General features: G+C 46.7%; 1 protein-coding gene and 3 long non-coding RNA genes across 6 annotated transcripts; 1 reads left to right on the plus strand and 3 right to left on the minus strand.

The window, feature by feature from the left end:
* Nucleotides 1-2,990: 2,990 nt before the first annotated feature.
* Nucleotides 2,991-14,955, minus strand: LOC310894038. Of its 2 annotated transcripts, none has more exons than XR_014579515.1 (3): nucleotides 14,831-14,955; nucleotides 11,751-11,986; nucleotides 2,991-3,297 (listed from the first exon to the last, which is right to left on the minus strand). It is a non-coding gene; the product is annotated as an uncharacterized lncRNA (long non-coding RNA). The 2 variants fall into 2 exon arrangements; XR_014579516.1 differs by lacking the exon at nucleotides 2,991-3,297 and adding an exon at nucleotides 8,020-9,202.
* A 161-nt stretch (nucleotides 14,956-15,116) lies between these two features.
* Nucleotides 15,117-107,730, plus strand: ACVR2B (activin A receptor type 2B). 2 transcript variants are annotated; one of them, XM_083823716.1, is made up of 11 exons: nucleotides 15,117-15,601; nucleotides 87,214-87,421; nucleotides 91,147-91,256; nucleotides 92,607-92,758; nucleotides 94,070-94,231; nucleotides 95,312-95,455; nucleotides 96,297-96,445; nucleotides 100,743-100,857; nucleotides 102,563-102,701; nucleotides 104,619-104,749; nucleotides 105,921-107,730. In XM_083823716.1, exons 1-11 carry the CDS (start codon nucleotides 15,550-15,552, stop codon nucleotides 106,113-106,115), a joined length of 1,557 nt encoding a protein of 518 aa, XP_083679842.1. In that variant the 5' UTR covers nucleotides 15,117-15,549; the 3' UTR covers nucleotides 106,116-107,730. The 2 variants fall into 2 exon arrangements, with proteins under 2 accessions (XP_083679842.1, XP_083679843.1); XM_083823717.1 differs by having other exon boundaries at nucleotides 94,088-94,231.
* On the minus strand, nucleotides 18,718-49,109 carry LOC310894036. Its single transcript, XR_014579513.1, has 2 exons — nucleotides 24,966-49,109; nucleotides 18,718-19,732 (listed from the first exon to the last, which is right to left on the minus strand). It is a non-coding gene; the product is annotated as an uncharacterized lncRNA (long non-coding RNA).
* On the minus strand, nucleotides 84,401-100,736 carry LOC310894037. The gene is made up of 2 exons (XR_014579514.1): nucleotides 99,356-100,736; nucleotides 84,401-89,449 (listed from the first exon to the last, which is right to left on the minus strand). It is a non-coding gene; the product is annotated as an uncharacterized lncRNA (long non-coding RNA).
* Nucleotides 107,731-114,619: the final 6,889 nt, after the last annotated feature.

A 114,619-nucleotide genomic window follows, 5' to 3' on the forward strand; every position in this document is an offset into this window, starting at 1 on the left:
AGAAAATAGTGAGTTCATACGCTGGCAGTTGTTGTTATTTTCTGAAAATGAGTGCAGATGTTTTAGTATGCTGAAATCACTCAAGACTTTTATGGCAGAAAGAGGCCATGGAGTAAATAAACTGGTGACAGGTATAATGAAAGGCATTCAGTTTATTTTCTTGTTCAGAGAGATTTTATTCAAGGAAGCTCTGTTTTGCCTACCACAGGCAAACCCTCGAGACCACCTTGAAGATGTATTTCTCTGGAAAAAAAAAAAAAAAAAAGAATCGTGCAAGATCATGGAGCTTCTGGATGACAATCAAGTGGGTTACTTAATTCTTTGTATGCAATTCCTAGAAAGCATCAGTTCCCAGAAAAGCCAGATATGAAGGCTCCACTCTTCATTTGCTGGGGCGGAAACACAAGGGCCATATCTCCAGAAGCGAGGGGAATGCCATTTGAATTGTTCATGGTTTCCTTAGGGACACATCTCTTGAGGGTCAGCACATCCTCCAGAAGTACCAGTGACGTGGCAGCGAGGAGCACTTGGGTCTAACAGAGACCTACAAGGTCAGTGCTCACCTTGTCAGCCCCCACCTGGCAAACCAGGTGAGACAATCTCAGCCTTGCTTGGACCTGCTGGCACACACGGAAGATGGATGAGGTCCTCAGGGCTTATTTCTGTCAGTTCATATGTATTAATACTTTGGCTGCTTTGCCTTCGCTGGGATTTCACCTCCGGCTAATGACTCTGTATTTGCTAATGCCATGTAGAAACATGCATTTTTTTTCCCTGTGGTGAAGACAAGCTAGTTCCAGAGAAGCGCTCACCTTCAGTGCAGCTCTCAGCACATTGTCTGCTTCATCTTTCAAAAATATGGTGGGTACAAATGTCAGCATCGTTCCTGTGATTCTGCTCCAGGAGCTGTCCCACCAGGCACCAAGGTGTGCTGCTGGAAAAAGGGCATTGCTTGTGCTGTACCTGTCCCTGACTTCTACACTGCATCAGGTTTTCAAGTCTTCCACCCTTCACAAACACTAAATTCCCTGAAAAAAAATTTTAGAGGAGAGAGCTCCCCAAAGGGAGGTGTGTGATAACTTCAGCTTTTGTTCCTGTGACCTGCCCTTGCCAGACTGAAAAGAGCTTTGAGCACACACCCAGGAGAGCAGGAAATCTCTCCTATGGATCACTTGTAAAATGGCCCAGTTTGAAAAACATGCTGCAGAAAGAATGAAGCCTGACTGCAAAGGAGAGTGTTTTTTTTTTCTCCCGTGAATAGGATTTCAAACTAGCAGCCAAAGTGAATCATTATACATCCTTGCCATATGCCACTTTCAATCAATAAGGCCTTATGCTCTGCTAACAATCATCCTAAACTATACCTATTAACAAGAATGCACATTTTCATAGTAATATTCCATGCATGTCCCTGCACACAGACTGCAAACAGTCAAGAGTGATCACAGCCAAAGGGAGACGGAGTTTCTGAAACAACGGGCTAAGTGTGTGGACGTACACCACGCTGTAGAGGCTGCCGCTCTTACACGTGTAGGCTGCTTTTTGCTTTTAATGGCATACGCGTCTACAGACAGAATTTTTTTTCTCTCTTGCAAGCTTTTGTTTTCTTGTTGATCCAGCCGGTGTCTCTTCTGATGATCCAAGATGATCTCAGGAGTGGCTGATGTGCTGAGGATACGGTGCAGCAGTAGCCACAGGGGTACCAGAGAGGGCTTCAACAGGACCCCTTCAGTTGGAGGGATGACAACAAAATTTAGCAAATACCTGAACCTGAAGACTTGGAAAACTGCTATAAAAGAGACGCAGAGTTTCAGGGGTGCAGGAGCAGGAGGAGTAGGTTGTATTTCCTGCTGTCCACCCTTGCTCTGATTCCCAACCGCTATTTCTTTTACCTACTTTTATTGCAAACTCCTCTTGATGGGTGTCACTCCTCCAGAAATACTGTGCTTGCTGCGGAAATTATTGACTGAAATGCCACAGCCCGAACTGCTCAGAGCAGCCGACTCTTATACCACGGGCATGAAGCATTAGGTAGATTCACCCGACTAAAGCAGAAATCTGTATCTGAGCTGGTCACCCGTGGCTTCCTTGCTAGTCAATGGAGAGCCAGTCAATATAGTCAATGGAGTCTACAGTGATTCATCTCATCCTAAAGTAGATGGTTAAAACAGAGCAGATGAATTGCATAATAAAAACACTTATTTCTTCTTGCTGCCTGGAAAGCCCAGTGACTGTCTGCATGTAGACATCTACTCTGTAGAGACCTGAAGTGAAGTGAGGTGAGTCTAATCCCACCTGGCCCTGCCCTGATGCTCTGTGCACATCTTGGGCTTTTGCCAGTGCAACTCTCTCTGAATCGTGGGATGCACACAGAGAGCTACGATTGGCCTAAGAGATGCCAGAGCAGAGGACAGGTGGCAGTCCCACACTCAAAAACATACCACCCCGGTCAACAGCCCACAGCACCAGGTCTTCCAGTGTGTTCCCAGACCCACCCAGACCTACTCACGTGTCAAGGACACAGGACTCAAAATGGCTTTTGCATTGGGATCACATCAGTCCTGGGTGTCTGGTCATGCTCAGGCCAGACCATGCAATGTTCTGATGTCTACAGGTCCTGGAAAGGTAGAGTGTGGTCCCATTGCTGAAGAGACTGAAGCCTGTGGACACTACTAGATAAAAACCAAACCAACCAACCAACCAAAAAACAACCCACAACCCAACTGAACCAACCAAAAAAACACCCAACTTTTCTCTTTCCCTCAGATGTGAATTGAGTCTTTGCTTATTTTCTTGTTTCATAACTAAGGGCTGTTTCTGCAATCCTTGTGTAGATATCTACATATGGTCTACGTGATACCCTTCATGAGTAATCCTTGTGTGTTTTGCAAGGTTTGACATAATTTTATTTATTTTTTTGCTAATCAAAAGCCATCACTGCTCAAATGTTTCTGTGCTGTGAAATGACCCCCAGTCAACCAAAACCCCCTGCAAAAAAATCCCTGCCTACACTTACTGCTGCATGACCTTGTTTCCTGTGGGTGAGGGTGGGAAAGGGGAACGTGCTTACCTTTGAGCAAAGAGCTGTGCAACTGTGGGTGTCAGGAATATCACCAGAATATAGCTGAGGTGGTGCAGTGCCCTTCTACTGGCTTTCCATGCAAGCACGTATCCATAATAGCATCATTGTGAAGATTTCACTTGGTTTCTTCCTCTCTGTCATGGTACGTGCTCATTGAATCTTTAAGTCCTTATTCCTCAGACAAGTCCTCTTGCCTTGGATGAAGATTTGTAATCCTGGAAGGGTTGTTCAAAATTTATACCAGTAATTTTTCATATTTGAAGGTATTAATGATGTACAAGCTACCAGATTCGGTACAAGATAACTGGCTGAGCTGCTGTAGCCTATTTTATCTGTGAAGTAAATATAAGTGATCAAAGGAGAACTTCTGGCTTGAGAATGCATTAATGCTACCGATATCAGCTGAAGTAATGACAATGCAAGTATTTGTTTAAACACTTAGTGTAGCTGTTGACCCTACGGCATCCTTCTTTTTAACATCCACAGATATTTCAAAATACATGGGATCTTTGGCAATGAGGGCAGTTAAAGCTGGACAGGAAACAGTTTGCCCATCATGAGAATGCTCAAGGTCATGAAATAAATCCACCCTTATTCCACGTGAGGATGAAAGCTCAGAATCACAGCCCCAGCACCCAGTCAGACAAAATGACAAAACCACATGCCCACCTAAATTCATATATGGAAAAACGGGTCAAACACTTCCTAACATTTTGGGCTGATGTTTGTGGAAGCTACACGATGTGCCTGCCTCTATAAAAAACCTAAGTCCCAGGGCATCCCCTGCAGGTACACACCGGGAACCCAACCAACCTTAGCCGGGCCTGAGCAAAGGAGGTGGTGGGTACTTCACGCAGAGAGGCTGCATTTACATCACTTTAAAGATCCATGGCTAATTGAAAGGGAGATTTGCATTTGCCAATGGAGTTTCAACCTTACTGTGTCCCCAGGCATGGCTTATTGCATGGTTTGGGACACAGGACTGATTTCTTAAACGTATCCTCTGTGACTCTTTGGAAGGATGGCAACTATTGAGGTTACTATTTTGTTAGCTGTACTGTATCTAGCAATGCAGGGCAATCTCCTGCTCTTGGCTTGGTGTTTCAGAAACAGCCAGTGGGGCTGGCTCTGCATGGACACATTGAGCAAACGCAAATCCCTACCCTGTAAGTGATTAGAGGGTGCCTCCAGTGGGTGAGGTACCGGAGAAATGCTTTAGCCATGGCACACCACGGTCTCTCGCCAGATTCAAATCCACACCCCCAGCAACACCAGAACTGTGTTTCCTACCCCACGCAGACCACATCTATTAGTATTTGTCTTTGGTTTTTTTCATCCTTCATTTCCCTTTACATAGTTTTATTTTTCCCAGTCAATAAGAATGATTTCATTCTTCTTAATTAGATTTTTTTTAGGTTTCCCATAGTAATTAATGCACTTTTCTTCAGCACTATAACCTATTACAGTAGTTAAAATATTAAATCATGACAGCTGCCAGATCTAAGGGACCAAGAAACATAGGTTTTTCAGTAGCCACTTTGTCTTCATCTTTTAAATTAGTTTGCAGTCTGCTTTACATTTTTGGGTAAGTAATAAGATTTGTTGATTGGAATGAAGAACGATATAAAAACAAATTGCATTGTACTTTTAATTACATAGTCTTAATTTTTGTGGTGACACTCCAGGCTCTCATATAATGTTGTTTAATGTTTGTATCTCTTTATTGATTTGATAATTTAAATACAAAAATGTTGTTTAATTTGCAAATTTCTACTTTCAGCATTGGGGTGTTGTGCTCATTAAGGAATCAGGGGAATTCTCTCTTTTCCCCCACCTCTTTCATGCACACCCAGGCATGTATGTTCCATATTTGTTTTTTTCAGGCCCCAAATTCCAGCTACAGAGATGTTTTTCTCCACCACTCTGAGCCTGAAATCCTCCCTGTACTTGACAGTTCAAGGAGCTTGGTGTGAAATGAGCTGCTGCTCTGGGGTGGGGCTGGTTTGGGGAATCCTTGGAGGTAGTTGAAGGTAGAGGTGGGTAGGACAAGAGCGGCCGTTGGACACAGTGACTTTGGCGGACTCTTTCTTCACCTGGGAAGTCAAACACCCTCACGGAACCAAGCGTGGTTGGAGTCCACCCATCCTCTGTAGGGGACAAGGTGGAAAAATCTCACAAAAGTCCACAAAAACTGTAGGAAGAGCCCCTTTTGGTGGGCTCCTTCAGTTTAGATTTTCTAGGGGCCATCTTATAAGAACACAACCAGCCCGTGTTGTTGTTCAAACCTTCCTTTCTCCATCAAAAACGACACCTCCAACATAACTCTTCCATCCACCTCAGCTCTCTTGGAGAGGAGCCACAGGCATTGCTCCATCCTAACCCAGGCAGATACTATGCCAAATCCCATCTTTATGGACTGTTTTTGAGATGTTTGTCTTTTGGTTTTGGAGCTGAAGGCATATTGCAGAGTTTCTAGAAGTTCAGCAAAATTCAACTTTTCTTGCAAAAATCCATCACCATAAAACTGTTTTCCACTCCCTCTTCATTAATGATTTACTTTCTGTGGAATAAATGCACCAACTGAGGACAGAATCATTATTAAAATCTCAGTTAACAACACAATATCACTTTGGTCCTTTCATTTCCTCCACTATTATAAAATTCAAGATTCATTTCATCTATTAATATTAGCAATCTATTTTTTTTTAATTTTGACCAGACACAAATTAAAGGCAGAATGATATTATGGAAGCAACATCAGAACTTATTCCTTTTTCTGTAAAATCTATTTTTTCCCCTTCCATCAGTTCTCTCCTTGCATCTAACGTTGGCTTCTTTTGCACTGATATTCCCAGTGACTTCATTTGGTACCTGGCATTACTCCCATGGAAGTCAACTGGAAGACACCAACAGCCTTCCCTGGAAGGCGATTAAAATCCAGGGTCAGTGGAAAGCTGAAGGCTGGCAGATGGGTTTGGGAACAAGAGAGCTGGGTTCTGGTCCTAGCTCTGCCACAAAATTGCTCTGTGACCCTGAACAAGTCATTTTATTTCTCTGTGCTGCAGTTACCATGTGTTTAAAATAGGAACAAGAGTGTTTGCTGTTTATCGTTCAAGTCTCCTAGCAAATAAAATGTGATGTATAAGAGCTAACTAAGCAAGAAGGCACAGATCCTGCTCGCTGGAAATCTGTCCTAAAGTAGCAGCAGACTGTGAGAACAGGGCAGAACAGAGATGTACTTTATTTTTCATAGAGCTCACAAATTGCTTCTGTTCCTTTTATAACAGATCATTGTCAGTGGGTTCTAATGAGATTTTCTTTGTGCCTCTGTTACACTAAACATAACTGATATTTCTTTGCAGCATTTTACACGGAAATGCTCTGCTCATCTGCAGTGTTTGCTTGTCAAAGAGAGGCTGGATTTTTAATAATCCCAAATAACTAACTTCTGTGGCTATGGCACATATATCTGTTAACTTGTGCCTGTACCCCACAGCCCTGGGAGCTGCACAGCAGCTGAACATGCACAGGGTGATCTCCTCGGTTGCAAATAGAGGTTACTGCTGTTGCAGGTCCTCCCAAGCACTGCAGTGCTGAATTCCAATGATTTCGGTACCACCAGGACCATCCCTGCATGGTCTTTGTCTAAAACCTGCAGTGACAACAGGAGTACATCCCCATGCTGTACTATTCCTAGCACTGGCGTTTTTCCTGGTGTTTTATCTGCACCTTACCCATTGAGGCTTAAGCCCATCACTCACCCTACTAGCAGAAGATACGAGGACACGTTGTGCCTTGCATGTATTTGGCAACATGCTTTGTTTCATCCCGGTCCCCCCGTCAGACCACACGCTTCTCTCTCCCTCAGCCTTTCCTCAAAGCTAGGTTTTCTACACCTCCAGTTGTTCCTTTTGCACCTCTCTGGGCTTTTCCCAGCTGAGCTGTATCTTTCCCGAGGTGTGGAAATTGTTGCTGAGCCAAGCCCCTGCCTCTGCCAGGCTGAATGGAGAGACTGTCCCGTGCCTCTTGTGGGGTGCCCCTCCGAACAGGATCCCAGCACCGCTGCAGGATTTTAGCAGTGCTGGATTCCTGCAGAGCTCGTAAGCATCACAGCCCTGGATCCTTTCCGCACGACAGCAGTCCAGCCAATTGCTCCTCGTCTTGTATTTGAGAAATTGATTTTAACTCTCCTGACAGGGAGTGCAACATTTTAATTACTTCTGTGGATAAAGCCCGTTGTTCCCATTCTGATCAGGACTTAAGAGATAAGTAAAGCAAAGCTTATCAGAGATCCTGCAGAACCTCGAGCTGGAACCCAGGCCACCAGAACATCCCCAGTTCTTTTGCCATACATCCTTCAACCTTCTCATCCTTGTCCCATGCCATCCCTGGCATAGGGTTTGAATCTTTCTCCTCCCTTCATTGTTATTGAAATCTTTTCAGATCTGATGTTCGTAGCTGCAATCATTTAAATTATGGTAGGGGAGATAATTAAGTGTCTGTGCACTATCCCTCAGCATGGCTAGGCTACAACAACGGGAAAACATTGGTCACTCGATGGATTATTGATGACATCCCTGCTTCCAGCTCTTGCTTCTCAACACAAGTGAGTGGCACTTGGTGACAAAAACAAAGAATGAGATCAGTGGCCTTTGGGAGCAAGAGCGGCCGAGTGGATATGGGGCCAGAAAAGTCAAGGTGTGAAGTGCAGTGTTCTTTCCAAAGGACCTGATCCCAGTTTAGGGGACACCAAGAGACCTAAAAATAGACTAAACCTTGAGGTTCTTGCTAAACACATGGAGAGGCACTGCCCGTGCCAGGAACCTACGATCCCCTGGCATCGCAGCCAGCAGGGCTGGCTGCTCTCACTCGTGAATGCATTTCTCACCGATAACAGGCCAAAATGTACAAGAGATGAACTCTGTGGAGGGCTGGGAAGGAGACCAGGTTCTTCTCACAAGCAGCAGTGCTTTACCTACACCCGTATTGGCAATGTGTCACTCTTGCCTGGAAAACAGACAGACCAGTGATGGGAAACTTAACAGAATAGTTTTTACACTTGGTACTTTTATGACATGTGGTATGAAGCTAGGCAAATAGAGATTTGCTGAGACAATGCATTTGAGCATCTGGGCAAGAAGCAGTTGATAGGACGGCGAAGACGTAAGGCCCTTGTGGAAGTCTGTGAAACCTGGGAATTGCTGGGATGAGCCCAGCAGGGAGCCCTTTCCATTGAAAGAGAAAGATCTCTTTCAGTGCTTGCTCCCCACGTGTACATCACCAGCTGCCAATACATGGAGATGAGCCTCCTCCAGGCGGTTTACAGCAGCATTCCCCCATGAGGATAAGCAGAGACAGCCGCTTTATGCTGTAAAAGAAACCCCTGGACCCAAGGAAAACCACCACGCTAGAGATGCCCAATTTATTACTCAATACCATGTAACACAGTAATGTTGCACTTTAAAGCTCCGTGCATCTGCCTTGCTCTATTTATACTGTGGTCTTGAGTGTTTATCACCTCCTGCTAATGGCAGCAGAGTATTTGCCACAAAAACTTAATTATTTGCCTTCTCCAAGAGGGTATTTTTCCTGAGTCAAGCCTTCATGAGAGCAATGCAGGAAGCACTTGGCCCCACCGGGCATTCTTATACCCTAACCGCTGAAATCTGGGACAAAGGCCAATAATCCGGGACAAACTCTAAAAATACACCAAACACTCCGGGACATATTTTATTGGTCCTTCCATGCATGCCTCGAGCGTGTCGGGAGGCACAAGGCCACAGGTAAAGGGTGCTGAAAGCCAAACCCCCAGCGCAGTCCAGCTGGCTGCGGGCGTTTTGGCCGGGCGGCAGGAGGGATGGGGATGCTTCTCGTTGAAATGTTGCTGCTAGCATTTTGCAGGCAGAGCGATTTCAGAGGCATGGCGCCTCTGTACGAACCTTCCCATTGTTAGAGCTTAATTGCAAGTGGTTTAAAAATGCCAAGTCCGGGCTTTTAAATAAAAATTGGAATTTGAAAGATGTTCTTCTGCCAGCTGAACACCTGGGGAGGGAGGAGCGCGAGGGAGCTGGAGAGATGACAGGTCTTGGCTCTGTAGCTCCCGAATGCACTTTAAAACACCTGCATTTTCAGGTAAAATATCAACAGATAAAGACAATGTGAGTAAATACCTACTGTCCTCTTTTATAGAGGGTGGTAACCCAAGTGGAGTTTCGGGGACCAGCCTATGGGCAGCAATCAAACACGTTCTTCTCACAGCTGAAGGGCTGTTGCATTCCCAGGCTCATTTTTAGGTGTTGCTAAACCCTGCAGGATCTGCTGGCAGGCACCCAAATGAGCGTGGCACTTAATGCTGCCCTGACCTGCTCCTAACACACTCCAAGCCCAGAGGATGCTTCACACTCACCCTCTGCCCGCTGCCCCAGCCAGTATCAGCACCAGCAGCTGCTGCATAAGGCAGAGCTGAATGACCAGAGGGACCTGGGGGGTCCTCACCCCAGCCCCAGGCTCCCAGCATTGCATCCTGGCGTTATGCTGACAATGGGAAGATTTTTTTTCTGTCCTTGCTGCTTGCCCAACTCATGCAGAGGCTTCATAGACAATCTCTATGGGAGCAAAAAGTTCTGATGGTGGGACCTCTATTTATCTTCAGCCTTTCGTGAAAGGAGTGTGGTGTGCTTTATGGGCACAGAGAAAGACATTAATAGATTCCCATTTCTAGAGGCTGTCACACTCACTATGGTTATCCCAAAGACTTGGTTTTGGTGTTGCAACCACCTGTTCAGAACATGCAGGCAGTCTTAAGCATTTTGAGTGGAAGGGGTTTTACTGCCACAGCACTTGGTAATCTGTTTGAATTGTTAAGATGCTAGAAATATCTTCCTTCCACTGAGTTTAAGAAGCATTGACTTCAACTCTGCAATGCCCACTCTGGAAAGTTAGATAGGTTTAGTTTTCAGGAGGTAAACATCAACAATAGTGAAACCATCGTATTTGTATTTTACAGGGAAACTGAGGCAGAGGGCTTGAAACCAAGATGTTAATGGGAATGTCTGAAGTGAGGTACAGGAATCCACTTCCAGAACCACTCAGCTTTTTCTGAGCCCTGGCCAGCTGCTGCAAAAAGAGCTTTAGTCCATGCAGTGCAGGGACGTTCCCCCATGGTGAGAGCAGCACAGCCCGGTGTTTTGGGGTCATTTGAATGCTGTCATCTCATCACTAAAAAGCCTGACAGACAAAAGCCTAATAAGATAAAACCAGCAACCACATAACCTTAAGTACAGTGAATCTCAATGAAGAAAACACCTGAAAGGAACCTCAAGTATTAGGCAGACTTTGATGCTATGTCCTAGGTTAAAAAAAGATAGAAAATGCAGCCCTTTACCGATTAAGCATATACCGTCACTGCAGAATTAGTCATATGATGTCCATAATCCTTGTCTGAGTGCAGAAGTCTCCAACTTGAGCATGGGTATGGTTGGTTCCCAGCTAGCTGGCAGGGCTCGAGGTAAGGATTAAAGCTGGGACTCTGCTTTTTTGGGGAGGTAACATGGTAACAGTGCTGCCAGCACTGGGTGCTGGCAGCCCTCTGGAGCCTCCTCGCAATTAACTTCCCCACCCACAGTCCGGGCAAGTGTCCCTGGATTTAAAGGGAAATAATTACACGGCGATGCTGCTGCTTACAGCAGTAAAAATAACGAGCTATGCCCCAGAAGCCCTAGCAAAATTCGTGGATGAGTAAAGCGGCGCTAAGGATCCAACGGGAACAAAGCTTCATCGTGTGCCAGAAGACACGTGCCGGCTGCTGGAATTTACACCTCAATATAATAAAAACAACAGGGAAGAGCTCAAATTCTGGTGACCTGCAAAACTACTGGGTTTTGGGTATCTTGGGAGCAGATCCCTTTTCTTGGTATGTCTCCCCCCGGTCTGTCAACATCTGATGCCTTGCTCTTTAGTCTGGAGCTAAGAAAAGCTATTGAAAATAGCGCCGTATTGCTTAGGGCCCGCTCTGTCTGCCCTACCACTCACTATTTTTACCGGCCTCACTGAAGCCAGACCGCAAAGGGCAAATTTGGCAACGTGGGTGGGCTTTTTTAGTGCAAAAATCAAGGGCTCGTTCAGACAGCAGCAGAGACCATATGCAGGAACGTCTGGAGGTCCAGGCTCTAATTTAAAGCTGCTTCAAATATAGAAATTCCAGCAAAGTCAATTGTAGCCGTGTTACGGAGAGGTGACACCAGCAGCTCCTTCGAAAGCCGAGGAAGGTTAAAATCTGCCTTTTAAAGTTATGCAAAGCCACCGGGAGCAGAGTCAGGCCGATAGCAGGTATGCATCCTCCTGGGAAATCCTGCAGGTGAGGCACCGACTGCGCAACTCCTGCATTGCCACACAGCACAGATAAAGACCTGGAGCAAAACCACCTTTCCTCCGTGTGCTGATAAGCATGCGACACCGCCCTGCCATATTAATTGGCCTGTGCTTTTAAAACCTTCCTAATTACAACTGACAACTTCGAGTACTGTTATATTGAGAAACCGCTCCGTAGTGTGGGTTGGGTATTACTGCAATGAGCTGTATTACAATACAACGTGTAAAGTGACAATTTATTTACTCGAAGTTATTAATATATAATATATATATATATATTTTTTTTTTTTTCTCTTACCCATGCATTTTGAAATGGGAAGGTACAGGCTGAGAGGTGCTGGTAGCTTCTTTAGGCTGGATGTTTTCCTACGAACAGTGTCTGCTTTAGGAACCAGCATGGGAAGCCAGGTTGCTGTCTTGGGGCCCCAGGATGTGGTTCTCACCTGCTGCAAGGAGCACAGGTTTGGCTTCACAGGCCTGCAGAGGGGTCACTGCTACTGCGTTAGGGCTCCGCACCCTGCAATGAACCATGAGCTGCAAAATAAATCCATGCCAGTGAATACAGGAAGGGATAAGGGAAACATTGGGTCCCCTTACCCCAGTATTTTCCACGCTTTATAACACCTCTGTCAGTATAAATTTCCATTTGCTGAAGAAATTACATTTCACAAGAGCTACAATAGGATTTTAAGATAAATGACATGTGAGCACTGCAGTTTCATACAGGCTTAAGTGATCCAAGTATCTTTATCACGTGCGGGGTATCAAAATACATGAATTTGACTTGTTCTGACAGTCACGCGAGAAAGATTGAGTGTCATATGATGCTGTGAAGCATAAAACCATCAGCTAAAATTTATTTTAGCGCAGGAGAGTTTTTTAACTGCTAAGTGTAATTATTTAAAAACGGTCTGAGCTGCACAGCTCTAATGATAACTGGAAACAGGAAAAAGCACTTGAAAACACCGCTTGTAAGGGCACTGCTCTTACAGCTTGCTACCTTTCTTCACCGCCATTTCCGAAATTCTTGGAGGCTGGCGAAGTTTTCAAGTGTCATCTGGCTGAGGCTGTAACACTATCCCCAGCGCATTGCTCAGTCCTGGGTGTTCAAGTTGCAAGAGGAGAAAACATTTTAGCTTTTCAGGCCAGCAAACGGCTCCCTGTGAAACAATGTAAGCAAGGCAGCCAGCCGCCGGACTGCTCGGGGGACTAAGGAAAATTCGGGGTGCCATTCACACCGAGGAGAAAATCACCCTGGGGCCTGGCTCTCAGCCTCTGCTCCTTGTGGTGCCCATGGCAGGGTGCCTAGGCACAAATGGCCACGTGCGTGGAGGCCTCAGGACAATGGCCAAAGAATACCAGGCCTGTTTCCTCAAAAACGATGATATCCGTCTATGGAGCTCTTTGCCTGTAGAGCACAAATTTGGGTGCCGGGAAAGGAGCTTTTTTATAGGGTGTAGAAATAGGAGTGGCGTTGGCCGGGGAGCATTTCAGCGGGTGCTGCCTCAGCCAGGCCGGGCCGCCCGTCCGCCGAACATCTCCTTGTGGCTATCCATGTGGATGCCAGCACCGAGGAATGGGTCACGTTTTCCTGTCCCACACATCTCCCCATACTTCAGCTGTTTCATTTAAGAATGCACCCCTCGAATGAAACAAGCAGCCTTATAGGAAACGTCGGCCTGTTCCCTGTCTCTCCCCTCGAGGCCCTGCCCTGGCCAGGCCACCCACCTCTTCCTGCACCGCTGTCCCTGTCACACCCTGCAGGGCCCTCTCAGCACGTTGTCCCCCAAGGGTTCAGTGACAAAATGAGCCCTGGGTGCCCCCAGATTAAGAAAAAATAACCAACCCAAACGTGTGAGAGCTGTTTCTGTACGGCCAGGGATGGATCCCTGACCGCCCTGTCACAGACACAACCCCATCTTGCTTTCCCTGCACTCTGAGCAGCGAGGTGACACGACCTGGCTCCCTCCTCACCTGCCCATCACGACTCTTCATGGGCTTGCCTTTGCTGCTTCTTACCCCACAACACCTAAATTAGTTTCGTGACCCTTTTTTGTAGCTTTACAGGTTGCCCTGCCACGTGTGTGCTACCTCTACCTTTTCCCTGAGAGTCTGGTGTTGAAGTCACAATTGCTGCATTCCTGCAGAGGTACTCCGCTGTACGTACAGCGAACATACTGTGAACGATACTATTAATCAGTTTATTGCAACTCCACCTAAGAATCCCATTCACAGCTAAGAGCCTGTTACACAGGTGTTATACAGACAGAAAAACAAACCTCCAGCTTCAAAGAGGTTACAAGCTCTCACAAAAACCTCCCGCACTTTCCTGCGAGCTTCTCATCGTAAATAAATAAATATTGAAGTATTTCTTCTTGGACCAAAACGCTTCTCAAACTTTCGAAGGAGTGATTCATATTTACTCTTATCTCCCTCCAGAGGGAAAAACAAATGGTTTTATGAATATTTTCAGCCTCGCTCCCCATCAGACAGTCATCAGGCTGATCTGCCTTGTCCTGTGATGGGGTCTCTGCACCCCAAAGTCTTGGGCATGGCTGAACTTTGGCATCTTCCCTTCCTCTTCCTTCCCCCTAAGATTCCTTCAGGCTCCCTAACGCCGCGTTATTTAGTTATAATTAAAATATATTGCAGGCAGAGTTCAATTCCTGTAGCCCTGGCAATAGAGAAAACCCCATTAACCCTGAAAGGGCCTGAAAAATGGGGCTGCCGAGGTGCTTCTCCAGCGCTGCCATCCCCAGCTGCCGTCCCCATCCCTCCTGCAGCCTCCTTGGGGACATTTCTGGGCACGGGGGTGCTGCGGGGCAGGCTGACCAGCAGCAGGACCCCCACGCCTGGAAGACGAGGCTTTATTCCAAGCAGGACACAGCTTATTCCCACCACCTCCCCCCATTCCCCAGCTTCACCCCTCGGCCCCCAGAGCCCCCTTTTCCCCCCTACACCCCCGTGCGGGGCGCGGCCGTGACGGGCAGCCCCGCTCCCCACTCAGCGGCCGCGGAGCCCCCGCGCCGCTCCGCCTCCCTCCAGCCTCTTTGTATCAAACATCCGGGTTTCCCCCGCTGGCTCCGCTTCGCCTTCTCCTTTTTTTTTTTTTTTTTTTTAGAAGCCATTTTGGACTCGGTTCAGGATTTTTTTTTTTTTTAAACCTCCCCCCGACACCCGCTTTATTTTTTTTCTGCTTTTTTAATCTTTATTTTTTTTAACCTTTATTTTTTATTATTTTCTAATTTTTATTCTTTCATTTTATTTTTTATTATTTTATTATTTTTTATTTTATTTTATCTTATTTTTGCCCCCCACCCCCCACCGTGTACATGGCAACTCCCGCGCCCGCTGCGCGCCCCTTCCGCGGGCTCTTGCCTTGCAGCTCGGCACCCCCCCGGGCTTCCAGGGGCCGTAACCTCGCAAAGTTTCGCCGCCGCTTCCCCTGTTTCTCTTGCCTGCGCTGGGAACGAGCGTGCCTTGCAGGAAAAAAAAAAAAAAAACAAAGGTGGTGGTGGTGGGAAAAATCCCAAAAAATCGAGGGGGGGGGGTTCTGAGCGCCTGGCGCACGGCTGCGCGCACATTGCGCGGAGCGCAGCGGGGTGCGCGCAGGCGGGCGGGGGAGCTCGGGCTGCTGGGGGAGCCGGAGGGGCTGGGTTGGGAGGAGGAGGAGGAGGAGGAGGAGAAGAAGGAGGAGGAGGAGGAGGAGGAGGAGGAGGGGGAGTCGGTGTGTGGTGCACGCCGCGCTTCCAGCACAAAAGCCCAGGGAAAGAAACTCTTGGAAAGCTCGGAGCAAACGCCGGGGCCGGGCAGGAGCAGGTCGAGGCGGCCGGGCGCTGCGAGGGGGGCTGCTCCTCTCCACTGGATACATTTTGCAGCTGCGAAGGAATTAAATCCGATTTTTCGGGATTTTTTTTTTCTCTTCTTTTTTCTTTCTTTTTTTTTTTTTTTTTTAAGAGGGCAGAGCCTCGCTTCCCTCCTCCTTTCGCTCTCTCTCTCTCTCTTTTTTTTTTTTTATTATTATTATTTTATTTTTTTTCCCCTTGGGGATAGAGGGGCGCACGAGGAAAAAAAAAATAAATAAAGGAAAAGGAATTATGATCGCTTCGTGGCTGACTTTCGCCTTGCTTTGTGGAACTTTCTGTGCAGGTAAGAGCATTTCGGCGTGTTTACCTCCCGCTCGGGCTTGCGGTCGCCTCTCCAAATGCAGAATTGAATGGGCCGTTCAATTCTTTGCAGCCACCCTCCGGGCCGGCCGACTGGGGGAAGACCCCAACCCATTGGGGAACAGCCCCCCCCCCCCCCCCCGCCGCGATTTTCATTTTCTTTCCTTTTTTTTCCCTTTATTATTTTTTTTTCTCGCCCCTCTCCTCCTGGCTGCCCCCCGCTCGCAGGACGAGCCTTCCCGTGCTGCTTTTTGTTCCCTTTCAGGCAGGCTGTGGGAATTAATGGCAATGTAAACACGGCGAGATATCGAGGAAACTTTACAAAAAAAAAAAGAAAGAAAAGGGTATGTGGTCCTGGGGCGGGGGAGGTGGGAAGGTGCCGGGGGGGTCCGGGGGGGGTAACAAGTTGGGAGCAACCGGGAGGAGACCTTTGGGGTGCCCCGGAGCTGCTCAGGTAGTGCCGTGTGTGCGCCCCGCTCCTGTAGGGCTGCGGTTGTGTAAGCCTTGGGGGGGCAAAGAAGAGCCCCCCCAGCACCCATGGGACCCCCCCCGGGTCCCCCTTAGGGCCGCCGGCTGTTTGCAGGGAGCGAGCATTTACTGGGGCCGCTCCGCGCTGCGGGGAGCTGGGAGAAAGTTGGGAAAAAGGGGTGTGAGTGTGTGGGGGGGGGGTTAGGGGGGAGCACGCCCCCCCCGGGGGACGAGGCTTTTGTTGCACGGGGGTGGTCAGCTTTGGGATTGCTTTCGGTCCTTCCGCTTCTGTGGGACCGGCGTGAACCCCAAAGTTCAGCTGCAGCCGGGGGGGGAGTTACCGAAAGGGCCGGGGCACCGCGGAGAGCATCCCTGGGGAAGGGGGGGGACCCCTCTTGTGTCCCCCCCCCCCCCACTTGAAGTCCCTTTACCCCCCGCTTTCTTTCCCTCCTCTATTATTACTATTATTATTATTATTACCTCACTCTTTATTATGGCTGTGTACGGACACCAGCTCTTTTGCCCCCCCCCCCCCCCCCCCTTGGTGACCCCCCCCCAAATAACCCCCTGCCCCGAGACAGCGCTGGGCAGTAACTTGTTACTCTCCACCCCCCCCCGGAGAGGGGTGGGGAGGACACCCATACACAGAAAGGTGGGGGGCACATCAAGGTGGGGGACACATTGGGGGGGGGGCACCCACCCGAGGAGGGGGGGCACCTTTCCACTTGGGGGCTCCCAGGGGCAGGGGGTGGGATGCTGCAGCCGGGGGGGGATCCCCTCGGCGCCAACACCTCGCTCTCATTGCATTGCGAAAAGGTGTTTTGGGGGGCTGGGGGGGGGGTCCCTCATCCTTTACCCCCCCCCCCTTACCCCCTTCCCACCCCCCACCCCCCCAGCGGGGCCGGCCCCGGGGCTCTCCTGCAGCCGGGCTTCCTTTGTTCCGAGTGCCCATTAAATATGCGCTGCCACCGCCTGCCTCTGGCATGACAAACGGTGCCATCGCTTAATTATTGCCAGTTTTTTGGTAAACTCACCCCAAAACCGGAGGAGGGGTGGGAGGGGAAAAGCGAAAGGAAAGGTGTGTGTGGGGGGGGGGGAGGCAAAAAAAAAAAATGAATGGATTTGATGATGGGCAAAGCCAGCGTGTTTTTTTATTTATTGTTGTTGTTATTTATTTATTTTTTTTTAATATCTGGTGGCTGGGACACTTGCGCGCAGCTTTGTTTCCGTGTGTTGGGAAGGGGGGGGGGCGAGGGGCTGGGATTTCCATCGCGGGGCTGGGAGGGCAGGTATTTGGGAGCCAGCGGGCGGTGCGGTGCCATCAGCAGTCGCGGGGCTCGGCGTTGCTATCAGCACAACAGCTCTCTTGGCTGGAAAATTCTATTATGTGCATAAAGGAGATTTATGGTCAATGTATTTTCTTTCCATATATCTTGGAATCCTTTTATCTCGTGTGATTCAATAAAAGAGATGGCTTCCGGGTCGTTTCCCTTTTTTTTTTTTTTCTTTCTGTTATTGTTATTGTTTTTGTTTGGGGTGGGTTTGTTTGTTTGTTTTGGTGGGTTTTTGGTTTTGATTTTTTTGTTTTGGTTTGGTTTTAACCTGTTCCTGTAGCTGTCTGTACAGTGGCAGAAACCTAACTTGGAGGGAAAAAAAAACAAACCCACAGTTGCTTTAAAAAAAAAAATTAACCCTGAAAGCTTCTTAAATGTATCATGTTATAAAAAGGATAATCTGATCGGGCATACCTACGCTGATCCCCCCCCGAAAATATGATAAAGAAACCCCAGAAAATGAATATTACTCTGTTTGTTTGGAGGGGTCCCCTTGGATCATTCAATCAGTGCATTAGCAATTCCGTAAATCCCTCCCTCTCTTTTAAAGCCTTTTCTGCATTTCTTGTGATATTTATGAGCATTTATCAACGTGATCTGTATTGTCCAGTTTTTCCTTAAGCTGCACAGTCAAAAAAAAAAAAAAAAGGAGCGAAACCAAACCTGAATACCCAAAGTTGCAGCGTGTTGCTGGGGTTTCAGAGCGCTGGGCTTTGCTTGAAGTATGTCTTTTGTGTGTGTACATGTCAGGACTGGGCGAAAGTGGTGGGCTTTTCGAAAATCGCTTGACCTCCATTGTTGATGCTTCTCATCGCTACCTTGGCTGGCTGTAACAAAGCAAGCACGGGCTGCTATTCTTTAAAAAAAATCAAAAAAAAAATCTGTTATGCTTAATTTTTGGAATACTGAGGATTCATTGAGGAAAACATTATGTTCATTTTTAGCCCTTTGTTTGCAAATTTTCTGCAGCCCAAATGTTCAGAAATCATGTTTTAATCTAGGAGCTATAGAAAATACAGAAGGTGTAAAAGGATTTGTCTTGCAGAATGCATTGCTAGCATGCTTTTCCGAGCCATTACATTACTTTTATTTTGGTGCAAGTTTAAGTAATGCCATGCAGCAATGAACTGTGCTGCAAATGGATCTGGTCTGCTCTTTCACTGTCTTGTGTTTATCCTCTTGTGCTTGAGAAAGGGAATAAAACTGGCTTCATTAGCTTGCTAATTAAACACAATGAAGTGTATGGCCCAAGGTTAATGGCAATGGCCTTTAAAAACACAAAACTCTTGAACAGGTGTTTGAGATATATATTTTTTTAATCTGTCATCAAATCCAGATAATTATACCACAGAGATAACCATTGTCACAGTTCCGTGGAGAAGAAAATGCCGTGGTAAAGGCGCGAGTGGTGCGGTGCATTATTTTTAGTGGCATTATTTATAAACTGGGTCCTGCGCAGCCTGGGTTTAGTCCCCCTCCCTCTCCCCCCTCCCCATTTCAGAGCATCTCCTGCACTGTTCCTTCAGCACATGCTTCTGCTGCTCGGGCAGGGTCACGAATTCGGAATCCCTGGACCAGGGCGAGAGCCTGATGTGAGCCCGGCCGGTCAGCCCAAGTATCCACACACCGAAATTTCTGCCATTTCTCGTGTCTCCGAGCAGCCCGTCGGGGCTGTGACACCCCTGCTCGCTTGATGAGACAGCGAGAGGCAGCCAATTAAAGCGGTGGGCTCTTGCTCTCCGCGTTAGGGCTGTCACCAACCTCCTGTCCAGTCTGGTCTCCATCAGCTAAAACACGCTTGTCAGGTTTTTTTGTGCTTGGCGTGACGCAACAGTTGTAGACCTCCCCTGCTGCCACTGAATAGATGGTAGAGAAGAAAGAAGCCGGCCAGCCTCACTTCTTTTTTTTTTTTTGATTTTTTTTCTTTTTATTTATTTACTTTTGTTCTCTTCCCTCCCTCCCACCGTCATCCTTCCTTGGCACTCACACGGTGCTTTGCAGATCAACCCCGAGGGGTATCCTGGCCTCGCCAGCCCTTGGGAAGATGCAGTGCTGTGGGTGGATGGAGGAGCAGCAGTAGCTTTTGGAGCCCCACTGCTGCTGGACCAGCCCAGGGACCGAGCCGCTGCGCTTTTGTGGGGTCGGTTCCCTTGCAGGAGTGCTGTAGGTGTAAAAGGAACCAGTGGCCGTCTGTCGTAGTTCATCGAGAGCAAAGGAGGTGGAAGGAAGAGGTGGTTTGAGACTGGGTATCCAGCGAAGGCGTCCTTACATGCTCTGTGCTCATGGTGTTTGTTCCTCAAAAGGCAGGGCATCTGGAAAATAATTAAATAAAATAAAGGGAAGAAGTCAAAGTTATTGGACTTTTGGGTGTTGTAGTGACAAGGGTTTTGGCTGTCGTGTTTCAGGGCCTGGTTCTAGGATTTCTAAAATTTTCTATTGTTGATAACTGTTGACCACCTGGAGCCACACTGGGACAGAGCGAGGGCTGTATGGGGTTCTGGTAGCACCGCACCTTTCGGGCCTGTTAAAATCCAGCACCACCTGCCCACCGCACCCAGGCCCGTTAATTCCAGCTTAACATCACAGCCCTGCTCTGAAAGTTGCAGAAGCGCCCGATAACCTCCGCTGCTGCTTGCACAGGGCCAACTTGAGGCAGTTTGCTGGAAATCCCATCCCCAGGGAGAAACAGAGCAGCTTCCCCTTGGGGCCGGACACCCGCAGCCAGCGCTGGAGGAGCGTGCTGCGATTTGGGAAGGCTGGAGGCAGGGAGCTGATGACCTGTTGAGTGCAGCCCTGATCAGGACCCGAGTGAAAGCCCTGATGGGTTTTCCCTGGGCAGCTTCCTTCGCTGAAGGGCGATTTGTTCCTTGCAAAGGGTCGGTATCTGCTTCGGGGTGGGCTTCCCCTCGCTTTGGGGCTGGTGGAGGGGGGTGGGAAGGGAGGAAACACTTCCCAAAGACAGCTGCAGGAAGCGGTGCGGCAGCACGGGGCCACGCTCAGCGTCCCCGCAGCACCCAGGTGCTCCAGAACGGGGTGGGAAGTTGGGAAGTGGGAACCGCGGGGTGAAATCTCTGCTTTAAAGAGGTGTTGTCTTTCCCTTTTATCCCTTCTTGGCCTTTGATTTTAAAACTAGCAGGGGGGTGTGATTTTCTTGCCTGGCCAATAGCGCTGCCTGGACCTGAATTATTCAGTGTAGCACTTGGCATTCTGCGCCCTGTTCCCACTTAAGCTCTTTTTCGCCTGTTCCTTCATGTGGAGATTTTCACATCAGTGAAATTGGATGTGTTTAAGAGAGGTGTTTGTGGCCGCAGCCTGCACCAGTATAAGTTCTTCCTTCCCCTGCCTTTCCCCTCCATTAACCATTGAGGATCAACTGATGTCTAATATCCTTTCTTCATTAGTCCTTCGCTCTGAAATAATTCTGAGTCTCATTAGTCGTTTGTTCCTTTCAGGTGTTTTAAAGAAAAACACATCGCTATTTTTTTCCTGCTTTCCTAAACCTTCCTCGTAAGTTTTCTTGGAGCCGTTGAAGTCAAGGGAGCAGAGAAGTAAATTAAAGATGAAACACTCTGCCTGCGTTCTGCAGACCCAGCACATTTTATGCTTAGATTTGAATATAACTGTTGGTCTTTTCCACCAATTTCATGTTCTTTTCTCTCTGTCATCTTCCTTCTTTAGTACAGTATGGTTTCAATTCAAACTAAAAGTTAAGAGCAGCAATTGTCAGTGTACACTGTAAAATAATAATATACTTCCCTCCAGCACACAAGTGCCTCTTATTTTGCCAGTATTCGAGTTTTGTCGCTCTGATTATGTTATTGCATGTGGCATCAGTCCATCATGGTACTTAAGAAAAAGAAAAAAGTGTTACTGATGTCTAGGTGCTTTGGCAAAAAACGGCTCCTCTTTTACAAGGCGATGCTTGTGTGGAGAGGGGGTCCCTGCCCCAAAGACACAGAGCCCTGGGGGACAAGCATGGGAAGAAATCACTGCAAAAGGGAAGGGCTCACCCAAGGTCACGCCAAAAATTTGCTCTTGGAGAAAATCCGCTCCTTTTGGGTTGGGCTGGCAGTGAGCAGGGTCGGGTTTGCGCGCAGAGGTTTGGGAGTTTGAACAGAAAAGCAGCAAGGTGGAAAGGCTGAGCCTGTTTGTGAAGGCACCAGTTACCCGCTGTCATGAATAATTCCGCCGTGGCCAGCCTGTTGTGGTGTGCTGTTTCAGGGCAGGTTGGGTTTCTGGGCCGGGGGAGGCTCTGGGGGGAGGCTCGGGGAGGAGGCCGCAGGGCTCGGCCTGCGGTAGTGGGCCTCAGAGGTGGAGGAGCTGAGGGGAGCACAGGAGTCAGACCCCTCTCTGCGTATGTTTGTGTCCTATTCCTACAGCATGCAATTTATGGGACACAACAAACGTTTACCAACCTGTATTTGTTGTTTTAACACCCAACGAGGCAGAGACCTACCACGGTTTTGCACTGGGGGACCTGCCCTTTTCCATGACTGTCCTGAGGTGCTGGGAGTTGGATGCTGGCGAGCGTGTTGCTCGTGGGCCCATGGCCCAAGCTCTGACCACTATATAAGCCTTTTTCATCCACCTGGAATTAAATTTGCTGGAAAAAAGACAGAGTGCTACGTTAACATATGATACCAGATGTATCAATGTGTTGTTTCTTGTCACCGTCTCATACTGCCATGTCCATACATGCGCTCCTGCTCTTTATTTAAAGAAGAATAAAGTGTGTTCGTGAAAAGATGCGGTGCTTTGCAGTCTGAGCTGTATTAATTTTCCATCCAAGTGGATGCTTGTGCGAATACAGCCTTGTGTTTTGAACTCTGCTCTTCACATCTGATTTCCACCCTCATTTGATAACGGTAGAAGAAGAGGCTCGCAGCAGCAGAGGCAGTGCATGAATCCAGTAAAGCTGGAAGAGTCGACTTCTCTACAAGAGCACAGAAAGGAACCAGCACTGGGAGGGAAGAGCATGTCCCTGGCACTTGTCAGGGCAATCCGACATCCTAGGCCTGTGCCGAATTGTCCCCAGCACAGCAGCAAAGGCTCTCATTTTAACAAGTACACAGTAGCTGCCACTGCACAGTAGTATCCTAGGTGTTGTGACTGTCTTTCCTTTTTTTTTCTCTCTCTTTTTTACTACTACTATTATTATTATTATTTAAAGCTTTTCCCATTATATAACCGGCTTTCTAACTGGTGGCAAAAGTTGAACTTTTATGTGCGGTGACTGTAGTGTTAATGCAATGCTTATTCCTAATGTATGGCTCCAAGGTGTGAGATTATAAGCCTCTTGAGTGGATGAGAGGGATAAAGTTAGCTCCATTTGTGCCTGATTTATCGAATGGTCAATCTGGGCAGCTAACTCTTCTTTCCTCTAATGTTGTCTGCTTAAAATGCATCACATAACGTGTGAAACTTTTTTTTTTTTTGATTTGGCTTTTAGGAATAGTTTACATGTACCTAATTTACCTCTGCAGACAGGTTTGAGTTCGTGGGGAGGAAGGAATTGGAACGTGGGTCGGACGGGAAGAGGTGTTCGATCAAGCTCTGTCTCCTTTTTGCGACTTCTTAAAAGTGTTTCATAAAACGAGGGCATTTCAGGCTTTTTAAGCCCTTTTAGTGCTCTGCTCGTGTTTTGCAGTCTCCGGCTCGCTCCTGCGGACTGGTGCTGTTTGCAGTTCAGCTGAGCCCTGCAAACTCCGCCGCTCTCCTGGGGCTCTATTTGCTATCGATACTCTTTTTTTTTTTTGAAACGAGTGCGTTCAAGCTTCGCAGAGTTGATGTCGAGGCAGCAGAAAGCTGAGCACTCCTTTAGTGTAGCCGTTAAGGGGACCGGTACTGGTGTCAGGAGAGCTGTGAGCTGCCCTCACCTGTGCTTGAGCGCTGGGCATTTGCTGCTTGTTTGAGACCGGGATGCTACCACGTGTGCTCGCAGAAGGCTCAGCAGCCAGCAGGGTGACGCTGTGGCTGCTCAGTGAGGTAGCCTTGTGGGGAACTTTGTCCTGGCCGGCTCACTTGGGACTACCCAGCTGGCAGCACAACCCGGGCGCACGCGGCTCGTGGGTGTCTTGGTTCTTTCCCCAATGTGACAACCGAAACACAGCCGGCTTTTGTATTCCTGCTTTAGTTCCTGAGAGTAACTAATCGCTTCAGAATGCTAATTCTCCTATAGATGTGCAGGCTGAGAAGTTCAGCTCTCCTTGGGTTTTCGTGGTGGGAGTATCCAGTTACAGCCCAGCAGCTATTGGGCAGCGCTCTGGTGCACTCCAGTTTGAACTCGACATCGCTTTCACATGCGCTCACAACTCACCAGGCAGTTTATTTTGGTAGGAAAACCTCTGCTAAGGCCCAGCCTTGTGCCTGGGACAACACATTTTCCAAAATACTTATTGTGGTAGCGCTGCCAGCGCTCGCCCGCTTGGCAGTGAGATGCTACAGAGCGAGCTTGAGGTGGTGCCAGCAGGCACCGGTGCTGAGACAGAGACCTTAAGGAATGCCCTGCCGTGAGATTCCTGTTCGTGTCAAGCTTAGCACAGCCAGGAGGAGAAGGGCAGATGCTGTGTCTGATACTTGGTGCTGCCTTGTTGGGGTCTGGCTGTGGGTAGGTTTGGTGGGATACTACAGGACCAGAGCATCTCCGGCCAAACCGCTGTGCACATGCATGGGTGCCCTCGGGTGGGGATGTTGTCACTCTGTGCACCCTGCCATGCAGCCTCCTCCTCTGTGCTTCCTTCTACGTAGTCCAAAGACAATTTTTTTTTTCTTTAGCAAAACATAAACTCACGGAGGTGACCATTTTCATCTGCTCACTGTTGTTTTATTGCCTTGCGATAAACTGTAGTCTCTTTCTTGAGCTCCTGGTGCATCTTTTTAAAGTGCAAGCATGAAGCAGGGGGCAGGCTTGGCACGCTTCGCCATAACATTAAATTCCCCTATAGATTTAATCACCTTTTAGTGTCTTAGGTTGTGCTCTCGATTGCCAGGCTTCTTCACACGGGCACCTGACAGAGCATTTCTGATGGGCACGCTTGCTGTTGCTGGGCAGCTCGGTTCCCCTCGTGGCCAAAACTGGGTGGCACAAAGCTCCTCCTTCCTCTGTGTGGAAGGTGGTAGGTGCAAAAAAACCCGCAATAAAAATAAACACTTCCCTCCAACCATAGCGTCATCCACCTGGCCCCGTGCCCGCTGGCATCAGCAGGGAGTTTGTCCCCGTGCACCCCTTCCTGGGGGGGCATTTTAACATTTATGTTGTACCTGAGATAATCGGGGAAGTCTTTTATAGATAATTTTTATGGCTATAGATAATTTTCCATAGATAGCTTCTGCTGTCGTCTAATGGGACGGAGTTAGTGCTGCTAAAAGCAAACACGGGAAACCTCTTTCGATTGATGATAGAGTTTCCTTTCCCACGCAATCCTGTACGGATTGACTATTTATTCTGTAAATAACAGCTACAAGAAGCCCTTCAAAGGTAATGGGAAGCCCCAGAGGTAAATGAGATCGCTCCTACCCTGCTAGAAAAGTCAGATGCGAGCGTACCTCGCCGTGTGCCTCCGTCTGCAGGCTCCTTCCCGGTGAGTGGCTGATGAAAGAAGAAACCCGACCGAGGGACGCGCCGTTCCTGCGGGAGAACCGGGGCCGGTTATTGCCCGACTGACGCTTTTTGCGCATGGAAATGATTTCGAAAGAGCCAACGTGCAAAACTTTGAAGCGCAGTGCGACGAGATAAAGTCGGCTAAAAATAGGCCTGGATATGAAAGGCGGTTGAAAACTCGGAGGGAGGCGAGAGTCGTTTTACAGGCATTGTTGGTCGAGTTTCAGGGTCCCGGGAAGGGAAGATGAATGTCTTTCTGTTATAGTAACAGCTGCTCTCTGTCCATCGGGATCCAGTGTTTGCCCATCCAGCTCATAATAATTAAACAAAAGAGTTATTTCATAGCAGCCGTGGCAGAGGATTACGCTGGAATTTTATCTTTCTCCATTTAGACTTATCTTCGTCTACTAAAGAAAAATACAGAGTTAACCTCTCACCTGGGCTGGCTCTGGCTAATTACTACTGGGAGGAAGCCAGCACTTAACTGAGCAGCCAGAGTTATCTTTAATAAATAAATAAATAAATAAATTAAAAGATCCAAGTGTCACTAATGCACTTGTCCTTAAAGAACACTTCAGCTTTTTTGTGTCCTGAGCTCTTGTGCCGTTGGGTAACCCTGCAGGGTCATTCGCGGCATCCTACTCTGGCTGCTTAGTGTCACGTGCAGATTTTTTCTTCCCCCTCCACTTTTTAGGGATTTTTTCTTCTCCCACATTGCTACCCGCTCTGAGGGCTAACAGATAGTGTGGGTGAGCCCGTGGCCCTAAAGGATTTGTGGATGTGAAGTCTCGATGGGGTGCATCGCTCTGTGCATTGAGCCCTGCTCACCACTTCGGTGCCACTTACCCCGCCCTGAAGGAGAAGAGGCCCGGCTGGGTTGTGGGGTTAGCAGCTGAGCGGCGCTATGTTTTTATTAATAATTTCCACTGGTGAAATATGGATCTGAGGTTTTCCTCATTCATTTAACCCTCGTAGTTAATAGGCAATAGTGGAAATGTACCATGTACGTGATTATTGCGCTGACCTGATTTCACATGTATTTCTGATCTGACTTCTGTTTAAAAACGAAAAGAATTATATATAAAATTGATTTTGGGAGCCCTGGGAAGGAGAAGGAAACCATTTATTTCAACCCCCAAATTCCTTTGAGCTGTAGAAACATTGTCAAAGTAATTGTAGCCTTTTCAATTTTTCTGTGTAGATTTCTTTCTGTGTAGTCTAAGAAAAACTGTGCTCTGTTGATGGATGTCACTGTTTTTTAACTTGTGACAAATATCTCCCAAGGTATTGATTGAGTGATGTAAAATTGGTTCATGTGTAAAATTCTAGCTTTTCATGAATGCTTTATCATGGATATGTGCATGCCAGCTTCTTCTGGATTAAGGTGTTATACCTTTAGTGGTTTGCTGTGGGATATCATCTTAATCATTTTTGCTGTAATTTAATCATCTTAATTAAAATTGCATTGAATTGTGGAAAGTAATTTGGGTCTGGAGAGCAGTGGGTTTTGTATTTGTAGTTTTTTTTTTTCTTGTTAGGAGATGGTAATGGTCTTGGCAAGATTCTGCTAAAAATTAGCACGGTGTACAAAAACTCATGTTGCCAAGTTAGTACAGTATTTCTCCAGCTAATTGTGGCCTTGAAGGGTATAATATAAAAGGTCATCTTTGTTAGTGAACTGCAGGCTTCTCCTGCGAGACAGAAATCCATGTCCTTATCAAGGATGAAATCTTGGCTCCTTGGTTACACAATTGAGCTTTGCTATAATTTGGACATCATTAGGCTCTTTATTAAAGCAGCGGAACACTCTAATCAATCTTTGTGCTTTGCTTTCTTAAATGCATTTCTCTATGCGAATTTGTGTTATGACTTTCCTTTCTTCTTCTCCGAGAATCCTGCAAAGGGGAAGGCTCTGAAGATGGGGTTGGTAGCTTTTTTTTTTTTCTTTTTTTTTTTTTTCCCCCTTTTGGGATGTTCTTTATGGGGATGGTTCCCATCTGTGGCCATGGTTTTGAGAGCCAAGGTGTTTGGCCTCCTCTTCTCTTCCTCTTGTATTGAGAAGATCTAGGGGGTGGCCCTTCTGGAAGGAACAGCTGTTCCTTTTGGTGTGTGCTGTTTGAAAAAACAAATACACAAAACTTTATGAAACCAAACTTAATTGTAAAAGTGGTTACTTTTGTCCTTCCTTAAGCCCAAGCCAAAGGGTTTAATTTTTTTGGGGAAAAAGAAAGAACAAAACCAAACCCAAACAAAACTCTGTTTCAGTGGCATGTGGTCACAGGGCAGAACTGTGGGGGAAAGGAGGTTGTGTGCTTTTGCCCCTTTTTTGTTGCCCCCTTTTTGTATTCTGGGTCTTGTTTTCATTCGTGCTACATGTTGGCACTCCCAGGGACATAGTTTTGAGGCTCTGACTTCTGCATTGTGAAACATAGCCAGAGCTTAAAATCTCTTTGTTTGGCTGCTGTTTCTTTAACCAGCAGATATTTTTCTAGTTGGATAGATAAATGGATCTTTCTCACTTACTGGACAGTTTGATCTGATTTTGCACAGCTATAAAAGTTAAACTCATGCTTTGGCAGAGCTTCATTCGCAGGGTTTTGGAGACTAAATCTTGGTGCCTCTCTCCCCCCTGTATTTGGGTTTGTGATGCTCTGGAAGTGCCTGTGTCCTTGAGACATTCACTGGTGTCAGAAACACTTGCAGAAGCAGCAACAGCACAATCGGATCGTCTCTGTAAAGGGCTGTCTTCTGCGATGCAAGTGCCAGCTTAGCTTTCAGACATCCTGAAGATAATGTTCTGGGTGTACCACACCAGTGGGGTGTGAACACTCTGCTATCACCCGCACAGATGGGACCAAAGCAGGGACGTGCTCTGTGGGAGCAATGCCTGCACCCTTGGTGGTGGTTGGGTGAGTTGAAGTCTGTGGTCTGACCCCCAAAGGCAGGGCTTTGAACCTCTAGATCATCTCAATGTTCCCATCATATGTTAGGCCAGGGAAAATGCTGGGAGGTAAATACGAAAGGTTGTTATCATTGTAATAATTTACCACGTAGGTAGCTTCACCTCGAGCTCAGGTTCTGTGTCAAGCTCCTGGTTTTGCAGTTGGTCGGTGGGTGTGCCATGGCTTTGTTCAGAGTTTCATAGAACTGCAGAACGGTTTGGGTTAGAAGGCACCTTAAATATTATCCAGTTCATGCCCCAGTGTTACATATTTTACCTTTAAAAAATAATTAAACCCACCAAAATCTGGAGAAGCGACTGTGATGTGCTTACGGATGAAGAAAGCTCTGTCTAGGGACTTGTGGCATCCAGCAACTCCTCTTCAGGAATCCTGATTTTTCCTGAATTGGCTTTCCGAGGGCTCCCGACTTCATGCTGGTACCACTGTCAGTGGCTCCTTGCTGTGTGGATGCGCGCCAGAGATTTGGTGGCGTCTGAAATATTTTGCACCCCACCTCATTTGCAACCCTTCCAGCTGGTGCTTCCCCAGTTTCTGTCAAACAGATCCATGTGCTCTTCAGGAGCTCTCTCCAGGTTTCGCGGGTTTGTGCAAAAATTTGCTCTTTGAGCAATTACGGGAAGCGAACATTTCGGCTCAGAACAGGAGAGCTTTCTTGGGCTGCAAGTTTTTAATGAAAGCTTTAGGTTATGAATGTGTCATCATCTCATTACTGTTCTTTACCACTTGGCGTCCTGTTGGTGTAGGCTAGTTTAACTGTCTCCAGCCTAAATGGAGTGCTGCTTTCAGTATTTATAAACTCTACAACTGTTAAAACAAACTGAACCTCCAATTGCAGCAATGGTAGTGAGGTTGAAGACAAGGAGTTGTCTCCGAGGAATAGAGTCTATTATATGTTGGGTATAAATCAACCTCTGACTTGTGGGTGTTGGGAGGAAAATTTCCTTGGGGACTTGTAATCCAGAAGCAGCCTCCTATAAATCTGCTTGGGTCTTCTCCTGAAGCGTGTGGTGGTGCTGGAAAGCTGATTATGGATGTAGACTGTGGGTCTGGGAGCGTGAAATACTACTGCTCCTTCCCATCCCGCTGCCGCGCCGGACGAACAGGTCTGAGCAGCAGATTATTGTCAGTGTTAAAAATGATGAGTTTGTTGTCCTGTTCTCTCCCTCCCTCTCAGTAAAACCTGCAGACTTGGCTTTAGATATTGGGAATTGAAAGCAAACAACCACCAATATAACTGGCTTGTTTTTATTTGCTATCTGGGGCTTCAGGTGTGAGAATGCGCGCTGGTGGCGTTCTTGTGCTTTTCATATTTCTTTTCCTGTTGCTTGAGGGCTGGAAGGTATTTTTCTTTAAATGGAAGGTAACATTTTACATCTCCTCTAAATGTCTCCGAGAGATGGGTTTGCAGCAGACAAAAATCCAGCTCTTCACAGGGTAGTGAGAAACCCTGCAAAGGAGGAAAAGGGCAGGAGCTGATGCTGCCACATCTGCAGAGACAGGTTGGCTGCTGTCAGCTGGGCATGGCAGTGTGTGAAGTTTGTCCTTGCATGCTTTCTTCAAACAAAGAGGTTCTTGTCTTTTTTGGGGTGCAACCCAGCTGCTAGCAGCTCTTTCAGTGTTGCAGGTTGAGGTACCACTTGAAGGGTGGGTTCATGTGAGCAGCTCTGGTCCTTTTGGGACTTTCCATGAAGGGCATGGTCTCCATGAAGGAATATGGATGATGTCCCTGAGCTCTTCCTAGCCAGTGAAATTTTCCCCAGGTGTCATCCCTGTGTTCTGCTGAAAAATAGCCTCAGTTAGGGGAGTTTTACTCTGTTCAGTTGCCGGGTGGGATTCTTAGGTCTTTAGATCCTGGAGGCTGTAGGATCAGGCACCTGTTATAGGACACGGGGCTTGTTTATACCTCATGTTGGTCACCTCCTCCTCGTCCCTGCGTCCATCCAGGTTTGTGTGCTGCTGCTGGGGCATTTACAGGAGGTTTCTCCTAATGGGACATGTGACCAGTAGCAAGTAATACAGGGGCTTGGGCTGTGTTTTTCACTTTTACTAACCTTTTTCTTTTAACATTTCTCATGCAACTTGTCGGCTTTTCTTGCTTCTTTTTGGGTGCGCTCTCTTCACCTTTCTCTCTCTTCAGAAGAAATTGTCTGCTCCGACTTCAGTAAACGTTTTCTCACTTGTCAGAACAAAAGCAGGTGAGCCTGGTAGTTTTTTTATTTGTGTGTGTGCAGGGAATGTGTCAGGGTGTTTTTATGGGCAGCGCTGCCGAGCTTGTCAGCGGCGGCTGGGCCGGGAAAGCCAGGCTCCTTTACAGATTACATATCTCCACAGATGTTTATCTCCTGTTTGCAGGGAAGGGTAGCCTGAAGTCAGTTCTGGTAGTTCAGTGGAGGTGACAGCTGTAAACACCGCTCCTCCAGGACCTTTGGCAGCAGACACGTCCTCCTGCCTGATAGAGGAGGCGATGGGCGCTGTGGATGGGGCCTTCTCACAGCTTCTCCCTCGCAAGAGTGAAGTCGTCCTGCAGCGATGGTCGTGTCAGGCTCTCTGCTTTTGCAATGAACTCTGCTCCCTTGCCATCACACACGTTTGTTGCTCCTCACGGCTGGAGGATCCCTAGTGGAAACGGAGGAAGCCCTCCCTGTCCTGTCCCTGTGGAGGGGAAGGCCCTGTCCAAGCCCGCTCTTTGGAGCCTGAGTGACAAACGGCCGGCTATTAGTCAGGAGTCCTTAAGCCCCATGCCTGATAAAGGCTTTTTATTTATCTTTCTCCCAAGTGGCTGTTTGGGGTGGATGCTTGCGATTCTTTATGCATATTTCTGCTGCTGCTCCTCCTGTTCAAAGGGCCCTGGAGAGGGGTCCAACCAAACCTGCGGGGATGGAGCATCTGCAGCCCGGGGTAGCTCCCCCAGCCACCTTGACATGCAAATTACAAAAATCTGATACAAAATACAGATTTTGCAAAATCTGGGCATTGCCTGCTTTGATCCAATGCATTTCATCTGCAATTTAAAGACGTTGTAGGGCATACTCACGTATATGGACATTCACATTTGTTGCTCCCCCTTTTTCCCCAATGGCATCTGGGATGTGATGCTCTGCAGCGGTTTGGGGTTTTGTGGAGGATGAGCTGTCAGGAGTTAAATCACAAGCAGGCAGCAGGTAACTGCGCTGAATTCAGCTGGCAATGCCCCACCAAGCCCGCTCTCCTTACTGTCACATCTTTGGAAATGCCTTTTATCTGGACTGTAAATTAAATTACTGTTGCTGATGTCGCTTCAAAGAAGCTGCAAGAATGAGTTAATGGGAGCTCCTGAGAGAGGTCTCCCAACGAAGTCGCCTCTTAATAAAATGTTAAGGCATCTCTTTTTGTCTCTTCTGCTCTAACTTTGGAGAGTTAGGGAAATAATCATTCTGTCTTTTCCGCTTCAACTTTCGTGGTATGTTTACAAAGACGGGAAAAAAAGCCCTATAAATGTCTCAAGTATTATCTTTTCTTGCCAGTTTCATCATAAAAATATTTATTGAGGCCTCAAGGGCTCAAAGTGTTGTGGTCAGTTTCGTGAAAGTAATGTGTTTGTTTTTATTTTTAGTGGTACTTCAAAAAAAAAAAAAAGCCTGGAAGTACTTTTTTCCCTGGCTTTTTGGTATTTCTCTAGCAGATATGAAACTGAGAGGGGGAAGGATCAATTCCTTTCTGTTGCCAAAGCTGGCCAAGTGGCAGAAAGTGTATGTTTACAATAATGCTCGAGTTTAATAGCATGCAAAGCTTGTTGTTTTGTTTTGTTTAATTATCCTGTTTTTGGAGCTGTGGAGGGCCTGGTTCCCAGGGGAGGAGAGGAAGGGGACCTTTAGGAATGCCAAACATTAGTAGATTCGGAGAGGAAAGAGTGGGGTAGTCGGAAGATTTGCAGGAAGAGAGACAAGGAGGCTCGCTGATGTTTCCTTTCAGCACTTCCCTTGCTTTTTTGTTTCTGCACCTCTTCTGTCTCCGGATCGTGGTATCATGCAACTTAAAGCTTTTGATAGCTGCATTTCTGGTGTGTTTGTGTGTCCCTCTGTTAAAATTCCTGTTAAAAACACGTCGCGTTTGGGTTGGAAGGCTGGTGGCATGTATGGCCCTTTGCTGAGCACCTGGGGACCCATTTACACAGAAGTCCTGGCAGATTTTAGCGTACAAGCTCTGCGAAGGATGGATTCAGTGCAGCGAGGCCAAAGCTGGAAAGAATTCAGATGCGATTGTAGTGTAATGGAGAAATGCTCCTGAGCTTTCTCAACACTGATGCCCCCTTTGAATTTTTCATGAAGAAATTCCTATTTATGGTCAGACGTGCAGTTGAAAACCTGCACTGACTGTGGGGCACTGACAGCCTGGTGGGTCCCTGAGCACCACTTGGGAATCCCTGGGTCAGAAAAACACAGGGAAAAAATAGCTTGGAAGGTGTTTAAAAGTCTCAGGCTGGTACCTTTGTATGAAACGTAGCTACCTAAGTTGTTCTTAATATTTCCACCTGCAGCCGTAAAGACATGGGGCCCACTCCTGTCATGAGCTGTGGTGGCATCCAGCCAGGCCTGTAAGCAGGGCTGACGCTGACCCTAACTGAGACCAGGTTTTAGGGCAAGAGAGAGACTTACTGAACGTAACTGATGACCTAATTCCCCTCATTTGTCATTGGAAGTGCAAACTTTGGAAGTCCTGCCCTCAAGTCAGCCAGGAAAAGACATAAACCAGGTGGGGAAGGCCTCTGTGATGGGATGTCGCTCCAAAACCCAGCAGCAGCTTCTTGCCTGCCTGAGCACTCTGCAAGCTCCTCTCCCTGAGATGGTGCCTGACACAAGACCGATTTTCCAAGCAAAAAATCATCTTTTCCACAAAACACAAAGGTCAGGGTGTGTGTGTGCAAGCCTGCCGCCTCTGAAGGCAACCAAGCAACCTTTGTCCTGTCAGGCCTCACCTCAGTTGCTCTGTATCCCGTGCCCTTCAAGGTAAGCCGGGTAAGTGGCTAGCAGTCAAAGCAGGGAAAGAGAAATCCCATTTGAGGCTGACCTGATGCTACCTGACATTTTGCTTATTTGAGAAGAGGTGGTTCCGCATGGAAATGGCTAGTTCTGAGTTGCTACAGACCCTCGTGACATATTAATCTTGAGGGTGAATGACAGCTTTATAAGGCAAGGGTATTTTTATTCTACGGTAAAGACTTCTCTTCCTTGTCCACCTACGTCTGCTTCTGTTGACCCTGCGCCAGGAAGAGGTTTCTCCAGCCTGACATGCAGATTTCCATGACTGTAGGGTTTTGGGCATGCTGTCAACACAGGACAAACCCGAGCTTCGGCATGGGAGCTGCTGCGTGCCCTGCCCTTGTTGCATCTCCTGGGACTTGGACTGGCAGGACAGGTGCAGAGGTTGCAGAGACATTGGTTAAGGCGATTCAAAGCCTGTTGTTGGGACTAAGAGTTGCTGGAAGGTTGAATTTTTGTCACTTCTCATGTCTCCAGGAGGAAAAGCAGCATCTTGTTCCACTTATCCCCTCCCTCCAGCCTCCAGAAGCTGGATGGCGAGGCGGCTGCTCCCCTTGCCCTTCCATGTCCTGCTTGGGGAAACAGCACATTTCTTACCGTGCTCTCTTCTGGAAGTGACCAAAGTATGGGGAAAGCCAGAAGAAATGGCCCTGTCCCACCAGGACATAAGGAGGAGGACGCTGCCAGGACAGCCAGCGAGCCAGGCACTTGGCCATGCGGCTCCGTGCCCACATGCACTCCTGCAGTTGCATCTCATCCAACATTCCTGATTCTCCTTGGCCCAATGCTCCTTTCCAAAAGAACCCGCTGGGTGCTTTTTAAAACCTACTGTAATCCCAACAGTGGCTCCGCCTGGTCTGCGGGCCACCGGCCAGGCTGTGGGACAGGTGATGCTGTCCAAAGCAAGGTCCAGCCTGGCCACCACGGGAGCAGACGCCAGGATGGGCCAGGAGGAGATGCGTTGGTGGGACATGGTTGTGGCAGTGGGAAGGCAAAGGACATCTGGGGATCTTTGATGGGTGGCTCCCCAGGTCCGTCATTTCCTGCAGTGCTGTTGGTGTGGCTTTCAGTGCTCTTCAGGATTTTCCTTCCTAGAAGTTGGGTTAAAATCCCCGTGTGGAAAAGCTGCTGTTATCCTCACAGGAGCCAAGTTTTAGAGTGCCCTCTAATTTGAAATCACAGCTGAACCAAACTTGCTTCTATTTTTTTTTTCTTGTGTGTGTGTTTGCATTCCTAAAAGTCATCCAGACTTTTCCTCTTCTTAAAAGCAGCAGTGCTGCAAACCTCTCCAGCTGCTGTTACAAAACGAGTGAGCTGCTCTAGCTCCGTTGAGTAGATTGTCCTTGAAGCACTTCTGGAAATACCATGCAGATTGTGGTCCAGCTGCTGGCAAAACTAGCCAGGGTTTCATACATAATAGACCCCAAAAAAGAAATGGCGTTTTTGCTGTAGTGAGCTTTTTTTCCTTCCCTTATTCCACAACAGCACGTGAGGGGTCAGAAAGTGGAGTGAGCATCTCTTGTGATTTTGGACTTTTCCTTGTTGTCCTCACCTCTTTGTGAGCTGACTCTACTGTGCTCAACAGTTGTCCCAGCAGGAGAAGGGAGTAAGGGACAAATTTTCAATGAATGAGATAAATCAGAAGAGGATGGAATGGGGAGCAGGAGAGCTCCATCGGGGACAGGTACACTTGCACTGATCTTAATCTAGGCTGGCACTTGCAAATGTCTCTGCTTCCTCTAGAGATTTCTCCAGGTCTGTCTCAGTCTAATACTCTTGGGCCCTATCCAGCTTCTGCATTCATAAGAGCATACCCTAGGCACTCTTAGATTTAAGCCTATGGTTTATGCACAGGTAATGATGAACTGTTTGGAGCCTTCCCTGCCTAACCAACAGCATGGGTCAGGACCAAGTGCAGAGCAGCCCCAGTGGCTTCTGACTTGTTTTTCTTTTGGATGTGTAGTCAAAAACTCTGCTAGCAGCATCTCACCTCTTTTTGGAGAGGAATATTGTCACAAAACAAAACACGAAGAGCCAACTTCTTCAGCCTGCACTACTCTGATTTATAAAGCATGTGTCCTTTGTGACCCCCTTCTTAAACGGCCTGCTTTCCTGTTTGAGTCACCTCTTAATCCATAAACTTTTTAATAAGGTGAAATTTTGTTTTTGTTTTCTTGCTGCACTGGCTTTTTGTCTGCAGTCATGTATCCTGCCTGAGATGTATTCAGCTGTCTGCAACTTTCTGCAACCAAGGGACCGAGATGTTGGCAGAGCTGATGAGATGTTGATGGTTGTGTCCCACTCACTGCTAATATGCCCAAGAAGTTTTGACTCTCTTGGGACAACTTGAGTTAGTTAGTCTTTGCGGAGTGAGATATTCCTGTTCTGCACTGAACGCAGCATTTAAAACAAAAACAAAAAGTAGAGAGAAATCAAGGTCGAGTGAAGTATTATGAGGATCCCCCTCTTCCAAAGTGAGCAGTTCTTCAGAGCCAGAGGCAGTCTTACACTTGTACTTATTACAAGTAGGGTTTAAGCTTTATCATGAGGCTGATTTGTCATTCCTAGAGTTCAAGCCACTACATCCTTCTGCCTGAGTGGAGGCACGTCTCCTCTGCAAAGACCTCCCCATGTGCAGGCAGCAGAGCAGGTGGGTGCCAGCCCCTGGGTCTCTCTTCCCATGGGGGGGATCCTTCAGCGCGCTGGCCATTCATTTCTCCTTGCAGAGTTGCCGTTGTGCAGTGCAAGCTCCTACAGCTAACTTTGCAGGACCAAAAGGAATTTTTGAAATGTTGCTTCTGGTCCCGCAACGTGCGGCTTTAGACGACAGCTTTAAACTAGGCCACGCTCTGATTTTGGGGGAAGACAAGGCAAGTGGGAGCTGCGGCTCTGCGGCTGAGTAGGCGTGTTGTTGCAGTGAAATGAGCTACCACGTCCTCCCCTTCTGCTAGGAATTTTACTGGAGATGAGATGTAAAAGTTGTTCACGGGAACACGGTTAGGTGACCTCCCAGGACCTCACTTAACTGTGGATGAGAGCTTCCCTGCTACAATTTTAGAGCGGCATAACTATCATGCAGTTGATACCTTATTGGAAAAAAGTAGAATTTTCGGGGAGATTTTACTTGTTAGCTGCTTTAACTTAACTCCGGTCGTAGCTTGAGGGAAAACACCCATTTCTTCCTGCTGCGCACGAGGTCAGAGACCCTGCATACCTCGCCTGAAACCTAAAAGCACTCGGGGAGCTACGTGGCTAGTTTTACTAGGTGCACTCCAGATTGTGCTATGCTGATACAGTGCCTGAAAATGCTGTGCGTGCTGTTTGGCCGTGGCTGTGTACTCTGCATACTCCGAAAAGCGCTGCTCTTCTCCAGGCAGGCAGGCTTGGAAAAGGAGGCTCTGGGGGGGCTCAAGTGGCTGTGGACAGCCTCACAAATCCTCCCCCCGACCGCATTGAGCCTGGATCCGGTGGGGAGGGCCACTGCCCTTTGGAAGCGATTCACGAGCGTGAAATGCCGTCCAGCAGCATGAATTTTCCCCCTGCCCCCCCTTTGGACAGTGAAATTTTTGTTTGTGCAAAAATCACGCAAAAAGGTTGCCTTGAATTTTTAAAGCGTGCCTCTCAAGCATGAACCGCGCTCTCTTCCCTTAGCTGTAAAACATTTTGAATGGGCAGCCTGCTTTGAGAGGAGTTATTTAAGCGCGGAGAGCTCGGTGCAGTAGGTCATCAATGTATTGCACATATTACGGCCATGCCTTGGCATTTGTTTTTCGTTTGTAATCCAACACCCAGCTGCTTCGGCCTCCAACTACAAGCAGCTATTTAGCGGGTTCAGCTAGTGTTGAGGAATGCATTGTGGTGCTGTTTACTTCATTACGTGGAAGGCTTGCATGTAGTACAGGGAGGATCAATTTAAAAAAAAACACAAAAGCTGAAAACCCAGGCCAGGAACCGAAAGCTTAATATAGACATTAGCCGAAGACGGGAGAGAGGGATCCAATGGAGAAAATCGTGTTTCTGTTCTGCAGTCATTGCAAACATTCTTGGTGATGAGAGCAGAGATTACTTACACTGTGATAGGGAACTGGACCAAAAAAAAAAAAAAAAAAGAGTATCCATCTCCTCGTCTCCTGCAGCTGTTCTGTTGCTTCTCCATCGCTGGCTGGGCAAAAATCTTGGAAAAACCCCACCCTGCGCAGTAAATGGGGGTTTCCTCTGTTGTCCTACACAAAGTAACCTCCGGGTAGCCTGGCATGTTGCTGGTCCCGATCCAGGTTAAGGCTTCCCTTGTGGATGTGGCAGTGCAGATGCTTTCACCGAGCCTTTCCACTCCCCGTGCCCTAAAGGTTCCTGCAGTGGTGTGGGGCCAGCTGCCCCGTGCCCTTGTTTATGCCCAGTGCCATGGAAAATAGCTTTTCACAGAATCGCAGCCCGGTGAGGCTGGCAGCACCTCAGGGTCCCTCGGGCCCAGCCCCTGCCCCAGCAGGGCCACCCCGAGCAGGGTGCCCAGGCCCATGGCCAGGCGGCTTTTGGAGCTCTCCAAGGAGGAGACCCCACAGCCTCTGGGCAGCCTGGGGGTCAGGGGAACCTCCTGGGCTCCAGTTTTCCCAGCTAATACATTGCCTCCAAAATAAGGAGTGATTAATGGAGGCTTTTCCCGTCTCTGTGCTGCAAGTGGCAGAGGAGGGATTTGAGGACAGAGATGAATTCAGGGAGCCCAGCCCATGTCCCTGTCCAGTGAGTTTTGGCCACGGATGAATTTGGTGGGATTCGGGTAAGGGTGCTTAGCTGGACTCCAGCTTGAGCTGGCCATGCTGTGTACACCGCAGCAGGGTGCAAGTACTGGGTGTTGCTAAAAAAAAAAAAAAAAAGAGAGAGAGAGAAGGGAAAAATGGGTTTTCTTTTTTTATCTGGAAGCGCAGCATATGGTTGTAGCCTCTTGGAAGAGGCACTGCAGTGCAGTAGTACCTGCAAATCCTCCAGCAAACAGGGCGTGATGCTTGGCAATAGGGCTCTGAGGGTCTGAAGTGCTACCACCTGCCTGGGTCACTCTGTGGTTTGGCTGAGATAAAACAAGAGTGATATAAAGCATGGTGCTGTTGAACTCTGCTTTCTTAAAAATAAATAAATAAATTGTACAGTCTGAAAGGAATGAAGGTGGGATTAGGATATAAATCTGAAGGCAGCTTGCCTGTGTGACCTGGGCATGCTTCACAGCTGGGCTTTTTTAAATATTAGGCTAGAGATCATTCATTCCAGTTTTAAACTTTTTTTTTCTTTTTTCCCTATTTTCTCCATTTGTCATTGGGCTTTCTAAAGATGATATTGTCCTTGTTAGCTGCTCACTGCTACACACTGCATGTGTAGACAGTAAATGTCTCCAGATAGGTGCTGAGGAGTTCGGAAGTGTAGATGGGCACAGCTACTCAATGGGGAGGTTTTAAAATGTGTTTGGTTTTATTTGAGCAAAATGTCCCTTGGCATACGCTGCTGCTTCTGACTTGGCATTTATTTTTTTGGTTCAATGATCCGCTTTAAAGCCCGTGTATCACTGACGTGTTTTGGGGGGATGCCATTATGTCCAGCAAACAAACTCTGCTGGGCTCTAGGAAGGGCTTAATGAGTAAAGGTTGGAGCCGTGACCTTTTCCACGTCTGTTGTTCCTGATGTGATCCTGCCACACAGCCTGGTGTCTGACTGTCCCGCGTTTGCGGCAGGAGTCAGGGTTTTATCAGACCAACTCAGCATTGCTTATCAAATCCCTGGGCAGGAGTTCAGTTTCAGTGCCAGAAGGAGAAACTCCTTTTTGCAGAGGAATGAATTTGAGAGAAATTAGAGAGACCGTAAGTCTGTTCCAGCTCCTATTCCCAGGGCATTGAGCTGACGGAGGCTGGGCAGAGACTGTGCTACCTCTCCCTGGGCAGCGAAACACGCAGGGCTCCCAAAATGAGCACGCAGGCAGCATCCTTTAGGAACGTACCATGCTTCTGTGTTGAAAAGAAAAAAAAAAAACTAAGCCTATTTGTAGCAAAGCAAATAGGAAGAGGGAGTATTTTATTGAGAAGGGACTGAGACATCCCTTAATTCCAGTAAGCTCTTTGTCCTTTACAGCGGCAGTGGAGAAGGGTCTTCCTGCCTCAAAGCTGATGCTTCCAGAAGGGCTTCTCCCCGTTCTGCAGCAGTCTTTACGTTCAGAGAGGTGTCGGATCCTTCAAACGTATTCAGCTGCGAAATGGTTATTATCCAGCTATTTTTATAGCGGAGGGCATGTAAAAGTGGCTGTGTGGATTTCATTTCGCTGCTTCCCCTGTCAGCGCAGGTTAGGTATCTTGTCATATTCTGCGGCGGCTTTCATTAAAGTGGTTTCCAAGCAATAGCACTTCAGTGTTTTTGTTTTGTTTCTTCCTCTCTCCCCACTTTTCTGGCAGCACGTTTCAGGCAGTCGAAGAAAGCCGGGCACGTTTTTGGCGCTTTCTCATCTAGTGTGCACATCCTTCCCTGCAAACTGGGACCAGCTCCTATTTGTGCCCGGTTTTTACAGACTCCCCAACCTTCCTGGTACCAGAAGTAAAAGCTGGTGGATGCCTTCTTATATCTTATAGGATAGTCTAAAATTAGAACGCTGCCCTTTTTAACAGAAGCATGCATTATTAAAAGAAGAATGAATAGGTGACAGAAATGGAATGAACTACCCCATCTTCTTGCTTGAAGATGAGCTTTAAAATCCTAAAGCCAAAACAGTGAATGTTTTTAAAAATGGGTGCTCCTCTTCTGGAACTGCAGTGTAAAAACTTGGAATTTCTCAGCTGGTGACAAGGCTGTTGTTTGCCTTCGCAAATCTAGTTCCCAGGTGATGGGTGTTTTTCCTCCAAGAGGAGCAGCAGCAAGGATAGAGCTGGAGCCAGCATTTTCCTAACCACTACGTGCCCTTGCATTTCTGCCAGGGACTCGTGGGTGGTTTATATATAGTGATAACGGGGCCGATTGCGTTTGTCTTGCCTGGGATGTAGCAGTATAAAATGCTCCTAAATTGGGCTGGTAGCATCTGACACTGCACAGTCATTCACACGGTGCTGCGCTGTGTAAAATGATCCCGAGCTGCTGCGGTAGCATCTTATATCCTCTGCTGGTGGAAATGGAGCGAACGAGATGCTCTGTGCCTTTTCTTGTCTGAATGACCGGCTGGGACAAATTATTGAAGGGTGTTTGTAAGCAGTGGACCCTTCTCTTTGGCTCGGTTTTCTGCAGGTTGCTGGTTGAATAACAGTGTGTATAATAAGCAATTAATGCCTATACATTTAATTTTAAAGGACACTGTAAATAACAGGTTTTACTTCCCTTCCTCCCCCAACTGTTGCATTGAATTTCCTTCCCTTTAATTATACTAACAAATGTGGAAAAATTTATAAATATTTATAGTGGACTTAGTGGCTTTATTCCACGAGCGAGTGAACATCCCAAGGTTGATTATAATCTTCCATTCAATTACAAATCAAAAGTATCTATTATACAACTTCAAGAATGAAACTCCAAACTTCTGCCAGAGGCAGAATGAAACATAATCGGACGTCAGGAATGCTGCTAGCGCGAACCGTGGTGTGGCTGACAAATGCATGTTTGTTATCCTTGATCTGAGCAGCTAAGAAGTGAATTCTGTGACTGTAGTTCTTGTCCGAGCTGTTAACTGGGGTGGCACAGTGCATTTTAGATGCTGCCAATAACTAATTTCTGGGAAACAAGTGCCAAGTGTTGTGCTTTGACGTTGACATTGATTCAGCAATTCTTTCGAAGTTTTATGTTAATAGAGGATATTTAGGCAGGCATATGAAACGCCTGGGGGACACGAGTATTTTTTTTCGCCATCTTTTAGTGTAAAACCTCCAGTTTCAATAGCACATTTATATCCCACATTTCAGCACTCTGAGTTTCTTTCCGCATCCTTTCCATGTGTGCTGGGCACAGGGGAAGAAATCCTCCTGACAGAGCAGGGTGTTACAGGGGTCGCTCTATATCAATTTGTCCTGAAGAATATTAGCAGCAAACCTCCTTTGTATTTCCTCAAAAAGCATTTTTAATTTTTTTTCTTTTTTTTCCTGTTTTCCTCACTTGAGAAGTGCCCTGCTGTTTCAGAGTGCCTTCTGCTGCTGCAATAAGAATATGTAGAGCCAAGTGAAGCTGTGGAAGGGTTGAGCATTGAGCCCATGGTGGGAAGTGAGAGCTAAAAGCTTGATACAGGAGGGGTTGTTCTAAAACTAGTTAAAAACCAGTTAGCTTGCATCAGCACGTGCCTGCCTTTGCTCTGTGACTGTATTCGTCTGCAAAATTAATCTCAGCTAAAGTGCTGGGACTGTCTCTGCGTGCTCCAGTTGCGTATCTGCACCAACTGCTCCAAACGAGAACTTGCCTGAGCTTTCTGCAAATGAGAAAGGAGAGGAAATCTGGTCGGATGTGGCACGCTCAGCCTACATATGTATTTATTAGCATTGCAGATACAACCGCTGAGTAATGGTCTGTCTGATTAAAATTTTCTTTAAAAGAAAATAGAAGACTTTCAAACCTTCTTTCAGTTCTTTATTAGCTATTCCTCTTTGTGTCATCCAGCTGCTGTAAGCCAGCCAGGTAGACTTAATGGTACAGATTGTATTTTATAAAGAGTCCAGCATAAAAGAGTCCTAACTGGAGCCCATAATAGAGACAGTGATCATTATTAGCAATAAAAACTGGCAAAATCACTGGAAATGTATTGTGATTTTAAAACTTCAGATGTTTTCCTTACATTATGCTTAAATAAACGGGTCTCAGATTAGGAATCAAAGGCTTAAATTAGACTAATGTTCCCACAAGTTTCATGATGTTTGTTTTGACTTTGAAGAGCTGAAATAAAACCGCTTAATTTTATCACTCTTCCCCCTCCCTTTTTATTAGTGAAGAGGATTGAAACGACAGCTTCGAAATATTGTGAATGTGTTCAGATGAAATGTTGGTACTGTTGGTTTTAATACGCGCTTTCGACTGCAAATAGCAGCTTTGAGTTGAGGTTTGAGTTGAAGACATGAGACATAGATTTTGAGCCTTTTTTAAATAATTTTATTTTATTTTATATTTTGAAAGTAAGTTGCAGTGATAGGTAAATACTATGTACTCCCCATGTCTAGGCCGCTGGAGTTTGCCTCTTTGGCCTCTCGTTGCTTTGCATCCCGGTTACAGCCACCCCCATGGCATCATGTCTGTCAGCACCCCCTCCTATTCCTTCTCCCTTTCAACGTATTTTCTCTGTACCCAGTATCACACCATCTTTTTTTAATCTCCTTTTCCTCATCTTTAAGGCACTGAGGTAATGGGGTGCTTTGCTGCGTTGCTGGTGCGATGCCGGCCTTCGCCCTCCATTTGTCTGGTTCTCCTGTGGGCCTCCTTGGCTGGAATTTCATGTGCTTCTTAAACGGGTCTGTGAAGCAGCTTCTTTTTCCTCCAAATTGTTCTTTAAGATTCCCCAGCTCCCACAGAGAGCTGGTATTCACACACGCTAGGAGAAAGGCCCTTTGGATTTGCTGAAATAGATAATTCAGAGAATCCCGGAGAAGTGGTTCCATGGGAGGCTGAGGGCATTAACTTGCCAAGCCCTATGAATTTTAGATGGTGCCCGTGTAAATCACATTATCTGTGTGTCTTGTTTTGGATTTCTGTTCTTGTCTATAGTGCTGTCCCTTTCCATTGTTTCTTCTCAAATTAAATTGCAAATTACGGGATGGCAGGGCAGTGCAGAGCAGGAGGGAGGGCAGGAACCTTTCCTTCTGTGCTTAAATGACTTCTAGCACAGGGAGAGCTGGGCCCTGTTCATACGTTTGGATACTAATTTAACACAGCCCTTTCCATTGAGCGCCACGAGTGATTCCCCAACACCACAGTCCATTGTCACCTTCTTGAAGCTTTCACATGTCCTTCATATAGACAACAATGTCCTTCAGGTACTGAACAATGACCAAATTTATTTCCTTGTGGCCCTTTCCTAATGCTGGAGTAGATAACTTAGCACAGTTGCCAGTTGAGGCCTAAGTCCAGTTCCATGAGCCAAAGCCAGTGCTCTCTGCTGTGGGCATTCGCCGTGTAGCTTTTGCTGTGTCCAGTAAGTCATATCACGTTATATTTGCATCGTCCTCATCCTGAATATCACCGATTTGGCCTTCCCAGCCCAGGAAGCACCCAAGTGTGTGCAGAGCGTGAGCGCTTGGGGCAAACCAGGAGCCAAGAGTGAGGAGGAGGGGGGGAAAGCAAGGTCCTAATTTTTCTAAAGGAAAGCATGGCTGAACACCTGCTGTTCCCCAACAGAATAATATGAATTTGCATCAAAAAGAGGTCCCAATCAGTTGTGCTGGCTGCTTTTGAGGAGAGCAGTTGTGTCTGGAGGCATTCTGTTGGGGGAGATGTCTTCCAGTGAAAGCATTTTCCACACAACGGCCGTGGGGCCCACCCTGCGGCTGGCATTTAGAGAGGGGTGGAAATGCTATTTAAATTTCAAATGGCCTCAAGTTTTCACAGTTGCCATGTCAATAGATCAAGTTCCTTGAAATACATTTTAAGCGGAGTTTACACAGAGCCGCAGGAGCCCGCATTGACTCCCAGGCCTGCCTTTATTGTGCCTCCAGCAGCGGTAAGTCAATATGGCACATTGAAAGCAGCTCTGCTCCGCTGCCGAGTGAAAGTTAGTAAATTCCCCCATCTCCTTCCAGCTCTTTTCCTGGGCAGCAGCATGTTTAACTAGAGCCATTTAGCTCATGCTAAACTGAAATGGTCTTTTTCTTTTCTCCTTTTTGACTCCTTTTTGGGAGGCGGTGATTAGATCAGGCTATGGAGCTCATCACTCCTTCCAAAACTCCCAGCTGAAAAATCAGCGCCGTGCAAGGGAAGGTAACAGGAAAACACGCGGGACCAGGGCGGCAGTGATAAGGGCCGACAGTTACTTCGTACAGAACAATAGCAAATAAAACTCGGAAAACAAGAGGGGCCAGGAGAGTGGTCGTATTTCATTGCGGGAGCTGATAAAGGTTGCAAATCATAAATGCGAAGGTTCCAGAAACAACATCCTCTGGGAGTGACCCGATCTGACCCTCCCTACAACTGTCACCCTTTTCTAATTGTAGGTCTCGTTTGTTTGTCCTTGCTCCCAACCCAAAGCACCTTCGAACCACAACATTTAGGGCTTGCAGCAGATGTGGTTTGTGGGCAGAGGCCGCAGGAGACGGGATCGTCTCCGAAGAGCACCGGGGTAGGAGCTCCAAGTGTGGCTGGAGGTGGCTGCTCTGCACTTTGTCGTAGCCCAGCTGTCAGAGTATGACTGTATCTGACATAAATGTCAGGGGTTAAAACTGCCTGATGTTTTTCCCCTTTGTCTTTCCTGGGGAAACGGTGCATGGAGTGCTGTGCTTCTGCGAGCTATTGTTTATGGCAGCCGCTCGAATCAGATTTTGTCTCTGGTCTTCTAGCGTGCGTATGCATTTGGTGTGTGGGTGCACGCACAGCACTGGAAACTGTTTTATTTGATTTCTACAAGACGTTTGAAATGCTTCTGGAGATGTGGCTCTAAATGTGTACTTCCTTCTCCATCATCTGCGTGTGAATGAAAAATAGTCTTTTCTCCTTGGTGCAACTACCTTATGTACTGACCCTGTTCGAGGTGCTCACAATAACCCTTTCTTGATGCACTTTTCCAATGGATCTGAACATCCCCATCCATGCTGAGCAGATGCTACCAGGTACTTCTGGTTTTGAGTTTGACCTGCTTCAGTGCTTTGGGATGTGGCATGATGCTGGCTGTCTGCAGTCCTACTCTTCGTGCTGTTGTAATGCGTGAGGAAGCTGGAGCAGCACACAAGCTGGTGTCTAGATTTTGAATTCCAATTGCTCTGTTATGACTTGGTTTGTTTCTGTTTGGATTGTGCCTAATACTTTTATACACCAGTGCTATCCTGCCAGGATAAATTGCTCTTGAGGTGACCATGCATTTCCTGAGAAATATAATTAACTTAAGCAAACAAATGAATGACCTGGGAAATCGCCTTGTGATGTTAGGCAATGGTGATGGAGCCTTTGGTTCTACAACCTGATAAATGCTCCTCCCCCTTTCCCAGGGCTCTGGTAAAGCTCTGTGATTGTGGTGCCCCAAAAAAAAAAAAAGATGCTAAAGATGGTTAGATTTAGATTTTACTGGAAACAGAGAGAGGGTGGCATGGGAGAAACATATGCCTTGATTCCTAAATGGAGAAGAAGAAAATATTTAGGAAGGAAAAACAGTTCTGTGACTAATTATTTTTAATTGTTTTCTTTATAAAAAAGATCAAGATTGTTAGAGTGTTTCTTCCCCTCCAAAACATCTACAAGTGATCAGGCTACCAAACAGACTAATTAGATGTCAAATAGACTTCAGTTCTTAAATTGGTTTAGTTACACAATACAAAACATCGCATTGGGAAGCAGATGGCGTGTCATATTTAATATGTCTTGTAACTTGCCTGAAACCACTTCAAAGTTTTCTTAAAGAAAATGTTGCTACTACTGACCAAGCAAGATGCCGCTGAGCATCTCTCATCGTAATGGCAAGGTGTTGAGCCAGGGTCTTGCAAATAGTCACTGACTTCAGGGGCTTTGAGGTATCACTTAAAAGGGTTTCTATTCAGAGGATAAAGAGCTGGCACTCTCTTAAAAAATTGGGACCTTTTAACGTCGGGCAAATTGGACGTCAGAAAAATTCAAAGCTGTAATATAAATAGTTTTGAAAAATCTTTCTCTGTCCCTGGACTACATAGAGAGATGAGTTCAACTCAGAAGCCTTTTGGGCTTTGCCTGCGCTGCACTAGAATCTAGAAGATATTTTTAATAGGAATATGGAGAAAGAAAAACCCGGCAGCAGCGTGGGGAACTGTTAGGCTTGTTTGCAGAAACATGAAAATGGCTCGATATCTTGTAACTCGAGTCATTACAGCATTAATAAAAACAGCATTAAATGCTGCCAGGCTGTTCCATTGCAACCTTAATTACTGAAAGAGTAGTAAATGAGTGTTTGGGTGACAAACAAGTTTAGGATTGTGGTGGAGATTAATACGGGAGTGGAGGGAGAGCTGTGCTTGAGTAATCAAAACTAGGAGATAACCTCAGTGGTATTTTGAATGCATGCCCAAAGCTATGCTTCGGTGGCCTTGGAGGGTCTATTTGTTGCATAGGTGGAAAAGTCTGTGACATGTTGACAGTGGCAATGAAAACAAAGTCAGTAACAGGTGAAGAGATGAGGTTTTTTGATAGGCTCTAGGATATATAAAAGGTCAGCGTAAGTATCCTCAGATGATTTCATGCTTGAAGAAACACAGCTCCCCATGGTGGGTTTATTAAATGCTATTAGAAGAACATTAGTTTGGGTTGGGGTGAAAAACAGAAAATAAAGCAGTGTAGGCAAGTAAGGTCAAGAGTTTAATTTCTCTCTAATATTCATTATTCATAAACAGTATTAGTTCTGTTATTCAAAATTCATATTTCTAAAGAAAAGTGGTAAGCACAAAGGATTATTTCCAAATTAATATTTTAACCTGCTGTGCAAAGTTTAGACATATGGTATTCTTTGATCAAAACCTTATCCGAAGTAGTGGAATTTCCTCCCTCCCTTCTATACATCTCTTCCTGAGCTCATATATGGCTGGAAAAGCTGGGTAAGCTTTGCCACGGGGCATCCTCTTGTCAAAGATGCTTAATTGCCTTCAAGTCTACTAATCTAATATATGAACAAATACCAAAGCAATTAATTGTGTTGATTTAAAACCCATTTCTCCTCTTTTCCTCCCATTTCCCGCTCCCCAATCTCTTGCCACAGTCATCCTGTTGGCGACAGATTATCTATAGTAAAATTGGGCAGCATGTGGATGGTTTTTGGTGGCTGAAGGTGCTGATTTGCAGGGTGAGCGCAGTTTTAAGAGGGAAGGAGGAGATGGAGGAGCTCTGTTGTGTTGGTGGCAGAGGATAGGACAAGGTACAGTCTGAAACTGCTGTTGGGTGTGGGACATTTGGTCATCACCATGGGGAAAGAGGAAAACCAGGCTGGATTGCAGCTTCCCAGGGCAGGGAAAAGGGGAGCTGGCCCTTTCGAGTTGTTTTCTCACCCTTTAGTCCCCCTGCTGGTAACAGAGTTTATAATTAGCCTCATTAATACGGCACACGGGGTCTCAATCAATCTCTGGGCAATCGCTCCAAGGATATCCTGCTAAAGGAGTATATGATAAGTGCGTTTGGCACCAGGACGTGCTGAAGATTTTCGTCCGTGGTGCTAATTGCTGGTGTCAGCCTTCTGCTGCTGCCAGCGGCACGCGGGGTTGGAAATTTTCCTGAACGGCAAAGAGTTTCCTTGAAATGCAAGCAGTCTTGTCTATATTTTATTATTTTAGTTCCTTTTATACAGCAAGGGTTGTTTTGTTGGTGCTGTTGGGAGGGATTTGAGGAGGTGGTGTGGGAGCCCCTGCTAAACCCAGGGGAAAGATGGGGTGGACTTGAAAGGTGTTTCTCACCTTTGGTACTTTAGCAAAACCTGTTTCTAAAAGCAAAGCAGAACTGAAAGTGTAAAATGAGAAAAGCATGGAGCAGGATGGCTTTGCGTTTTGTGTTTTTTCTTGCTTCCCCAAAACACGAGTGCATGACAACATGGTGCCGCACAGAGCTACGAGATTCACAGAATAGTAACCAAGTGGAGGAGAAGAGGAAAATGAATGCAAAAAGACCTTGATTAATTAGAGGTTTTCCAAAAAAAAAAAAAAAAAAAAAAAAAGGCATCCAGTGTGTTTGTGGGGTAGGCAGCTTTCCATCACATGCTATCACATCATCTCATTTCATTCGCCCGTTGGCACGATTTATCTTTTGGTACCCAGTGGGTTTTGTCCTGTGTGGGTTTGTGGACCTTTCTTCGCTTTCGCTCTAGATTTACAGATCTTGTGGAACACTTAATTATTCTGTCAATAGACTTACTTTTATTAGTTTGCTTCCTGGACCCTTCACGAGTAATCCCAATATCCTACGGCTCCTTTTATCAGTAGCTTGAAACTCCTCATCTCTTGCGTTGCGGTGGTGCCTCAGCTGATGGACTGGGTCCCATTCAGTTCTTTATTTCTTTAAACGCAGAGGAAGACTGGAAACTTGGTAGTGTTGCAAAGGAGTTATGGAAACTTTCAGCATGATCGCACTTCTGATCTTGCAGTGGGAGTAAAGATGCTGGAGCATTTTTGAGAAATCTAGGGGGAAGTGGGTTCTTGGGAGCCTTGACTGACTGATGGTTTTTGGATGTTTGCTCACAGTTGGCTTCTCCACCCATCTTCTCTGTAGCTGTGTACTAAGAAAAACTATTGGGAGAGGAGGTTATATTTTGCAGATAGTTCAAGTCTCCGCAATATCTGTGCTGTTCAGAGAAAGTGAGAAAAGGAGAAAGTAAGAAGGGGGAAGCCAATGGAACGAAGAACCAGCTGCAGCATGGACCTTGAGGACGACGTTGAATCCTGCCTTGCTCATTGTTTTAATTACAAATATTTTACCTTTCATTTGCACGGGGGCAGGGCTCTAGCAGGAGCTCCTTGACCGTACGTTGGAATGAACAAAAGCAACTCAAGAAATGTGACCTACCGCTGCCTTTTGTTCTCAAATCTATTTTCAGTGACTGTAGGCTTTGTTTGCGCTACGTCTGCAAAACCTGTGTGGCAGTCTCAACTGGTGGGCTCCGGGAGGATGGGAAGGCCCTGTAACCATTTCCCCCATTTTATTTTCCATAAAGTGCAAGCATTTTAAACAGAAAACCTGACAAGTCGTTTCCTATCATGCATTGTAATTATCTATTATAATAGGGAATAAAGGATTAATTAGTTTTCAAGCTGCAGATATGATTTAATTAGTTTTCAAGCTGTATCTGAAACACCTGTCTTGGCAAAATCAAAGTGCTTTCAGTTAGGGGAATAAAAGAAAAAGGGGAGAAGGAGGGGAAGAGAGGGGGAGTCCAAACCTGGCAGTGCTCACCCGCCGCGGGTCGCTCCCCTACTTCTCATCCTCAGCAAGTCTTGATGTGCCTCTTCGTTTTTGGGGGGGGGGGGGGGGGGACTCAAGGATTTGGGGACAGGTCAGTGCTGAGTGGTCATTCTAGGTCAAGCCATGTTTTTGCTCTAGGTGAGCAGCTCCACCGTGGGTAGCAGCTTCTTTCATTAGGATTAAGTGTGACTCGGGAGGAAAACGGGTGTAAAAGGGGAGGATTTGGGTAGGTTTTACTGTGGCACCTGGCACTTGCAGGAAGGTGACTGCCCCAGCTGCAGCGTTGCCTGGGGCCAGCTCTGCTTTGAGTGCAGCTGCATCCTCTCTACTATCTTCATTTTCCAAAATAATAATAATAAAATTATCCTACAAGAAAATTAGCTGCTTCTTCCCCTTCTCCCGCCCCCAAAACATATTTCTGGAAGAAATTTCCAAAGGAGAGTTTTGCATTTTTGGAGATCAGAAGAAACGGACCATTCCTGTTTTGGGGCAGTATCTACAGCTTTTTTGCTTGCAACTTTTTTATTTTTTAATTTTTTAATTTTTCCTTCCATCTCCCTTTCACCCCAACATTTTTATTTTGCATTCTGCCTCGCAAAGCAGCACAACCCACCCGGTCAGCCGTGCCGCAGCTCGCTCTCTTCCTGTAGTAGTAGTATAAAGGTCGCGCTTCCCTGCCGTGATTTTTTTTGGCCGGGTTATTTTTAACCAGGCACAGCCCCGGCCGTGCTTCTCCTCTCCCTGCTATCCTCCCCGCACGCGACGCAGCCCATGCGAGCAGAACCCCAACCCTCTCTCAGCTCCGTTCCTTTTGCCTCCGTTGCTGTTACGATGACGATTATTTTATTTATTTAAATTTTTTTTTTTTTTTGGAACCGCTGGGGCTCTGCGGTCGAGCTGTGCCTGGGCGCTCGCCAGCGGCTATAAATAGCCTTGTGTACAAGCAAGAAGCGCCTGAATGAGGTTGAGCGGCAGGAAAGGAAAAGCCCCTTTTGGCTTCCAGCTGGCCGCCGGCCAAGCAGCGCATTGCTTCAGCAGCCGAGCGCTTGGAGGTAGCGTGGGAAGGAGAGAGCAGGGAAGCGAGATGGTCTTTCTCCGGTGAGAGGTGCGTGTCTGGGCTTCGGCTGCCTTTTCTGAATGGCAGCGCTCGAGGCAGGGGGGGAGCGCTGCCTGCTTGTTGCCCAGCTTTAAGTCCTGTAGGTTTGGGGAAGGGAAAAGGGAGCGGCCAGGCTCTGCCCGGGGCAGCGGGGAGGATGCTGGTGTTATGGCAGCACCGAGAGGGTGCTGGCTGATGCGAGTGGAGACTGCAAGGAAATACTCAAAATCACCCTAAATAAGCACACATATTTCCCTCAATGCATAGATATCCAATTTAAATATATTTTCTTAATTTAGTCTTTTGTCTCTACATATATTCGCAAGAAAAATTAAAGAGTAGTAAAGTACCTTTAAGTGCCTTTAAGTAGAAGGAGGGATTAAATGGCACTGTTACTGGTAAGTGAGTTTCTACCAGAACACTCAGAGCCACTTTTTCAATGAAGACTGAGCTGGAATGGGAAAACCCTGACCTTGCCCTGCACCATTCCTCCCGCAGCACCGATGGGCTTTCGAGGAAGAGCTGCCATGGGCGTGGGCTGGCTTTGTGGGAGGGCAGGACGAGGGCTGAGGCTGCTGATTTTGGCTTTCCATGTGCTAATGGAAAAACAGCACAAAAGCCCACCAAACCTTCCTTCTGAGTACAGACTGAATTCACGACTTTTAATGTAAAATTGGAGTATTTCGATGGGTTGTGAGCTGCCACAAGTGGGGAAGAAGTCGGAAAGTTTAGGCAATTTATTAGTTCTTCTGTCTCCCTGTTATCATTTGTCTGCAAACTCAGTGAGGAACATTTCTGCTGAAAAAAAAAATGACATCCTTCAAGAAGTACAATCAATGATTTACTTAACTGGGCAAGATTTCTTAAAATTTCAAAACTGATGAATTAGCACTGCAAAAAAAAAATAAGCAGGGCATTTGGGACCAGCTGATATGCCGAGGAAGGCAGCATTAGTTTTTAATAGTGCTGGTAATGAGTTAATGATTGCGTGTATGGCAGCCCCATCTACTGCAACGTTTATGGTCGTCTTTGCTGTGCTATGACTGAGCAGTAACCATCCCTGCCCAAAATATTCAGAGATCCTGCAGGGTCTGCTTCAGAGAAGCCTCACGCTGTGGTGCTTGCTCCCTTAAATGTTTTAGAGACCTTCTTTTTGGATGCTTCATTCTAATTACATTGACAGTCCTGCAATATAGATAGTGGAGCAGTAGTTTAGTAAATAAATAAATCCCATCCTTTTGGTTTCATACCTATTCATGTGCTATCGCTGCATTATAGTGCTGGCTAGTTTTTTCTTCTATAATTGAATAGTCTCAAAATGCAGAAATGGCACGCTATTTATTTGAACTGTTTAGTGGAAAATTAATTGGACTGCTTTTATGAGTGGTCCTTTGTGTCAGAGTCTTATTTTTAACGGGCTGATTTATGTAGCTAGAGTAAAAGGACTAAAAAAATTCTCCCTCATGTGAACTGCTGAGGCTTCTTTTATGGAGTTCCAGGTTTGGATTTTGTCGTTTCTGCTTCTGTAGGAGGAGGCGGAAAGTTTTGAGCAGCACAGCTGCGTGGCACAGCCACGTCTGTGTGTGTGCTTCTGGTGGGGGAGAATGCAAAACATCCACGTTTTCCCTTGTGCTGTCGTGACACGGGGGCTGCTTTGATCTCCCACGGTGGAACGCGAGATGCTGCAAGGGGAGGGGATGCTCCTGACACCGAGGGGGCTTTTGCAGCCCCTCGCATTCCTCGGGCAGCTGGTTCAGACAGGGACCCTCTGGAGGCAGGGGCCGGGGTCGGGGCTGCAGGCTGGGAATGCCATTAGGGGCAACGGGAGTGACCGAGGTCCTCAGGAGCCCTCTGGGATGACACTGAGCAGTGCTTTTCCCTTGTTCAAAGTAGGCGATTTGTTCTGCTCCTTGGGGTTTGCTATCCAAGGTCAGAGACCAAATGCCAGCCCGAGCAGGGAGTCTGCAGATGATAATGTGGGGTGTCTGCAAAGAAGAGGAGGTGAGGGCACTGCCTGCAGTCCCACGGTGGTTTTAAGACTTCGGAGCTGTGGTTTCTGCCTTTGCTGGCACCGTGCTTGGCTATGGGAGGTTTCCATCCGAGGCACAGCGGGGGAGCCTCTCCACAGCAATACCTTGCTATCCAGGGAAACGCTCTTATCTCTGCGATAAAATTCTGGTCCTGTTGGTTTTGGCAAAGAGCCTGCTCCCCTTACAGTCACGACAACTGCACAAGTTAAATGGTTCAGCACAGGACAGACGTTTTAAGAGACCTGAGCAAAACAAGGTGGCTGGAGCGCTGCTGCTCCAGTCCCTGTGAGCTCCCTCCGTTGCGGTGTCGGCACGTTCGTGGCAGCACGGGTTGTTGATAGGGAAGTGTTGTCCTCTAATAACTGAGAGATAGCGGATAAGGACACATTAGTGGGGAAGGCGCTGCATGAGAAATCAGCACCGAAAGCACTCCGGGGTTTGCTGGCCTCATGCAGACCTTGGGGCACTCCTGGGCTGTGCAATTCGTGAAAAATCCAAGAGTTGGTAGGAGTTAGTGCTAGCCCCGAGGCTGAAATTTGGCTTATTATGCTACAATACCTCTACATTTCACAGCTTTTTGTTTGTTTTCTTTCTGTTTTGACTGTATTGAGACCTCCTAGTCTGTAAGCACAGAAAATGCTGCACTGGGAGGCTGAAAATACTATACCGATGTCTGCAAGATATTCGAGCCATCACGTGGAGCTTATGTATGCATCCAGCACGAGCTACTTGAAATTGTCTCCTGGCTAGGCGTACAAGAAACTGGCATTGTGCTCAAACCACGTGTATATAAGGTGCTCCTTGCCCTAGGTGATCAGGTTGCATCACTTCGGGCTGGGTTGAAGGACTGCCAGGTCATGACAAGTGCACTCAGTATGCGAAGAACAAGATGCGTCATCCCCGATCAGCAAGTCTCTGTCTTTGTTACTACTGTTATGTACATCTTGTGTGTATTGATACATACGTGCATTGAAATCGTGGAAAGTGTGCTAGGAGTTCACACAGTTTTGCAGGGCTATTTCAGGAGCAAAACACAATGAGTGATCTGGATGCCTGTAGTCACTGGAGAGAGTGGGCTGCAAGCATTCCTACCTCATGTTTTCTTTCTGTATTTGAAACTCATACTGGAGTATGAGATCAGAGTTGTCTTTCTGAGAGATGGAAAGCAAGTATTTGGGTGCACAGTGTAATCATCAGTGTAATTACCCTTCTAATTAATGAAAGCCTTAGTTCTGACATCCAAAGGAGTGGTTGGGAAGAATGCACGTCGATGTGCTGGGTTGTGGGTGTCCGTGACTCCTGCACTGAGCTCTGCTGGCTCAGGGTGCTGGGGCTGAGCTGCCGCAAGTCCCCAGTGAGGTGCGCAGGGCAGGGACGCCAGCTATTAGCAGAGTGTTGAAGGCCACGCTGCCATGGAGGTAGAGGTGAAATCGCAGTGGCCTAATGCAGATTGGCACTAAACCTTGCCAAATTAAATGTTCAACCTTTCTTCTGTCAGGGGTTGCATTAACGGGTGGTGTAATTAAGAAAAAAACTAGTAATTTTGCTCTGAGAGGGAGTTGAGAGGGGTCTTGTACCTAGAGTTGCAAGAGCCAATAATGCAGATGTCTGTCCAATTCAAGTGTTTGTACTTACAGGTTTTTACAAAAAAAATGAGGCAGTAGGGAGAATTAATTCTAGTGCCAAGCAGAATTCCAGTTCCTGCTGCAAAACACTGTGACTTAAAGACGTGGAGAGGATGGAATATGGTTAGAAGGAAAGGTAAAAACCCTTTCCATCAGTGGAGTGACAATAACAATCAGTTGCTCACTGCTGATCAGAGTTTTGGTTGTATTAAATGGGCATAGTTTCAGGCTGTGCCTTCTTGTCACTTGTTTTGGTAAACTATAACCAAAAACCACACAAATTAGCATATGCACATTAAAGCAGAAGGAGGTTTTCATCCTGGCTGCTCAGCATCATGTCGCCTCCCAGGGCTGTGCTGTCTCCCCAGAAAACTGCTGCTGATGGTTAACCATCATTTATTAAACAATAATTCCACCTGCAACAAGCTGTGTCATTTCAGGGAGAAAGGAGCTTTGTATCAGTCTGTTTTGCTGATTCTTGCCCTCCTGGGCATCACAAGCTCATGCTGGCAGGCTTGCAGGCTGGATGCGGAGAGAAGAGCAAAGCAAAGAGAAAAAGCCTGATTTCTGCTTTTTCCCACCAAAGGAGAAGATCCCTGGGAGGGTAGCTCTTGTGTTGGGGTCTTGCTTTTTTTATAATCCCATCTTTATAGCAGTTTAGAGCCCTGCTAATGAAAAACTTTCTCTTAAATTAGTTAATTGGAACTACATATTTCTCTTTTCTCTGCTGAAGAGGCAGATGTCTTTCTCTAACCCTTTACTTAAAAACAAGTGTAACACAACTCCTCTATTCAGAAAGGGTAAAGGCAGTGGGAGAATGAGGTTGAAAATCAAGCATCTTCTTATTCATTCCTATTTCTCTTTTGTTTTAACGTGAAGGGAAGTGGAAGCCTTGGTTGCTCACATGGTAAAGTGGTTTTAAGCAGTTGAGCCATTTAAGCTAGATTGTGTTTTCTGCTCCAGAGATGGCAGGATCTCAGCTGAAGCAATGGTCGTGATGTGGTAGTCCAGACCTTCCTTCAATTTCATGTTCCTCTATTGAAGCTGTTTCTGTATTTTTTTTTTTTAAGCTCTGTTGTTCTGTAGCTCTTCCATGTCTTCACGGGAAGCTGCGCAAAACTGAACACCATGGCTGTGGTGACTGCAGTGCTGGAAGGAAAATATTTGGGTTTTGTGTCAGGATAAGCCTGAACTGTGGGGTCTGCCGGGTGGAAAGGCAGAGCTCTCCAGGTCCTGTGAGACCCCCAGTAGCCACGTAGGTGCTGCTGATCATGCCCAGGCTGCCTGAAGAGGCTGTGCCGGTCCTTGTATCTCTTTGAGGTGGCCCCTGTGGTGGTTTAAACCCAGTAGGTAGCTGAGCTCCAGCACGCTGCTCCCCTTCCTATGAAGGACAGGGGGAGAAAATATGATGAAAAAAAGCTCATGGGTTGAGATAAGGACAGGGAGATCACTCAGCAATTACCATCACGGGCTGTACTCAGTGGAGGGGGATTAATATAATTTATCACCTATTACTAACAGCCTAGAGCAGTGAGAACCAAAAGCAAACTAAAAATACCTTCTCACTCCTCGTCCACCTTCTTCTCTCTCCTTCCCCCGAGCAGTGCAGGGTAACAGGGACTGGGGGCTGCGGTCAGTCCCTGACGCTTCATCCCCGCCGCTCCCTCACGGCCCCTCTCTGCCCCTGCTCCACGCGGGGTCCCTCCCACGGGATGCCGTCCTTCCCCAACTGAGCCTGCGGGGGCTGCCCACAGGCAGCAGCTCTTCAAGACCTGCTCCCACACGGCTCCGTCCCACGGGGTCCGTCCCCCAGGAGCAAACTGCTCCAGCACGGGTCCCCCACGGGCGGCAGCTCCCCCCAGACCCCCTGCTCCTGCGGGGGCTCCTCTCCACGGGCTGCAGCTCCGGCCCGGGGCCTGCTCCTGCGGGGGCTCTCCGTGGGCCGCAGCCTCCTCCAGGCCACATCCACCTGCTCCACCGGGGGCTCCTCCACGGGCTGCAGCGTGGAGATCTGCTCCGTGTGGGACCCGTGGGCTGCAGGGGGACAGCCTGCTGCACCAGGGGCCTCTCCACAGGCCGCAGGGGAACTGCTGCTGCGTGCCTGGAGCACCTCCTGCCCTCCTGCTGCACTCGCCTTGGGGGCCGCAGGGCTGGGTCTCCTCACTCTCCCAGCTGCTGTTCAGCAGCAGTTTTTTTTCTCCCCTTTCTTAAATCTGCTCTCCCAGAGGCCCAACCAGTGTTGCTCATGGCTTGGCTCTGGCCAGTGGTGGGTCCCTTTGGAGCAACTGGACCTGGCTCTGATCTGACATGGGACTGAACTCCTCACAGAGGCCACCCATGCAACCCCCAGCTACCAAACCCTTGCCACATAAGCCCAACACACGCAGTCACAGGTCTCCAGCTATCACAACCACCCGTTTAGTGTCACAGCTCCTTGCAGGACGCTCAGGGCTGCAGCATCCAGCAGAGCCCTTCCAGCAGCAGCCCCAGCGGTGCTGTGCCACTCGAGGGACTGAAGGCGCCCCTTCAAGCGGTGCCACATCACGGTTCGCTTGCAGCGAGCAGGAGGTGTCAGCAGTTCTGTTTACGAGCCCCTGTCCCCTCCCCTGTAAGTCATTCCTGACAAAAGGAAGTTTAAACACTCGCATTGATTCCTGACTGGGAGTGCAAAACATCTGCACATGGCAGCGACGCCGAGATTTTTCAAAGCAGCCTAGAGGATTTAAAGTGCTTTTAACATCTCCGGCACGGCGCTCCCAGGCCTTGGACCGTTGCTTTTAAGCATCTGTAAGTCACAAATAGATTTATGAGATAAAATGCTGGAGGCTGTTAGTCGTCTCAGCGCATACTTTTGTTATTATTTCTTTTGAGGAGAGCACGCGTGCTAAATTTACCCTTTTTAATGTTTGGAGATTGATACTTACAGATTTGGCCTCTCTAAAAGCATGTTGGGTTTTGTAAACAACGTGATGGCACGGAAGTGAGATTTCTGGAGACTTTTTTGTAAGTCTCCTTCTCCCTGTCTCTGAAGAAACTACTCAAAATATAGTTCTTATGGTTTAACACGTGATACATATAAGAAGCCAAGATGCTTTTTAGTTTTCAAGGAAAAGCTGCTTTTTTAAAAAAAAAACATTTTTTTAACAGAAGTGGTTAATTTTTCTTGCTTTTTAATAGAGTGAAAATGTTTCATACTTGAAAGCTCCCTTTGAATTTTTTTTGAAGTGGCTAATTACATCTTTGCTGGGAAAAAAAAAAAATCTGAATATTGTATAAGTCCCAGTATTTAGGGAAAATGTGGGAAAAGAAGAAGAACTTCTATTTACAACTATTTTATGTGTCGGACATTTTGGAGTTCCTTGTCTTTTGTGTCTTGCTCATGTGCAGAGGAGGTACCCGGATAGTGCAGGTGACTGCTCCGCCGGGTTGGTACCTGGCTCCGTGCGATACCCCCATGCAAGCAGCCGGCCACGGCTGTGAAGAAGCTTGCGGGAGATCCCCGCAGATCGGCTCTGGTGTATGTTACCAGCTTGTCAGGACCCGCTTGACAAATTGAAAATTAGCCAAATGCTTTCGCGAGCCAAAAGTAGCCCGAGATGATGCGCCTGCTTTGTACCGAAAAGCTCTCTTCAGTTCTTTAAGGTGACTGACTCCAAAATTATTAATAGTGCCCTAATAAACCTGGACAGTGATCCTATAAATTTCCACATGTTAGGGGGGTCAAGCAGTGAAGTCAATATTAATTAATAGTCAAATGCAGTGTTTTATTTCATGTAATCAGCCTCCTGACAGCCTGAGCAGCCTTGGAGGTTCGTTACGCTCAAAGAGTGGGAGCGGTGCCAGAGCATCCCATGCTCCGTTGTTATAAAACAGCAAATAATCTCGAGCTGTTCCGTGTAATAGCTGCAGATTTAATATGTCACCTCTGTGATATATGCCTCCGGGCCCTTTCAGAAGGGGAGATGTTCTGGTGGACCTTCTGGTGGCTTCTTCATACCCTCCCACCAGCTCTCAGCGCAACCTGCTCCCATCCATGGTCCAGCACAATGGAGCAAATTGAATTCTGGCATCACTGGAAGCTAATGTGGCGTCAGCACAATGATGCTAACGAGTTTCTGGGTCCTCGTCCTGTGGGCATGTTGATGAAGCTGTAGGATCGTGCTGGAGGAGATGGGAGGAAGGAAGGGAGAAGCAACCTTGGGGTTCCTTGGGCAGGGAGCAGAGAGAGGGGGCTGCAGGAGGATGGGCTTCCAGTGATGGGGGTGATGGGCTGGTGGGTGTAAGCTGGGGAGGTTTTTTTCTGTCTTTTTGTTCTCTTTATTTCCTACCTCATTTTCTCATGGAAGACGTAAATATCTTCTGAGGAGAAAGCATTAGGAGCAGGAAGAAAGAGAAAGGTAAAGAGTGGCTAGGATCAGATGGGCCAAAGCAACCAGTGAAAGTTGCCTTTATCACGAAGGCAGGAAAGGGGTGCAAAGACCTGGGCATCAGCGGGAGCTGGGGTGGTTGGTGGCTTCCATGAGTTTGTGGTGGCAACTCCAAGACAGAAGGTTGCAGGGAGAAAGGAAGGACATGTGGAGAAAGAGAGGGGCTCCAGAGGGAGGGAAGAGGATGCACTTAGGGGAACGTGCCAGCTCTGGTATAAACTAGATGACTTCAAAATTGTTTAGCATCCAATATGGGGGATATGTAAAGCCTTCAAGTTCTTTTTAAGGAGGAAGGATGGTATTTGTGTGTCAGGGCTGTCAGACTGCTGTGCTCAAAAGCAAATCCATTTATTTGGAGGAACAGTTTATAGATTTTTCTACCTTTCAGTAGCTGCTCTGCAGCTTCTAGAAGTTCCTCATAAACTCTTCTCCTGTGAAAATACCTGTAATGTGCCCCAAATGCAAGCCTTCACTCCCTGAAAAGGGGGTGACGGGGAAGAAAGAGGATCAAAAAACAGCAGAATATTTTCCAGGCAGATGAGCAGATGCCTCTTGGCTGAGGATATTTGGCAGCTCCAAGATTAACGCTTCATCCAGGTATTTGTATTTTCTCTCTAATCCGTTATTAGAGTGAATCAGGATACCTTTTGGCTGCCATCTCTTTTCTACACCGCAGGCTTCTCATAAGTTATTTATGTGGGAGATGTCACCTTATTAATTATGTTCCTATATAACCTTACGGTGCTGATGCAAAGCATTCCCCAGCGAGGAGGATTCACGTGTGATGGAGCCGGGCTGGATCCATAGCCCTCATCTTCAAACCTGCATCATACTTCATTCTTGTTGAAAAAAAAACCAAGAATTTGCAGAGATTTGTGGCCAGTTAACCCAGGCAATACTTCATTTTTGTTGAAGAAAAAAAGAGATTTGTGACCAGCTAAACACATACTATTGGATTTTAAAAAGATCGCATATACACACATGCACACATAAATACAATATGTGAATATAAAATAAACACATATTCACTGCCAGTGCTACTTATGGTACATTAGTGCTTTAATTCAGCTGAAATATGTTGTGCCTGTCATGCTGTTGAAGTCAGAGTTGCAGTCGCGGGATCGCAGCATCCTCGCTGAAGGATCCTTCCCTGCGGGGCAACGTGGTGGTTTGTTCTCCAAGGAGGCAGCGCTGAAAAAAACTGAGTGTTTTGCTTTTTCCAAAGCAAAATTTCGCTCTTTTCATCTTTTTTTCCCTGCCGTTGAAGACAATTGTTTCATTCAAAGAAAATGAGATTTTGATTGAAATCTTCCCGTCTCTGAGTTTTGGCCCCAGTTCAGTGGAGCGCATCTTGTGATTCTAGTTTACACCCATCATATATTTATAAATATTGTCCAAATGTCATGTTTAAGGCCTTTACCTGAAAGATACGGGCTAACGCACGTACCTGAATGCTCTTCTGAATCTGGGTCTTTAATAACATTAGCCAGATGTTCGGCAGCCTGTTTTTGGGGGGCGTATGCAGATGGAGCGTAGGAGGGGAAGCTCTTCCTATCATTCTCTGCTTTTCTAACGCTTACAGACATAGTTGTTCATCTTCCACATTTGTGTATCCAGATGCAGATGACAGTAAATGTTCTGAAAACTAACCATTTTTCAACAAAATTGTTGAAATAATTTCTGCAGAGCTTGGTGTTTCCTTCCATGAGCACTTCTTATCCCAAGAGGTTTCCTAACGGGACGTTAATTGGCAGCGCTACGTGTCCACCTGTTCTGGTCTCTGCTCCTCGGCGGATGAATTTTTTGAAGGCAGCATGTCTTTCTCCATTTACCCTGAGAAAAAAATGCTGGGTTGAATGAGATGTGCTTCTGCCATCTTTTTGTCAAATATTTTCTCGCATCTGGGCTTTTGGGGTTTTGGGGTGTGAACCATGTGGCTCATGTGGCCAGTTATAGCAAACTTCTGGCTGATGGGACATGCCCAGCACTGGGGTGATCCCACCAACCTTCCCTTCCCTTCCCTTCCCTTCCCTTCCCTTCCCTTCCCTTCCCTTCCCTTCCCTTCCCTTCCCTTCCCTTCCCTTCCCTTCCCTTCCCTTCCCTTCCCTTCCCTTCCCTTCCCTTCCCTTCCCTTCCCTTCCCTTCCCTTCCCTTCCCTTCCCTTCCCTTCCCTTCCCTTCCCTTCCCTTCCCTTCCCTTCCCTTCCCTTCCCTTCCCTTCCCTTCCCTTCCCTTCCCTTCCCTTCCCTTCCCTTCCCTTCCCTTCCCTTCCCTTCCCTTCCCTTCCCTTCCCTTCCCTTCCCTTCCCTTCCCTTCCCTTCCCTGTCTATAATGGATTTTGTGTGTTTGAGGAGACAAATGGAGGAGTGCCTCTCAAAGGTGTCTGCTGACGGGCTCTCCCCACTCCATCAGTGTTTTCTGGTTCAGACCTGGGTGATTTTTAGCTGCAGCATCCAGGTTTTGAGCGCGTTTTGTTGAGCACGTTGAAAATCTTTCCGGTTGGCAAAGCCCATGTGCCTGCAGTATCGGGTTCCCCAGCACTGTGGTGGATTTTCTTTTAAAGCTGGCTGCCTCAAAATAGCTCGGTTGGGTCCCTTCTTGCTGAATTGGTGCAAAAGCAGGAGAAGTATCCTGAAATTCACTCATTCGTTTGGGGACTGGTTTTGGAGTTGTTTTTCTTTTAGATTGATTGATGGTTTTCTTTTAATCCGTGGGGCCAAAAATTGCTCTTGGCTTGAGGAAGATGTGTTCCTGCAGCGTGGATTGAAATTCAGCTGCAATCTGGTGTGTCTTTTCCTAATGAGAAAGCTGTCTGCCTCCTCTCCCCCGTAGCATTTCTTGCTCTGTTTCTTGTCGGTTTTGTTCTCTTTAAGTGTGTGCCTTCCACAAAACCCACTAGCTTGAGCATCTCCGAACCTCAATTAACCACATGCCTTGGAGAGAGGAGGATTTAGGTCCTTCTGAACTGCCACGTTTCACTGAGATGTCACTTGTAGCAGACACAGAACGCTTTTTGGTCCGTCAGCATCAAAGTGGCCAAGGAGGAGAAGTGCTCTGTTCCCACCAAGCTGCACAAATTGGGATGATTAAATAGCTGCTTTATGAACCGATTCCTCCGTCGTGGGGTAGGTCTGAATGGATGGATGTGGACTGGTGCCCGCTCTTGGGTTTGGACGTTCATTCCTGAGTCGTTTTTATGGGGAAAAAAGAAAAAGCAGCTGCAGGGGCTGGCTGAACTGGTGATGCATTGGGGTTGGAGCTGGTTGAAGTGGTGACGTGTTGGGGTTGGGTAGGAGCACGGGTGGCCAGGGATCCAAGGTGCTTGCCTTGGCTGCACTCCATCCTCCAGGATGGGAAAGATGCTGGACATCTCCATCCCCAAAAGGCATTTAGGTGTTTCAGTGTCTTGGCAGCTCTGAGCCTTAGAGCTGTTTTTCAAAAGGTGTTGGTGAGTGTCGTTTTTTGGCGATACTCATGACTGAGTTTGGTCCTCCTTGCTTTTTTTCCTGAGTGCTAAGAGGCTTGGGGTGAGACGCTGCGACGCATCTCCGCGGGGATCCTCCTGTGTTTGCAGGGGAGCCCGGGGGAGCTCCGTGGTCGCCTGGGCAGAGACAGGATTCAATGCAAGGGCATCCCATGTCAAAAATCAGTCCAAAACGCAAGCAGGGCTCGCCGGACTCCCCCAGCTCCTGTTTCTTGCAGCAGAGCGATGGGGACGGTCCTGGCCTACTTTGAAGCGAGAGGAAGGGAATGCGCCAGGGGAAGCAGGAGCTGAAGTTGCTAAGGAAACACGAGCGGGGATGCTTGCAGGGCTCTCACCTGATCCCTGCCACCGCCGCTCCTCAGCGCAGGTTCCCTTTCATACAAGCATCGTGTAGCCTCCCGGGTGAATTCACGGTCACAAAAACCTGCTCTGGTTGTTCCCCCCGGGATCGTTTCTCCCCCGAGAGGCAGCAGCAGCGCCCAGCAGGACACAAGGAGACGTGATCAGCTCCTGGGCTGCTGCGGGGACACGGTGCCCGTGGGCAGCATCCCGGTCCCTCCAGGTTTGGTCCCTGAGGGCTGCGTGGGGAAGGAGGCAAAAGGGGATTTTCTCCTTTTAGGATGGCTTACGGGGGATTGCCAGCTTTCCCTCGATAGGAAGAAACGCAGCAGGCTGGGGGGTTTCTCTGGCTGCCCCCATAGCATGGGACATGGGACATGGGACCCATCCTGGTCTTCCCCATTTCCATTGCTCTTACAAGAGCAGCTCCCATACGCCCCTCCGGACTACGAGTCCCAGGTTACTTTGCTATTTGGACAAGCTGTGCCAGGCAGCCTGCCTGGTGCTTAGCACAGTCCCTAAACACGAAAGATGACTTTCATCGAATTTATCATTATGCAGGTATTTTCTTTCCTGCAAATGTTTTATTTATTGCAGTGATTATTGATAGCTGCACTTAGCAATTCTGGTGAGGCAAAACAACCTTCTACAGTGACTGCTTGTTTTTTTTTTTTTTCCTTTTTCTTTTTTTTTTTGGTGCGTGTGGAATAAAAATCAATCCTTGCGAAAATTTGAATATCTGGATTCCTCTCAGCTTGTCTTATTTTTTTTCCCCCTCTGTAAAATTTAATAATGCCTTGTAAACGCATTCATCAGCTGCTCCCGTGTTCTTTAATTGAGCGCAGATGAATCCTGAGCGAACAGGTTTTGTACAGCGCTGCTGTTCGCGTTAAAGCAGCGATCCATTCAGTTTGAGTGCTTTTGGGGGTGGATGTGGGACTGTTTGTGGGGCGATTATTTTCTTAAGTTGAGATTTAAACCATCAAGGAGTCCCACAACTGAAACTTTCCCATGCTGGCTGGCTCCTCGGGAAGCAGCCGGCTGCGTGTCGGAATTGGAAGCAGCTGGCCTTGCTTTGTAATTCATCAAGGGAGTGATTATCTCGCGATAATCTTGCCCCCCTTCGTCTCCTGTTGCAGAAGTAAATAGAATTTCAGCTTGTATCAATGGAGTTTTGGCCTTGCACCTTTTGCTGCCAGGGGCCAAAATTTGGGCGTGCTGAGCCATCCCTCGAGCAGCTCGGTGTCCCCACGCTGGGACAGCTCAAGGCTCTGCCAGGAGCAGCGGTGCAGTCACTCAGGGACCATGTTGCACAGCTCACGTGGCACGTGGGATAGGTGTGCATGGGGTCTCCAAGAGCCTGGGGTTCCCGAAGCACTCAGAACTCTTTTTCTTTAATGAAATATTTCTTGCTAGAGGCCTAGAACCAAAAACAGAATGAAAAAATGAGGTGAGACTCAGACAGCGTGGGACTGAGCCCTGGCCCAGGCTGCCCAGAGGCTGTGGGGTCTCCTCCTTGGAGAGCTCCAAAAGCCGCCTGGCCATGGGCCTGGGCACCCTGCTCGGGGTGGCCCTGCTGGGGCAGGGGCTGGGATGGAGGGACCCAAACCCGCTCCTTGATTCTGTACCCCGTGCTTGGGTGCTGCGGCAGCACCTCGCTGACCTTGCCCGCAGGCTGAGATCATTCCGGTGGCTCTGGGCGAGATGAGCCGGGATTAGCTGAGCTCCTGTCCTCAAGAGCTTTGGCTACGGCTGAGCTCCCAACGGGCTGGCACGCAGGTGGCCGGCAGGTTTCGGGCTCTGCCTGGGGCCAGCCTCAGGTCCTTGTGCCCTGGTGCTGGCGGGGAGAGGGGTGGCACTGCCACCTCCACGAATCCCATTGCCCCTGTCCCCACGCTACCGCCCAGCCTGGGGCTTTGCCTTTCCAGGCTACTTTCAGGTCCCGTTTAAAAGGAAGAAGACACGTAGCAGATGCTGTGCTCATCCCTGCTTTTATTCCTTGTATTTCCCTGCAGTATCCCTCCAGTGGGTACGTGAAACCATGAGGTTGAGGGCAGCAGCTCCTTGCTGGTCACTGGCCGGGAGGTGAGAGACGCTCAGTGCTCGCTCCTGTTCAGAATGCACTTGGCTGCTAAATTAGGACAGGGATTCTGCAGAAATACTTGGCATAGGTGTGTTGGAAGAAGGTTTTAAGGGTAAACAGGTTATTTATTCTCTGCCTTGCGTGCCCAGACTGCGTTAGTGCTGGGAAGTCAGTCGTGTTTGTTTTATGGAAGAAGACCTCTGCCATAAATACTCCTCTAACCACCCATCCACAGCAAGTGTGGGGTGGCCGTGGGGCATGATGGCCAGAGGGCACAGCTGGGGAAGGAGCTGCCATGGGACTCAGCACCTCCTGAGGACGCTATCCTGCACCGCTCCCTCCCCTACAGCATCCAGGAGAGAGCACCGGGCTGAGCGGTGTGTGGGTGAGCAACCCAGACCAGGGTTAGAGGCTAGGGCACCTGTGTGCTCGTGGTAACTTCATTTGAAACAGGACAATTTAATTGTTTTCCTCCTAGGGACGTAGGGACGAGCTGGCCATTGGGCAGCAGACTAAGTAAAAGGGGTTTGCAGGTGCCTCTTGGTTAAGGGATGGAGGAAGAGGGGTTGCAGGAGCTGAAACGTGCGAGGTGTTAGAGGAAATCCCCGTCTTTCCGCCAAATGTCTGCAGCGATGTTTATCCTCACATTTGTCTCACGGAAAGAATTAAATGTCGGCTTACATGTGTTCATCAACACAGCCCTGAGGAGGTTTCTCCTATTCAAGAAATAAACACAGAGCTTGTTCGGCTTAAAATATTGCAGGCAGAGCTTCCTTCGGCCGTTGCGCTGGCAGGGGGGAGCAGCTTATGGGAAGACGTGATTTCCTGGGGAGGTTTTAGTGAGGAAAGTCAGGGATTTTGTTTGTTTTCTAAACTTTGCTTGAGAATTTTGAGCTGCTCCGGTGCTGTGCTGAAGACCAGAGGCGCTTCAAACCCATCTCCAAAGTGTCCCTGGGGTGGTAGGGGAGCTAAAATCCCTGTTAGCCTCCCCGTGCACCGGAAAATGGATGCAGGCTTGAGCTGTTGGGCTGCTATCTTCAACGTGGGCTGGAGGAGGCTGCCGGTTTTGTGGTTGCCTCCAAAAGCAGCACCCTCTGAGGGTGCTGAGATGAGCTGAGGGTGCTGAGATGGGCTGCCCCTGCGCGGCTGCAGGATGGAGCATCTCCACCCCCGTCAGTGCAAGAGTTTAGTGCTGCAAGCCTCCGTCGTGCAGGGCGAGAAGGGGGAGTCTCGAAGGCTTTTCACCTCTGCAGGTAATTTCAGTTTAGTGTTTCCATTAGGCTTCTTAAGTCTCTGGTGTGGGGTTATTGCTGCCCTGATAGATGGAAAATTCGCCCCTCGTTTGTCTCACTAAGGCGCTGGGAAGTTGTACGTGAGGAGGACTACGCCGTGTGCTAGCTGCTCCCGGTCCCAGACAGATCATTTTAAATAGCGCCTTACTTTGCATTGTAAAAATAACCCTTCCCTCCTTTTTTTTTTCCCCTCATTTTCTTTTTATTTTTCTCCTTTTTTTTTTCCCCATTGCTGGCCGGTCATTCGCCCACCACCCCAACCCCAATTGAGACCTGATGCGGAGGGGCAGATGAGGCAGCGAATGCATTCAGCCCGATGATTTCCACATGAGAAGGGCTCTGTGCCGGTGAAAGACGTGAACTCATTGCAGAAACCTCCCAAGAACAAAGCTTTGGAGAAAGGATCAACCTTATTAGCACATTTAAGGAGAAAGGGGGTTTGTCACTGTATCAGTTTATGCTTCAGCACATTAGTGTCGTAAATCTCTTTGTGGAAGGATTGATTAAAAAAAAAACAACTACTGTATTTGCTTCGCTCCCTAAAAACCCAGAAAGGAAAAAAAAATGAAATTCCCAGCACACTACTTTGCTGTAAATCTTTTAAATAAAGTTTATGGGGTTTGATGGTTTGAAGCCTCCTGCAGTTAAAATGAATTTTTTTTTTCAAGCAATCTTTTGGTTTCCCAAGTATTCTTCTGGCCTTTTCACTTGAAAAGGAAAGGCAAACTTTCATGAATTGAGCAGGGGCACTCTCTGAATGAAGCGAGGGTCAGTGCTTCTCTAGGCTTTTCTTTCCATTGTTTGAAGAATACACTGAGGATGCTAGGAGCAGATGTGCTGCTTCTATCCGGGCTTATTCTTCCCCTATTATGGATATGAGCTGCCTTTACATTAATTTCTCTAATGCTCGCTGCAGTTTAATCTACGGTACCTAATGTGTTGGGGCTGCTTGTGGGCAAGGAATGAGGCTCTTTTGGTGAGAGAAGGCTCTTCTGGTACGTGGACACCGCCTCATTTTTAATCAACAAAAAGTAGGATGAAATGTATTTGCAGAAGGAAAAACCAGCAGAAATCTTTTGTTTCGGTGATTTATGTTGCCAGATAGCATACCCTGAGCTTGTGACTTGTCCTGAGGTGTATCTGCATGTTGTCCTGGCCAAAACTCAGTTTTGGTGACGAGGGGCGAACTAACGCAGCATCCGTCCATCGACTGGCGAATGTGAAATACCATTTGTAACAGCACCTGCCACTGGCATTTAGTTCCGGCTAAATAAATAAAAAAATAAAATGTGAAAGGTGAAGGAGATTGCATTTAAAATATGGGAATGATTTATCTGCATTTCACGGTATACAGTGAGATCGGCCCTCCCAGCGCTCTGAGCACTAGACTACTAATGTCTTTTGTTTGGCCAGCGACTCTCAATCTAAGTATGCTATAAATGAAATTGAGAACGGGCGTTTGTGGTCAGGAATGTTTTAATGTTAATGAAAAAGGAGCATGGTTTTTATTAGGGCGAAGGTAAAGCGGGGTCTGGCTTTGGAGCATCCATAGCAGCCAGCAACCTGGCAGATTTTTTTTGCTTTGGGGAGAAATCCTGCAAACTGGGGCTTGCTTCTGTCTAAATTGCCATGATGATCTGCCTGGTGTTATTCACAGACATGGACAGCCTCCTTGCTTGGGCTCTGTCCCGTTAGGAAATGCTGTTGTGTCACTGCGTGGTAGTGCCTGGGCTCCTGCTGTTCCGATGTCCTTCCAGGTAGGTTTTGTCTCGTGGCCACACATCACTGCAGCCACCATTTCAAGGGCAGTATCTCTTTCTCGAGGACTGTGTCTCTCTCTCACCCTCTGCACCTCTCATCCTCTTGAAGCAGAGCGGTTGTGTGGGTGAGGGGGTAAATGCATCCTCATCCTTACCATCACTAATGATGGAGGAGGTTTGTTCTGGTTGGGAAAAGAAAAAAAAAAAAAAGAAGATTGCTCATCTACTCCCATCCCTTTCTGTTCCTTTCTCTTACCTTGCTCCTGCATGCAGGTGGGACGTGGTTTAGGTTTGGGACACAGGAGTGGTGGCTGCAGAGGGAATGGATGAGCCCTACCCCATGAAATAGCCACATGGAAAGCACCAAAGCTGTGGTTAGGTCTCCTTCAGCTCATGAGCAATGCACCAGGGAGGGATGTGTCTGCTCTGCTGGAGCCACCTATGGCACAGCCCTCCTTCGTAATTCAGCCTGGTTGGCACCTGGTTCATGACCATACCATGCCCCCACGGCTGGGGTAACCGTGGCACTGCACGAGGCCAGCTGGAAGAGGTGCTCTGGGATGAAATGAAGCATGTTTCTACCTGAGCCACCTGCCTTAATCCCCTGAATGTTTCACTTCGGAGGGCAGGATGCGTATTTCTCACTTTCTTTCTGATAAGTATGTTTTAAAAGCAGGGCTAAACTTCAACCTGCCAAACTTACTCCATCCCCTGGTCAACCTGAGTTAGAGAGATGCTGCCGTGAGCAGGGTTTGTGGCGTGTTTGTGTGCTTGGAAGACTTTTCTTGATCCCCAGCCACAGGCTGACCATTCGGGGAAGCGTTCAGCTGCCCGAAGGAGTCACCCAGCAGCTTACTGCGACGGCCTTTAGATTTTGCAGACGTTGAGGTTGTCGAGGCAGCTGTGATGCACTAATTGAACCCTCTGCAGTGCGTGGACAGCGGGACCGTGTCCTTGGATTCCTGACTCTTTTCTGCGGGGTGCTCTTCGGGCTTAACATCCCTTCCCAGATAACAGTCTGCTTAAGCCCCTCAGATCGCTTAGCATTCAGCAGAGCTGCAAACAGCACGGTTGGCTGAGGAGAGAAATGATACTCGGCGCATCGGTTCCAAATCCGCCGGGGATACCCGGGATGTGGCAGCGGCGGCTGCTACCGAGGCGAAGCTCTGCTGAAGGAATTGGGACCAAGAAATCTGGCTGCGGTGAAATCTAATATCCACGCTGGCGTTTGAGTTGAAAACCGTCTGCTCGAGCTCTCCTGCTATTCCAGCCAGATAAGGCGGTGTGCTTCCAAGAGGAACCGTGCAGAAGTTGTGTCATGCATCTGTAAATGGGGAATGGAAATAAGGTCGGGAGGTAGAAATCTTGCACCTTAGGGAAATGGGGGTGAAGATGGGAGAGTTTCATGGGGAGAAGATACCTGGGAGGCACATCTGGCCGCTGTATAGAACTTCTGTGAAAAAATATGTCAATTCCTCATCTCCTACTGAGGATGCACTGAGTTTGGGATTCCTGCTGTGCCCCAGAAATCATATTGCAGCTTCATTGGGCTTTACTGTGCATTGAAATGCACGAGAAAGAGTCACTTGCTTTCTAGCACTGCTGTGACACGCCCTGTTCCCCCTGTCCCTTAGGCAGATAGTTTGCGAGGCGGGATTTCCCCAAAGCACTCGGTATTGACTCAGCCCTGCAAGGGGAGATATCTGCCGAGGGCCTCGCGAAACCCCTCCTGGAACTGCTCGGGTCTGGGGGGACTTGCACATGTGCTTTGATCGGGCTGCCTGCTGCTCTTTGAAACCAAGATTTTGTGTGCAGCAGATAGCTGGGATTCCTGGAGGCTTCGTACCTCAGTTCTACAGCAGCTCTTCGTCCGTCTTCCCTCTATAGCGACAATGGCTAGAAGTGAAAGACCCTGATCCAAAGCCTCTTGGGCGCCTTCATTTTGGGCTTCTTCTTTTTTTTTTGTCTTTAGGGACCTTCTGTTTTTATGCCAGAAAGTTGCAGCCAGCATCCCTGGAGCTGGGAGTGGGGTTTCCCAAGCGGATAAGCTCTGGGAAGCAGCTTTCTGGTTTTCCCAGCACCAAAACACTGGGTGCAGTTGGGTGCTTGCACGCTTGAAGCTGGTGACCTGAAATGTTCTATGTGGTTTGTTGTGATGCCTGGAAATGCGGCAGGGTGAGTCACAGAGAGAGCCTTAACCCAGGGAAACAGCGCTCTTAGAAGTGTTGGGAAGACTCGGGGGAAAAAAAAAAAAGCCCAAGGGCTGTGTACTTTGTTCTTAATTAGCTCTGGCCTTAATTTAGCTTGTCCTAGCTATACAAGGTAGCCTCAAGTGATGTGCTCGATGCATCTCAGCGGGAGCACCACCGCTGCACGGGGACCTGGCTGCGTGAGCTGCAGTGCCACCGCTGCAGCGAGCTTCGCACAGCCCCACATCTCAGCAGTGACCTGCGAGTGCTTCCCCTCTCCCCATCCCACCTCGGTTTTGTTTTCTGGAAAGGGAAACCCGAGCACGTATGTGACAGAAAGCGTTGTTGCCAGAAACTCTGAATGCTGCGCTGGGAAATGCTCTTTGGACTGCTGTTGTAACGCTCTCGCTCAGCACACCCTGTGTTTGCCTACCCGGTTTAAAGTGTTACCAGTTCCTGCATACAGAAACTATTTGCAGGAATTCATTAGCTTTCCTGCTCTTGAGCTCTGCAGCTTTTAAGCAGTGGCTGCTAACGATTTGGTCAGATGTGCTGTTGAAAATAAAATGCGATATAAATGTAATGTGTAATGGCTACTCCTAAATGGCTGCGCCAATGTGGATATTCCTAATCTGGAGCAGAGATTAATTTTTAATCTGTTTTTGTGTCATTGCAATGTATCCAGGAGGCTAAATTGGAAAAAGAAATGTTATTCCAGGATAAGCGTGTTTGCTAGCAGATATATGGGAGAACCGTGCCTGAACAGCTCTGCTGCAATCGCCCCGTGCGTGCACAAAGCACCGAGCGATTGCAACCAGCAGTCGTGGGCTGCAGTTTGAAGAGGGAGCCCATGATGTAGAAAATCCCTTGCAGGTGATGTGTCAGTCACGCCTGAGGACCAGGAGGGAGGGATAACAGCACCTTTGCTTCCCAGTCGAGGGCGAGCAGCCTGCAAAACTCTCAAGGCACTCTGGCCTTGCTGGAGCAGAAATGCCATGTGCGGCTGTGGGACTCCTCTGGCTACCATGTCCCCGACTTTGAAGCAATGCAGGATGCCACATTTTGCTTTTCAAAATAGAAAATCTGCCTTTTTTTTTATTTCTACACTTTTTCTTTTTCCCTTGTTTTTTTCCTTCTCGTGGGGGGGTTGTGATGGTGTACTTCAGCTATTTCTACACCCAGGCTGGGAATTACCCAAACTAAGACTTACAATATTTTCCTCTTAGCCCTGTAGGGTGGCTCAAAGCCTGGGTGCTAAACAGCACCCATCCCAGCACCCACTGCAGTGGTCACAGAGCTGGCTCTGGATGTGGTGGGAATGAGGTGAAACTTCCCTTGGCTTTTTGGGTTTTTGTATAAATTGCTTCTGCAAGTTGGAAGAAGCCCTACAAGGTTGTTTCATGGGTCACTCAAAACCACAACCCCCTTCATTGCTGCAAAAGAGAGCAGTTACCCAGGCTTTCCTGCCCTGGAAGGGGAGGATTTCAGGTGTCCATCCATCTCGACATCACTGGTGGGGAACAAGCAGAACTGGAGGAGGTAGAAGGGAAGAGCAGAGGGAGGACAGGACCAGGGCTGCAGCTGAAGTCCTTGGTGGGGGTAGCAGTGAAGTCCTGCAGGATCCTAGGTTACTGGGAGTCATTACAGCCCTGTGACATCTCCTGGCCATAAGGGAACAGCTCATTTTATCTTAGCAAAACCAGCTGGGTGGTTTCACTGAGAACTGGGCTTGGTGGCACAGTGGTGGTGGTGGCCCACCAGGCGTATTCCTTATTTCAATACTATGCTCTACAATACACATCCAACAGAAATCCTTGCTTTTCATCTAGCCCCAACATCATCTACACTAAAACGACTGGTGATCAATGTGACTTTCCCCTGAATTCAAGGAAATCTCAGCAGAAGGCTGCAGCCCAACTGGAAACAGCAGCAAATGCTCTCTCCCTGATGGGGAAAGAGTCTCTTCCTTCCCCGTTAAAAAAAAAAATAATAGTCCTGAAATAGTCCTTTGTACTAATGGTCAGAAATACCTTGAACATCTCAGGAGTCTCCTCAAGTGTTTTCCAAAAGCCTTGTTCAGGATGCAGAGCCCACTTTATTCTAGATCAAGAAAATTTCTCATTGTTGGGAACATTGCTGTGATAGCGCATCGGTCAGGGTGGGAGAGAGCTCCAGGCATAGTGGCTTCACCCATCCCTGGAGGTATTCAAGAGACCCATGGACATGGCATTAAGGACATGGTTTAGTGATGGCAATCAGTAGGTCAGGCTGCTGGTTGGACTTGGTGATCTTGAAGGCCTTTTCCAACCCAGGGGATTCTGTGACTCTGATTGTAGGATCTCATATCAAACCTGGCAGCGGGTTTACCTGCTTGGTTTAATGCATGCTGTGCCAACAACCAGAAGGTCACTCCCTTCTGCTATCAGCTCTCCCCACCGAAGGTGGGAAGGAGAAACTCGGCGTGAGACCCCATCTGCACCGAGGAAAGGGTGGGGACCATGCTGCCCCATAACCTTCGGGAGCTCCCACATCCCAAGTTTGACAGCAGGTACCTGCTTCTGTGCCAGAACCACGGAGGGCATGCACACGTGCAGCTTTACGAAGAATTTGGGCTGAGCTTCTATAATGTTGAAGCTGCTGGAGACGAGAGGATTTGAAGAAAAGTGGAGATGTTGAGGTGAAGGCAGTGTGCTGGTCTGAGTGTGGTGGGAACTGGCTCTGGAGCATTACGGAGGGCGGGCTGAGATTTCGGGAGGCCAGAAGGCAAACGAAAAGTGAAGCTAAAAGTTCTTCCTCAGAGGTGTTTGCTTAAACAAGCAAAATAAAATAAAATCTCTTGGAAGCAGCTTTTCGCTAGTGCACACCCGAAAGGTTTGACAATTCAAAGGCAAAAAAAGAAAATGCTAAAAAAAAGAAACTAAAACTGTTTGAATGGCAAGAGGCTTAGAAGAAGGGCCATCGGCATGTGCGGTGTGCTCTGAAATTGCTTAGCAGGGAATATTGAATTGGGGGGGGGTGAAGAAATGGAGGGAGAGACTAATTATATATAATCTTAAAATGAATTAGGTGATATAAATGTAATGAAAGCAAATCCTGTTCCTGGAGAGACTTTTCAGTTTGCATTTTGATATCCTAGGGCAATGGCATGTTGCTCTCTGACAGACAACCATTTGATTTGGAAATATGTGAATAATTGGGAAGTGGAACCTCTTTGAATTTGTTACTTTCCCCTCTAGCGTCTGAAGGACTAATTATAGGAAGAGCTGAGAATGCCCTACGCGGGCATGCATGCAGCCAATTTTATACTTTGCCGGTTGCATGAGTCACTGCACTGCATCCTGTGCTCTTTGATATGTGTCCTTGCTTGGAATATTATATATTTATTTTAGAGATGGAGAGATAAGCGCACTACAGTCCGTGTTGCTGAGCTCCTGCAAAACATCTTACAAATACACGAAGTCCTTGGCTCCTACCGGAGGCGATGCTCACAGCGTGCGCGAAACCACTGCTGCATGGGGAGGTGCAGGGGCAGCTATAGCGTGGGATGGGTGTAAAGCCACGAGCCTGCAGGCAAGAGCTGCGGTTCCCAAGCTGAGTTACAGTGTCTTATATTCAGCTTTTGTCAACTGGGACTTGGGAAGTTTGGATCTTGTGACATTGACGAGTCAAATATCGCTGCTGGCTCATAGCTGGTCTGGATTCTGGGGCTTGGAGCTGTGCCTCCTGCTCCGGTTCTCCCCACCCATGACACCAGGGCGAGGATATTTGCTGCCGTTAGTAAAGCAGCGCTGGGATGGGGAGCTGCAAGGTGAACCAGGAGGCGTCGCAGGACGGGGATGCAGGAGGCTGCACTCGCCAGTGCCGTGCGCGAGGCTGAGCGTGGGCATCCTTTGTCTCGCCTTGTTCCAGCGATGGCCGCTTCGGAAGAGACTAACGCAGCGAGGACCAGATGTATGTTAAGCCCTTGGGGCCATACTGAAATGCAAATGGAAATGAAATGGCGTGTTACATCCAAGAGCAGTCGTGGTGGTGCGGGCGAGAACGCTGTGTTGGCAGAGCGCGCATCGGAAGGGGCAAGCTGGGTATCAGCCCGGACAATGCCTTCCGCTGTTGGGAAACCTGCACATCATGCAATGTTGTATCTGGGGCTCTGAGGTCATTGTTACACAGATTATTTAAGCCTGGATGCATTTTTAGCTGGACTTTGTCTAAAGAATAAACACAGCCAGGGCTGACTTCCAGTCATCAGCTAAACAGCCGGATCGAGGGCTTGAGTCAGCGATCCTTGCAAAACGTTCCTGGCTGTCTTCAAAAACATTTCCTAACACTTTTTTGCTTTTTGGAATTGTAATTGTACAATGTAAACGGATGCACACGTTATTTTTACTTCGTGAATGACTCTGCTGTTGGGAACTTGTGTGCGTGTGTTTTGTTTCTTCTTCTCACATGGGTGCGTGGGGCTTTGCTTCCGACCTGCTTCCATGCACGCCTGAGACTGTAGCCTAAAGACGGGACTAGTCCTCTTCTGAGAATAAAGGAGCTTACTTATCTCCTTCCAAAAAAGCAGTGGCACGGGGACAGGAGTTGAATATTCACTAGACATGAGGCTTATATCAGCACAACCAACGTGTAGTTCCCATCCCACTAGAAAAGGCTGCTGGAAGCAGGACTTCAGCTCCTGCTGCAAGGTCGCTAGGTCTGCCCTGGCTTTTGGTGCAATTTGTACAACTGTTTCCAGCAGAAACGCCACTGTAAATTCAGATTTCAGGGTGAGAAAGCTAATCCCCATCAGTTATCCCAACATTTTATGGCAAGGAAGACACTATGTTGAATCTTTGATATGCCAAGCTCAAACGTGGTTGCAAGATGCCAGCTCGGACAGAGCACCGTGGGGACTTCTCCTCTTGGCTTAGATTTTCAAACTATGTAGTGGCTTGTAGTGCTTACTCTGAGACATTTAAAACTTTTCATCCCCCTTGAGAATCATTTTAAGATAGATAAGGCTGGCTGCCCTGCATGAGCATCTCCACTGCCTTTGAAACTCTTGGACCATGTCTTCTCCCAGGATGCAGTGGAGTGAGCACGGACAGGTTCCTCTGCTTCAGTGTAGAGGTCACTTATAACGTGTCATTAGTGAATAATGACCATACTTTCCTCTTTAAATGGCAGGTGTAAATTCAGAATATTTTTAAATGGTGTTTTTTGGTTTGAGGACATGAAGTATGGCCAATGTACATTGGCCAGAGTGGACCAGAACAGAAGCCCACCCAGCCCAGTGTCCTGTCCCCAGCTGTTGCCAAAAGACACCTGGGAAAGAATGTCAGGACAAGCAAATACACGTGATTGAGCACCCTGTAGGAAGGGTTCCCCACATCACCTGCCCTTTGCGTGAGGAACCACCTCCTCCAGGCCTGCTTTGGACCTGCATCCCACCAGCTTTGATTGTAGCATCGTCGGTGGCTTCACCCTTGCAAAGCTGGGGCCATCCCTGAGGTGGAGGAGATCAATCAGAGATATTATTCTCCAGTCTTAGTTCAGCATTAAGAAGAGCGCGCGTCTTTGCGCTCACAAGGAGCCCTAGGATAATAACATAATAACAGATTATGTTTTGCTGGGGTTATTATATTAAAGAACATAAATCCCATACTGGAGTATTTATATTGGAAAGTTTGAAATGTGATGGATGCCCATGGGAGATGTCCACATGTAGCAGCGGGCTGAAACACTCCCATAGTCCTATGTTTACTCTGACCTTAAAAATAAAGATAAAAGGTGGAGAGCTCTCCATCCTTTTGGCCAGAGCTGGTCTGCCTGGGGCAGGTGCATTCACCTGCTTGTCCGTGTGAAGCAGATGGACAGGCCTGCACCCTCCAAAAAGTTATCTAAAACTTTGTTTGCTCTTCTTGGACAGCTGCCACGCGTTACCAAAGTTCATGAAAACTGGCTGAAAAGCCGTACGTTCAACCCTAGTGGGTAGCCGACTGGTTTTATTGCTCCACCGGCTGCCGTCACGGGGAAACTTTTCACGTTGCCTTGGAATTCTTTTGTTTTATTTTATTTAGAGTAAAAACGGAGTTTATTGCTGGTACGTCTTCCATTTCTGCTCCCGCTGATTACCAGGAGTGCGCAGCAATGTCTCATACCGCACCTTTTTATTAGACAGATGGGAGTAGTTTGCACGCCTGTCCCCCCGAGTGTATGTAAGCGTGGGGAGGCAGTGAGAAGATGTGTTCAGGATTGCAGTTTACTCATCTCTGTGTGGCTGCCAGACCTCCGTGAGCCTGTTCCTGCAGGCACCTTTCTCGTCTTACAACGCATGCACACGGAGGTAAACAAATGATTATTGCACCTTGCTGTGGAAGCTCTTGAGGAGAAGGGAAAGGGTTTGTCTGCAGCCTAAAATGAACGTATTGCAGGGTGTGGAGGGAGCGTTTGCCTGATTTTTGCAGGGTGTTTTAAACAAGGATGAATTGATCCTTGGTTGCCCTCTTAGTGAAATCCGGAGGAGTGAGAGGGAAAAAAATGTAAAATATCTCCAGGCTGAAGCGGTCTGCTCTGTCAAGGTTGGGTATGACCTGCTCGCTGAAATCAGGAAAGGTCTCTCCGCTGAGTATTCAGGTCAGTAGAGGGAGGATATCTGCATAAAATGATAGCTTAGAAATGCAGTCCGCTCTCACGTAGTGCTTCGCACATTGTTGCCTGTTGATCATCCTATTTATGTACGGGGAAACCAAGGCATGGCAAGTCGGGGGTGACTTGTGGTGGAAACAGGACGGTGACTTTGGCAGCAGAGCAGTGCCAGTAGCACTCAACATGATGTGAATCGCCAGGGATAAAACCTTCTCTTGTCACTGCAACAGTTGTGTCATCAAGGCTGCCAACCATATACTGTTGTTTTCCTTTCAGCAACTCATCTGCCTCCACCACCTGGGTTCTCATTACATTTCCAGTGATAAATCCCTCCAAAGACTCGCGGTGTTCCTGAAAGTGCCCAGGCAAGAGCTCCTCCATCTCCTTGTTCTCATATGTCAGCACCTGAATATGTGGGAGCAGCTTCAGAAATGGGGCTTGTGGAGGTTCCCAAACCTATCTGTGGTTTGGAAGTCATCTAGGAGTACACTCCTGAATCCTAGAATATTATTTAATGTCATTTTTTGTAATACTGGAGCTTAGTCACCATGGGAATGGGCATCTAAATAGAAAATTGAACAGGAGGGGGATGCATGCAGTTTCTGGGGTGGAACTGTTGAGCTCCTGTCATCCAGAAAGCTTGGACATGGATGGAAGGTAAATGCTTCTATGCCAAAGTGGTCCAAAGTGTTTTAGTCTTCCTTATGGCTTGAAAACACTGTAAAAGACCAGGAAGGAGAATACCTGCCCAAGAGCACACAATTATTTTGATGTTTTCCACCTCAGGAACAGGCAGAGTTTCAGCTCTTTGGGACAGCTCTGCTCAGAAACACATTTATTTCAAAGTGCAATCCAAATGCTGGTGACTGCATGTAATCAAGATAAAAGCTAATAAGGTGATTTCATTTTTTTTTTTGGTCTCTTTACATAATAACTCTTCAGCATCTCTTGTATAACTTGTCTTTAGAGACTCGCTGTAGTTATCCAGCCGTTTCTTTTGTGCCTTTCATTATTGTAACAGAAACAATCACTGGAAATTGCATGATGCTATTGGATTGTGCTGCATTCCTTCCTCAGGTCATTTGATGGTTGCTTTTTTCAATAGGCCCAAAGGAGAAAGGTATATTTCTGTAAACAAGAGACAAGTCCTAGATGTGCTGTAGCCACTTGGGAGATACTCCATTGTAAAGGAGGCTTTTGAAATTGCTCGTGTGGGATTTGCCATTAGGAGCATAAAGACTGGAGAAATGGACTTCTGATTCAGCTGACAACTTGCTTCTCATCCTGTGAAGAATTTTAGGAATGTCTTTACTTCCTTTTGGAGGGCTTAAGGCTAGTGTGCGATTGCAAAGGCTAGAGAGTTGCTTTTCTTGCTGCCTCCCTTTTCTTTCTCCCTAGGTTCAGCCTCCTTCTCAGTCGTTGGCTGAAGCCTGTTAACTCTTGAAATACCAGTGTATGCTGGAAAAAAGGCATTCAAAAGTCAGCATATTTGTGGGTTTGTTTTTGTTTCCTTGGGCTTTTTTTTTTTTTTCAAAAGTAGAATGATGTAAGTAATATAATAAATGTTGCTTGCTTCAAGGAGTTATCCCCTATTTTCATACATAATGCTGTGGGCAGAACTAAGGAAACTCTGACTGGGATGTGGTAACGTGTGTTTGTCCTTCACCAGTTATAAATTATATAAACTATAAATCGTGCTGGTGTTTGTTTGTGCACTGTGCTTGGGTTGTATTCTTACCTTTTAAGCTTAAACTTACTGGGGCGTCAGAGCATCAGTGATCGCTCACGCACTGGTGGTTGCAGGTAGGACCAGCGACTAAAACTTACACATTTTATTCTTTAGTACATATTGAAATATGGGGATTTTGTCATTCTGTATTTCGTATAATATGAGTCTTTGCCCAAAAGGGCGTATAACCCATCAAAACATTGACCATGCAAATCTAAGCAGGCTGGGAACTGTGGGCTTTGCTGTGACTCAGGCCTCTACATAAAGAGCATCCCCTGTGTGATCCCGCAATGTTTCCTCTTGCTGAAGCCCCTTGTGCCTCTGAAGCAGGAGTTGGGTTTTGTCTAGGGGATAAGGTGGAGGCTCTGGATCAGCCAACAAATGTTCATCATCAGGCTAGAATGGAGGTTGGTCCTCGTACATTGGAAAGGGGGAGATCTGGTAAAATTTTTAATTTTCCCGTGCCTTCTCTTCACCTGGCTGGCAAGGAGAAGCTAAATACCTGTAAAGCCATGGAGGAGAAGGGGGGTGACCTTACAAACCAGATTTCCAGACAGAGAGAATCTTCTAGTGACAAAGAGTTACGAGATTAATTCTTCCATGAGTCTACCACTCACTTGTGTAATCTGCTGATAAAGTGAGTCCTCTCTAGGGTACATTTGGATTTCGGTCACTGATGGAGTTTAAAATAGTGATTTTGAACCCTGTCTTGGCAGTTTAGAAAGATTGTGCTGTTTTATTTTCATTCTTCCTCCATCCTGCTGAGAAAACCGCCCAACTCCGAGTTTTGATCGTTCAAGTGGAAGAGGGTGACAAGAAGACAAACAAACATCATTTAGTTCTTGGGGGCATGCTTTCCTGATGCCTGACCTTTTGGACTTCCAACATCTCCTTGTCCATTTACATGCATTACAGTTTTTCCAATTACCAGTGAATTAAATTTGGAATTGTGGTATTTGGAAATGTCAAGCAGAATCAATAGAAAAGCACTTGGGGCCCAATCTTAGTAGACTCAGCACATTTTAAAGCATATTTGAAATGTCCCTGCTGATAAATCTCAGAGGACCACGTGTAGATTATGAATCGAGGTGCTGCTGTTTGGGTACCAAAACTCTCGATGGCTTACCAGGGGTGCTGTTTCACCATAATTTTAGGTGTGCATGGTGTGTTAGACACATCAGGCTCTGCCTAGAGAAGACCTGAGAAATAAGGAGCTCTGAAAGGGCATTTCTGCAGGTGACAGCAGCATGGGAGGATGAAGGTGGTGGGATGGAGTAGGCACGTGTGAAATGGCTGGGAAAGGTATCACCGCATGGCTATCGCTCTTCTTTAAGTCTCTGCACTCCACAAGGAGATGCTCCTGTATCCTCATCCCTTTGCCGTGAAGGAAATTGGTTTTTTAGGCTTGCTTTGAATGCTTTTCAAAACTTCAGCATGCAGGGAGAAAATATTTATGAACATAACATGATTTCACTTCCTCCTCCCATGCTCTTTTGAGACCTCATGCTGTCTCCCGAGGAGAATGGGAGAGAACAAACGATTTTGTTTTAAATGTCATTTCAGAATTTGCTGCATATTTTACTTAGTGATTTGTGGCATCTGGTCAAAATCTGCCCTGTATTTGATTTTTAGGAGTGTAGTTGGAAATATCTTTATCTTGTCATTAAATTCTAATATTTTCTCGCCAAGGTTGCAAAGTTTGGGGGTTGACACAACCTTCTTGGTAGGTTATTTGCACAATGTGTATCCCAAGAGGGTCCTTTTTCATGCCAGAGAGTAGTTGTTGCTACCCAAAGGCAAATAAATTGTCTGCTTAATGCTTTTACAAATGTGCATCTTGAATAAGAAAAAAAGAAATACCGAAAAAACGATATGCTTGTTCAAAAACTCACGGATCAGGGGAAAAAGCGACCTCTCATTTATGGAAATCCTATAGCAAGAAAGACATTTCCTTAAGACTGGTGGTGCAGAGGAGTCAGTGGAGATAAGCTTGGCATTTTCCTGGTAGACTTGTGGCAATGGTCCTGGACATGCAGGTGTCCTTCGGGGAGGTGACACATTGGGGACGAGCAGCTCAGCCCGTGTGCGGGGCCGGTTTTTGGTGTGTAGCGTCGCGTTGGTTGAGGCTGGCTTCAGTTTGTTTTTATCCTCCTGTGGGCAGTGGAGGAGTGTGTGCGTGTCTGTGTTAAAAAAAAAAAAAAAAGGAAAAAAGAGAAAAGAAATTGGGCCTTTTTGTGTGTTATTACTAATCCAGTTTGAGCGCTGCTGTCCAAATTGCCTCGTTTGTGACCCCGAGTGCATTTAAACATGAACTGCAGAAGCACCATGGCATTAAATGCTTCTGATTGATCTCCCTGATGGCTTTATTAAAGAACTAAAACCTTTTTTGGGGAGACAGAAACAGTTAGCAATGCAAAGGGAGAAATCTAATTACATTTTGGCTTTGTCTTTAACCGAAATGGTACAAAATAGGATTTTTCTAATGGCTAACTAAAATGATCTCTTCTTTAGATAAAATATAGGAACAACCAGCTGAGTTCAAGTAAAAAAAAAAAAATGCACTGCTTCCAAAAATTGATTAACTGCTGGCAACATTTCTGTCCTGCTGCACGCCAGTCCAGCCGCTGACCTGGCCAAACCTCCTTGGATCCCTCTGCCTGGCCGGAGAAATGATTTACAAAGCCTTTTTCTGCCCGATCCTTCCCTTTGGGCCAAGAGATTAATCTCACCGGCCACGCGCGTGTGCGTGCGCGCTCCGTATTTCACTGAGTCCTTTTTCTACCCACCCTATTTGACTTAAAATGCCAGGGAAATCATTCAGAGGGATTAAATCTTTATTGCATCCTTTCCCCCGGTCGGTGGTAATGACTTAAAGCGTGCTCCTTCTATTTTACAAAACAGGTTTAACTGGCAGTTTGGGGGGAAATTGTAATAAAGATCTAATTCTTTTAAATAATTTCCTTGTTATCTTTTAACAGACTTAAGCCCAAGTTAAAAAAGAGATATATGGGGAGGGGATTGCTACACAGATGTCCGTGGAAGCTGTGAAGCGTGAGTCATGGTGTGAATATAGAAGCCCTGAGTTGTCATCCCTGGTGAGCAGGGAGGATGTATTTCTTAATATTAAAGTTCCTTTTTTAATTTTAAAAGAAAATGACTTAAAGCCTCCTGTCCTTTTGAGACTGGTTGTCAATGGCATCATTGCAGGTTACCATGGCAATAGATGCTGAGATAATAGATTAACAGCCATTGATTGACTAGAAAACTTGGAGCTCTTTTATCGTGGGATATGCCAAATCTATTGACAGAAAACAGAATTCAAAGTAATATCCTCCCTTGGCGTTATGTTCTCAGTGCTGCATGGGCTGCTTTTACCTGAGCCGGCTCGAGAGCCAAAACGTTTTGAAATAGTTGATTTTTTACCAGGATTTTTAATTAGCCAAGGCACTGCCCTGGAGGATCTCCCACACCCAGCTGCCTGGAAGGGCTGAGCCTGGGGCTTGCGCCTGGGTGTCCGTGGGCACGGGGCTGGGCTGCCAGCCCCGGGGTCCCCAGGGGCACAGCGAAATTTTGGCTTGTTTCTGGTACGTGGGGCCTCGCCGTGTCAAAGCTTTGGTGAAAGAGCAGGGGATACGAGCAGCGAGTCTTTAAATCCTCACGCACGGTTACGTACTTAACCACAGATGTCATCGCTGGTTTGATGCTTTGCCTAAAAACGTATTTAGACCTATTATTTAAGGACGGCAGGAATGAAATCACTGCGCTCGGGGAATACGCGCTGGAGCACCACATACTAATTGTGGATTCGTTATAGGCTCTGCAGAGATGCAACTGGGTGGTCTCTCTAGAGCAACGTTTTCCAAACTTTTCCAGTTGCAAGCTTCTCCTGGCTTGGTTTCGTGATCTGAAACGCTAGCAACAACAACTAGAGTTCCTTTAAATTCCAGACTTGCGTGAAACTTTAGGGCTGGTGTCTGGGGCAGGGAGAGCTGGGGGCAGCAGCCCTATTTCATTGCCTTTCCCTCCCGCACCCGATGCCTCCTGGTGTGCTCTACACCTGCTCATATCGTTGTTTCCCCAACCAAATGATGTCCCTGTGCCAAAAGGCAGCCCTGGTGGCTGGGTGAGCATCCCCGTGGGTGCTGAGCAAGGGCCAGGGGCGTGCGTGTGCCCGCGCTGCAGTGGCTCGCCCCGGAGGATGCTGTGCGGCCAGGTGAACGCCCAGCACCCTCACAGTCCCCAGCCTGCCCAAACCGTGCCGTGAGTTGAGGGATAGCTCTTGGAAACAAAACCAAACCTCAAACAAAGGGCCCGACTTTCATAATCACACATGCAAGAATGCATCCGCAGTTGCTTAATTGCTACATGCAATTACCCTCCAAATTAGAGGGCAATTACCCCAATTCGGTGTACAATCTCTGTCATTTTATATTATAAAATTACATGTACAAATAGCTATATAGGGACATAACTAAGTGTTTGCAAATAACTTCAGTTGCATACACAGTTTCATGTATAAAGCGCGGTGGTTTTGACAGTTAGGCAAACAGACTGTCTGGGAAATCACTCCGTGTTTATGCAGACTATTTTGACACATCCCATCTTCTCGTATATACTTTCATTTTAGGTTTTAAAAAGGGGGCAGGCAGAGATAAGGAGCTGAGATTTATAGCAGCCTTCAGCCTTGGGGAAGATATTCCCTGTGTATCTAATTATGAGTTAGGAGCCCAGCAACTGCTAACACCTAGACCCGGCGCTGCTACACAGGATCCTGGCTATAATTTAGCGGCTGTCGGATAATGACACAGCCCCGTTGATCTGTCGGCCGCTCCAAATGAGGAGAGCAGAGCCTGAGTCTCAGATCAACAGCAAGGTCCCAAGGCTGAGGTCCTGCGGGTCAGGAGGACCCTGTTTAATGAGCTCCCCGTGCGCCTGGCGGCTCCCAGGTGCAGGAGTGGTCCTCCCGCGTCGCACGGTGCCTCGGCTCCTCTTCCATCATTACCTGCCTCGGATGGATGCTTGGGGGCCTTGCTCGGCAAAACCCTGGTGATGCTCCGCTCATTTGGAGCAGAAAATCCACCTGAGGGAATCAGGCTGATGACAGCTTTTCAGCTGAATTTGGGTGCTGGTGGGTGGGCTCCCTCTGTCCTCGTAGCGTTGGGGCGCTGGGTGTTGTTTGGGCTGGGTGGTGCTTTGAGGATGTTTGTGCATGGCTTCTGTTCGAGGAAGGCTGGGGAGAAGCCGTGCTGCATCGTCCCCGAAGCTCCAGCTTGGTGCAGCAGGGTGCCAGAAACCAAGCCGCTGGTGCAAAGCCTTAATTCTTCGTTATTCTTCGATTTCAAGCAGGACTCGAGATTTTATTCACTGCATGGGTGTTTGTAGGTTGTGGTGTTAAAACCAGTCGGTGCTGCTGTGCACAAAGAGAAGCCCGTGTTCCAAGCCAAGCCTTGTTGCATCGGGTGTGCACGGGTGGAAGGAGAAGAGTGCTTCCCTTGCCCGTTTTGGGGCAAAACCCTCTGATTCCTGCAGCTTGAAGCAAGCAGCGGGGCACGGCTCAGCTGCACCTCTCCCACCCGCAGCAGCTTCCAGCCTGGCATTTCTTGCAGACCTCATGGGGATTTGGGGAACTGGGTATGTGTCCGTGACGGAAGGGGGAAACAGGAGGCAGCAAGACCTTCATGCCTTGAAGAAGCAGGAGCAGAGGTTTCCTCCTCTTACTCCCCCTCCAAGGGACAAAACCCAATTTTAACCCTTCTCTCCCTCCATTGCAAGGGGGTTTTAACACAGCGAATGCAGATAAGGCAGCCAGCTGCAAACTTTGCTTTCTGCCTGATCCATCCCAGAGCAAGGTGGGAGGGTTTCCTGATGAGCTGAAGCAGCGGGCACATCAACAGCCGCTCCTGGAGCTGCGTCCTTCATGCTGAGACCTTCTCAGGCACAAGCAGAAGGGTTTCCTGCAGCTCCGGGCACCCAGCAGGCTAGGGATGCTCACCAAGGGGCTTTTTAAGAAGATCTGAAAGCAGGTAGCAAACACATGGGATTTTTAAAGCGTCTCCCGAAGGTGAGCATCCTTAAGAGCGGTGTTAAGGGAAACGTATGTGTATTTAGTCATCCATCCCAAACTTTGTACGTGCTTTTGTTCAACTTTGATAGGGGGAAAAAACTGCGAAAGGCCGTTTTCTTGGCGCGGTTGCTGTTTGCAGAGTTCGCTTTGCGTGTTTGCAAGCAGATCGTACTCTTAATCTGAAACTTGTTCCAGAAAAGACAACTGTCTTGGGGGAAGGGAGCCTGGGCTGAGCTCAGGATTTAGCAGGCTGAAGTTTCTCTTTTCAAAGCACAGCGGAAACCTCAAATCTCCCCACAGCTTTGTGCATTGCATCGGCCCTCGGCGCAGGTGGAGAAAGCGGAGGCTGCCCAATATTGCTTGAGGTTACAGACAGCGGTAGCTGAGCTGGGATTAGATTTTGGGGCTGCTTCCCAGCCAAATGGTTCATTAAATCTCCTCCTTTCTGGGAGATTTGGTTGGGGGAGGGAGAGGAAATTTCCATCTAGTGCAGAAGCAGGATTTGGGTTGGGCTGATGGGAAAGATATTACAAAATGGGATTCGAGGAGTGGACCACAAGGTAACAGTGAGTATCAGCTGGAAGCCATGTTAAGTATTACAATGATGCTAAGATATTTACCCATTCCTTTATAAATAAAAAGACATCAACCCCTCTGCACACGAGGCGATGCTCCCTCGCTTTCCTGCTGATTTAACTCTTATTTAGCAAAAACGCTTAATCTGCCCTAACAAAGCACAGCATAAGTAGCAGCAGAACAAATATCAAGGCTTTAACAAGGAGTGTCAATATTGACACTGTTCCGTGTTGAGGGATATTGGTAGGTTGTTTTTATTATAGTAAGCAACTTGTCAGAGGAAAACTCAGATGGAGCTTTGCAAGTGCCGATAAAACCTGCAGGTGCTATTGAAATTGAGCTCTTGTTCGTGTGTGCTTTGAATATAATTTCCAGTTCCTGAAGTCAGCTTTATGACTTGCTCGTACCCCTCCTCCCTTCCAGTCTCTCCCACGATGAAGATGAAACATTCTTCCCAAAAAAGAGTTATTGAAGAATCGAACACCTCTTCAAAATGCAAAGAGATCTTCCTAGTCCGATGGGTTTGCTAAGTACCACAAGAATTACCCATTGCTGAGGTTAGGTGTGTCAGTACCGGGAGCAGGCTGGGCACATCACCCCCAGCCCACGCAGCCACCGTGGTCACACTTCTTGTGGTCAGTCTTCTTGTGGTCACATTTCTTGTAGTCACACTTCTGCTCTGTACCAGGTCATCTTTTCTCGGGTGACAAGTGATAGGACGTGAGGAAACGGTCTCAAATTGCACCAGGAGAGGTTTAGATTGGACATCAGGAAGAATTTCTTGATGGAAAGGGTGGTTAGGCACTGGAACGGGCTGCCCAGGGAGGTGGTGCAGTCCCCATCCCTGGAGGTGTTAAGAGACATGGACGTGGCACTAAGGGATGTGGTTTGGTGTCAGGACTTGGTAGGTCAGGTTGATGGTTGGACTTGATGATCTCGAAGATCTTCTCCAAGCTGCAGGGTGCTGTGACGCTGTGCACTCCTTACCTGCTGCCTGTGGCCAGCAGAAGGCTGCATCAATAGCTTGATTGCCATCTCCAACTCAAGTGCCGTCTCCTGAGTGCACTGTGCACTGCACAACTGGAAGCTGATGCTGGTGACAGTCTGGAGATGTGGGGGCTTCAGGAGCTGCAGGCTGTGGGAAGGTAGTTCAGGCTCCCTCCTTGTTCACATGGGACCAGTCCTTTAATCTTCAGCTTTTCAGGTGGGAGCAGTGCTGCCTTCTCCAGCTCAGGGTGGTGAGTGTGCTTACATTGGCGGCGGATGGGTGTTCAGATGGGCTAAGTGCGATGTTACAAAGAGTGTCCAAGGCCAGGAGCTGATGTCTGTGCCTGGCTGGATGTTTTCTCTGCCAGCTGTAAACCACTCACTGCTCCGTGTCTCCTGAAAGCTGAATTGAATCACCTTTTAGAGACCTTTCAGAAGTGGCTGCTTTGCCTTGTGGAGCAGGAATCACAGATGAAGTTGCATTTAGATCATCCAGACGTGGCCCTGACCACCTTAAACCCAACATTAAAAGTTGCACACACGGCCTTGGGAGAAGGCAGAGTCATAAAAACACTGCAAAATTTTCCTGCCAGAAGCGTAGTTCAGTGTTTTGCAAAGCTCTGGCTATTCTGGGAGCACAGCACTTTCATTTCACCATCCTGTGGGACCCATTCATGTGTTTTACCCAATTGTCCACACAGTTTATTGGGATACCTACATTTTTTTTGTGATTGCGATCCATCAGTGTAACAGCCCGGTCTGACCTTGCCTTGGTTGGGTGATCCCAAGGGCAGATGGCTGCAGAACATCTCAGGATTCAGAAAGCCACGCGCTTCGTGGTGCTATTTCTGGCTATCTGCTTACATCTCGTGTGTTTGGTTTCCTTCTTTCCTCTCGTTTTAAACAAATCATCAAAATGCGGTGATGCAGAGTATTTCCAAATGAAGAGAGGATTTCTAAGGTTTAAGACAAAATATGTCATGTGCAGATATCACCATGTCCTTGCTTAACTCCTTTTTTAAACTGATGTATCTATAATTGTGTTTCTGCTGTGCGGTCTGATGGCCGTGGAGGAATTGCTTCACTTTAGGGGCTGCAAGAACTCCTTGGTTCTTTGATACGAGGTTGTGATGTAGTAAAAAGACAGGCTCTCCATAGAGAGACCTTGGTTTGTGGTGGCCAGAGGTCTGTGTGGGGTGACCAGAGTTGTTCGGGGAGTGGAGTTGCTTTTGCCGAGGGTCTTGCTCGGGTGGAGAGGCGGCATGAAATAAATACATGGCATTTAGCATGAGGAGGCTTAGCGAAATAAGCCTGAAATGGGATCTAAGTGAGGACTTGGTACCGGTCTGGCCCTCCTCTGCAGGATGAATATTCTCTATTCCCAGTTATGTCCTACCCACATAATAAACCCTTTATTTTTACATGGTGTTTCCTGAAATAGTGGTGGAGAGGGAGGCTGTAACTACCTTGTGTGACAGCCCTGCATGTGGCAAGCAGCACCCTAGGAGGTTCTCTTTCCTAAACAGGCCTTCTGTGGTTAAAAAATACTGGGCATGGGTTGCTGTGTGCCTCCCTGTGCTAGGGACCTGTGGTTGAGGCACTGGCCAGAGGGGACCTGGGGGGTCTGTGCTGGGCTCTTGACTTCACCACAGGCTCCTGGTGTGAGCCGAGGCCAACCTGATCTCCGCTCTCCACCTCAAATTGGCAAAGGAGAACACGCCGTGCTGAAGCTCGTGTCTATGACAAGCATAGTTCGATACCAATGCGTGCGTCACCCAAACCAAAGCCCCGTGGAGATGCGCCTCCCGAGATCTGTGAGTGATTTTGCTTGAACGTGCTTGGGCTTTGACTTTTGCTGCAGGACCAGGCCACGGGGAGGCGGAGACGAGGGAATGCATTTACTACAACGCCAACTGGGAGCTGGAGAAGACCAACCAGAGCGGCGTGGAGCGCTGCGAGGGGGAGAAGGACAAGCGGCTCCACTGCTACGCCTCCTGGAGAAACAACTCGGGCTCTATCGAGCTGGTGAAGAAAGGCTGCTGGTTAGACGACTTCAACTGTTATGACAGGTAATAGCCTAACTGGTTTCTCTGAAGGCAGGTTTAATTGTTGCTCTAAGTGCAAAAGCTTGTGATTTCTGCATCGAGGAAAAGAAAGCAAGTCCAAGTCAATTGGCCCATTCATCCCCAGTAATTACCTCTGTTGCTAATGCAGCTCTCAAAATTGTCACTTTAGTTTCTAAATAGAGGCTGCAAAATGCACTTTAAGTTTTTTTGTTGTGTGGTGTTTTTTTTTTTTTTTTCTCCTTTCCCTTAGCAAAGCTTTGATAATTCTGGCATGCTTTGAAAAACGTGTCCTGTACCATCAAACGAAGAGCAATATGTTCTTCCAAGAGCATTTGGCGATACAAAGGAAAACTTGGAATCATTTGGAGCTCTCTAGAAGAAAAAAAAACAAACAAAAAAAAAACCAAACAGATATCTGGGGGTGTTTAGAGGTTGAGATATTCTGGCATTTGTGATGTTGCAAAAAGTTTGACTGTTCTTCGGCTGAGCGAAGAGATGGGCTGGGAGAAAGAGTGGGACAGCAAAAGTAAAGCTCATGTTTGCGTGTTGCTGCCTGTAGCGAGCTGAAAAGCAGAGCAGCTTTGTAGTACGAAGGCTCCGGCCTCATTAAATATCTGGGAGAATAAGCTAGTCTTTTCTCATTTCCCTTAATGCAATTCTACAGAGGGGAAAATAACTCCAGCTAAAGAAAACAGCCCTCTGAAGTTTCCCGGTTCAAAAGGACAATGCTCAGTAGTTCTGAGCTCAGGCAGCGTTTCTGTTAAAAGCGAGAACAAAACAACAAGCACCAACCAAACAAAGCCCAGCCCTATCAATAAGCAGTATCAGAATACAGAATTCAAGGATTTCCCTCGGTATCACACCAGCATAAGCTGCTGTCACCTTTGTGCAATCACAGCATCGTTTTTGTAGCTTCTGATTCCAAAGGTTTTAGGATACCAGGTCCTAAGCTGTGGGCTTTAGCTGGGACCAGCTTTGTCCGATGGCTGGAAGTTTTCCTTAGTAATTGCACGGTGTCCCTGGTTTTGTGCCTATTGTCTTGGCATGTCCCAGCTGTGAGTTAGTTCCTCATCTTCCTTCTCTTATTAGCGCTAGGCTTGCTTTCCTACCACACCTATTCCCTTGCCAGTTGCATGGTTGGGCTCTGTATAAAATTAACTTTTTATTTTTAACTGATAAATCAATCCTTCTCGGCCCATTAGTCTTTTTAATGCCAATCCTTCTGAGAACAGAAGGTCACGCCAGTTCCCTACTTCCAAGCAGAAGTGTTTACTGTAAACAGATTTCTCCTTTCAGTGCCTGCTCTCGTACACAGTGACACTTGTATTGTCACTGAGAGTCTCCGCGCAGGGATGTAGTGCTTCTTAATCTTTGTCATAACGTGTTGCTTCGTTACAATGGTTAAAAGTTTCCAGGGCTCCTCACAAGCCTTTTCTCAGCCCTGGGGTTGAGCATCCATTATCCTGCAGCCCGATTCTTCAAAGTCGCAGTTCAGGGCAGAGCTAAAAGATGTTCTGAGAATTAGCAAACAGTGCAAGTGTTGAAGGCAGCATTTGAAATAAAGGTTAACTTTAATTAAATAAGGGCTGTTTAAATCGAGTCTTTTTTTTTTTTTTGTTCCCTTGAGTGCCCTCTTCAGTCTTTCATGCAGGTAGCGTCGCATCCCATGATGGCAAAAACAGCTTAAAAGATGATTTTTGCAATCAGCGGTGCTGTGTTGTTGCCCTTCCCTTCTTCATCTGCGGCACCTTTGTGCGGGATGCTGAGCTCCTGGGTGCTGAGCTCCTTGGGCGATGCACCTGGAGCTCCCTGCAGTGTCCCCTGCACGCAGGACATGGCCCTGCTGGGCCCTCCTGCAGCATCTCTGGGCTCAGCACATCACCAGCACTTGGTGTTACAAGACAGGCTTGTAACTGTGTCACAGGAAGGTGACAACTGCAGGACAGCAACAGTCGGGATGCTGAGGATGAGGGCTCCTTCCTCTGCTCTTTATATTAAGGAAACCAGAACGCGGCACACATGCATTGAAGGCTGTAGAGAAAGGGGACTGGTTAAAAATCAACCGGGTGCTATTTGTTTATTTACACAGCCCCACCGGAGAGGTCGTGCTCACATTCCCTTGAAGAGCACGTGAACTGCCTCGAAACGTGCTCTCGCTGCCATAGAAAAATGTGTCATTCTCTCCCACTATATCATTTTTAATATTTGCTAAGTATAACATGTCAGATGTACCTGGATGGCTGCCCTGAGCGCGTACCAACTGAAAGACAGGGATAATGAATTGCAGATGTGGAGCAGGCTGTTTTCACTCATTAGCTTGATTTCTTAACCAACAGATTTAGCAAAGGATGTGTTTGCTATTGAAGACTCCAATACCGATGCTTTTAAATCCAAATGGCTTGTTATCTGATTTCAAGGAAAAGCATCTGGAAGCATTGCTTAACTTGTTGAAATATCTGTGTCCATTTGAATAACTCAAATAGCTGCTTTCTTCTTTGAAGTTGAAAAAGAAAAAGCCCCCCAAACCAACCAAGTGCTTCCCAGCTGAGGCCTGGCATGAGGCATTTCAGCTAAAGCTGCCTTTTTTTTTTTTCCCCCGAAAGGAATAAAGTCCTGACAACTACCCTGCATGACGATTTAAGAGAGCCGTTTCCATCCTCCTCGTGGCATTAAGTCAGTGATACCACGGAAAGGGAGGCTTGGCATGGGTTCATAAATGAGTATTAATGTCAAACACATATGATTGTTTTGCTACTTCCTCCGAGTGGTTGAAGGAAGGAAGTTATGCATATAATTTAGCTGGTCTTCAGGAAATAGTTTGATACAGCTCTCTGCAGAGAGCAGCTCTGCAAGTGGAATAACTAAAAGCAGAGGGCAACGCCGCGAAAAGTGGCAGGGAAGGGAAGTGGGTATTTAAGAAACAGAAAGAAAGAACTGCTGGAGCCCTGCAGAAATCATCTCTTCTGCATTGATCTGTGGGAGAGGGAGGATGGGGGAAAGCGGAGTTGCTCTGGCACGTGGAAGCCCCCTCACGCCTTGCAAAACGGGGAGGGAAACAGCACCAAGAAGGCTGCCTTGATAAAGGGGAAATTAGAAACGCGAGGGCTGCAACCTGAATTCCTTAAAGGCTTTCGTACAGGTATGGGATTTTTTTAAAGGGGAAGGAGATGGCACTTGAAGATAAAACTCAAAAAAAACCAACAAACTTCCAGCCTCCCTCCTGCCTTCAGCAATCAGAGGCACTGCAGGTGTCTTGCGGCGCGTACAGTTAGGGATGCTAATGCCTGTGAGAGCAGTCTTAGCACAGCCCTCTTCATACGAGCTTTATGGCACAGGCTTTAATTGCATGCTCAAACACCTCTCTCCCCGGCAGCATAGGTACAGGCTGCAGGAGAGGCACGACTCAGGATGCGAGGCACCTCTCCGTTGTTTTTCTGCTTCTCATTCACTTAGCGGAGCCTGCTGTTATTTATTATTCACCATCTAATGCCTTCAGTACATATGGAAGCATTTGTTTCCTTTATGGCCTTTTCAAGGGTCCTTGCTATCCACTGGGGTATGTGAGTGCCGGGTTTCCTGTAAGCAGAGCCTGCCAGGCTGTGCCGGCAGGACAAGGCATGTGGAGAAGACGATTTTGCGGGATGTCTGCATTTGCTCCCAAAGACACGAGTTGGCTGACGTTGTTTTTCTCTTCCCTTTGCTGGTGTGCGTGTCCCTCCCTGACGCAGGCAGGAGTGTGTAGCCACAGAAGAAAACCCTCAAGTCTTTTTCTGCTGCTGCGAGGGCAACTATTGCAACGAGAAATTCACCCACTTGCCTGAAGTAACCGGCCCAGAAGGTGAGTGACTGCTGTGGATGAGGAACTGGGGGGTCTCTTTGCCTTGACCCAATTTGTGATGACTTTGGGTTGTTGGATGCTGAGCACAAAAATGCATCTGACAGGACGCAAATTGTCATTTGCCTACAAACTTCCCAAATCCTTCTGCTAAGGTTCTTTAAGAACAGTTTTTTAATGTCATTTAACTCTGGATAAAGTGTGTTGTACCAACACCTCGTCCATCACTAGTGAGGGTAGGGTTTTCTTGGTGGTGGATATTCACAGTGGGCTCTTACAAGCTCTGAAGGAAGAGGTCAGTGTAACTTACACAAGGGGGATCAAGACTCAATCTCTTAAAGGCATTTTGACACCTACTTCTTAGATTTTCATTTCACAAGACTCCAAAAACCTCGGGCATCCAGAGTTTTTGCTTTTTTATTGGCTGAAAGGCGGTGTTGTGTTGGTCTGAGGATTAAAAGGGAATGGGTGTGAGGTTTTGGATGTACTTCAAGGAAAAAAAAAGTCATAGTCGGTCCTGCTTTAGAGGCTAATAGAAAAGTGCTGGTTCTTTTTGCCGTAGGCTCACATTCAAGTATCATTCAATAAAAATTATTAAAGCAGGTGTATCTTTTCCGTAAGATGATTTCTTTTGCTATCAACTACCTGCATTTACTGAGATGTTCCCAGAGACCATTATCAGATTTTCCTGGGCTTTCCTGTTAGGTTTTTAATTGTTTACATGGTTTTTATTATCTCCTGTTATTAATGTACCCGTAGCAACCTAGTAGCAAATATTCTTTCTCTCACAGTTTTTTTGTTTAATTTGGCAAGTCTTGCTATTTTTTCCTTCCCTGTCTCCAACATAGCAACATGGCTCCATTTAGTATTCCCATTGTTTGTGTCTCAACTGCACTGATGTAATTTGGAACAAGAACTACTGTGGGAATAGTGCATTTGATTGTGGCTCCTGCAGCACTTTACTGAAAACTGACGTCTTGTCAATCACTGCACAAGGCAAAGCAACTCCGTGAGGGGTTTTGTGCTCTCCTCGATTCATATCTTCGGAGGGGTTAAGAGGAGGAAATTTTCGGCCTTTACGTATCCCAGTAAGAATGCCCATCTTAAATAAAGGTCAGAGGGAAGCTCATTCTGCAAAGTGTGCTTTGGACCACTGGACTGTTGGTAATAGCAGTATGGAAAAGAGTAAATGTTGGAGCCTTGTGAATGGATGTGATGAGACATGCCACTAAGCCTTGTTGACTTAGGAGCAGAAGAAAGGACAGTATTTGGTTATGTCTGGACAGGTAGCTCACGGCATGGTTACGCTTCTAAAGGGTCCTTCCCCATGTTCTCCTTGATCTTTCCTCACAGTCATATACGAGCCGCCGCCACCAACGCCCTCTCTGCTCAACATCCTGGTGTACTCTCTGCTCCCCATTGCTGTCCTGTCAATGGCCATCCTTTTGGCCTTCTGGATGTATCGGCACCGCAAGCCCCCCTACGGGCACGTCGACATCAATGAGGTGAGGAGAAATTTCTGGCTTCTCCAAGTCGTTTCCCTCTGTTTGTACATTATGGAAGGCACAGAGGCTGCTCAGTGCATCTACAATACCGACTGGTTCGGGTTGGAAGGGACCTCAAAGCGCACCCAGTGCCACCCCCTGCCATGGGCAGGGACCCCTCCCACCAGCCCAGGCTGCCCCCAGCCCCATCCAGCCTGGCCTTGGGCACTTCCAGGGATGGGGCACCCACAGCTCCTCTGGGCAACCCATTCCAGTGCCTCACCACCCTTATCATGAACAATTTCATCATTTTTCTTCAAATTTCACACTTTTCAGGTGCCCTAACTTTTCTTCTCCATCTTTATGAGGTTAGCGCTACAGTCAGCCCCATGACGGTGTTAGCACCCCCTGTGAGGCTGGTGGGTTTAGACCGGGTTATCACCATTTCCAAAATTCCTAAGGGATGGAGTTACACAACCCTGCTTGGTGGCTACCCTTCCTCCAAAACCGTCAAAACCCGTTGCCTAATTTCAGCCAACTTTGCGGAGGAGTGGAGATTGTAGAGATTAGAAAGTCTCTATCAGTTTTATGGAGTGAGAGGAGATGTTTTTTCCCTGTTGAAGCTCAGTTTTTATGAGCCACCAGTGAATGCATGCAGGAGGTCATCCTCACAGCCCAAAGCCATCGAGAACTGGTCTTTGCTGGCTCTGCTGTGCCCTGAGCCTTCTGGTTTCTTCTGAAGGGGCCAGCAGCTTTCTCTGCCATCTTCCTCTGCCCTGTACAGACCATGCTGGGAGCCTTTCAAAGCTGAAAGTAGATAGGACAGAGCTCCATTGCCACATGTCGGGGCTGCATTGTTCTCCCGACAGATACTATCTTTATAATGCTGACAGACCTGTTTACTGCCCATTGCTAGGGCTATGGGAAGCACTCCTAATTAACTGCAAAGCAGTTGGAGGTTTTAGGTGTATTTTGCCGTTGGGTCACAAAGGTGAAAAAGTTCCTACTTTTGGCAGGAGGTAGCCTTGAGGTCATCAGTGTTTTACAGCCCAAAATAGCCATTGCTTTGAAAACACTGGAGAATTCAGGTTTTGCCAGAGGATGACAGGCAGTGGTTTGACACACGGAGTGACACTTGAAGGCATAGGTTGTTATATATATTCTGTACAAATACCCTGCAAAGCAAAATAGGGAATTTAGTGCTGCTCTTGCTGTGAAGAGCACATCTCAATAATTTGGATTAGATAACAGGCCCCTTCACTTCTCTTTCCCCACACACAGCCTCTCCATTCCTCCCCCTTTGTTCCACAGTCTCACTTCAACTTGCGACAGTGTTTTTCTCTTGTGCAGGACCCCGGCCCACCACCTCCTTCTCCCCTGGTTGGCCTAAAACCTCTGCAGCTCTTGGAGATCAAGGCAAGGGGACGCTTTGGCTGCGTGTGGAAGGCTCAGCTGATGAACGACTACGTGGCAGTGAAAATCTTCCCTATTCAGGTGAGAAGGGCATCACCTTCGGGGCTCACTTGCAGAGCTGTCTGCCAGTGCTGAGACACTCTGAGTGCCTGTGGAGGTGTTTTCGAGACCATTACAAAGATGTATTTGGGCTCTTCTGCTGGGGGAAGGAGTTCAAGGACCCTCCCTCCCCTATACTTTTCTCTGTTACCTCATTACCGAATGCTTCCTGCAGTAGCTGTTGCTGCAAGAAGGGCAAACAAGCACATTTTGAAATCCACGGGATCACTGCAAATGGCCATGTTGTTAAAAGCTGGTCTGCAATGCCCGAAGTGCACAAAGGACCAAATCCCTGGCTTTGTGTGTCCTGCCCTGGCACACAAATCCTAAACCCAGACCCCAACCTAGCAAACAATTTTCAGCTTACAGAGAGAGGCACAGCCCTGGTACTGTGCAAGCTCACAGCACTGCAGCGTGTCTCTCAGCTCACGTCTTCCACTCCAGGAAACCTTTGAATGCTCCTGACTTGACTCTCTAGGAATGGTAAGTGGAAAGAGTAGAGCAATCAAAAGTCAAATGAGAGAAGAATGACTGAAACGCCTTTGTGCTCCTCTGCTACCTCCTTATTCGTTAATTTTTTCTCCCTGTATTTGTTGTCATAGCGTTGCTAAAGGAGATTTGCACATCTTCTGTCCATGCCAGCTGTGACCTACTAGTAAATATTCAATAGAGCCTAGATTAGATTTTGCAGTCGTAACAATTACGGCTACAATGCAGATCTGGGTGCTGCATGCACAGGCTTTATCTCTGCCTTCTTTCTTCGGAAATCTTGAGAAATGTTATTTCTCAGTGAGGTTGGGAAGGGGGGTGGAATCCAAACCCAAACATGTGCTTTAGGAATAGCCGAGGATAATTTTGGAGAAGGGAGACCGAGAACAGCAACTTCCATTCTTCCTCCAGCACCCACCCTTTAGAAAAACAGCCTCATTTTGAAGGGATGCATCACATCCTCACGCTGGAGAATGGTATTAAGAGGAACATGAGCAGCTCTGACCGAGTTGAAGGAGCTGTTTGCTTTAAAGGGAAGAGTGATCTTTGATGGTGCATTTCTCCCTGCTTTAGGATAAGCAATCTTGGCAGAGCGAGAGGGAGATTTTCAATACTCCTGGCATGAAGCATGAAAACCTTTTGCAATTTATCGCAGCAGAGAAAAGAGGGACAAACCTAGAGACAGAGCTCTGGCTGATCACAGCTTTCCACGACAAGGTAACGTATCGTTGCACATACATTTGGGGAAGGCCGAGGGCTGGCTGGGCGTGAAGCAGCAGCATTTGGTGTCTTAATATTCTCCCAGAAGCTCCCCTTGGTCCAGTTAGTCTGCCACTGGTGGTTGTGGAGGGCTGCTCCTGCTCCTCTTCTTCAAAGGCCCTTCCTTTAGCTTTCAAGGCTTTCTTGCACAAACACACAATGAAGAAAGGTGGGAGCTGGGGAGAGAGAGTTGGTACAAAAGGCCATGGCTCCTGTGTGCCGTGGTTGCCGTCTCATAGCACACGTAGATCCCAACCCAGCCCTTGCAGATAGGCTTTGTGTTTGCTTTAGAAGCTCGGGGCGTACCTCCTCTTTCACGGATTGCTTTAGTTATCAAACATGACTAATACTTAAAATAAAACAAACATGCACAAATCGGGGTTGAGCCAGCAGCATTATCCCTCTGTTTAATTCAAGGCCTACTGAGTCAATCATTTCCACCACCAGCTGATACCATGCAACATCTTCTTGCATGCAAGGTTCTCCCCTTTCCTAAGCTGTACGACTTGCTCTGTTTTGAGACCATTTTTTCCCTTCCTTCCCTCCCCTGGCAGGCGAGTAGACTTGGGGCTTGTTTTGGAGATCAGACACTTTCTGTGCTGTCAAGGGCTCAGAATTCATAAATGCTTCTGGTTTTTATTTCTCCTTCATTTTCACTTTTACTAGTGATATTTTTCCCTCTCAAATGAACGTTCACGTTTCTCAAGCACTGACGAAAACCATTTTCTAAACTGATGAGTTTGCACATCTGTCTATAGCAGAGGCTGTGGTTAAGAAAATGCGATGTCCTGTTTTATAGGGTTCTCTTACGGATTACCTGAAGGGCAACATCATCAGTTGGAATGAGCTCTGCCATGTTGCAGAAACCATGGCCCGTGGCTTGTCCTACCTACATGAAGATGTCCCTTGGTGCAAGGGTGAAGGGCACAAACCTGCTATAGCACACAGGTATGGCATCTTTTGTGAACGCTTTTCAAGTTCCCTGTTGAGATACTCGCAACCTCTTTGAAATGATGCTGTCAAACAGAGGAGGAGATTGTGCTTTTGGAAAGTAAATGCCTTTTAGCCCCCAAAATCCTGTTCTAAGACAAGAATTCTTTCACCTGCATCTGAAATGGCAAAGAGCAGGTAATCAGCACCTTGTTTGTGAAGCAGTATGTGTGCTTGGTTGTGGTTTATGGCAAATGTCTGAAGGGCAGGCGCTTCCCTCTGCCCTCAGCTCTTCTCTTGATGTGTATGAGGAAGGGGAACCTGGTTGCTGGAGAACCTCTCTTGGCAGGGATTGTGCTTGATGAGTTACATTATAATCCATGTATTTGTATGGCTACCTGAAGGTTTGGACCGTATTCTTCCCTACGTGTGTTAGGCTGATAACTCCACTGTATGTCTTCCCACGGAGCTTTTGAGTGTTTGGTTTTGATGAGAAAAATGTAGAAATGTAGAAAATAGCTACTATTTATTTTTCACGGTAGTTTTATGGTGCCCAAATCTTGCCAGGGTGCTTATGAGAGACAGCAGAGGAAGGGCGCTGTGCCTCCAACACCTCCCTGCCCACATGTGGGGGCAGCAGGAATCCCAAATGAAGGGGGTGAAACCATCCTGGTTGCAGCAATGCTTGTTTTAGCCCTTGCCCATCCCTGCAGTCCCACGTCCCTTGCCCTGGCCTAAAACCTCGTAGATTCACAGAATGGTTTGGGTTGGAAGGGACCTTAAAGATCATCCATTTCCAACCCCCTCACTACCGAGTCATTCGCCAGCAGCACGGCAGGAGGGGGAGCTTTCCCGAAGGGATTTGTGAGGGTTGTGTGGCTGCGGGCGGTAATCCACAGCCGTGCTCCCCCGCTGCTCTTCATCGAGGAGAGACTTAAACCCTGTGCCCAGCTGCAGCGATCTGCATCCAACCTAATGGGGCCGTCTTCCTATACGGCAAGATGATCTCTGTTTTTAAAAGGATGTCCCAGCCCCCGTGGGCCCCCCCCCGAACCTTAAAGTTGGTGGGAGCTGGGGGCTGGTGAAAGAGCCTGCAGCTGCCTTTGTGCTGCTCCTGGGGCTGACCCCGTGGCCCTGACATTTGTCCCCATGAAAATAAAGGCTGCGGTGTATGCATGAAAATTCCTGAGGGTGGGGAGCAGAGAAAAGCTACAGAAAGGCTTTAAAGCAACAGATCGTGCTCATTAGTGTCCCCATCCATTTAATAAATGATAAAAGATGGAGAGCGTGCCACTCGGGTGAACTGAATACATTCCTATAGAAGCGGGATTTCAGGACACAGTGGATTTTCCTCAGATTACCCCATTCTTTTCTTTTGTACTGCAAACAAACAAACAGTGCTGAATACTTTTTAAAGCTGGGGCGTCACCGAACGGGTTAACACAATGCGTGCGAAGATGCTGGAAGGCCAGGTTAGGACTCCCTGAGTCGCTGCTCTGCAGACTTTGAGCAAACTCCTAGGACAGTGGCCCCAGCACAGCAGGATGGAGGTTATGGGATCGCTCGTCGGTGCTAAAGTGCCCCCACGTGGAAGCTGAAAATAAAATCTCTGGTGTCTAAATCAGGTTAATGCACCGACCACTTGTTGTCCGCTCGCTCCCTTGTTCCCTGATTTCAAGGATGACACTGGAAAGGATATTTTCTCCTTTTCAGGCAACTTTTTTTACTAGCAACTATTTTAGGGTCCTTACTAATGGTGTTGGTGGGAATTCTTTTGGGTGTGGGTTGAATCAAGCCTTTCTCCCAGTCCTGGGTATGTTTGCATTGAGTTCACTCTTGCCAGCTCAGGGTGTTTGTGGAAGGAAGGAAAAATGGGGAAGTTTATAGAGATATGGGGGAAAAAAGGAAGCACAAAAAGAAATCCCTGCCTTCCATGTGTAGGTGTAGCAGGTAGCTGTCGCATGCCCCAAGGGCGGTGTGGGTGGACAGCAGCAGCAAGCACCCATGCAATGATCCTGCTTTACATTTCACTTCACCTGGGAAAGGTGTGGCTCAGGCAGAGTGCTGCACAATTTCTGTTCGGTCCCAGCTGAGCCACTGCTTTGTGAAATCTCGTGCACAATCTGTACCGTCCTGGAGGGTGTAATCCCCTAATGCTGACCGAGCAAAGTCATTTATCTGTGTCATTGGGCGATGGCTGCTTTCTAAGCCTGTGGGCAAAGTGCTATAGCCTGGAAGCAGCCAGTCTCTAAGACGGCAAGTAGTAGGTTAGGGGTGTTTTCAGGTGTAACAGAGATGTGCAAATGTTTTGCAGGCTCTACAAGACTGCCCTGTGTCCCTGGAAACCCTGTGGCCACAGCAGGCAGATTTCTGCTGGGGGTCCCTGCCTGTATTCCTCTCTCAAGCTTCACAGCTGTAAGGGAATAACCCACTTCCCCCGTGCTAATCCCCAAGCCAGCAATGCCCATCGTGCTGCAGACAGCTTGCTGTGTTGCTGCGCTCTGGCCAAACCTTCTGATGTTTTAAGCTAAGAATCAGGGTCGGGTGACACAGGATGAGTTTTGCACGTGATGCTTTCTCCAAGGCCACAGGCAGCAGCTCTTTTCTCTGGTCCAGCAGTTTCTCTCTTCCCAAGGAATTTTGACAGGTCGCTCTAGCGCGGAACAATTGTATCTGCCCTCATTAATTATTTTGCGCAGGCCTGCAATGTCCTGCAATCAGCAGGGTCACTGAGTGAATTGATGATAGGGAAATTATAATGCTGAGCATACAGGACAATTGCCATCTGCTGTCTAAGGTCTGTAATTTAATTATATTGCCAAACATTCCTTTTCAGATGAAAATGCGGGAAGCCCAGGGAACGAGGCTGGGCTGATTAGTCATCTCGGTGCCATCCAACCCCCCCCCCCCCGCCTCCTGCAGACTCACCTGAGCTGCCCCGAAACAGCAGTGCTGCAGCACAGGGCTGACCCAAATGTCCCCTTGAAGTCATCTTCAAGCGCAGTGCCATCCTCTCCGCTGCAAAGGCTGACACCCACTGGTCAGCTGCGTGGGCTGATCCCGGCAGCTCGTCTCCGTGGGGGCTCACCCCCTCTCCTGCTTGCTTTCCAACCAGGGGAAGTCAGTCCTGCAATTAAAGCAGAAGTGTAATAGAAGACTGTGGCTGATTCCCAAGGAAGGCTCGGTCCTGGTTTTCTCTGTTTTAATGACACGTGGGAATAGCTGAAATCTGCATCAGGGGCTGTTCATATTAGATATTAGGAAAAACTTTACTGAGAGGGTAGTTAGACACTGCAACAGGCTTCCTAGCGAGGTGGTTGATGCTTCGTGCCTGTCAGTGTTTAGGAGACATTTGGATAATGCACGTGCTGATGTGTTTTAGCTTTGGGTTAGCCCCAAAGTAGTCTGACAGTTGGACTTGGTGATCTTGGTAGGTCTCTTCCAACTGGAACTGTTCTGTTCTGTTCTGTTCTATTCTATTCTATTCTATTCTATTCTATTCTATTCTATTCTAAATGGGATAAATATGTAGCCCTTTCTTTCTTCCTTTGATACCTCTTGGAGGGGATGGGAGGGATACGGAGTTATCTGGTGGTGCAAAGGCCTACACAGGCTGTGGGTGGGAAACTCATTATCTGGATTTTATTTTGCTGGTAATTTCCTCAGAACTTCTGCAGCGTGCCTGTCCTGAAGCTGTGCTTTCTCTCCTTCCTTTGCCCCGCTGCTTGTCCCTGTGCCCTGCTTCCCCTCTGGGCAGGGAGAGGAGGTGGCACTGCCACATGGCTGGGCAGCGCATCGAGGTCTGATCGCACTCCCCCGGTACCCAGGGCTTGAGGATGCTCAGGGTTATGTGCCCGAAACATGCTGTAAAGCACCCTCCTGCCAAGCGTGAGCTCCTGCAGAGAGCAGGGCTGGAGACCTTCACACCATGTGAGCACAGCGCTCAGAGAAACTGTTTGCCAGCACCCCCATGACACCGCTGCTGTGCCACCCTCGGTCACCTCTGTTTCCAGCAGGTGATGGCAGTCAACAAAAGCACCCAAGAAGTGCGTGGTCGGGGTCAGGGTGGCAGCAGGGACTTCAGCACCTTCCCCGGGTTAGGTCTGGTCCCAGCCCAGCAGCACGGGGCTGCCTGGTGGCATCTCACGGACACTCAGCAGCAGGGAGCAGCTGAATTTGCCAGCTGGGGAAGGAAGGAAGGAGCTGATGCCACCCAGGGCTGCTAAACGTAGAGGTTACAAAGTGGTGTGTTGCTCTGTGATTCAGACCCGTGCTGTAATAAACCCTCCTAAACTCGCTTCTTGGCTCTCTCTAGGGACTTCAAGAGTAAAAACGTCTTGCTGAAGAACGACTTGACGGCAGTGCTGGCCGATTTTGGTCTAGCTGTACGGTTTGAACCTGGAAAACCTCCAGGGGACACTCATGGACAGGTAATCTTTATCTTTAAAAATAACATTGTAAAAAGTCAGCTTCTCGTGCGTGGAGGCGGTTTGTGCAGATGCAGACTGGAGGCAGGGAGATTACGGGAATGTTTTCCTCTTCCTTGCGTAATTCATATGGGGGAAAGCACCCTTTTTTTCCCCTTTAGCATGACCCTGGAGAGTGAGACCTAAGGGGAACGGGAGCAGCATGCAACCCTGAGCCCAGCCGCAGCTCTCAGCCCCTGGCCCTGTGTGATGGGAACCCACCCCTACATGCTGGTGCAAACATGACATCTCCCCTGTCCCCCCACGCACCTTTTCCTTGCAGTGTCGCTTCTGTGCATTTAATTTCCTCCAATACAGGCACTTTCTGTACAAGTAGAGGTGCAATCTGTCCTGGCCCTGGTGGCAAGCGACTTCTCCCTTCAAACACGGGACGTGATGACTCTTTTATTGCCTCGGTATTAAACATTAACACTCCTAAAACTGTAGAGTTGTTTTCAAGAATTCAGCCAGGCTCGCTGCCAGGGTGACCTTTCGCAACGGTGAACTTTGCGTGCTGGCTTTGCGCTGTGTGAACAATTTCCTGCGTTTTCATCAGTTTGGGATTTTCCACCTGTGAGCTGCAGTGAGTGGCCCCTCACCGTGTCTCTGGGCAGGGGTGCAGCAAGGGCAGCCGTTCCTCCGGGCACCTCCTGGGTTTTAGGAATGCATGTCTCCAATGCCATCTCCCTTTTTACCCTTACCTCAGGTTAGCTCCTCACAGCTTTCCTCATTTTTGCCACCTTTCTTTGGATTTTTCCAGCATTTCCCATGCTTTCTCACATCTACGTTTCCCCTTCTGCCCAATTCCTCAGGTAGCAATAAAATCAGATGAGAAACCCCTAAAGAAAAATATTAAAAGGCTTTTCAGCTCCCATATTAAAAAGGTGCTTTTCACCTTGCTGTGCTCTCCTCTCTCCTACATCATGGGCTACGATTCTGCCCCATACAGAGCCATAAATATCTGAGAAGTTTTGTATGGCTCTGCCTGGGCTGAACACACCCAGGCGTGCTATGTGGTGGGGAGAGGGAGTTTTTTCCAAACCAGACCCTGGTAAGTCAGGGCAGGGGGGATTTGTGCTTTTACCATTCCTGCGGATGATTTTATCCAGGGCTCTGAAACCAACACCTTTTCCTACCATTTCAGGATACATTGATTTTACTCTTCTTTTTTTTTTCTTTTCTTTTCTTTTTCCTTTTTCTTTTCTTTTCTTTTTTCTTTTTCCATATGTATTTTTAGAGAAAGGGAATTGAACTTTCACCGGCTGCAATAACCAAGTCTTGACCTCGGGGTGTTGTGTGTGTCTCCAAAGGCAGCATTTTCTCCTCCAGCATGTGCTGCTGGAGCAAGATGCAGTGGGATGCAAAGGATTTCATCCCCACTCGCTGTGCCTCGCTGCATCTGAATTGGACCTATAGCGTACGCTGAATGTATACGACACATATAGCCATGCTCTTTGGCTTTTCCCTTCAGGTAGCTTATCTAGGCTCAAGTGAGCTTAATGAGAATCGGTGTCAGAAGAAACAGCTCCCTTTTGGTTGTCTTTCGAGCGAGGTGCAAATTTGGCAGAAGTAGCCTTAAGGCTAATGAAAGCAGCTGTCATTCATCTCTGACCAACGGAGGCTGACGGACCCAACTGGAATTTAACTCGAGCTGTTTCTTTCTCTGCAGGTGGGAACGAGGAGGTATATGGCTCCTGAAGTGTTAGAGGGAGCAATCAACTTCCAACGAGACGCCTTCCTGAGAATAGACATGTATGCAATGGGACTGGTATTGTGGGAATTAGTCTCCAGATGTAGAGCAGTTGATGGTAAGACTAAAGATCTGCCCCAGGGACAGCTCTGTTTCAGCATGGTTCGCTGGCCCAGAGAATGGGCCTGGCTTTGTTAAAAATAAATAATAATTAAAAAAAAATCAATGGCATATTCTTATTAGGCTGCTAACCTGTTTTTCATTTGCTTCGTTTATAATGTAAGCTGTCATTTTATGTGGGTAATAACCTTTGTAGTGTTCAAGTCTCAAAGTGCTTTTAATACCATCAAAGTTCACGGTGTCCCCTTTCACAGGGGGGTTTATCCTAAAATGATGCTGCAAAATGGGTCATCTTTTCTGTCCAAGTAGCCCATCTGCTTTTGGTTACATCCTTGCTATTTGCAGGACTTTGCCTCTGGTCAGGGAAGCTGTCGTTTTGTTGTACTATCTCCAAAGCTGCCTGCTCCAACTCCTACTTGTGTAGATATGGGTGCTCTGGACTGAACATCAAGTTTGTGAATTAATAGTACCTTACCTGCACTTCAGACATTGACGTTAATATTGTAGGAGCACAGAGGAACTTGATTATAATTCGGATGTGAGCCTAGGAGTGTGGTTCTTCAAAAAGTTCCTGTCTAACCAGATAAAATGCCAGAGGAGCAGGGACATAAGAGCATAGCAGGGTGAAGCAGTTGTACCCAGGATCACTCTGCAGGTCTCTATTAGAGGCAGCAATAAGATTTCTCAGTTGAGCCCCCCCCAGATATCTATCTGGATTTTTGCTTTTTATTTTTGTGATCCCCTTTCAACTTTGCTTAGGAAGTAGCTGGCCAGGATACTCCAAGTGTCACACACAGCACCTTTAAATCGGAGGGAAGACTTTCTTTGGGCTGAGGGAGAGTTACGCCGAACCCTATCTGCACTTTTAGCTCAGAAGTGATATCGTACAAAACCTTATTTAACAGATCTGTTCCATCGTTATGGTCCACATTGTTGACTTCATTGACAGATGGGCCTTGTCTTGCTCATTGAAGTTGAAAGGCAGTGAGTGTAACTTCAGAAACGGAGCATTGACTCAATTCCAGCTGTAGGCTAGTTGGAGAGCATGGTTGTACTATCAGTAGGTTTTGGCTTGGAGATCACCAGTGCAGCTCTTTATAGTCTTGATTCCTCTTTGAAGAAGAGGAATGGAAGGTCATGAGCATTATCGTGCCATCTGTTGGAACAAGCACTTCAGTTTGTTTTACTGACTGGCATTGTGTCAACAAGAATAGTGATAAGCTGTTTTAGTGACTGTTTTTTTTTTCAGAGTACCTGAACATAATTTTCTTGGTGTCACAGTTCATGACCAGCTAAAGTGGTCGGTTCTTTTGTTTTATTCTGGAAAGACCCTCTTGAATTACTCCCACTATTGCAGGAGGTCACTTTTCGCTACTGAGAAATCATAAGTAATGCCACTGAGCACCCTGAGAAAGCCCATTTGTTAAGCTGGGCTGCGTTTTTCTAAGAGGGCATCTCCACATTGCCAGAGGCCAAATGACGTTTCAATGATCAGAAGTTATTGCTGCAGTCCAGGGTCTGCACTGGCACTCAGAACAGTTTTCTCATTCTTGGAGCCCAGAGCAGTTCACAGCCGTAACAGGTATAACGAAAGCATTCAGAAATCATCTTGCAGTTCGGAGCTGGTTCTTGGGACAAATGCATCTGGCTGTACTCTATCAGGGCTGACTTAAATCTGTGAACAAGCCAGATCACATAGGAAGCTGTTACAAGTGCAGTATATGCTTGACCTTGCTAGTCAGTGCCTAAAGTGAAATTATGCTCATGCTGAAACCTTTCTTTAGGTTATTTTGCTGCAGTGGGTTGAGGTTGCTCTGGAGCCACAGCTTGTGCACAACGAAGATGTGGCTCTGTGGAGGCTGTGGCTCTACAGAGGCTGTTTCTGTACTAACCCGGTCCTTTGCTTGCACTGTAGGTCCGGTGGATGAATACATGCTGCCTTTCGAAGAAGAAATAGGTCAGCACCCATCCCTTGAGGACCTGCAAGAAGTTGTGGTTCACAAGAAGATGCGCCCCGTGTTCAAGGATCATTGGCTGAAACACCCTGTAGGTCCCTCCTGGTTAACGGGGGAAGTTATTTCTTGCGTGAGGGGCACGAGGGATACGGTTATGCATCATGTGTTAGCTTCAAAGGGAAAAATTGCAGGAAAATCTTCTAGTGATCTGGCAGGATTGAGGTGCCCCGAGGCACAAACTAAACTGCAGGTGACCTTCATGTCTTCACCACTCCCTGGTGCTGTCCTAGCACAGTGGACTCCTGCAGAGAGAGTCAGGGAACGAGGGCTTGCATGGCACCTTCGCATTCCCCTTTATGTTTGTCCCGTTTTGTATTTGGAGGGTAAACTGGCTGATTAAAATCAGACGGAGCAAATAAACGGGGAATGTGTCGTGGTGTGCTGTGCATTTGTTTAGTAGGACTCATTTAATGTGATTAAAGAATGGAAAATAAAGTCCCTTTGATTATTGAAGAGAGAATGATCCATACCATCGGAGACATGTTCCTCACAACCCAGATAGCATGCAAGACTTGAGCAATTTTTTGAGGAAAAATTAATTAGACATGAAGGCAAACAGACAATGAGGTAAAATGCAGCATGGGTTTCCCAGAGGTAGATAATTTCAAATGAGTGTTTTTAATAAAAGAGCTGATTTTTCAGACTGGGAAAGTGAGCAGATCATGAAATCTCACAGGGCTTCAGTAAGAACCAAATGCCTCTGTTTTGGCCAAACTGCTGCTGTTTGGGCTAGATTCAGGTGTAATAACTCATTGCCTAGACGTCAGGGAGAGCTGCTGGGTGTAGATAGAGTTGACTGTTCCAGTTTCTGGATGAGTGGGATTCAAATATGAGCAGTGCTCTTCCAGCAGTGTTGGATTCAGGTATTTTTTGGATATCTACAGAAGTGATTGCAAACAAAACTGCTTCATCATAACTGATACAGAACTGCCAGCTCTGGTGGTGTTATCATAGGAATCATGGCTTGTCTATTAAGGCTTTAACTGCTAAATCTCGTGATATACTTTGTTATTAAAAAAAAAAAAAAAAAAAAGTACTTTCGGGTCTATGAAAAAAGCTGGATATGACCAAACCCTGCAGCCTTAGAAGCCAGAAGCTTAAAAAATGAAAACAACGGAGTGAAAGCAATTTTTAAAGCTAATCTCATGCTAATTTGCATACCACGGAGAAACGATGCTTAGCTTTTCTTCTATTCTCCACAGGGCTTGGCGCAGCTCTGCGTGACCATCGAAGAGTGCTGGGACCACGATGCGGAGGCTCGGCTCTCGGCGGGCTGTGTCGAGGAGCGCATCGCTCAGATCCGCAAATCCGTAAACGGCACTACCTCGGACTGCCTCGTCTCCATCGTGACGTCCGTCACCAACGTGGACTTGCCGCCCAAAGAGTCTAGTATCTAAGTCCTGGTTCACATTTGTCTTTCCAGACTCAGTGGATTTGAAAAAAAAAAAAAGAAAAGAAAAGAAAAAAAGTTTTAAAGAAAAACACACACAAAAAAACAAAAACGCAAAAATCCAACAAACACGTGAATGCAGCTGCTATTTTATCTTGACTTTTTATTATTATTGTTATTATTATTATTATTATTTTTTTGGATTGGATCAATTTTACCAGCACATTGCTCTACTGTATTAAAAAAATGGACATTTCAGCAAGCATTCAGGTGCCGACTAATGAATGCAGAAAAGGTGCAGGTACCTCAGAACCTCAACAAACTCACTTCAGTTCGTTTTTTTTTTTTTTTTTTTTTATTCAGTTTTCTGGGTTTCTCTTTATCGGTCTGTCTTCTGAGCGGAGCATCTGTGACATAAAGGAAAACCACCTACCATCTTAGAAAATGCAATGCTGCAAACTTTGGAGGAAACTTAAGACTGTTATATAAGATTACACCTTCCTCAAAAGGATTTTTTCCCCATTTTGTTTTGGTTTTTGGGTTCCGTTCTGTTTTAGGGTTCTTTTTGGAAGTGAGCTTCAAAAAAAAACAGCAGATGTGTCTTTTACGGATCTAACGGGTGTCATTGTAACATGGAAAAAAAGTAACTGGGCAGAGAATGTTAATTCTTGGTGGTAGAATTGAAGGGGGGAGCGTAGAATAGGGGTGGGGAGAGTGACGTTGGACTTGGCAGCATTTGGGGAAACATCATTTGCTATGGAGCTACTTCTCAGGTAACCATTAGAGGAGAGGAAGGACATTTCTGGGCAGAGTATTAACGGCTGCAGCGTATGGAGAAAGCTGAGTTAAAGAGCCAGTGGCTGTAAGCAAGGCGCTAGTTCATCCTTCCTCCAGCTTCTGGGGCTTGGGTGGTTAAAGAAAAAAAGCAGAACTATGATTACCTTTTGTTTTTCAACTCTGGATAGTAACGGGAAGGACGCTTTTAAGCAGCATAATTGGAAGAGGTGGGAAAGTGTGTTCTCAGAAGCACTTTGGTAAAATACTGGAACATAGGAAAAAAATTTGCATCTCGCTTGAAGCGTGAGTCATTTCAGGCAATTTGGCCTCGGGGTTGATTATCTGCCAGCCCAAGCCACCGGTGCAGATGGTGGAAAGAGGAAAAGTGTGAAAACTGGCTCTGTAAATTTTTTGTTTTCTTTTTAATTTGGGGTTGTAGGGAGGTGGAAATTACCTGAACCGGTGGCAGATGGCTCCTGTAGCATCCCAGAAGCCTAGGAACTGTACGGCTGCAGACTGCCGAGGCAGCTGAGCAGCAGCAGCGATTCTCACGGCATCTCGCAGACTGGTTTCTTTGACGCTACTTTCTCCTTACTCTGTGACTAAACTCTTTTGTCTTAAAGTGGTGCATATTCTAAAATACCGTTACTCTTATTATGCCATAAACTCGCTCTAGTCAGTGAATGTTCCTAATGCTGCTGATTCAACATTGAAATATTTTTTTAATTTGCAATACATGCAATGTTAAAAGAAAAAAAAAAAAGAAAAAAAAACACAACACACACACACACACACACACGTTACGTGGCTTCCGAGGTTTAAACTGAAAAAAAAAAATTAAAAACTTCATGACCACAGACCACCTCAAACCAGAAATACCTCAGAATTTTCTACTTGTATGAGTTTTATTATATATTTTGTTAGTTGTGTTGTCTTGTAGTAAGTATATTTTAATGTAAGTTGGCTTTTATGACAAGGGAGTTTTAAAAAAAGAAAAAAAAGAAAAAAAGTTCCAAAATCTTTTAGGAAGTGCTACCATTTTTTTGTTTGTTTGTTTTATAAAGCACCATTGTAAATAACTGTATACAGTTGTAGAATAACTGCCTATATAAGGTACCTGGGCATTATTCACTTTTATTTGTGAAGGCTGTTTCCATTCTGTGTTTTTTTGCTTTGTTTTTGTTTTTGTTTTGTCTGTTTTAGTGAAAGGACAGTACATCTTTTTTATTATTGTTATTATTATTGTTTTTTTTTTAATTTTTATTTTTTATTATTATTCTTTTTTTTTTTGGTCTTTGAATATAACATGAATTCTGTGTCTTGCTAGACTGACAAAGTTATGTCCATGGGATGGCCAGAACTTCTAAATTTTTTCTTGTGTTAAGCCAAAACGCAGTCCTGAACTAATCACCCTTTAAAAAAAAAAACAAAACATGTAAAATTCTGTACTATACAGATGAATTGGGCTTGTTGTCACTGCTAAATTGCCAGTGTGGACCCTTGCACAAATGTAATTTACTAAGCAAACAAAATTGCTAATTGGAGAAAATATGGAGAAAATATAAAGTAAATTGAAATATATCTCTTGAAAAATATAGCTTTAAAACCTAGAGGTCACAAGTGAGGACGCAGTCCTTTATCTCGAAGAGACATGAAGATAATTGCCTTAATTTGTCTATCTGAATAAAGTCTTAACCTATTCTTTCAAGTTACTGAATGTATATTGCATATTAGTATGTACACACATGTAATTGTGTTTCCGTGTGTAGGATTGGAAGTTTCTGTTCCTTAGTGTGATTCTGTTGAGAACACCGTGACAAAACCGGACAGAAGGACACCAGTTTGACCCAGCCGATGTCGCTGGTGAGGGCTGACATCTTTGGGGCTGATGCTGCGGCGTGCCTATGCTGAACGTTAAGCGTGTGGGTGGCTTTTCTGGTGGCATGCCATTGATCGCTCACTTAACGTTAAGCGTGGTCGTAAAGGTTTGCAGGATCAGCGCTTTTCACATTCTAATACATTTCTGCACTGAGATTTATATGAAAATGTGACTATGTTTTAGAAGTGAAGTGATGTAAGGGTTGGGGTGGAGTCTAGAGCAGAGTTAAGACTGAGTGAATGCTTGTTTTGAGGTGGGCTTGCTCCCATTTCCCCAAGAATGGGAGCTGGTTCACACTGCTGCAGAAAGAAAAAAGCTGTACTGTCTTTTAACTGTCAATATCTGTTTGCTGTTCTGGATTTTTTCCTTCAGCATTATGTATAATGGCTAAAACAGGCTTATTACAGCAGTTGCTTTTTTATCCTGATTTCTTTGAGAAGCTTTAAAGTATTTATTGAAAGTGCCATATGATTTTAATAGCCTATTAGACAGTCTCTTAAATCGTCTCTTCTGAGAAAGCATAAACAAAAATTCTCACGTGTAGCTTACCTTACTGCGGGGAACTGTACAAACTTTGGCCGAATGTTGATTGTATTACCTGGAGTAATGGTTCCTTATAGATCATCTTGTCAGCAGGGTTCAGAAACTGATTTTAAAAACAATTTCCAAAATGCATGTGTGCTCGGTTACAAATTGTAAATGTGTGTTGGTATGTGTGTCTTGTTACCGCAGCAGAGAAGGAAATCCTGAACTTTTACCTATTTACAAATTTGTGCCAGTTTAGCTAAAGTTGTTCTTTTAACTGGTATTTATTTATTTTATTACTGAAGACAAGCTCTGATGAACTTATTGGTCTTTAAACACTTGAGCTGTCAAGCAAGTAGTTTCCTCATCACTAATCTAGCATTTGAACTTTCATTTTGTTCAGTATTGCAGAAGCTTTTTCCGGGTCAGCAACAGGGCACATCCATAGGTGTAGCTGTAATAAGCAATTGTGACTCTTTTCCTCTTAACACTCCCTTGAAAACGCTGGATGCAACACATCTTATGTTACTTCCCAAACACTAAATTTCACTTCCCATTCTGATTTTGAGGAAGTAGCTCTTAAAAATTTTGTCGCAAAATTGTATTGTTGAACTTCTTCTCTTGTATAGCAGTTCTTAGGAAAATATTAACCATGAATATCCTGGTAAAAATTCTCCATGACTCGAGGAGCCAGGATTCCCCTCTCTCCGGCCTCACTCCTTTTATTAATTTATTGCACTGGCTGGGTCGGTTTCCTAGGTGAAGGAAGTTTAAGCTTACGTTTTGAGACTGGAAATACCACAGGAGCTAAAATTGCTTTCTTGAGGTGATAGAGCTGTGACTTGCTACTACAATTGCATTAGTACAGCAAGGCTGGAAACTGTATGTGGCTCCTGTTGAAATATATGTGCACACTCTAAGAGAAGGCTATTATTAACTGGTCTAACCATCAGTTAAGTGATACCTGGTCTACTCGTTATTCTGATTAAGGATTTCAGCTAGTCCTGATAATGACGTTTTCTCTAGTGAAGACAAAAGAAAAGCACTTTTTTATTCTGCCTCATTCTTTGGCTGAAATTTTCTTACAGAATAAACTATGCTTGGTAAAGTTACACCTATGGAAATGCCAAGGTCTTTGTGTTTGTGTTTGTTTCAAAGAAAAGGTACGTGAGTACCCCCCAGTAACTCTACTGCATTTTGCTTAGGTCTCGTGATTCACTGCTGTTTCTGTTGTTCAGTTCAGTGGGAGCAGCCTTGGGTCCTCTGAATGCCGGCGTTGCCGGAGTGGGGTTTCCAGGTTGGTTGGACAGGCGTTTGCCATTAGGAATGCTGACCCCCCTTAATATCATAGCATAGAAACTGGAGAGCACACGTTTTATTCCTCTTGTGCTGCTTTCTAGGCAGACTGTCAGAATTTACCTGTTTTGCAGGTGAGAGATCTGGTTTCACTTAGTCAGGAAGAAACTGCTATGGCAGAAGAAGGTGCTGGTTGATAATATTGTGACAGTGCTGTTGTTGCAGTCCTCTACAAGCCACACTCCCCTTGAGAAGTTGCTAGGCAGGAAGTGTCCCACAAACTACTATCACTTTTACATACAGAATATTGTTTGGTAACACTGTAAATAAAATAGACTATATAATAGAGGAAAATAAGGACATTTTGACTTTTTTACTTTTGGAAATATATATATATATATTTTAGTTACATATACAAACAAAAATTCTACATTGTGTGAGAATTCTTTTATACCACAAATTATTTTTGTAATGTCTAATATGTTTCTGCAGGGAAAAGGGAGAAAGGTCTGTGTACGCGCAGCAAATAAATATATATATATATTGTTTAAAATAAGTGTGCACTACATCAAAGTCTAGAGGGTAGAACAAATTTAGCCTGAAACCAGTGTGAGGAGCAAGTTTGGATGTACTTGGACATGCTTTGAGGGTGGCACTGCGTATATGTTTAATAGGTTATCGTGCATGTCACATCCCTTCTGCTAAAAATGCTTATTGCTTTTCTATGACCATCTTCAGTTTAACCAGGAAGTTTTCTTCATGTAATCATGCAAGTATCCATGTGTGAGCAGTGTGTCTTTTGAGATATGCCATGATGCTGCAGTGAGTTGTGAAGTCAGGGTGTTAAAAATTTACTGAGACCAAATAGTTGGGCTGATCTAACTCGCTGCCATATCCGTTTATAGCAGCCGCGTTTGCTGCGTTGACAATATGATCTGTAAGGAGCTGTTGCCAGTAGAGTCTTGATAAAAGCATTTCCCAGAAGTTCCTTCTCACTGAAGTGACACCAATAACACAGTAGTCAGACTTCACCGGAACATGCAAATGTGCTCTGTGTTCCCAGCGTCAGATTTTACTGTCTGGGTCAGAAGCACTAAGGAAAAGGAGCACTGGCACGTCCAAAGTCCTACTTCGAAAAAGAGTATTCCTAATTTGTGTAGCCAATCCAACGTATTCTAAAGGTATTAAAGAAAAAAAAAAAACTTTAAAATATTTTCTTTTCACGTAAACTAACGTTGCCTGTTGGACCTAAAAATCACTCCAGTCTTTGGTTCTCTTATTCTCGACAGCACAGTGCCGGCAGGGTAAAAGTTAACTGAATAAAACCTAAAACCAAACAATATGTTGTGCTACTTGAAAGCTCTTTTGACAGTGTGCCTTTTGAAATTAGTGCTTGAATGATTCAGAGCAAGCCCCTGTGATTTCTGAATCCTACTTCTCTGTTCTTGGTGAAGTCCTGGCCCTGTGGAAGCCCGGGGCAGAGTTGGCATCTAATTCAGTGGGACCGTGAGTGTGCGTGTTCCTGGAGCACTTTCTAAACATACCTGGTCAATACCCTCACTCACTAACATGGGACTTGTTTTCTAATATTCTAGTCTTTGGGTGAAGCTCTGTTCCCTGACTGAAGTAATAACCTAATCAAGTAAGCAGTAATCCTTTTTGTCGGGACACTTCCACAGAAAGAGGTCATACTTGTGTTATGCCCATCCAGCTGTTCTGAAATGTAATGCTATTCTGTTGTGCCTTTATTTTTCCATGTAAAAGCAACTGCTGTAAGCTTTTTTTTTTTCTTTTTCTTTTCTTTCTTTTTTTTTTTCTTTTCGTTTACTAGTTTTTTCTGTCTGAAAAAACACTTTTCATTGCCCAGCTGTTATTTCTGGATGCAGTCTGTGATCCAGGTATTTCAAGAACCAATTACCTCAAACCTCATGTTAAACAGTGTTGCTATCTGGATTCTCCTTGATACTACAATATTGTAACATACACAAACAGGAACCTTGCTATGTGTTTATATATATATATCATATACATATATACATGTATGTGCTATATATATATAAATGGAAAGTGATCCCCAAGGACTGAAGGAAAAAAGCAAAACTTTTGTTTTCCAACATCGAAACCAAAAGGGCTTCTCTGAAGCTCTATAATGGCATTGTGCTGGATATATATTAAGAAAGTGTTTTCTGAAAAGTGCTTCCTTTGTTAGCCTTTTTATTTCAGTATTTTAATGGGGCAGATGATGTGATTCAAACACTATATCTGCATTTTTGGGCCCATTTTGAAGCAGGGGCCTCTTAATCTTTCCAGTTGTTAAAAAAAAAAAACAATAAAACCCAGTATACAACATTCCAGTAAGGTTAGTATTGCAAAACTTTAGCGTATTCTGGGAAGACTTCATTAGCTTTTGTTTTTTTGTGAAAGGGAGGGCTTTGGCCATACTTTACTCAACTTTTCCACCATTCTAAGGAACTGAAGTTTAATCAGTAACCATCCTAGTCAATTAAAATTCTAATTCAGTAGTCACTGGCATCTCTGGAGTGCCACCCCCATTAAAAACAAAAACAAAAAAAACCCCACCAAATAAAAAAACAACCATGAGGAGGAGGAAGTTGGAGGAGGACTCACAGCTCCTGAATGTGGACTAAGCATCAGAACAATTTCTGGGTATCAGGAAACATGTTGGCAAGACCTGATACCTGTTTAGCCCTTTCTTTTTTCCAACTACCTTCTCCGGAGAACCTTCTCATGAAAACAGGCCTTCAACCACAATGACTTCTCCTTAATAGTACTTTGCCAAAGAGAATTGGGTTCAGGATATTTTTTCTGGAGAAAAATGACAATAACAAAAAAACATTATTTTCATTAACAGTCTGCTATATAAATCTCCCCCCAAGAAAGTCTTTTTTTTAATTATTTTTTTATGTAACTGATGCACACTACAGTCTTCATTTTACTTAGCCAAAAAAGTAACTTTCTAACTCAAATAGTAATTAATTTGAAGTAAGAAAAGAAATTGTTTCTCTTTCCCCGTTTTTTCTCCATCTAATGTTTCTATGGTTATTGATGGCTTATGATTATCTTTGTAAATAATTTGCAAAAGTATTAAAATCTCCCAGAAGCAAGCATTTGCAATGCTGTTGGCCTTCCAATGGAATAAGTATGATGCAAAAGTGAATGTGTTAGTGGATCAGAATTGAAGGAGGTGGTTACTGCAAACTAAGTAACACTCTCGACCTCTACTCTATGCCATAAGTCCGCACAATGCCATTGTCAACCTGCTCAAACTATCTGCTTATGAATTCTGCATGATCCTCATGATAGAGTTGAAAGCCTGATCTTTCACCTGTTAATATTTTCACATTTGTCCTTAAGTTTGACAAATTTTATACTGTAAAGTTGACTTAAGTACAGTTTGATGTCAATTCTTGTGGAAAGAGCTTTCTGCATGTAACATTAGACACATACAGTTAAACAACACAGCATAGTACAAAACTCACAAGAAAATGTTTTGGCACCAGCAGAAAGAAATCTCACCCTAACCATTTGTCATTTTAAACCATCTTATTGTAAGTTTTACCAGCTACTTCTAAATTTGTGCTTTATTTAAAGAAATAAAATAAAAATCCTAAGACTTGTCTAGCGTAGTGAAATATGTGTATATCAGTTTTAGGATAAATAGCTAAGTCTTATTACGCTGTGTTACTTAACTTGTATATATAGAATATACATAAGAGTTTGCAGTAACCTGTTTCTCCAGGATTTCCAGTTTGAATGGATTTAAACTCAAACTATGAGATTACGTAAATGATTTTAGAAGATTGCAGAATAAACTGAGTGTAAATTACAGGAAGCTCTATCAGATGGTGAAATAATTTTTAAAGAGTCTTTTGGTCCTTGGCTCAAATTCAATAAGTACTGTTTGTATACCAAGATATGTGAAATGTAAATGTTGTAGGTTATATTTCACTCTTGTAGCTATAAAAATGTAGAACAGAGATAGCTTGTACTACTGAGTTAACAAAAGATATACT

The sequence above is a fragment of the Anser anser genome (assembly GCF_964211835.1).
Source record: "Anser anser genome assembly, chromosome: 2".
Classification (NCBI taxonomy): domain Eukaryota; kingdom Metazoa; phylum Chordata; class Aves; order Anseriformes; family Anatidae; genus Anser; species Anser anser.

Bases quoted from the DNA above. Each gene is read 5' to 3' on its own strand.
- ACVR2B (XM_083823716.1), top strand. From the start codon at position 15,550: ATGATCGCTTCGTGGCTGACTTTCGCCTTGCTTTGTGGAACTTTCTGT. The intron at 100,858-102,562 runs GTAATCTTTATC...CTTTCTCTGCAG, and splicing joins CAGGGGACACTCATGGACAG to GTGGGAACGAGGAGGTATAT. The intron at 102,702-104,618 runs GTAAGACTAAAG...CTTGCACTGTAG, and splicing joins CAGATGTAGAGCAGTTGATG to GTCCGGTGGATGAATACATG.